The sequence below is a fragment of the Mustela nigripes genome, chromosome 5 (assembly GCF_022355385.1).
Source record: "Mustela nigripes isolate SB6536 chromosome 5, MUSNIG.SB6536, whole genome shotgun sequence".
NCBI lineage: Eukaryota > Metazoa > Chordata > Mammalia > Carnivora > Mustelidae > Mustela > Mustela nigripes.
The window spans coordinates 8,100,791-8,244,969 of NC_081561.1; the positions used below are offsets into that span (position 1 = coordinate 8,100,791).

The 144,179-nt window shown below is 39.2% G+C and overlaps 2 protein-coding genes across 4 annotated transcripts; both read right to left on the reverse strand.

Annotated features, from left to right (window-relative positions):
* Positions 1-10,941: 10,941 nt before the first annotated feature.
* BLOC1S5 (biogenesis of lysosomal organelles complex 1 subunit 5) lies at positions 10,942-77,252 on the reverse strand. 3 transcript variants are annotated; one of them, XM_059399408.1, is made up of 5 exons: positions 77,090-77,250; positions 70,582-70,664; positions 57,239-57,368; positions 50,943-51,001; positions 34,441-36,041 (listed from the first exon to the last, which is right to left on the reverse strand). In XM_059399408.1, the coding sequence occupies exons 1-5, from the start codon at positions 77,202-77,204 to the stop codon at positions 35,862-35,864; spliced, it is 567 nt and encodes a 188-aa protein (XP_059255391.1). In that variant the 5' UTR covers positions 77,205-77,250; the 3' UTR covers positions 34,441-35,861. The 3 variants fall into 3 exon arrangements, with proteins under 3 accessions (XP_059255393.1, XP_059255391.1, XP_059255392.1); XM_059399410.1 differs by lacking the exons at positions 34,441-36,041; positions 57,239-57,368 and adding an exon at positions 10,942-10,963 and having other exon boundaries at positions 77,090-77,252; XM_059399409.1 differs by lacking the exon at positions 57,239-57,368 and having other exon boundaries at positions 35,931-36,041.
* Positions 77,253-89,880: 12,628 nt separating this feature from the next.
* On the reverse strand, positions 89,881-110,254 carry EEF1E1 (eukaryotic translation elongation factor 1 epsilon 1). The gene is made up of 4 exons (XM_059401621.1): positions 110,128-110,254; positions 104,620-104,820; positions 98,788-98,883; positions 89,881-90,162 (listed from the first exon to the last, which is right to left on the reverse strand). The coding sequence occupies exons 1-4, from the start codon at positions 110,212-110,214 to the stop codon at positions 90,022-90,024; spliced, it is 525 nt and encodes a 174-aa protein (XP_059257604.1). The 5' UTR covers positions 110,215-110,254; the 3' UTR covers positions 89,881-90,021.
* Positions 110,255-144,179: the final 33,925 nt, after the last annotated feature.

Here is a 144,179-nt window from a genome sequence, read left to right on the forward strand (position 1 = left end):
AAATTAATGAACCATCCAGTGCAAGAAACTAGCTACTACTGAGATCAGATGGCTAATCACAATCTTAATTAGACCAAGAGACTAAGGATAAAGACGCTGCCAACAGTGTGTGGTCCTTACCCTCCCCTAAGCTATCTATAGCTAAATCTATCCTTCACCTGCCAAAATCTTACTGAAAATATGTTGTATGATAGCCAACAAAAAACATGGCTTTGATTGAGGTAAGACTCACACTCTGACGGGCTTCCTCTCTTCAGGGTGATTTAAATAACCAACATATGAAAACAAACCTACCCATCTATTAAAAGAAAGGAGCGCTTTAAAATCTGGAGGGATTTTTTTTTTTTAGGTGTTCTAGCATGATACCGTGTTAGATGCCTGTTAAATACTCCTCAAGATGGTGCTGATTAGTTTATAATAACTATAAGAATAGGAGTCATGCTAGGCAGCACTAGGCAAAGGGAAAGAATATACTATATTTACACACAATGTAATTAAGTTACTTAGCATTGACATGGGAGCTCTCCTGCCGAAATCTTAAATCACTATGTAAATATCAATTATATATCAAAATTCCAATAACTCAGCAGGCTCTGATATTTGCTTGGACTCACTGTTGAAAAACAAGTTCTGTGGCTTTGAATACTGATGAAATGAACTCAGAGTCCTTGCCCTCCTCTGCCCTGAAATTAGTCAGGGTTATTAACATGGACACGCTGCCCAGGACTTGGGTAGCCCTTTGTAACTCAATGCGTAGTAGAGCACTGAACTTATCACTAACACAATCATTCCTTTATTGCTGTTTTAGTTATTACCCTAACAGGTTCTGTGAGACAATGAAGGAAATGTTCATCACAAATCTACAGCAGAAACTGTGCATGGTGATGCACCTAAGGACTTGAGCTGAAGAAGCTTGCAGAGCAATGAGCTTCATCCCTATATCTAGAGGTGCATTTGGTAAGTAGAACAGTTAATACTAATTCCAGATGCCCTTTGGACAGCTCAGAATAAGCAGGTCCAAGCTCTGAGCTATCTTCAACTGCCTCTCTAGGTTATCAGAACCATGCTGTAAAAATGAAGGATGTGTCTGTTGGTGGGAATGCAAGTTGGTGCAGCCACTCTGGGAAACAGTAAATAATTGTAAATATCAAATATATATCTTAAGGAGGTTCCTTAAGAAATTAAAAATAGAGCTACCCTAAGACCCAGCAATTGCACTACTAGGTATATACCCCAAAGATACAGATGTAGTGAAAAGAAGAGGCATGTGCACCCCAATGTTTATAGCAGCAATGTCCATAGAAGCCAAACTGTGGAAAGAGCTGTGATGTCCATTGACAGATAAATGTGTAAAGAAGATCCGGTCTATATGTACAATGGAATATTACTCAGCCCTCAGAAAGGATGACTAGTTACCATTTACACTGACCTGAATGGAACAGGAGAGTACTATGCTGGGCAAAATAAGTCAATCAGAGAAAGACAATTATCATCAAGTTTCAAACATGTATGGAGTGTAGGAAACAGCACAGAGGATCACAGGGGAAAGGAGGGAAAACTGAATGGGAAGAAATCAGAGAGGGAGAAAAACCATGAGAGACTCTTAACTATGGCAAACAAATGGAGAGTTGCTGGAGGGGAGGTGGGGGGGGGAGGGCTGAGGTAACTGTGACGAGCACTGGGTGTTCCCTGCAACTGATGAAATGTTGACCACCACATCTGAAACTAATGATGTACTTACTATGTGTTGGCTAATTGAATTAATTTTTTTGTTGTTGTTATTAACAAAGACTTTACTTATTTATTTAACAGAGAGACAGCGAGAGAGGGAACACAAGCAGGGGGAGTAAGAGAGGGAGAAGGGAGCTGAGCAGGGAGCCCAACTCGGGTCTTGAGATCAGGACCCAAGGACCATGACCTGAGTCTAAGGCAGTTGCTTAACTGACTGAGCCACCCAGGCACCCTGCATAATTGGATTTAAATTAAAAAAAAAAAATGAAGGATGTGTTACCGATTGAGCAATTTATAAGACAACCAAACCCTAGCCTTATCACACAATCACGTATTGTTTTTTAAAGATTTTATTTATTTATTTGACAGAGAGAGAGATCACAAATAGGCAGAGAGACAGACAGAGAGAGAGATGAGGAGAAGCAGACTCCCTGCTGAGCAGAGAGCCCTATGCGGGACTCGATCCCAGGCCCCCGGGATCATGACCTGAGCCGAAGGTAGAGGCTTAACCCACTGAGCCACCCAGGCGCCCCCAATCACGTATTTTTTAACCAGAACTACCGCAAATGAACAGATTCTCTCTCCAAGATGAGTTGCTTGCATTAATTTATTTTTTTTTAAATCACATCTCTGGAAATTCCTCTTTGCAACACAACGCATTACAGTTTGTTTTGTTTTTGTTTTTGTTTTTAACCCAGCTCAGTGATAAGAAGTCAGTCCTTTGGGCTAACTTGAGACCGTTGGCTCGTGTTGACAGCAAGGACTGGGCAACCAGGAAACCATGTGCTCACCGGCTGCTTCATCCCCTTTTCCTTTCCAGCGGCTGCCAGGTGTAGCCTGACTTCCCCGGGGCCTCTGGCTCTCAGTCGCATCCTGTCCATTATCTCTGTCTGGCAAACAACCACTCCGGGCTTCCAGAACTTCAGAGCTTTCGGGGCACTGACGATAAGTTAACCTCAGCACACTCCTCCCCCCCCCCCCCAAACACACCCAGTGCCAAAAGTGCTTTTGGCCGGCAGACTGAGGAAGACTTGTTGTCGCCGCCCGTTATCTCTTGCCCCGAGTCCCCTTGGCAGATGTGCAAGCCCATCTCTCGGGCAGGGAAGCCGGGCGCTGGCCTCGAGGTGAGTCAGCGCGTTCATAAACAAGCGTCGCGGAGGAAATGGCAACCCGTCTTGAAAACAAAAAAAGAAACATGTTGAGGTTTGCTGGATGCTGAGCTGTTTGTCCTCCGCCGTGCGCCCCTGCTTTATCTCCCTTCGCAGCCTTCCTATCAGAGAAACTGGGAAGTTAATAGTTTATCAAATGTTCATCGGCTGCAATGTTTACGTACTCCTTACATAGCCTGGAAAGTATTTTTTGGTGCGGCGGGGTGTGTGTGTGTGTTGGGGGGAAGGGTGTAATGTTTTCCTTGATTGCAAACTTCTATCTTTGTTATTCAGCCCCTCTTTCCTCCGTATTCTAGGAAGAAGTCCCCAGGCTCCCGAGGCTGGTGTTGTCTCCTGAACTTAGCCGGTGGCCCGCACGAATACTGTCCTGACCGTGGCCTTGAAGGTGTCTGCAGGCAGAGAAGAATGGCGAGCTTTCTCAGGGAGACAGGAAAGCAGTAGTGCCAGCCGGCCCCGGGAAGGGCTCTGTCTCCGCGGCAGAAGCACAGGGCGGAGGAGGAGTGGGGGGCACCGCTCACCCCAGGCCTGCCCAGCAAACACGGCGTGATGCTGGCAACTCAGTGCTGGCCACGGAGCCCAACTACCCCCCTCTCAGTGTCTGCCGGTGCCACATGTGGGCCAAACACTGGGCTTTGGTGATTCAGCAGGAACCCAGAGGGCCCACAGGAGATGGGAACTTGACCTTAAAAGGGTCATGTGTCCTCCCTGGGCTTGTTGCGGGAACTCGGGAGGAGGAGGTCTGCGGCAGTCCCCAGGACCACCTTCCTCTCAGAGATCTAGAATGCACACGAGTGGTGCTTCGCATACCAGACTCTCCACGGTCACCTGGGGTTGGGACCACAGATGTGACAGGAGTCTCTGGGGTGACACAGGCATATCTTGCAATAATTCTGTGGTAAGAGAGTCATCACAGGGGTGACCGTATCTCTCGGTTTTCTCCAGAAGATCCTTAGTTTAACCTGGCGTATGTATTTTTTTTTTTAAATTAAGATTATTTATTTATTCATTTGAGAGAGAGAGAGAGAGCACAAGCAGGGGAGGTGGGGGAAGGGGCAGCGGCAGAGGGAAGCAGGCTCCCTGCTCAGCCAGAAGCCCAACACGGGGCTCGATCCCAGGACCCTGAGATCATGACCTCAGCTGGAGGCAGACACTTAACTGACTGAGCCACCCAGGTGCGCCCCCTGCCCGCATATGTATTGATAAGCTTTTAAATTAAGTTAATTTAATTAATTCAGCTTTTTTCAAGGCGAAGTAGGAAGCTACCAGTTTTCTACAAGAAGTAGAAAATGACCAGCACCTCACTGTTTTCACACTCAAAAGCGTCCTCACTGGCACGATCAATTGTCCCCCTCATCAGTCCACACCCTCACGGGGTGACAGATAAGCCTTCCCCATGCCACAGCTGCATGGTTAGGGCCACTCACCACCTGGGCTTTTATTTAACATGCTTTCGGCAAACATTTGCTCAGCACCCGTGAGGTGCCAGCCACTGTGGTGGGCAAAGGGGACAAGGACATGGATATGAGAGACAGACTCACGGGCAGATGACTGCAGGGCCCGGCATTAAGTGCAGAGCAGATGCACGCACAAAACAGGACCGCAGCGTGCCTTCCAAATGTCCCTTTAGTGAGGAGCTGCCCGCCCACTTAGAAGGTTCCCCTAGGTAACCTATAAATTTACCGAGGGTCCGCGCTGGCTTGCAGGAGAGGATGGCAGGGGCAGCATGAGCAGGGCGAGCAGACAGGAAGCCCTAAGCCCGTGGAGCAGACGTGTTCTCCCTGTGCTTCTGGAAGCATTATCGGCAGCTGGGGAGTGGCGTGTGAACAGGCGCACAGAAGCACTCACATTTTCCCTAAAGATGTGCATAATTTTTAACTTCAATATCTACTCCTATCAGTGCTTGGCTACCAGCAAACGTATAAAATTAATCCACTCTACAGACACTGAGATCCACGCATGGAGTTTTAGATGAACAAAGAAGACTTGTCCTTCGATTCTATTTTTACGCATGTCTCCTGGCAGGGGACCATTCTCTCTTTTATGATCAGCCTTCAGCACTAACGCAAAACTTAAGTACTGATTTTTCTAATCATTTCTTTTTTCAGTGGCGGAGTGAACATGCCTCCTCTTTTAAACTTGGCTTGTGTTCCTGAATGTTCTACCTGGACATCCCCAGACACTTCATTTTGTTCTGAGGCCGATGATACTCTAAGATCCCATTCACATGTTGACTTCTTGGGAAACCAATCAGCCCATGAGGCAAGCCTGGCCCTCTTCTGTGTGTTGATTGTCGACGGCACTTAGCACATTGGTCTCTAAGTCATTGTCCACAGGAATATTCAATTCCTGGAAGCCAGACATTGCCTCTGATTCACCTTTCCAATTCTGGCACTGAGCCCTGAGTTCAGCTAAATGATACATCCTATTTTGAATAAACCTCATCATAGGTTTGTATCTTTACAAAAGAGCATACAACTCAACAAATCATCCAGAGAATATTTCCGGGGACTGTCACCCACGTCAAGAAGTAGACAGCTACCGGTACCTCAGAAGTTCCTCCCATAGCCCCCTCCCAATCACTACAATCTCCCACCTCCCCAGGGATAACCAGGTACTAACTGTACTATTTTGAACATTATATAAGTGGAATCATATAGTATATATAATTTTGCATCTAGCTGATTTTACTCTACATTCGTGAGACTCATCATATTATGGTCTGTGGCTGGGTCAGTTCATTTTGGGCATCTGTAGAGCATTGCACTGTATGAACAAACCACAATTTATTTATCCATTCTGCTGCCGATAGAATTTGGGACTCTTCCAAGTCATGCTCTTATAACAAGTGTCGCATCATTTCTTTAGTCCTGTCAAATACAGAATGTTTAGCTCTGTAGGTCCTCTCTGTTGCTATTTTCTGTTTTGTTCATTCCTCTCATCTATTTATTCTCTATTTCGGGTGGTTTTGTTTTTTTTTTTTTAAGATTTATTTATTTATTTATTTGTTTGTTTATTTATTTTTAGAGAGCGAGAGTGAGAAAGAGCCGGGGCGGGGGTGGAGGGACAGGGAGACAACCAGACTCCCGCTGAGCAGGGAGCCCAATGCAGGACTCATTCCAGGAACCTTAGATCATGACCTGGACCAAAATCTAGAGTCGGCTACCTAACCGACTAAGCCACCCAGCCATGCCCTTTATTTCTACTTTCTTTAGGTTTAATTTGCTGTTTTTCTCACACTTCTAGAGATGAATTATTAGAAAACTGATTTTTAGTATTTCCTTCCCATGTACTATTTTTCTGTAAATTTAAGTTCATTTGTGTATCTAATATTTTTCAATATTTTTGTAAATTTAAATTCAGTTTAAAAATTTTAAACTATAGGGGCGCCTGATTAGCATGGTATAAAGAGATGTTTCAAATATCAGGGGCGCCTGGGTGGCTCCGTGGGTTAAGTCGCTGCCTTCAGCTCAGGTCATGATCCCAGCCAGGGTCCTGGGATCGAGCCCCGAATTGGGCTCTCTGCTCAGCAGGGAGCCTGCTTCCTCCTCTCTCTCTGCCTGCCTCTCTGTCTACTTCTGATCTCTCTTTCCAATAAATAAATAAAATCTTAAAAAAAATTTTTTTTAAACTATAAATTTTCCTTTAAGCGTGGCTTTAGTGGCATCCCCATAGCTCCAATGTCACACATTCTCTTTCAGTTTACAATATTTGCTGACCTCTACTGTGATTTCTCTTTGAACCTAGGGCTTATTTAGACCTAATATCTATTTCTAGTAATATTTTCATTTTTAATTTATAGCTTTATTCTAAGTTGTCAGAACACAGTATGTGTGATCTTCGTATTTTTTTTTAAGATTTTATTTATTTATTTGACAGAGATCACAAGTAGGCAGAGAGGCAGGCAGAGGAGGGGGGTGGGGAAGCAGGCTCCCTGCTGAGCAGAGAGCCCTATGTGGGGCTCAATCCCATGACCCTGAGATCATGACCCAGCTCATGACCCAGGCGCCCTGATCTTCATATTTTGAAATATTGGTTTATGGCCCAGCATGGGGTCACTTTTCATAAATATCCCCTGTGTACTTAAGAATAATATATTCTGGGGGCACCTGGGTGGCTCAGTGGGTTAAGCCTCTGCCTTCGGCTCAGGTCATGATCTCAGGGTCCTGGGATCGAGCCCCGCATCGGGCTCTCTGCTCAGCGGGGAGCCTGCTTCCTCCTCTTTCTGCCTGCCTCTCTGCCTGCTTATGATCTCTGTCTGTCAAATAAATAAATAAAATCTTAAAAAAAAAAGAATAATATATTCTGCCTATTGTGTAGCCATAGGTACTCTGTTCTATGGATACTAATTTGATCAAGCTTGTTAATTGTCTTTTTTCAAATCTGCTATTTTTTTACTGGTTTCTCAGTGTCTTTTTTGTCAATTATTAAGGCACTTACATTATTTGCTGCAAATTTAGAATTTTTATATTTTGTTGGTAAATTACATATTTTATCATCCTGAAGGATTTCTCTTTATCTCTTGGAATATATTTTACTCAGTACCCTCTCTCTGATACTCATTTGGTTACTGGTTTTCTTTTGGTTAGTGTTTCCACAATATACATTTTCTTATCTTCTATCTTATCTCTATATGTTTGCTTTCAATCTTTTCTGTGTTCTCATAATTTAATGTGTCTCTTGTAAAAGCACAGTTTTATAAAAACAACTTAGCTATCAATGTTTATATTTTGAGAAAAGCATTTTGTCACTATACACATTTATTTCCTAAGATTTATTTGATTCAAAGTCTACGGTCTTCCATCAGCTTTATGCTCATCTTGCCTGTTCTAGGTTGTCTTTCTCCCCTTCTTCCTTTTTGCCTTTTTTAGAACTGACTCAACACTTTGAGATAATTTTCTTTCATTAACTTGGCAATTCTCAATCTTTTACTATTTTGGGAGGAAAGACTACCAAACATGTACTATTGGGTGTCAAATGCTAACAGTATGGTGCCTGGCTGGCTCAGCTGGTAAAGCCTGAGACTCTTAACCTCGGGTTTGTGAGTTTGAGCCCCACACTGGGAGTGGAGATCACAGAAATAAATAAATAAATAGATAGATAGATAAATAAATAACTAAATAAAATCTTAAAAAGAAAAGCTAATATCATTAACAGTTTTACTTCTACATGCAAGCAAGGGACCTTGGAAGAATTTCGTTTATATCCCTCCCAATTATTGCTGAAAGTCTAAAATATCTTTTCCATTTTTTAAAAAAAATTTTTTTCAAAGATTTTATCTGTTCATTTGAGAGACAGAGAGCGAGAGTGAGAGAGAGAGAGAGAACATGAGCAGGAGCAGAGGTAGAGGCAGAGGGTCAGGCAGACTCCCCGCTGAGCAGGGAGCCCACCCCGAGGCTCCATCCAGGACCCTGAGACCATGACCTGAGCCAAAGTCATATGTTTAAGTGGCTGAGCCAGCCAGGGGCCCCTCTATATTTTTTTAAACATCATTTGGTATTTTATTTTATTTGTACATTTTAAAAAATTGAAGTATAGTTGATCATCCAACCAGCTAGTGACTCAAGTAAATTCTTAAATCAGTTGTTCACACTTCTTAGAGCTCTGAGTTCTTTCTTCTGTAACACACAGGTTTTGCTGTTTGAGAAACTTCTATATATGAATTGGGGCTTCATTTTTTTCTTTAAAGATTTTATTTATTTATTTGAGAGATCGAGAGAGAAAGAGAGAGAGAGGACACAAGCAGGGATTGGGGGCACAGAGGCAGAAGGAAAGCAGGCTCCCCACTGAGCAGAGAGCCTGACACGGGGTCTGATCCCAGGACCCTGAGATGTGACCTGAGCCATAGGTAGAGGCTTCATGAGCTGAGCCACCCAGGAGCCCCACGAGTTGGGGTTTCAAGGATGCTTTGATACAAAGAAGGAAATGAAGTTACAGCAGTTGAGATGGTGGGACATATAAGTCATCAGATACAATTAAAAAAATAAAAGCCTTGGGGTACCTGGGTGGCTCAGTGGGTTAAAGCCCCTGCCTTCGGCTCAGGTCATGATCCCAGGGTCCTGGGATCGAGCCCTGTGTTGGGCTCTCTGCTCAGCAGGGAGCTTGCTTCCTCCTCTCTCTCTCTGCCTGCCTCTCTGCCTACTTGTGATTTCTGTCTGTCAAAAAAAAAAAAAAAAGCCTTTAGGGCAGGAATGAATTATCAAAGAAAGAAACTGATGGACTGTCTACATGAGAACCAAAAAGAGAGCAGAAAAGGGACTAGGAAAGGCTGTGGTTATCCTGTGAAAACATCTTAAAATAGAAAAGTGAGGCGCTCGTTCTGTTAAGGGCTTCAGTTTACAAAGTATTTTCACACACGGACCATGATGATGGTAAAACGGGGCAGGAGTCAGGGCGGGGAGGCGGCTGACTACGCCGTGTCTCTCAGGGCAGGGGTGCAAAGGAAGTCAAGATGGAAAGGAATGTCCAGGAGGAGAGAAAGGCCGTTGTAGAAACTCAATCCAAAAGAAGGTTGTGGAAAATGAAAATTTTTTCTGGTTTCACCTATCTGTACAGAATAAATGAGTATAGCACTAGTCATAGTTGGGTTTGCAGTGTCTTTCTATTAGTTGTCCCGTAAGTTCAGATTATTGTACGTTGTCTTGTTTCTGTGACCTACCTGCTAATAAAGACACCGTCTTCAGTGCTCTGTCACCGGCGTCGCTTCTGAGCCGCATCAGTTTATTCCACATATTATTTCACTCATTTGAGAAACATTAACATTTATGCTAGGAACTAAGGAAACAGATAAAGGACACGGGCCCTGTTGCTAAGAAGTTACTTGGCTTACTGATGGAATTTCCTAGTACCCCATGTCGCTCTCGGTTATGCAAACATGAGATTCCTAGATTTTTCACTCCCAGTTGCTCCATTTAGAAAAAAGAGGCCTCGCTGAGGTTGTGGCCTGAGATCGCCGTTCAGGGGTTAGGCGTAAGGGCAGCCCCCAGCCTTTCCACAGTGGTGAGACTGTGTCGCTTTTACTAAAACTGTGTGAAAACAGCCAAGTGACACCTGAGTGTCGCTTTTAAAACCTAATGACAAAAAGGGAGCCAACGCACTGCCCGGGAAGGAAGGCAATGGCGATGTCACCTGCTGGGACGCTAATGTCAAAATGAGATGGGGACGGAAGGAGCGCTAATTCCAGATGGCGCGTTATTGTTCATAAGTTAATTCAAGTCGAATCGCACTCAACATTCAGTGCCTCGGTCCCACTGGCCACATCGTAAGTGCTCAAGAGTCCGATGTAGCTAACGGCCACCCCACTGGGCAGAAGAGATACAGCGCATTTCCATCGCCACAGAAAGTAAACGCGATGGGTCTCCTGAGAAGGTTGCCAGTGCCAATGGGTCTGGATAGCACAAAAAGGAATTCTAATTATATGTAACAAGAGGGCTTCTTTTTTTAAGGTTCGGTTAGAACTTTCTAGTGTGTAATTAAGTCACACGATAATGATGGAGACACATTTTCTCCTGGCTTTGGATGTTTGGATGACCCACTGTTTGAAGCAGATCTGGGATATGTAAGAGGCTGTCCCCTGTGTCCAGCTACCAGATGGGTCGGGGGTCACTAACTCTGTTGTCCCCAGCTCGTCCAGCCGAGGGTTGATGGAAAAGGCCCATCAAAGCAAAGCCCGGGAATAAGGATACGCTTTCATCCTGCACATTTAACAAACACTCTGTCTGCCTCCTTCCGGATTCCATAATATGAGAGAAATCCCATTTAACAAGAGGGTCCTCTTATTCCCATGATTGGACACTTAATGGTTTACCCTGGAGCTGATCACACGAGAGGGACAGAATGGAGTCATTCTGCAGTGCGTCTTGTCAAGTGGAACTCCAAATCGAAGTCCGTTGGGTCCATTCTACTGTTCATCTTTAAACAGAAGACAGAGGTACATGGAAGGGTGCCGTGTTTCTTGAGTCACGTGGATAAACATGAGCGGTAACCCTGTAAGACCTGAAGCCGGGCGAAATGAGACTGGTAGTTTATGTCTTCTGTCTACCCCTGGTGGAGGGATTCATTACAAGCTGTAGCCAAAGAAGGAAAGAGAAAAAGCACGAGTTATTTCCTGAGTATCTATTCAGTCCCTCCCGCGATAATCTAGCCTTTGTTGTTGATAGGAGATCACCAGCTCCACAGGAGGAGAATTGAAACCTGTTCTTTCCCTTTGAGTATGTTCTTTCCCCAGGAATGGCAGGAGCAGCCCAGCAGCAAGGGGTATCCCCTGCCGACATGTTCACCTCTGAACCCCAGGGGCCACCACTCTGGGTGCAAAAAATAAAAGAGTCGCGAGCTTTGCTGCCCTGTCAGGTCTGGAATCCTTCCCCTGGCCATGGATGATACCTAATGATTCAGAGGAAGTACTGTCAATTCTTCAAAGTGAACCTAGCTAATTGTGTAATGTTATTCTGAGGCACTGGGAGAAGCCAAAAAAGAAGGCAGGCTGGGGAGAAATTCCTTCCTTTCCAACGATCGGCTTACATCCTGCACCATCAGATTTGATTATCCTTATCTTTTCTTGCATAACTACAAATGTTATGACTGGACAGAAGTGACCAGACTTCAAAAAAAAAAAAAAGCTCCAGCCACAATATCTGACTCCATGACTGTCTGTGGTGGTAAATTCCTTAGCCTGGCCCCATGCTGTGTGAACAGCTATTTCCTTTGATTTATTCATGTACCAGTTCTTAAAGCTATCAGGTGCCCCCTCATCCCCACATTAGAGAATGAGGCCAAAAGAAAACCGTTAATTTTGCATTATCCCTCCCTTTTTTTTAAGACTGACATATGTATTTGAGAGGGAGAGTGCCTGAGAAGGGGAGGTTCAGAAGGAGAGACCCTCCAGCAGACTCCCCGCTGAGCGTGGACCCCCCAATGCAGTGTGGGGCTCAGTCTTACCACCCTGAGAGCCTGACTTGAACCAAAACTGAGAGTCGGACCCTTAACCCACTGAGCTACCCAGCCTCCCCTCATCCCTTTTCACTTAGGCAATTTAACCTAAATATATTCTAACCTCTTTTTCTCATACTGCATAGTGATTTTAAAAGTTAATTCAATTTTTTAAAGCTAACTTTAAAAAAGGAATTCATTTTTAAGTTACCTTATTGAATAAGTAAAACAAGGATATAATTTAAATCACTTGGGGAAAAAATAAAATAAAAAATAAAATAACTTAGTCACTACAATAAATGAAAAAAGCAAGTGTGTCTCCTGTTGTAGATTTGGCTTCCCAGACCCCACCTCCAAGGCAATATTACCACCAGCTGCTAGAATATATGCTGGAGATACCCAAATTCATGGATGTGTGCTTTTCTTTATTTAAAAAATGCATTTTCAAGTATCTTGGGGGTCATTTCATTTTGTTATAGTGCTACCTCATCCTTTTTCATGGCTACAGAGTATACTAATATGAATATACCATAATTTATTCAACTAGTTCCAAACTAATGGACATTTGTGTGTTTCCAATCATTTGCTCCACCATGAAAAGCCCCAACAAAGATCTCCGTGTACATGCCTTAACATACAAATGCAAGTGTCCGTATTTTAAATGTCGGTAGATATTTCCAGATTGCCCTCCAAAGGTGTTACTTCAATTTCTATTCTTACCGACTCTACAGAAGACTCCTGGCTTCCCACAATCTTCCATCAACGGCTAGTTCCACCCGAAAACCCACAAGTGCTGTAGGAACCTCGAAATAAACATTGAGTCCTAAAACTGCACCTTCCACCCTTGTAAAACCGATCTTGTGAGCCCTAACACCTGACAGGAGTAAGAGGAAACAAACGAACAAAATGGGTCACGCGAACAGACAACTAGAGCCACCTAGAGGTTCCTGGGTTTGAGCACCACCAAGTTTATGAACTGCTCAATTTGTGCCAATAATTGTGTATGTATTTTTTAGGGGTGGAGGGGAGAGAGGCATCATAATTTTCATTTTGGTTTCCTAAAATGACTGATTTCTGCCAAAAAGGCTAAGAAGCAGTAACTTAGATACTTCAAAAAGAGAAGCGCAGAGAAGGGAAACCACACACAAATCCAAGGGCCGGACTTTAAGGCCTGATGTGGATAGACTAAGTAACACCAGGAACTTAAAACCAGTAAGACCTATAATAATGAAATCACACGAGGGCTAGAAGCACTTCTCAAACTTTAGATCAGGTTTTTTTTTAAATATAAATTGTATTTAGTCAGCAAACAGTGTATTATATTATTAGTTTCAGGGGTGGAGTTGAGCGATCCGTCAGCTGCATGGAACAGCCAGTGCGCGTCACGTCCCGTGGCCTCCTTCATGGCCGTCCCGCAGGTACCCATTCCCCCACCCACCTCTGCTCCAGCGACCCTGTTTGTTTCCCTGAGTCAGCGTCTCTTCCGCTTTGTCTCCCTCCCTGTTTTTTTTTTTTAATCTTATTTTTCTTTCCCTTCCCCTATGTTCATCTGTATTTTTCTCAAATTCCACATATTAGAAAACATTTCAAAAACAAAATTTGTGGCCCAAGGTGGTTTTGTCTAAGTTCTGTGACATCGGACAGACAGGTTAACGAAAAAATAGCTCACATTCAGCCACCATTTTGTAAGAATATTTTAACATTGAAAAGTAGGAAAGATGTAGCCTTAGAGGAAAAGGTAGAGTCCTTGAAGGTGAATACAATGAACTCTGCTTAAAACTCCCTACACTGTCCCTCATTTTCTCATTTCAATCATCTGGCCCAAGAATCCGAATGGCGAGGACAGGAAGCTCTTGTCACGTGTTCTCACTGCCCCTGGACTGGTTGGAAACTGCTGCTATCAGGGACTGGCTCTTTAATCCAAGAAAACCAGGTCTCCTTGGATCGCTGAAAAACCCAGAGGAGAGAGCACCAGAGTTTGAATCCTGGGTTTGCAATTAACGAGCTTTAGTTAAGTTACTTTGCCTCTCCTTGAACTTCCGTTCTTGGCATCACAGGAGAACAGCAACACCTTTCCTGCAACTACACAGGACTGACAGGTTCAAATAAAACAAACAGCAGAGCAAGGCTTTTTCTGTAAAGAATAATGTGGGATCCACAAGTACTAACATTTACTGAGCAAAGACAAAACAAACAAACGAACACAAGAAACATCTACCGAGCATTGTTAAAGTGTTTTTTTTTTAAAGATTTATTTTATTATTTATAGGGGGAGGGGGAGGCAGAGGGAGAGAGGATCGTAAGCAGACTCCAGGCTAGTGTAGAGCCCGACGTGGGGCTTGATCCCACGACCCTGAGATCCTGACCTGAGCCAAAACCAGGAATCAGACACTTAACCGATGGGGCCACCCAAGGGCCACTTACGTGCCAAATATTGTTTTAAGCAAATATTACCCCATCTAGCCCTTGTAGGACTCAGATGAGGGAAGCTGAGGCTGACCGCATAAAGTAATGGACGAGGTTGATTCCGCTGGTGAGGAGTAAGGTCAGGACTTGACCCTGGGGCTGTCTGGTTCTAATTCCATATTCTTAATCATTTCTACAAACTCTTTTCTAATTAATCATATTCTTATTATTATTACAATTCTTGTAGGTGTTAATTCCAGCTTCTGGCTGAATATACAATAATTATTCATCATTTGCCAGACTCAGGCTCCTCTGATAGATCAGCAGTGCCTACAGATGATAGCTTTTAGGTTTAACGAAGGATTTGTTCAGGGACCATTCAGCTAATACATGCCCCCCCCCTTCTTAAATCTTCTGATATTAACAGAGCTGGTATAAGCATTAGCCTATATTGGTAAGAAAGAAGATTGGGCATTATTATACTAGACATAAGTGGCTGGGTAGAAATGTAAGAAACAGGAAATATGGGATATGAGATTCAACATGTGAAGTCAGCTTGAGAAGTGTTGATTTGACTTACTAAATCTTTAGTAAATGATAGGAAGGCATTAAAACAGTATGTGAGGCTTGCTGAAGCCAAAGAACTATTAAGAGACACTGTAGTAAACTGTTTATCTCATTCATTTTTAAAAAAGATTTTATCTATCTATTTATTTATTTAGAGAGTGTGAACATGAGCTAGGGGAGGGGCAAAGGGAAAGAGAGAATCCTAAGCAGACTCCCCGCTAAGCTCGGAGCCTGACACGGGGCTCGATCTCAGGACCCTGAGGTCATGACCTGAACTGAATCGGGAGTCAGGCGCTTAACCGACTGAGCCACCCAGGGGCAACTCTCATTCATTTTATTTAGTGATTTATCTAGAATAAAACTTTATTGACTTTTCTCTTTTGCTCTAGACAAAAGAGTTAAGAAGAGTTAAAAGAGTTAAAAGAGTTAAAGTTGATTGCAGCTTTGGGTAGTTTAAGGTCTAGGGCCGAGAAGCCCTGGCGAGGTGGCATGAGGCACGGGCGGCGCCCACAAGCAGCACGGACAGCACTGAGAACCCCGCAGTCCTGCTGACACCCGACTGAGGTGGTGCCACCACGACCAGCAGCTCCTATATGTGCCCTTTCTTTTGGCTTTCTGTTACTCTCCCCCATGCAGGACCGCATGCTCTCTCACTTTACTTGCCGGCTTCCCAAGCAGACTTCCATCCAGCAGCCCCCACCCCTACCTCACACACAGTTCAGAGCAACACACTCCCCACGCCCTTCTCCCGTCCCAAACGAGCTGGCTTTCCTGGGCCCTATGGCCTCGAGCTCCTAAGGGCCTATATTCCATATGATTTATCCAATCCCTTCTTCATCACCCCAACCCTACTTCAGGCAGGAAGGGGACTTCACTTTTCTTTAGCAGATAAAATGTTTGCTCTTATCCTGTGCAGAATTTTCTACCTGCTCCCTCCGCAAGGTGATAGAGTATCAAGAACGTAGACTTTGGAGTCAGACAAGATGGAGGTGAGAATCTCAAACTCTCTCTCTCTCTATCTCTCTCTCTACACACACACACACACACACACACACACACACACACACACACACACATTTAAACATTTAGTTATACACACACACATCTAAACATTTATTGATTGGTTACAGTAAGTACCTCAGAAATGGCTAAATTCTTCATCTAATTAAATAGTTTGTTCATCCCATTAAACCTAAGAGGCAGCTCTTCTTACTTCCCCTTAGTTTGTAGGTGAAAAAACTGAAGCACGAAGAAATTCAGCACAGCCAGTTAGCAGAGGAGCTGAGATTCAAATCCCAAACTGCCTGAACTCAGAGCCCCTGGGCTTAACCATCATTGATCAGCAGCTCGCTAGCTATATAAGCCCGAGTCAGTTACTCACCCCGCCCAGTCCTTCATACTTTCCCGTATAAACAGGGATACAGATGTCCACCCTGCTGGGTCAATGAGATTATGTATATGAAGTTACTATCAAAGAGTCAAGAGCCTCCAAAAAACGCTCTGTTCTTTTCTGTCCAGTTATAGTCCATTCATCCTTCACATTCTGCCTCTGCCACGAAGCTTCCTTGGAAGAATGAACTCTTTCAGGCTACAGCGATTTCTTCCTCCTGTACCATCCAAGAGTTCCACAATTGAGCTTTACATTGTGTTCCAACTATTTCATTTAGGTGAGCCTTGGCTTCTCTGCCTAAAATATTATATAGGCAGTAGCTACATTTTAAACTTCATTTATATCCCCCGGACTTTGCAAAATACATCATAAGAATCAGGGAGATGTTGGTTGGACCAGCAATGCAGCCCCTGGATACAGTCTAGGATAGATCTCGCTTTAGAACATTCTATCTTAGCAAATGCTGATGACAAGGTCTTATGGTAAATGCAGATTTGTAATTTACCATTTATTTAGCCTGAGTAACAATGAGTTGAAAATGAGGAACAAACTCGAATTTCACTTTCCTTCTTTGCTTACAGCCTGTTCTGTACCTGGTTGTTGAAGGCTAAGAAACTCTTGCTATCTGAAAAGCTATACTGCACCTCACAGAATTGCTGAATTACTGAGGAAAAAATGTCGGCACTAGAAAACATTCACGGCAGCCATCCTTAAATATGACAGCAATTAGGATTTAAGTGCTTCATAGATGCGTTAAATATTCATAGCTGGTGATTTCCCTCTGAGGTAATTATAAAGACTATTAAAGTAACTGGAATCTGTAGAATTGGCTAACTATTGTGTTAAGTCCATTCTGGGAGTGAGCCAAGATAAGAAGCCAAAAATGATTCCACTGATACAGACCACAGCCAAAACAACAAAGACAACGGATTTAAGGCTCCAGACACAGTTCATTCCCTCTCAGTTCTTAAATTAGACTGAGGACCACCAAAACCTGGCCCTGGCACACTCCACAGAAGGAACAAAGTGCCAAGACCTCATGCCTGGCCCTCTTCCTCCCCAAAAGACTACTTTAGCCACCATCCCAGAACCGCACATGGGCTGCTTTCCATCCTGTAATGTGTGATGGCTCAGGCCCTACTTTTCCTTTTGGCTGCTGTCATGGACTCTTCTTTAGATGGTCTTAATTTTATCTATCCCTATTTAATTAAAAAAAATTGACCATTTCCATCTACAGTTTCTCAATTGGAGTCTCTTGGCTTGGAAAGGGTCAGTGGGAGTCAAACGACAATGTCAAGTGGTAAGGAATTCTCGAATGCGGACATATGGCCATCAGGAGGAGCTGGATGAAGGCTGCCAACTATATTGGTTGGCCAAGTCAGGGCCAGGCTAATGGAATATCCTGAAGGAAGAAAACCTCAATAGAGCTATATCTACTATTTTCCGAAGAACTGGTCAATTTCTAATACAATCATAAATAAATAATTTTAAATGCAAAACTTCACACTACTAAAAGTTATATATTTCACCACAGAACGTGACCAACAATTTCATTCTGATGTATCCAAATGAGAAGACACTAAATCAATACCCACACTTCCAGACAGGGAGAAGATTTATGAATACCTAAACAAACCAGACTGAAAGCAGTCGACCCTACTGTGAAAAACTTCCGGAGACGGCTTATGCAACCCCCCTAAGTAATGTGACAGTGTCTCAAGTTTCTCTTCATCCTACTAAATGTCACTGCCTGCGACACTTACACACGATATGTTATACCTCTGACTTCGTAAGGAGGTATGTCAAAACCAAGTCCAACAGTCAGATGAAATTTTGAACAGGCAATCTTCTGGAAGTTTCCAAAGATACAGAGTTGGCATAGTCCAAATTATATAGGCTCAAAGTCTCCGACTGTCCCCAATTTCTTCTCAGGACACAAAGAAGAAAATCCATGATGAAATCATTTATTGCACCAGTTTTCCTTCAGATGAGATTCCAGAAAGTAATATCTAAATATTAGAAGCTTTAGAAGTTTGTTTCTCTTGTTTGCTATGAACATGATTAGGCGACCTCGGTGATGCCCAGATTGTTAAAGATCACAGAGAAGACAGCTCTTATTATGAATATCTACCAAGCCGCACTGAAGATAGAGGATACACAGGGTTCAAAGAAAGCTCTCATGCTACTCGAAAACATGTTTTGATGAAATGGATATTCATGCTCTCCAGAAAGTATACATTTCTTATCAGAAAGCCTGAAACAGAAGCCACAAATTCTCCTCAGGAGTAAAAGAAAAATAATGCCATAAATAAGTAGAGTTCCAGAAGCTGCAGGTAATCTCTGGGATGGTTCCCAGAAGTGGACAAAAAAGGACCCAAGGCCACCCTCTCACAAGAGGCTGTAAGGCAGTGAGCAGTGTTCCCAAAGCAAAGACAAACAACTTACCCGGCCAGAGTCCCTCTTAGTAACGCCAAGTGGGTAGTAATTCATTACTGCTGGTCACTAGATTCCAGTGAAGGAAACTGAAATGTCATACCTTCATTCACAACACCGGCTCATGGAATTATTTTTTCCGGATTCCTTGGGAAGTTAAAGTATTTGAGAAGAATATCAGGAACTGTTGTTTCAGCCTGTTTTGTGAGTAGATAATGGCCTTCCAACTCTATTATTTCAGGAAATGATGTGTGCCGCATTGTTCTTGGATGGGGGTAGCACCGTGTTTTAGCAAGATCCATACATGCTTATTAAACAAAACAGAACAAAAGCACCCAGTCTAAGTCACTTCGCTGAACTCAGACTTTTTGAATCTGGGCTCTAGATAAGAGGCTGGCCCCAGACAACCTACCCACATACCAGTAACATTCTTTTGAGAGGGTGTAAGCAAAACTTGTTTTGAGAAACGAGAAATCTCACCCAAATTACTAAATGTGGTAATAAATAACCTTGGTCAATTAAGTGCTGTCAAAATTGGTTCAGCAAAGACCTGTTTGAAAGGCTAGGTTTTTCTCTAATTTGGGTCTGAATCAAAGACCAGCCTGGGAACTAGAAGTAAAACATTTCATCCTAAGCAGTACCTTTGATCCCATGGAATATATTAGCCGATCTTCCTGAAATGTGACATCATTTGTGGTACCAGCTGTATGGGTGTGCCATCTAAGGATTTACAAAACTAGTATTTCTTTGGCTTTAATATGTATTTTAAGATCAGAGAGAGCAGTCTAATCCAGCTAAGTACTCCAAGGGGAACGGCTATGGACTTTACTTTAAGAAACCTAAAGTATTTACAATCATGATCTATCAACATTTTTATGGCTAGATTGCAAAGAATAAATTCCCAAATGGACCTTTAGAACCAATGATGATGATGATGATGATGATGATGATAAAACTGTTAAAAAATACATTAAATATGGTATTATACGTCACGCTATGTTGTAAATAAATTATGTAAGTTAGCTCATTTAATCCTCAGAACAAATTTCTGAGGTAAGTTTTGGAACTTTCACCACCCTTATTTTACAGATGAGGAAACTGAGGCACAGATCAGCTGAGTAACTTGCCCATGGTCACCTAATTAATAAGCAGCAGAGGTGGAACAGAACTCACAGCGAATACTCTGACTGCCTCAGCTATCCTGTATCTTGTGGTTCTCAGACACCTCTGTCTGATTCAGTCATGTATGTTACAATGGTCACATCTCCTCTTAATAAAGGTTATTGTTGGATGCTTTGTCAATGAAATGAGAAGTACTGAAAATTTTCTAGTTGGCAGTCTCTATTAGGATTCAACATTCATTTCCAATAGTTGCTGTAGAGAACTCATTTTCCCCCTGAACAGTATGTTACTATAGATAGGATATGTCGGCAAAGAGAAAGCCATTTCCATGAAATATCTATGCCTGGCATTGTCATTCAAAAGTTTAAGGATTATCTTTAAAGGTTTTTTTTAAAAATCCATTACCAAATGTAGAATTAAGCTATGAAGAAATCCCTCAGCTCTTTCATATTACACTTTTAAAAAATCAGGAATGAAGAAATCTAGGTGCAGTGCTAGACTACAACATATCTTCCCATTCATCCATCTACCCACTCATCTACCCATCCATCCATCCATCCATCCACCCACCCACCCACCCACCCATCTCTCCATCCATCCACCCACCCATCCATCCATCCATCCACCTACCCACCCACCCACCCATCTCTCCATCCATCCACCTATCCATCCATCCATCCATCCATCCATCCATCCATCCATCCAATAAATCCCATATGCCAGGCACTGAGAATATAGAATGGGTAAGACACACAAGGGTCCTGCCCTCATGAAACTTATATTTTAGTCGGGGACATTAAATACAAATGTGAGGTGCTATTTTAGGTTGAGTGGTCAGGGAAGGCCTCTCTGAGGGGTGATGTTTGAACAGAGAACCAAAGGAAGTGAGGGAGGGAGTCTTGATTGGATATGGGGAAAAAGCATGTCAGGCAGAGGCTCCTAGATGGAAATCAGTTTGGGTATGTTTGAAGATCATCAAGAAAGTCAGCATAACTAGATGAAACTAAGCAATGGGCACAATGGCAAGAGATAAACGTGACACAGACAGGACCTCATAGGTCAGGCAAAGGAGTATGGATTTCCTTGAGTGGGAGAGGCTGTCATTAGTTGTAAGCAGGTGAATGACAATGAACTAGTCCATGCTTTCTAAAAGACACACGGCTGCAGTGAGGGAAATGAGTGGGTGGGGAGGAAGAGGAAACACAAGGAGACCCATTGAGAAGCAGGAGTCTAGGTGGAAAACCCGACAGTGGCTTAGACTAGAACTGCAGCACTGAGTTGGTCAAAACTGGTGTTTAGATTAGGGATAAGAAGGCAGAGCCAACTTGGCTAGCTGATGTACCAGATGTAGCATGTGATGCAAGACTCAGGCACAATGCCTCGATTTTGACGGAAGCAGCTGGATAAAGAGTGGGACCTCACACTGGGATTTGGAAGAGTAGGGGAGGAACCGTGTGGGAGGAAGGGGCATCCAGAGTCCTCTTCAGGCATTGAAGCTTGATACCTGTTAGCTACATAAGCAGAGATGCTAATTGGGTATTTCGGATGTGTGAGGGGAAGAGTCAAGGCCAGAGATAGAAACTGGACTGGTAAAAGTCATGGCTGTTGGGAAGAGAACAGGTTGGAGGTTGGACCCTGAGACATGTAACATTAGAGGCTGAGAAGAAAAGGAGTACCCAGAGAGGTGGAAGGCACGCTGGGAATATACGGTTGTGGGAGAGCCAAGTGAAGAAAATGTTTCTAGAAGGAGGGAGTAATCGGCTGTGTCAACTGCTGAGCTACAATAAGATGAACTCAGGGCCAGTCATTGGACTTGGCTTGACAGAGGTTGCTGGTGACCTTGACAAAGATCTCAGGGAGAATACAAGGTAAGGTAAGGCAAGACAGCAGCAAATTTTCAGGCATTTTACTATAAATGTGAGCAGAAAACATGGAGCAGTAGTTAAGGGTAAATGTGGAGCCTCGAGGGGGGGTATCTTGGGTCTAGATGCTTGTTATAACACATCTGTAATATATTAAATGAATGATTTTCCTGATCCCTACACTTTTATCTCTACATCTGAAAAAATGGTAATAAAAGAAAGAAAATTAGTTTAATTGATTATAACTAATGTTTGAAACATGCATTCTTTTTCCTGCACACATTTAGTCAAGGTTCTGTTGCTTGTTTTAGACACAAGGTGGCATACAAATGGGCATCTAGACGTGCCTCTGCTGGTCAGTTGGCCACAGCAAGTATGAGTATTGCCTCCTACTTTCCAGTTACTGTCATTGTTTTCCTTTCCCTAACACTTAAAAAGGGAACTTTCCTGTTTCTTTACTAAAATCAAATCTCGATGCTCCTAGGTGAGCAATGGAGATGAAATCTGCACTGGGGAGTCGTGACCAGGCCTCATGGCGACAATGCCCCCACCTGCTCCTTGGCGATCTCTCCCTATTATCACCACCGCGTACTTTACACCAAACGACACCTCCTTCCCGAATTCCCCACACACCTGAGATCATATTAGAACATTTAAAAAAAGGTTTTCACTGAGGATTTGAGGGTTACAAAATGGAAAGAGTCATAAAATGGAACTAGATAATCTGGTTTATAAACCTAACTCACTCATCTTTGGCTCAAACGCTCCTATCGAGGAGACTCCCTGACTGGCTCCATGCGACAGGGGTTATCTCTAACCCCAGCCCACCAGAATGCTTCCAAGTGTGCCTAGATTTCTCCAAGTCCAGATGAGAAGTGGAGAGGAAAGGAGAGGTTCTCAACCCACCTGGTCCTAAGAATCACCACTTTCCCAGGTGATTGACAGTAATGTCCACCCATCCCGGGACTCAGGGACAGTCTCACTCTGTGTCCCTAAGAAGATACCTACATGAGATTAGAAGACAATAAACCCAAGATCAACACAGGACACACACACATGTCAGATACAAGCAGGTCTTCTGTTATCATCTTATAATCGTAGGCACCACTGGGACCTGGGATCTCCACCACCACCCTAACTCACTTCATGGTAACCCAGGTCTGTGTTGGCAGGGCCAGTCTGGGTGAGAAAGGAGGGAAAAGAAGTGAAAATAAACCCTTGGGGAGCAACCAACCTCATGGCCAACTCAGTCCTCTCACAGTCACAGGCCATCCCACACTTAAGAGAACCTCAGAAAATGCGTATGAAGCTCACTGAATCTGCAGATGAAATACCTTTGTCCAGTGGTGGGTTTAAAAAACTATCATTGTCATCTGAGTACACTTACAGATGTGTGTGGAGTGTGCATGGTGATGGTAGGGAAGGGTTTCTCTGCTGTCGTTTGGTTCTTATTTTCAATAAATCCTATTAAAAATTCCAAAATCTCTTCCACACCAGATGAGAAATGGTGACTTCATTTGGAAAGGAGTAGATAACATTCTGTTTTGAAATAGTGAGTATAACAATGGAAAGGCAAGCAGACTGGTGGGAACCAGGAGTGGGGATATAGAAGGATTTGACCTAAACTGTATGAGTCTCTCTCAGGAACTAAGGGATTCCTGCTTCCTCTGGTCTTACCGAGCAACATTACTTTCAGAGCAATAGCAAGAAGGGTTCATTCCAGGTCTCTCAAGTTGAAACTCGGGATACATTTCTCAAAAACAAAAAAATTAAATATAGTGGCTTATAGCATTACATACTATTGGTACTACTATTGGTACCATGATATTTTGAGACATAATAATAGCTTTTGTGGGCTAGCTAAGAGCTTAATCACTATGTACATCATTGTTTCCATCTAGAGATTCATTCCAAGTTCCAAACAGATGACCTAAATTTTAGAAAAATATTGGTTAATTGGGAGTGATCGTGTGTGTGTGTGTGTGTGTGTGTGTGTGTGTGTTTCAAAAAGGTAAGATTTCAAGTTTCTACTTTTGGAGTATATAGTTCACCTTAAAAGCTTTCCTAATGGAAATAGCAAATATTGTAAGTTAGGTGACAAGAGACCAGAAACCCGATGGTGTAGACTAAAAATAATGGAACACATTAATCTAGCCTATGTATTTCTTCATATTCAATCACTGGCAAAACACAAGTGCAAATGACAAGGGTAATTCCAATCTCCTTTAACCAAACCCTTAACTAGCTTTGTAATACAAAGTTTCCCTTGTCTAATACATAGTCAGCATGTGTTCTCTGCATGGATATAAAACAGCATAAAACACATTCTTTGTCCTTGAACAATTTAGTCTTCTGAGAAAGGAAACAGGAAATCCTTAAAGACGGGTAGCTGCTTAATAAAACACCATCGTATTTTCTCACTAATTACATAAAAGCAAAAGATCTAAAAGGTGAAGAGAAGACCGTTTAATACCTTTTTTACTTTCCTAACTGTGGTGATGATATTCTCCAAAGCAAAAATTCGATTATTTGGGATAACAATTAAGAATGTATATGAAAAGGAAATATCTAAATCCAAATTTAGCAATTGGCATACTATAAATAACACATAAACATATCTATATATAAATGTTAAAAATTCCCACTACCTTAAATTCCAAACCAAGATCTTCATCTCTAGCCCTACTCTGCCTAGACTAGGCATTGCTGTTTTCAACGACGTTCTCAAAAATCCAAGAGTAGGTTAGTAATTTTCTCTATCAATCATTCATCTGAATCTACTGAGTAACCTTCCAGTAACTTCTATAGTGCTACTTACTCTAATACTCTCATTAATTATAGGATAAACACAAAATAATCAAAATACTCAATTGGAAATGATGTGATAATTTTCTAAGTGATGTCTTTAAGTCCCTGTATAAATTTAGTGATGGAAGCATGACTAAAACCTGTCTTTTGGCTCTCAAACCAGTGTGCTTTCCAATTCCCAGACTCCCCTATCCCTACCTTCAACATTGAAGAGTCTATAAATTATCATTTCAGTTTGCCAGGAATATTTCCATCTATGTTTTTGGTAAACAAGGGTAGAAACCAAGCTTCATTCACTTCTTAATCCTTGATAACCTACAGAGGAATAGAGTGTCTTGAGTATAGGTGCTCCATAAATGTTTACTGAACTAAACTGAACCAGAAATATTTTGCCATTCTTTTCATTTTCTATGTCCTAATTAATTCAAGTTTCATCTGTATTAATAATAGAATGGCTGGGGCGCCTGGGTGGCTCAGTGGGTTAAGCCTCTGCCTTTGGCTCAGGTCATGATCTCAGGGTCCTGGGATCAGGCTCTTTGCTATGTGGGGAGCCTGCTTCCCCTCACCCCTGCCTGCCTGTCTGCCTACTTGTGATCTCTCTGTGTCAAATCAATAAGAAAAGTCTTTAAAGAAAAATAATAGAATGACTCTGTGATTACAATTCACAAAGATAACTCCTATCTGGAAGTCACTTATTTTAATCATAAACTACTTGCTTGTATATAATGGTATGTGTGTGTACGGATACATATATACACACAAAAAATGGTCATTGATATATTAATATTATGGTCCTTGGTATATTATTGTCTTTGTTTTTCTATTTTATCATTATATATGCACAACTTGATTATAAATGTCTTTAAGACTGAGTACTATGTTGACCGTATTGCTCTTGGAATAAAATCCAGGCACTGTACAATGCTCCAGTGAATAAATGTGCACTAAATCTACTTTGGCTTCCATACCAGGTGGGGGGAGGGGAATGTGCTGACAACCAGCTCTTCAATTTCTATTATTTTCTACCAACTATATATTTTGGTCTCTAAACATTCATTTAGAAATTATAACTCTACCTTACTTTGGAGGAAAGGACCAAGGGCTTTTCGAAATTCATTTGAAAACATTCCTGGGAATGCTGTTTCTTGATGTGGTTTTGGTTACACAGCTGCAATCTAATCATCTATGTACTACTCTATACTTCAGTAGAAAGTCCAAAATATCACCTGTTTTTTTTTTTTTTACTATATGCTTTTACTGCTAATAAAACTCTCACATCAATAATATAATGAAAAAATCTGTATGACAGACGTGAAGAAAGGAAAAAATATATATAATTCTCACAAATACTCCTAACCCTCCTGAAATCCTGTATGTACCTTCCTACATCCTGGTATTTTTGATCAGTGATGTAACTTAAATTATCTCTTACACATCTTTGTTCATAGATGGTATACACAGAGCTCTTAGATAGAGGGGGGAAAATCTGTTACACAGTGACACCTGCTGGTTTTAGTTATAAATTTGAAATTCCAAGTGAAGGACAGAGTTCTTAGCATCAAAAGTTTGCTTATTAGAATTAAACATTAATGTTTTCCATTTTAATAAATTATTTTTAAGAGAAATTTAACATGCAGTTGAGGACATCTTTTAAATTTTGTGACAATGATTCCACTGAAGCTTTCTAAACTATTTTCTTAAAAAAAATGTACATTTCCAAGAAAGCTGCTTAAGCCTTCATACTACATGACATTTTTTAAAAAGTGATTTGATTTGTGGCTTTCTTTTCAAATTCACTACAAATATATTTTAAGGGAATGCATTATTTAAACTTTAGAAACATTTACAAGATATTTTCTTTGTAGAACTGTAATTTTAGCAATATAAGCCGTTTTATAAAAGTCAAGAATTACATCTATGTAATAGAGAAACTTTGAAACACAATCTCGCTAACCTCATATATTGACTCTTTCCTCTCAGCTTTATTGAAAGAACTGACATATAACATTACATTACTTTCAGGTGTACAACGTGATTTGATATATGTATATATTGCAAAATGGTCATAGTAAGTTAACATCCACCACTTCACAGTTACAGAATTCTTTTCTTGTGACGAGAACTTTTAAGATCTATTCTCTTAGCAACGTTCAAGTATAGTACAGTTTATTACAATCATGGTGCTGTACATCTCATGACCTAATCTATTTTCTAACTGAAGGTTTGTGCCTTTTGACCCTCTTTGCCCATTTCACTCACCCCCACACCTCTGGCAACCCCTGATCTGTTCAGTTGCTGGGAGTTTGATTTTTTTTTTTTTTTAATTCTACATATAGGTGAGATCATACAGTACTTGTCTTTCTCTAACTTATTTTACTTAAAATGCTCTTAGGCCCACCCATGTTTTCACAAATGACAAGATTGCCTTCTTCTCTATGGCTGCTTAATATTTCATTGTGTATATATAATCACATTTTTTCCATTCAACCATGGATGGATTTAGGTCAATTCCACATCTTGGTTGTTGCAAATACTGCAGTGAACATAGGGGTGCAGATATCTCTTCCAGATACTGGTAAGGTTTCTTTTATATACATACCCAGATGTGGAACTGCTGGATCCTCTGCTAGTTCAAGTTTCAATTTTTGGAGGAAACTCCATACTGATTTCCACAGTGGCTGCACCAGTTTACATTCCCACCATGAGTGCACAAGGGTTCCATTTTCTCATATCTTTGCCATCACTTGTTATTTATTGTCTTATTGATAGTAGCCACTCTAACAGGTATGACATAATGTCTCCCTGTGGTTTTGATCTGCATTTCTCTGATTAGAGATGTTCAACACCTCTTTATGCACCTGTTGGCCATTTGTATGACTTGTTTTGAAAGTTGTCTAATCAGTTCCTTTGACCATTTTTTAATTAAATTTTTGCTTTTATGCTATTGAGTTTTAGTTCTTTATATATTTTGAATATCAACCTCTTATCAGATATGATTTGCAAATATTTTCTCCCATTCCATAGTTTTCTTTCTTTTTTTTTATGTACAGAAGCTTTTTAAAGTTTCACTTTTTGCCTTTGGTAGCAAATACAAAAAAAGAAAAAAAAATCAGAAATCAAAGATCTTACCCCTGTGCCATCTTCCAGAGCTTTACGGTTACAGGTCATACACTCAAGTCTTTAATTCATTTTAATTTTTGTGTATGGTATAGTGATCTAGTTTCATTCTTTTTTCTTCCTAGTTTCATTCTTTTTTTGCATGTGGCTGTCCAATTTTCCCAACACCATTTACTTAAGACACTATTCTTCCCCTATTGTATATTCCTGATTCTTTTGTCATAAATTAAATGAGCACATACATATGGATTTATGTTTGGGCGCTCTATTCTGTTCCACTGGTGTGTCCATTTTTAAACCAATACCATACTGTTTTGATTACTATAGCTTTGTAACATACTTTGAAATAACGAAATGTGATGCTTCTAGCCTTTTCTTTCTCAATATTGCTTTAGCTACTCAGGGTCTTTTGTGGTTCCATACAAATTTTAGGATTATTCTAGTTCTATGAAGAAATGCCATTGGAATTTTGGTAGGGACTAACACAACCTAGCTAACATATGTAATCTGTAGTAATCATATTGAATTTGGGTAGTACCGACATTTTAAAAAATTGTGTAAATCTTCCAATCCTTCAGCGTGGATTATCTTTCCATTTATTTATGTCTTCTTCAATTTCTTTCATCAGTATCTGGTAGTTTTCTGTGTACAAATATTTTACATCTGGTTAAATTTATTCCTAGGTATTTTATTCTTCTCGATGGCAATTGTCAATGGGATTGTTTTCTTAATTTCACTTTCTGATTTCTCTTACTTTTTTGTTAGTGTATAGAAACACAACTGATTTTTGTGTTGATTTTGCATCCTGTAACTTTATTGAACTTGTTGATGAGTGCTAACAGGTTTTGGTGAAATCTTCAGAAGTTTTCTATTTATCATGATATAAGTAGAACTGTGTATTTGCAGATAATGGTAACTTCTTCTATAGTTAAAATTTTCGCCCATACATGGTGATTATTTGCTATGAGGGTTAAGCTTCTCCAGGCCTGGCCAGTCTCAATCAAACTTGATTTTCTTTTCTTACACTTAAGGGAGGAAAACAATTAGTCCAAAGGAATAATGGGAACCTCATATTCTGTATTCGCTTTCATTTTTAAAAAGTATAGTACTGCCCATGTTGACAATGAACTCGATTTGCTGGCCAGGAGGGTTAAATACATTGTCAAGGGCTTGTATTCCTTTTCCTTTAAGTAAAGGCTGGGCCATTTGTGCTTGGTGTGTGTGTTGACTGTTCTCAGCGACCTCAAATCAGAGCGGTCTGTTCCCTAATGGCATTTATCTGCCTTTTAACCTTGGCCACACTCATATTATTTTCTATCCTGTGGCCCAGTCTGAAACAGTAGTAAATACCTTTAGTAATTCAGAATATTTTAGAAGACTGAAATACTGACTTACTAATCTTTGTAGTACATAAAGCAGTCTTAAAAAAAAAACAAACAACTATATAATGGTAAATAAAAATTGGAGACAAATATACTGTGGATTTTCATGACATTATTTATGAAATTTTTTTCAAAAAAGATAAAAGAATTATCTAGCAAATGTTGCTGGTTCAATGTTAGATAAACAAAACACGATATTCTTTGTATTTCTATCACTTTACTTTTTTCCCAAAGAACAAAGTGCATAAGGCTTTGTTACAAGGATGAAGTAAGATAAAATTACATATAAGGCACTTGAAAGTACAATGTAAACTGTAAGCTATAAGTTGTGTTATACAAATGTGAGTATTGATTACTTACCTTAAATACATTTTGCTTATTTCTGCAGAGATCATTAGAATCTTGAATTTTTGTGAGGATCGGATGTTAGTGTGCTTATTAATTTATTGTTCTGTGCGGTACACCACCTGTGAAAATGTCAGTTTCTTTTTTTTTACAGAACATAAATATGAAAATATCAAAGGAAATACTGCTGTTTGTTAATTTTGCCAGATCAATCACAAGAGAGCACTGTTTTTAGCAGTTAAATTTTTAAAATGAGAGAAAGGAAGAGAAGGCTGTGATACCACTGATTTTGACCTTCTAATCATTCTGTGACCTTGAGTTGCACGTAAGTCAATAAAATATTAAGATCCATATTTATTTGAGTTGAAAATTAATGAAATGATTATAAGACTTTTCTGAAGGGCTAAGAAAATACTAGAAAATATGTTTTCTATAATGGTAGATTCAAATATTTTAACTAAAAGAATGTTTAAAATATTTTTCTAGTATTGTTCATCCTGAGATACAGACTTACAGCACCAAATGGCAAAGAAAAGAGCCTCTAGGGTAGTTTCAGGAAAAGCAGTCATTATGCTAAATTCCAAAGCAATAAAACCCTCCACTTTTAATTTGTAATGGCAACCAGAACCTAATATATCAAAATACATGCACGGCAAGAATCAGTTCATAAAGTGAATGGAAGTGTTCAGACGGAAAGCCTATGTGTTCCAGGAGCAAAGAAGAGGATCTACAATGTATCTGGGAGGCATTTGTGACTCCTCCAGGCTTTTATGGCATTTCTGGTTTAATACCACAGATCTAGTACCTCTATCTATATATCCATAATATTTACATATTCACAAACCACAGTATGTCCTAAAAAGAAAAGAATCCAAAATGAAGTATTCAGATAAAAGTAATATAGGTTCAGAACAAGACTACTATATTATTTGTCTTCAGTAGCTCACAACCAGTAAGAATTAAGAATCTATCAGAAGTAATAATCAAATTAGTTCACAGATAATAAATAATCAAATGGACAATATTTGCCACAATAATTAAAACAAAGGTATCACTTTTTATACCAGAATACGGACATTTCTTTTGGAGGTGAATTTTATTATAGTAAAATCAACGCATATTTGTCTAACATGCTATTTCTGGGGGTGCCTGGGTGGCTCGGTCATTAAGCCTTTGCCTTCGGCTCAGGTCATGATCCCAGCGTCCTGGGATCGAGCCCCACATCAGGCTCTCTGCTTGGCAGGAAGCCTGCTTCTCCCTCTCCCACTCTCCCTGCTTGTGCTCCCTCTCTCTGTGTCGCTCTCTGTCAAATAAATACATAAAATCTTTAAAAAAAAAGTTAACATGATATTTCTGTACAGAGAAATCTCACTAGCTACTGAATATGAAAAACACTGGGAAAAAAATTTAACTTTTTTTTTTTCATTGCAATGTAAATAAATGGCAACAACTGAAGGCAGATATGAAAGAGTGAAATTCCATATCAAAATTTAGACTGGGAACTGGTTAACTGCCCTAAAGACATTTCTCCATCCCTGTAGCCTAGAAGGGTCCCAGCTTTAAGGAGCCACATCTACACAGGGGGCAGGAGTTACACAGTTTGAGACTTGTGCATTAGTCTCCCCTGACTGCCATAACAAAATACTACACATGGGGCAGCTTAAAGGAGATCTGGTAGCTCATAGTTCTGGAGGCAGTGAGTCCACAATCACAATTCCAGAAAATTCAATTTCTGGTGAGGCTTGCCGAAGGCCAATTCTTGCTGTGTCCTCATATGAACTTTTCTGTGTGTGCAAGTGGAGACAGAGTGCTCTGTTGCCTCTTCCTCTTTATATAAGGATACTGTGTTATGGGATTAGGGCCCCACTTCATTTAACCTTAATTACCTTCTCAAAGGCGGTATCTCCAAATACAATCACATTGGGGGTTTGGGCTTCAACATATTAATTTGGTGGGACACAATTCAGTTCATAACAGGGACTCAGCTGGATGAACAGCAGGACTGATGAAGCCCCCAAGGTAGCACTCTCAATGAGTAAACTAGAATGGACCTCAATGTGCCTCCTTTACTACAAGTAGATCTGTGAAGGGAAAAAAAGCCTCTTCTAGGAATGCCGAAGCTCACATATGTTTGAGGATAAAGGTCCCACTACTTGTGAGTAACTGTATGTGCATGTGTGTGTTCACGCACTGAAGGGCAGGTGAGACAGAGGAAGGAAACCCAAGATGAAAACGGAAGTGATCCAAGTTTGGTGTCGCCCCAAGGAACAAACTGATAATTCAAGAAAAAAAAACAACCCAAAAAACAGTATCTTCTCTATGGGAACATATTTTAAATAAATTCCCCAAAATAAAGTTTAGAAGAATACCAAGTCAACCAAAATCACTGATCTTACTAGAAAATCACTGTAATTGTTTCAGACAACACTACAACAAATTATAGATTTAGAGCCACAAAAAAGGAGAAAAATACAAAATTATATATATATAGTATTAAATACATTTATATAGTATAGTATGAAAATATATATATATTTACATATGTATATAGTACGTAAATACATTTAATGTTTTAAGATAAGAAAAAGAGGAAACAATGTAGCTATGACAAATGACCAGGAATGTTTGAGAAAGAAACATACAATACTTTGGAAATGGAAATGGATTAAAAAAAAATAGTAATTAAAAACTCAACAGGTTATTTAAAAAAAGAACTGATTAGGTTATAAATAGATTAGAGATGGTGAGAACACAAGAATTAGGGAACAGAAAAACAGATTTAAAGAAACCATCTAGAATTCAACACACTGAAGAAGAGACAGAAAATATGAACCAAAGTGATACAAAGAACAAAGTGCGATGATTTCCCAAAGGAAAGAACAGAGAGAATGAGCAATATGCAATATTTAAAAGACATAATGATGTAAAATTTTCCAGAATTTACAAAAAGCACTAATTTTCAGGTTTAGGAAGCTCAATGAATGTGTACAGGATAATAAAAAGAAATTTACCAAAATAAAAAATACTGGAATTAAAACAAAACAAAAAGAAATCCACAGCTAGACACATTGTATTACAATGACTTTAATTGGGTTGGGTGAGCCTGGTGGTGGGTATTATGGAGGGCACATATTGCATGGAACACTGGGTGTGGTGCACAATGAATTTTGGAACACTGAAAATAAAAATAAAATTAAATTAAAAAAAGAAAACACCAAAGATAAAAACTGTAAGCAATGTGAGAGAAGAGACAAATTAGCTTCAAAGGAATACTGATCAGACTATGACATGATTTCAGAAGCAATAATGGAAGCAAGAAGACAAGGAAAGAATATCACTAAATACCGAGAGAAAATAACCATCGACCCATCAATCTAGAATTATAGAGTCAGCTATCTTTCAAGGATAGTAAAATGAAAAACTGTGGGTAAGTCTAAACAAACACTGACTGTATACAGTAAAATAGCTATTTTTGGAGTTAAACTGAGATAAAGTAAAATTCTAATTTTACTTGATTTAAAATTCTAATTTTAGTTGAGTTAAATTTAGTTGATTGAGGAATCAAACTTTGTTCAACAGTTTCTGGTGTTTAGGAAGACAGTAAGGATACTGACTTTAGAATTTGTTAACTATGCAGATTAAATTTTTTGGTAAGCACTAAATTTTTACCTTCTAAACTAGTAGAGGGAGAATAAACAGGAAAACAAAAAAATTAATCTATAAGAAAGCAAAAAAAAAAAAAAAGGGCAGTGAGGAAACAGAAAAGGTAGGACAAAAAGCACTAAAGATGATATAAATGAATCCAAATACATTAATAGTTTCACCAAATTTAAATGGATTAGATAGAAAAAAAACCCAGTTATAATTTTTAAATTACAAATACTAACCAGCTGATGTGTGCAGCCTATATAAATTTTTTTAAAACCCCACATAATTAAAAGTAATAAAAAATGAAATAAAAACATTTCTAGAAATAGAGGCTATGACTACAAGAATCAATTCCAAGCTTGGAAGACAAAAAATTCCAAAGTTGTATGTACCTAACAACAAAGCTTCAAAATATAGAAAACAAAAACTGACAGAATTATAGGAAGAATCAGAAAACTCACCAGAGTATGAAATTTCAAAGTATCTCAGAATCTGAGGGATTACACAGAAGAAAAACAACAGTAAAACAGAGATCATCTGAACAACACAGTAAGTTTGGTCTAGTGGATACCCAAGAACTAGAAAACAGCATGTTCAACTGCTAATGAAACACAGAAACTAAAAATATTTTAGGTCATAAGGCAAATCACAAATTTCAATATATCAATATAACAAAGTCTCTAACCACAAGCCAATTAAAGCATCAATCAACAAGGACAATTTAAAAATCTACAGGTTAAGAAATGAAAAAACATCCACAAATACGTAAGTCAAAATAGAAATCATAAATGAAAAATAGAAAATACTTAGACCTTAAAAACAAATACTTTTATAATACTTTAAAAGGGCAGAACGTTACTTCACTTGGTCATTATAAAATAATCCTGTGAGCTACACAGGACTCATTTCATTTCTGCTCAACAGCATAAATAGAAATGTTGTAAATTGTGTAATTACTAATTTTTAAATGTAAATAAAATATCTGTCAAAAGTGATTTGGAAACTGTGAAATAGAAGTGAAAGTATTAAGAGGGAAGGCAAACCAACTGTCTTTTTCACACACCATGTTGACTAGCTAACAAAGTTACAAAGAAAGAATTTACTACCTTCATGTTTACAGTTCAAAGAGCTTACCAACTCATTTGGGTTTAAGAAGTCCTTTAGATCCTTGTATGAAATATACAAACTTAGACAGTATTTATTATCATATGAGAGGAGCAGACACTATCAGAAACCTTTGCTGTGCAACTGGAACAGCCACATTAAGAGCACGTTTGCTCTCACACACACACAGTCCTGATTTCTTGGTTACGGCATCTGTTCAGATGGTGCGCTGGCAATTAATAGCATTCCAAAAACTGCCTACAGTACAAAGGGAATTTTCATTTAAGGTTCCCCTCCCTTTTCATGTGTGGGCTATTTTTGGAAGTATGGTTTTATTTTTTTCCATCCACTGAAAGAGAATTAAGAAAATTCCAACATGCCTTAGTGTCAGCAAGTGCTCTTTTTAGTCCAGGTACCAGAGAATGATTGATGAACCTGTCAAGCCTACAGTAGCGGACAGAGAAAGTTGGCCGAAGTTCAGTGTTATTGAAAGAAATCTCAAATACTTATTTCATCTCCTCTATTAACTTTAATCACATTTTCAACATGCAGCCAAGAATGAAGCTTTGACAGTAAGCCATAAATTTACACAAGCAAGCATTGTCACTTCTCTGCAGTAGCAACACTGAGATAACACGAGAAAGTTGGGTATTTTCTTTCTTGTGCCTTTCTTTACAGGAGAGCAATAAAAAATATTTGAAAGATTTATCCATACCTCGAATTCATTTGCTATAAATCTCAGAAATTATTGCATTTAATTTTGCTAGGTTTATGGCAAATAAAAAATCAACTTCGTTTCTCAATTAGGCTGTTAAATGCAGATTTTTTTAAAGATCACAGTGATGACAGACTTGGTACATGTTTCATCATAATACACCTGCTTATGAGAACAGACGTTAAACACTAAAAAAGGATTTACATTTAACATGGATCATTTGCCATGTGGGCAAACACTTCTGGTTTATTCAGAGCCAGAATCTTTATATGGTTCCAGAGGGACTCCTTGGCAGATTTTGCTGATTACTCATTACACAGTTGAAACATGGATAGACATTATTTATCTTACAAAGCTTACCCACAGCAAAACAGACACAAATATGAGGTAAATACTATGGATAAGATTATGGTTTTTGGAAAGGCTAAACGTCAAATATATTTTTGGTAAGCTTTTCCTTCTAAGTCTGTTTTAAAAGCTGAAAATATTAAGTGCTGGAAGGCCACTTCACAAGTGTGTTTTGTCATTCAGTGAAACACGTGGCATCATGCTGTCCTGTAAAACCTGCAACCCTTCCCAACGGGCGGCTCAAAGACCAATGTGGCCATCTTTGCCTCAGTAGAGAAAAGATTTTGACTCTCACCTCTCTTAAATGGGATCGCTGCTCCAAAGACAGTTGTCTTTGTCCACATTACCCATGGAATAATACTGTATACATTCTTCCAATAGCCAAGGACGTTATGACAGGCAGCTATTCTATCTGCCGTCTAAGCCACAATAACTAACCCAAAATGGGAATGAATTAAATTATTTTTCTAAGTCTATACCTACAGTTCTCTGAGATAATCAACTGAAAAGACACCCAATGCTGATTAACAAAAAGCAAATTTATCCCATTTTTTCCCTCCTATCCTCCCCATTCAAATAGTCATATGTAGGCACTTAAAACTGGAAAGTTGTGGCACTCTTCTTCTATTAGACACTTCATTAAGACTCCAGTGGAACTTTCTTCTGATGTAAGAGTGCCACTGAATATATTGCTAAGCTTGAAGCAGAGGCTAAATGGTTTGGTGGGCACAGTTTTTTGGGGGAAGTCAATGTTCTCTTACTAAATTGTCACTGTTGTGGTTAAAGTTCTTAAAAGGTTGAAAATTTCGCTAGGTCCTTCTCCATCTCGGCATACTGTTCTTTAAGCCTCTCCATGGCTTTTCTGTGTTCTTCATCCACTTCAGCCTGTCTGCTGTGTTGTTCTTTCATGAAATCTTCCCACTGGGTTATATGCTGTTTTTCACTAGCTATTAAATGGTCATTAAGAATCTGAGAAAAAAAAATTGAAAGTCACATGACATTTTCCAGACAATTATCCTTCTATGCACAAGAGACAAACATAACTTTAACTCTGGTATTTGCCTACTACAGCAATCAGTTTGAAAGTCACAATGCTAAAATGGCACGGCAGTTTTAATGTCTAACAAGAACATGACAAATCAGAAACATCTAAGGCTTCTCTTACTATGAGTGAACTCAGATGGTAACCGTATTTCTGAAATTTCTAAAATGTCTAGTATCTTTAAATGACAAAATCAAATACAATCCAAGTAAATTTTCATGTCTATTTCTTTTCAAATTCCATTTAAGTGTATATAATTTTTAAATCAAATGTAAAGAATATATGCCAAAAGAAATCATTATTATGAGAAACCAAGGTGCATGACTTACATAAAATATTTTTTTGGTGCATTAAAAAAGATTTTAAATTTAAAAAAGCTTTGGGGGCACCTAGCTGGCTCAGTCAGTTAAGCATCCACCTTTGGCTCAGGTCATGATTCCAGGATCCTGGGACTGAGTTGGGCTCCCTGCGCAGCGGGGAGCCTGCTTCTCCCTCTGCCTCTGCCACTGCCCCTGTTTGTGCTCTCTCTTTGTCAAATAAATTAACAAAAAAATCTTTTAAAGAAAATTTTAAAAAGATTTTAAATCTAAAAAAGACCTAAGATGCAAAGATTATTATTAATCACTGGAAAAGAACTTATGACATTTCTTCTGGTTTTGTTCCATTCCTTAAAGTAAATAAACACCAAAAGCATCTGTGCAAATAAGTTCTTGAGATGTTCCTTAATATTTCTACATGAAGATGAAAAAATTTTCTTTTGACTATCACAACAATAAAGATAAAACAATGTATAAGTGCAAAGGTGTAAGTTTAGTACAATTTTAATCATCTCTGAATACGTGCAACAAAGAGAAACTAAATACAAAAGAGAGTCAGAAAAATAATTTTATCTCCCCGCCTTAAATGTTCTACATACATGTCTTTAGAAGTCTGGATACAGACTAAGTCCTATTGAGAAAAAAAAAAAAAAAAAGGGACAGATACAAACCATAAAAAGTTATAAAGTTATAAAGCACCTAAAGTCATTATAAATTCCAGCACTCTAATGAAAACAGGACACCTGGCACACTCAAATACTGGTGCCCAGATGCCTGGTCACGCCAAAAGGGTAGCCGGTAGGGAAAAAAATGGGAACTGTGTTTTCATGCTGTCATCACATCCTAGCTGCTCCATTTTCTCTCTCATCTGAGATGATGATAAGCAAGATAAAAAGGTGGATAATTTGTTGTTCTCTAAGTATCTATGAAATGCATGTTTTTGCTACCTGTCCTGCTTATCTTATCTATTCCTAAAAACTACTGTTATAAAATGACATTATTTTCACTTTACACATGAAGATTAAGGACACTAAAGGTATTTCTCCACGGTCACTCAGCTATTAAGTTGTAGATTCAAACTTAGGTCTTCATGATACCCAACCTATGCCTTTTTTATCCAAAGTGTGAATTGGATCTTTCCAGAGGAAGGGTTACACAGATAGAAAGTCTCTTTTACAGGACAAAAACAACTACTATAAGAGCTTTTTCTTGCCAATCTGATCCGGTTTCTCTGCACAGAGGCTTTTCAAGTGAAACCAGGTTGGAGTGAGTCTGAAGTTTGCCTTAAAGTCAAACATTCCCGTAAAACATGTGCTTCAGACCAGGCACTACAGTGGTGGGGAGAGGGTTAGGGAGGGGTTTGCTGGTGGCAATCAGGTTAGGAAACAGGCTAAACAAAATTCAGAACTTTATTTTTTAACTTTTCAGCCTCACGGATTGTAATTCTCCAAAAGATGAATAAAACATGAAGAGTTCATTAAACTCTTTTCATGGAACTTTGGCAAAAATTATTATATTCTAGGAGAAAAGCCACAGTCAGGCTAAAGATAGAAGAAAATGCACATAGACTTTCTCAAGATGGGATCCCGCTTTTAGCTGTAAACTATTTTTTAATAAATCAGAAAATACTAAACATGCACACTCAGATATTGCTTAATAGATTTTTCTTTTCTTTTTATTCTTTTAAGGTATGTCATAATTGGCTCAGCCAACCCTGTGATTTAGACCACAAGGCAACAGCCCTAATTCTACTTCCCACCAGAGAGCACTTTTTCCAGTCCAATTCAATGGAAAAATGATTTGGGAAGCATATAAACCTAACTTCAAATTCTGGTTCACTTGCTACCAGCTGCTTGACCCTAAGCGAGCTGAAGTTTAACTTTAAAATGAGGAAAATACTTTACATTCATAAATAAATATGAAGTCCAGAGGTAATATATGTCCAGTTCCTAGCTCAATGCCTATGGAACTTAATAAAAATTAATATCACTATTATACAAATTATAAGCAAAACATCTAGAAGGAAAATCAAACCACTTTTTATCCTCCTCATTTTCTGTCCTTTCATTTTAATAATTTATTTTTTATTTTATTAATTTTAATAAATTCAAAAAAATATTCAATATTTATTTTTAAAGATTTTATTTATTTGAGAGAGAGAAAGGGAGAAATCCTGCGTGCATGCATAGGTCCATGCAGGGCAGGGGGTAGAGGGAGAGGGAGAAGCAGGTCCGGGCTGAGCAGAGGGAGCCCAATGCTGGGCTCCATCCCAGGACCCTGGGGTCATGACCTGAGCTGAAGGCAGATGCTTAACCAACTGAACCTCCCAGGCATTCTAGTTTTAGTAATCCAATTTCAGCAATGGATTCTTGTAATAAATTGAACAATACAGGCAACTCAAATAAAACTGAGTTTCCCCTTCCCATTCCTATACTCAATTTCAATCCTCCTTATCATTTGGTTCTAAGAAAGGACTTTACGATGTCATTAAATACCAGTATGTCTATTTCGTAGTTTCAGAATATCATGACTAAAATATATATATTCCAACTAGCTTCTTCGCAAAAGATAGATCACTCCTTGGCCTCACAGTTCAGGTAAAAAGAAGTTGAATGTGGCCTATGCTCTAATCTAGCTGAAAATTTAGTCTTGCTTTCTCATCAAGAACTTCTTTTTTTTTTTTTTTTTTTTCATCAAGAACTGCTTGAAGTCACTTTTAGTTTTCTCTCAGACTCTCACTTTTAATAAAAGAAAATACTATGAGGGATGCCTGGGTGGCTCAGTGGGTTAAGCATCTGCCTTCAGCTCAGGTCCTGATCCCAGGGTCCTCTCCAGCTCCACCCAGCTCAGCGGGGAGTCTGCTTCTCCCTCTCCCTTCAACTCTCCCCCTGCTTGTGCTCTCTCTCTCTGAAATGAATGAATGAATCAATAAATGAGTAAGAAAAGTAAGTGCTACACAATCTTGCATTCTTCTTACCAATCAGTAAAGAAGATTAAAGGACAGCTTCTACATTCCCGTACTGCCAATACCATACTCTTTACATAAATAAATAACATCTGCCTAGCTGGAATAACATCTACTGAAACTTAGGGGAGAACTATATGACTATATGGTAAGTCTATTTTTGTTGTTGTTTTTTTTAAAGATTTTATTTATTTATTTGACAGAGATCACAGGCAGGCAGAGAGAGAGAGGGAGAAGCAGGCTCCCTGCTGAGCAGAGAGCCCCATGTGGGGCTCAGTCCCAGGACCCTGATATCATGACCTGAGCCGAAGGCAGAGACTTAACCCACTGAGCCACCCAGGAGCCCCTAGAGTAAGTCTTTTAATCCAACAAAAGAAAAAAAAAAGTCAAGTCCAATTACAAATACTGCAGTATTCGTGAAAAGCTTGTTTGATTCTGAATTAACTTACCTTACTTTACACACAATTCTAACCATGTTAACTGGTTTTTAAAAGTACACCATATTAAAAGTCACAAATTAGAAAAAAAATGCTGATAAATGAGATAGGAAGAAATGACAGGCATTGGCCTTATGGGGAGGGAGAACACAGATACAAAAACTTAGAACACATATAGTATTTGAGGGTATTTCCCAAAGAGAAAAACTCTCTAATTCTCTGAGGACACCCCCATATTCACCATCATGTAAAACTATTTTCAATAACTCCTAATTTCCTAAAGAAATTTAGCCTATAATAATAATTTTTATGAAAATCAGAAAAGTATGAAATATATTTTTTAAAGATTTCCTCCCAAAATAAAGTGATAAAAGTGGTGTGCCTGAAGAAGATAAAAACCTCAGCTGTGAGGTCAACTTGGCTGGATGGAATGTTCCATTTTCTAAGATTCCCATAAGGTTTTATTTTATGCAATAGCAGAAAAATTCCCAATTAGCTGTATCTTACATATCACCTAGGCAAAGAGTTGAAAAGTATTCTACGACAGGAGGAAAGGCTATCCTAGGGTCTAGCTATTCAAAATGTACGGAAATGCAGTCTGGCCAGTTGTAACTTCCCTGGAATAGGACAAGGAGCTGAGCAGCTGCTTAATTGAAAGCAACACATGAGCCCCCTAACAGACTGTCACAATACTTCAACTCCGTTGAAGCCATTCTAACGCCAACGTGCGCCCCAGCTCATACATGAGGAGGTTACAGAAGCCAAGGACTTAGCCCGAAATGCCAATGCATCTGGTCACAACTACAAAAAGCTCTCAGAAATCAGGAAAAATCTTTTATAAATAACCACGCTAACTGCAGACCATCATCTCCTGGGCACATCACTTTCAGAAACAGCAATTCTGCTTTTATGTTCAAGAAACGGGGTTCTCATGAAAGACTATGGACTCTGAAAAACAATCTGAGGGGTTTGAAGGGGCGGGGGTGGGAGGTTGGGGGAACCAGGTGGTGGGTATTGGAGAGGGCACGGATTGCATGGAGCACTGGGTGTGGTGTAAAACAATGAATACTGTTATGCCGAAAAGAAATAAAAAATTAAAAAAAAATAAATAGCCAAAAAAAAAAAAAAGAAAAGAAAAGAAAAAGAAATGGGGTTCTATGTGAGATTTAGTCTGAAATAAGTGTTCCTTTAATTAAAACACATTTGAAAAACAATGATCCCATTTAACTCTAGTTATGGTCAAACAGCTTCATACAAGTCTGATAGGAAGTGATAGTTCCCTACATACACACCAAGTCCTTTCTCTAGCAACCTTTTCCCCGGTATTATAAATAGTTCAATGAGTACTAAAGATTATTTCCTGATGTTTGTACAAACGTATTTCTTTAATAACAACAAAATGAAGTCACATCACATAGGATAGTTTGCAGCTTTTCTTTTCAGCAATGATATAATATGCAGCGGGCACAGCAACAGCAGGAGGGTGAGAGAGCTCTGCCCTGGGTGCAAATAATAAGACGGTGTATTGTCTGTAGAGAATTTACATCAAGGACACAAACAAATGAAAGACTGTTTTTTATCATCACCAGGCACTGACCATACTGAAAAATGTCGGTGATAAAATACTCCTAAACCAACAATCCTTCTTTCGTCTAAAGCTCTACTCAATTACTGAGATTATTGATGAATTTTAATAATGTGTTTCAAATTAACACATTTTTTTATTTATCCTTTAATAAATTGTGTCTTTTACACTGAAGTGAATTTAGAGGACTTCCAGTTACATGACCAGTCACGGACAAAGATGAAGTCGGCTATACATGTTTATTTCCAAAGTAAATACCAAGTAGTCCAGAATCATTTCAGCTTTCTTTAGACACTAAGACCCTCCAACCTCTGGGGAATTAAATATAACTGCACTTAAACAATGACAGTAGGGCAAATGCAGGTAAGATCTGAATCAGTTCAAATCCATTATTCTATACTACCATTTTTTTGTACTTAAGTTTGAGTATGTTTTTATTTAGACCTAAAATTTTTATACTATGGGGACACTGAGAGCCATCAGAACAACTGCCAAAGAATAAAGACAGTATTGCAATTTCTGGAATTCATTGTGATGTGATTTTTATGAAGCTCTTCCGGACTTATTCTTATGCTTAACACTTTTCTGAACTATTTATCTTATATTTATATTATATTATATTAATTTATTATTATTTATTATTAATTTGTATTAAATTATATTAATATAAATATAAACATATTTATATTAATGTCAAAGAAATTTCAAAATTATAATTAAAAAGCATTTTAAATCAACTGTGAATCAAAGAGATTAATATATCCATCTATACTATTTAATTTGAATAGTCAAATATCAAATTCAATGAGGTTATTAACTAATCTGCCTAAGAATCAAAAGCAAGCGGTAATATTATTAATTACCATAACAGACAATATACAGGTGACTTTTTTCTTTTTTCCAAAATATAATCAATGCACTTAAATTTATTACTTATTTTTTTCCTTTGGTGTTATAGTTCTTTCAAGTTTTTAATTTTTTTATTGGTGTGACTACATACATGAAGTTAAAAACAATACCATCTGCATTTTTGTTCTTGTCATTCATTATTCTTTAACATCTGGCTTATTATTAAACATAATTTTTTGGGAGAAGCGTTAAAAGAAGGTCTATTTTTGGTGTCAAATATGGTATATAATGCTGCTCCTATACAGACATATTTCCATGGACACACACTTAGAATAAGGTAGAACCAATAGTAAAAATCCAGTTTTCTACTCTTTTTGCTATATAACATTGTTTAAACCAAGTAATATATTAAATTATTAGTCTCAGAATTGGCAATGTTTTAAAAAATGACAGAAACTAACAAGTATTTCACATTCCAATTTCAAAAGTAATTAAGAGCTTCAAAAAACCGAATACACCTGAATAGGTAGAGAAAAAGTACAGGCATACACTGTTAACCACTCGGGGATTTATATGTGGGGCTCCTGCTAATTTTTAAAAAACAAAAGTGAAACTAACTTTAAAATAGTTTTTCCTCTTCTAGCAAGAGTTTAGGAGAGCATGTGGTATTAAAAATCAAGTCATTTCAGAACCAGATGAGTTTACTGGTGAATTCTACAGAATACTTAAAGAAGAATTAATACTAATCCTTCTCAAACTCTTAAAAAATTTGAAGAGGAGGGAGACTTCCCAACTCATTCTGTGAGGTCACCAATGTCCTGAGACGAAATGCAGATAAAGACACTAAAAGAAAAATGGGGTGCCTGGGTGTTTCAGTCATTGGTCATCTGCTCTCAGCTCAGGTCATGATCCTAGGGTCCTAGGATTGAGCCCATCAGGCTCTCTGCTCGGCAGGAAGCCTGCTTCTCCCTCTCCCACTCCCCCCTGCTTATGCTCTCTTTCAGTGTGTTTCTCTCTGTCAAATAAATAAATCAATCTTTAAAAAAAAAAAAAAAGACACTATAAGAAAAAAACAAGTGCAGATCAATATTCCTGATGAATACTGATATAAAATTCTCAATAAATTAGTGGCAAACTGAGTTCAAAAGCATATTAAAATAGTCACACACTATTTTGCTCTTGGAATGTAAGGATGGTTTAAAACACACAAAAATCAGGGGCGCCTGGGTGGCTCAGTGGGTTAAGCTGCTGCCTTCGGCTCAGGTCATGATCTCAGGGTCCTGGGATCGAGCCCCGCATCGGGCTCTCTGCTCAGCAGGGAGCCTGCTTCCTCCTCTCTCTCTGCCTGCCTCTCTGCCTACTTGTGATCTCTCTCTGTCAAAAAAAAAAACAACAAAAAAAAACAAAACCACCACACAAAAATCAATGAAAAAATATACTACATCAACAGAATGAAGAGAAAAAACCACGTTAACCATTTCAATCTAACGCAGAAAACGTATTAGTCAAAGTTCAAGACCCTCACATGGTAAAAACACTCCATCAACTAGTCATAAAAGGAAACTATCTCAACATAATAAAGGCCAATATGTGAAAAACTCACAGGTAGCATCATATCCAATGGCAAAAAACTGAAAGCGTTCCCTCTAATATCAGGAAGGAGACAACAAAATTTTGCTTTTGCCACTTCTCCTGAACTTAGTATTAGAAGTCCTAGCCAGGGCAATTAGGAGAGAAAAAAAAGAAGACATCTATATTGGAAAAGAGGTAAAATTATCTGTGCTTACAGAGAGCATAGTCATATGCAGAAAACCCTAAGGTTCCACAAAAAAAAGAAAAAAAAAAAAAAAACCTCACTAGAATCAACAAATTCAGCAAATTTGCCAGCTACAAAATAAAAACTCAAAAATCAATTGCATTTCTATATACTAACAATGAACAATTCAAAAAGGGTATTAAGAAAATTCTATTTACAGTAGCATTGAAAAGACTATTTGGGAATGAATTTAACCAAGGAGACTTGTACAAAAGACTTGTACACTGATAACTAGAAATCATTCCTAAAGAAGAAATTAAAGACATATCAATGGAAAGTCACCTCATATTCATGGATTGGGAGACTTAATATTGTTAAGATGTCAGTACTATCCAAAGTAATCTGCAGGGTGAGTGGAATCCCCTATTAAATTCCCAATTACTTTTTTACAGAAATAGAATACATCCTAAAAGTCATATGAAATCTCAAGTGACACCAAGTAGCCAAAACAATCCTGAAAAAAGAATGAAGTTGGAGGCCTCACACTGTCTTGACCATGTGGTTCTACAGTTTTGATAACTGGGGTCTTGCTAACTCTGGAAAGAGACTCTCCTTCCCAGGGCTAGCTCATTCCTAGAGATAGGACTCATGACTCCCCTATGAGTATACCTTTTATATGCAAGCCAACCAACTGAGAGTCCATACCCCAACCACCTTTACTGGGATCTCAGCCCCTGGGCCACTATCTACCTGCTCTAATCACACAAGGCCAGACAGCCCCTATCCCCTAGAGCCTTCTGAAATTGTTCAAATTATCCAATCCTAAGTCTGCTAACACTGTCTCACATATTCCTTCCTGCTGAAACCACAATAATATGAATGATAATAACCTGTCTCCCCGCCCCCCACCCTACCTCCTGACTAACCTTGGTGTATCCTCATATGGTCCTGTGTGGTACAGCATGCAACCTCCACTTGGGAACTATGAATAATAAACAGTCTTTCCCTGGCAGTCATCCCTTTATCAGTTGGTCTTACCATATCTGAATAATAATAAAACCTTCATTTTACAATATACATTTGTTGATTTCAGAACTTACCACAAAGCTCCTGTGGTCAAAACAGTGTCGTACTAGTATAATGAAAAACACACAGACGACTAGAATAGAAGTGTTCAGAAATAAACCCTTAGATAGATGGTCAAGTGATTTTTGATAAGAGTGTCAAAAATCATTCAATAGGGAAAAGGTAATCCTTTCAACAAGTGGTGCTGGAAAACTGGGTATCTACATGCAACTAAAAATGAAAATGGACCTTTACCTTGCATCATATACAAAAATTAACTCAAAATAGGTCAAAGATCTAACTGTCAAGATCTAAAACTATAAAATTCTTAGAAGACAACAGGGAGAAAGCTTCATGACATTAGATTTAGCAATGATTTCTTGGCTATCACACCAAAAGCAGAGGCAATGAAAGTAAAAAAAAAAAATGAACTTCATCAAAATTAAAAGCTTCTGTGTATCAAAGGGCACTATCAACAGAGTGAAAGCCAACCCACAGAATAGGAGAAAGTATTTACACATCATATGTATGATAAGGGGTTAATATCCAACATATATTAACCAACTCCTACAACTCAATAACAACAAAAACAAAACCAAATAACCTGATTAAAAGATGGGTGAAGGGCTTCAAGAAACATTTCTACAAAAAAGACATAAAAATAGCCAATAAACAAAGGAAAAGATACTCATTAAAGTAATGATAATGATAATCATTAAAGAAATGCAAATCAAAACCACGGTAAGATACCATCTCACACCCATTAGGACTGCTGCTACCAAAGAAACAGAAAATAACAAGTGTTGACGAGGACGCAGAGAAAATGGAACACTTGTGCACTGTGGATGGGAATATAGAGAAGTATGACTACAGGAAACAGGATGGTCGTTCCTCAGAAAATTAAAAATTGAATTACCATTTCACCCAGTAGTTCCACTCTTGAGTGTATACTTAAAAGAACTGAAGGCAGGGGTTTGAACAAATAGGTGTACACTCAAGTTAATAGCAGTGTTATTCACAATAGTGGTAATGTGGGAGCAACACAAGTATCCAAAGGCAAATGAAAGGATACACAAAATATGGAATATACATATAATGGAGTCCTAGTCATTCTTAAAAAGGAATGAAATTCTGATACTGGCTATGACATAGGTGAACAAAGAAATAAGCCAGTGACAAAAAGATAAATGCTGTACTATTCCATTTAGCACAGGTACCTAGACTAGTCCAATTATAGGGACAGACAGTGGAGTGCTAGTTGCCAGGAATAAAGGAGTAGGAAAGGGGAGTTAGTGTTTAACAGGTAGAGTCTCAGTTGGGGTAGATGAAAGTTCTGGAAATGGATGGTAGTGATGGTTGTAGAGCAATGTGAATGTACTTAATGTCACAGAACTACACACTTAAAATCAGTTAAAATGGTAAATTTTATGTTATACTTATTTTACCACAACAAAAAAATTCTCACATCAGGTGTCAGAGGGTTCTTTCTAAATGGAATCAGTTACATTCTTAAATGAGTGGATAAATGTGTTTTTAAAATAAAATTAGAAAATGCCAACTTTAAAAGAGAAAAGAAGTTTATAAATGAGCTACAACTGTGTACAGAGTATTTTGCTGTAATGATTTATATTTTTCTCTACAAGGAAAAACAGTAATAGAACATTGACTTACATATATCTCATTAGAGATAAATTTAAAAAGAAGCCAACCTATGTCTAAGAACAGGTCTATAAGTGAACCGTAAAAACAAAATTTTGAAAAAACAAAATAAAAACAAAATTTTGTACATATTATAGTCTAAGTCAGTGATTCTTATCTGGGGAGGGGTGGATTTTAACCATCATTTAATTTTCTCTTGTCCCTCAAATTTTTGGTTATCACAGCACAGGTTAGGGGGAAGGAAGTGCTACTGGCATGTGGTGGGTAAAAGCCAAAGATGCTTGTAAACATCCTACCAAGCTGCCACAACAAAGAATTATCTATTCTATTATCTATTCTAAAGGTCACAGTGCAGAGGTTGAGACACCCTGGCCTACAGGGAAACTCTGAATAAGTCAACTAAGGCCTAAAAGGCCCTTTCAAACATCTGTCAGTAATACACTGTCACTAATTTAAGCTAGGCCTTATACCAAAAAATGAAAAAGAATTTACTGCAGTTAGAAGTGTCGGAATGTGATAGCCATCAGAAAGGATTTTAAACAGACTACTGCATACTGATCTATTCCTTTGTACTGTCAAACTCCGTGACGAACAACGTATGTGTTATTTCCTTGCTCTCATGAAAAAAATCGTGCAGGGGTGTAACTAAAATCAAGTGAGTATATGTAGGCAAGATAAATCAGAGGATTCGTATTTATTATTATCTCTAGTCTGGTTGAATATGGCTTCAAAAGTTGTCACGTGTGCATGAACCTAAGTTTAAACTGCTGAAGGGTATTCACAGTGTGTTTTCCTTGATGGTGTATTTTTAAGTCCGTGAATTTTCTAAACTAGCTGTATTTTCATTTCACTACTTTTAATGCTAGCTTCCAAAATGCAACTTTGTACTAGAGGGTAGTTTTCAAGACATATGTTAAACAACTGGGGAATGTGCATTTATTGTTCTTCTGAATGTACTTTTAGGTATCAATTGCGGGAAGTGTAATTTGGATGAATGACGTTTATCATAATTTACTTCCCACAGAATTCCACATATTGTCTTGACATAAAAGAATTAAAGATTAATGGCAATAGTCTATTTTATTCCATTACTACTCCCATCTTTCTTTGTTCTGAGAGCCATTCAAATATACAAAATGGAGCCAACAGTATAACCAAGGACAACAATTAACATGAGACTGCAAGACCCAGCCAGAGGTCAGTTTTGCTTTGTACACATTTGCTAGATGAAAATTTAAACTCGTCTGTATCTTTTATATATATGTAATCCGAAACCTCGGCCATGTCAAAGTTTCTGCAGAAATCAGATACAGCAGTATAGAAAAAGGGTCCTTAAAGATACATATTTCAAATGTTCTGCTAACTAGACAAGCACTAAAAAAGAAACAGAGACTAAAGGTTTATTGATCTGCAGAATATGAAGAATTATTACTTTTCTTGAGCGTTGTCTGAGAAATGCATCTTTGTGTAACATTCAGCTGGTCAATTTTATTAAATTATCTTGAGAAAAGAAAATAATTGGAGTGGATTCTTACACAGGTAGCTTCGTAAATGCCATTAGCATGGCACAGTTAGTGAAACACATTTCAGTACATTCTAAAATACTAACTTTTAATGTGCATTCCACATTAAAAAACAGTTCAGTAACATTCTCCGACATATTACCTGTAAGAAATAAATGTAAGACTAACATAATCTAAGGCCTTTATTATTTCTTAAAGCCATTTTTATTCAAACCAAGGTACAGTATCTTAGTATCTTTTAATCTAAGAAATCGTGAATGCGTGGCATTCTCAAATGCTTCACCAACTTAAGAGACCACAGCGGGGCTCCTACCCAGAGTGACTGTCTGCACCTTAAACAATAATCGAGCTGGCAGGGGGAAAATGGTGCCTTCCACTTGATGCAGTACAATTGGCAAAGCTGTTTCATGCAGATTATATAATACAACTTACCTGGTATAAGGAGAAAAATCAATCTGTCAGGTAAGTGTAACTGGTATTTATTTTGCAACTGAGGAGCTTGAAGCTCAAGGATTTGTGTAAGGGGATGAGGCGAGCCAACAAAGGGAACACCGGAAGTAGAAGACTCCAGGTATTTTCTCACCTAAGCTGGTCATTTTCCTACTTATACACTGTTAATACACCAAATGTGAAAAAATTCCATGTGACAAGAGAAATTATTCCAATTAAATTTAATTTTAGGTTAGTTCTGCTCAAGAGTGGCAAGAATTGACATTTTATCACAATCGTAACTGTTCTGACAATGTCTTAGGAAGAAAGATCAATAATGTCTGAGTGCATATTCACGTGAATCTGCTTAAATCATATAATAACATGCTACACAGAACACTCTTTTTAAAAATTTTTATTTTGAATAAATAAATAAATAAAAAGAATTGCTTCTTTACGCAACAGCCAGTATAGCCAGTGTTCTATCAAATAGCTTTTCTGCTTCTCAAAACCAGAAATGGTGCTGGTGCCCTCCACCACAAATTGTTTAATATAGCATTCAAGATACTCCACAATCATCTCCGGAAATAACCATTTAGATACTCTACATAGTGGCTGTGTGAGTCCAAGGACTTCTCACGTCTTTTGTCTTTGCTTACACTGTATCCCCTCATCCTACAATAGCTTTCTCCCCATCCTCCATCAACTGAATTCCTACTCACTGATTAAGATTGGGCTCGAATGCCACCATGTTCCTACTACATTACTCCTTCTGCCAAGATCCTACAAAGTTCTTTGTAACTTGAACACAGCTCCTACTTTATCCTACATCATATTAGTGTTAGTGGTTTGAGACTCTTCTTCTGGATTGTTAGTTCCTGAGTGTATGAACTGCCTTAAACTTAACAAACTAAAATCTTTCATCCCCAGTGGCACCCCACAGAGTAGAGAAACAAAAAATATCTGCTGTCCAGCCTGGGATGGTCCACATGAGCTCCTTGCCTGCCTTTACAGTGCTCTCTGGACACTGTACACACTACAACCTGACAGGTTTCCCAGTCCGGGCTTTGCCTTGCCATTCTGTCAGCATGCTCAGGGGCCCTGCTTCCTGACCCAGCCTGCCAGGCCCCTACTCCTCCTGGGCAGTCTTCACCTGCCTGAATGTCAAGTCCTTTCATTTCAGTAAGGTCTAACTCACCAAATTTTTGAATTTTTAAACTCTGTATTGATATTTAGAGTTAAACAGAGGCTGTGGAAACTGAAACTCTGGCAAGGTTTTTTCACTCAATTTTTATACAGTGCAGATCTGAACACAACCCATTCCATAGAAATGGAGATAGTTATACTTGTTGATACATAAAAGGCATTATATTCAAAGTGATTTAGTATTTTCAACATTTCTTAAAAAGTCTATCTTTGTTAGTTAACAACAATTAAGTTATAAAAATATAAAAATTATAAGTGAAAACAGCAAAAAAAAAAACATAGGAACTTAAATTCTTGTGCTGTTTTTCCACACCTGAATGTACTTAAGATAGACTTTCAATAAGCAAAGCACTACTCAGCTAGTAATTCACATACTCATAGGACTATTCATTAAATAACTCACCCACAGGCATGAATCCTTCCTTTTCTAGAAGAAATATACATAACCTACTCATCAATGTTTCATGCTTAAAAAAAAGATTTATATTTTCGATCTGGTGGGTATTTTTTGTCCTGTGTCAAAGTCTTATTCTCTGTTCTCAATCAGACAAATACTACTTTCAGGGAAAAGATGGTAATGTTGAAAAAGAATAAAAAGAGGTCTACAATTTGAACTAGAAGAATATGGATGGTGCAATCATGTGTTCACACCTCCTCAATGTATTTTCAATGAATTAGTCATTTTTAAATCTTTTTAAATCACTGCATAAAGAAAACAAATTTGAAGGTTTTTTTTTTTTTAAATCAAAAGCAACTGCTGGGGCACCTGGGTGGCTCAGTGGGTTAAAGCCCCTGCCTTCTGCTCAGGTCATGATCTCAGGGTCCTGGAATCGAGCCCCGCATCAGGCTCTCTGCTCCGCAGGGGTGCCTGCTTCCCCCGGCCCCCACCGGCCCCCGCCTCTCTGCCTGACTCTCTGTCTACTTGGGATCTCTGTGCATCAAATAAATAAATAAAATATTAAAAAAAAAAAGCAACTGATAACAGTATGATGACAGTAACAGTTATAGACCCCATTAGCCAAATGATCTACTTTTACCTTCTTTCGTTCCTGCTCCCTCTGTTGGAGTCTACAGACTGAGTCAGAAGCTGCTTGCACTGAAATAAAACATAGAATAGGTTTCAGTCAGCAGTCCTTATTCAAGACTTACCTGAAAAAAACAAAACAACACACACCAAAACACTTGGATTGTTTCAGATCTCATGAAGCTATACAAAAGAACTGATACTATTTTGATGGTGGTGAGGTGGCTAGAAGGGAAAAAGGAAGTTTTGCTAGTATATTAGGGACGCCGTCATTAGAACCACAATCATTCTTGAACCTTGAGGTACAAGCCAAGAGCATTTTAAGTACTAATTCCAATGACAAGTTGTCAACAGTAGCTACAGAATTCTCTAAAAAGATATAAAATGCCTGATAAATTTATCATTATAGTCTGTCTCTACAGTGTCTCTTTGATTTGTTCACCCTCTCTCCCCCCTTTACTCATACATAGGAACTTCTCTCTTGCAGGCAGTACCTGATACTTACAATGCTTCCACAACTTTCTGTTCTTGCTCCTCCTCTCTTATCTGTTAATTCATCCTCACTGCCACCACCACATTCAAATTTGTTTTCACTGAGTGATTTCCCTTTCTAAGGGACCACAATGATTAGTAGTAATTATTAGACTTATTTATTAAGTACTACTATGTGCCCAGACCTATGCTAAGTACTTCTCATGTACTATTCCTCTTAAACCCATTTTCCTATTAGGAGAGGATCACTGTCCCATTTTACAGATTTCTGGCATCTGTAAAAATACTGAGGTACAAAGAGGGGTAATACAACTAGTAAGTACAGAAAGCATGATTTAAAATCAGACCCCTGGGACGCCTGGGTGGCTCAGTTAGTTAAGTGGCTGCCTTCAGCTCAGGTCATGATCCCAGCGTCCTGGGATCGAGTCCCACGTAGGGCTCCTTGCTCAGCAGGGAGCCTGCTTTTCCCTCTGCCTCTGCCTGCCTCTCTGTCTGCCTGTGCTCACTCTCTCTGACAAATAAATAAATAACACATCTTTAATAAATAAATAAATAAAATAAAATCAGACCCCTGCCTCTAAGGACTTGGTTCATACCCTCAACACTCTGCTCCTCTCATGATCTCATCAAGGAAACTGTCTTCATCCAACAGTTTTTCAGACCTTTTCGTTTACTCGATCCACTGTGTTTCTGTCCACAAACATTTTCACTTATTTCACTGTTTCGCATTTAGGTTAATTAACAGCAAGCCATAGTCAAAACTGGAGTTGAGCACTTAGTCGCATAACTTGGCATGCCTGCTTGCTCATTGATTTGCCTGTCTAACACTGAATGAGCATTTACTACGTGCCAGGTGCTGTGACCGCTGCTGTTCCTAATGCCTTAGCACCTTAGTTCCTCATCTGTAAATTAAACCTAACAACTAATAAGAGGACTTTGGAATTGACATTAAATGAGATAATGTAGTAGCTACTAGACTCACAAATAATAACTGTCATATTAATGCCACTGAGAACAATTCTTCGCACAGTGTTAAGTAGTTAAGGGAGTGTTGTTACCACTATTTTTCTTCTTACTGTACTATCCCTACTGAAAATACTTTCCTTACTCTTTTCTTCTAGTGAAAATATTTTACTTGTCTTTAAAGAACAGTTCAAGGTTGACAGCTTTCATAATAAGGACCTTTCAGATTAATCCTTTCCCTATATGGATTTTCTCTTATTTGAAATCCCTTTACCAGGTAGGTATGTATCTCACCACTTTATTTTGCAATTGCTTAAACAATTGCCTAGTATTTTACAATTCTGCCTTCCTATCCTACTCAAACCTAGCCCCAAATAGCTCACAAGTTCCATAACAGGGAGGGACTGTGATTTCCCTTTCAGAAAAATGTTAGGTCCCTCCCTGTGAGAATATGGTAAAAGAGGAGGACTCTGCTTTTCAAAAGTAATGTTTTTATCAGTAACCATTTATTTTAGTTATATCAAAGACAGTATTTTAGGACTGAAAATTATGTTCCCAATCATTGTTTGTTCTAAAAGAAAAGATGAAAACAAAACAAAATGGGAGCTGATTAGATCTGCCTTCTTTCTATGGCATATTAATATTACATCATTTTTCCCAAGCAGTGGTTCTATCATTTCCTGATTGGAGTTTTTTCCCCCGACTCCAAACACAACTTTTTAAAAAAATCCATTTTGTGGTCTTTGGGTGCTTCTTCATTTTCCAATCATTCTGGGTTTAATGTAAAAGAAGAGTTACAACACCGTAACACTATTCTGTCATTTGTTATGTTCTTTAAAATTTTAACTAGAACACATCAGACAGAGGCAAACGTTTGTTCTTTATAGGGACTGTCTTTGGTCTCAGACAGAATGATCATTTTTAGAAATTTCAGTCCCTTTGAAGTAACTGATTTTTTAATTCTTTAGCCACACAATAATAAAGGCTTACTTTCTAATTTCATGAAATATGCTTTTCTAAAATACAAGAAAAACCACGTGACTATACCAAACATTCCTTCTTCATGATTAGAGGTCCCAAGGGGAAAAGGCCCATTATGCAAACCTTCCCATCACCTCCATATCACTTACTGGTTATACCTAATTCAGTAGGAAGCTGTTTCCCCTGTTGTCTCAGTGTTTTTAAAGCATCGAGAATTTGTAAGATAATTTTCTTTCAACCAAAAGATTTTTTGAAATTAGCACCACATACAGTAATTGTGCCACAGACAACAGTTAACAACATCCCGACTATCCTCACACAAGAGGAGCAAATACCTTCTATCACAGTGTGTGTATGTAAACTTCAAATACATACATAAGCAAATAATTTTGGTTTGGTAGCAGAAGATGTTGGCTGAATTCTTATTCATTCATTTCAATGAACAAAATTACTTCATGACTACAATGTGTCACTGTTTTAGGTGTCGGGGTACTGCAGAGAACAGTCTCTGAGCTCACGGAACTTATGTGTTAGTTGGGGAGACAGACAACATATAGATAAATACTGAGCACGTTAGGTCGTGGTGGATATTCCGGAGAAAAACAAAGCCCGGTAAAGAGGACAGAGAATGCCAGAGTGACGGACGACGTTATTACAGAGGAGCTAGGAGAGTCTCACTGTGGACACTTGAGCAGAGATCTATAGGAAACGAAAATGTACAAAAACCTGACAAGAGTATTCCAGAGGGAACACTGAAGTGGGAGCACATTTGCTCATACTAGGAGAAGAATAAGGAGGCCAGAGTAGCTACAATGAAGTGTGGGAAAAGAAAATGGAAGAAAATAAAAGTCAGGGTGGGTCCAATCATGTAGAAATGTCCAGGCCACTCTAAGGATTTTGGCTTTTCTCTAAGCAAGGTGAGGAGATCCTGATACAGTAATGACAGGAGCCAAGTCACATTTTAAAAAGATCACTCGCGCTTTATGTGGAGAACAGATAACAGGGAAGAAAGACACGAGTTATGTGACTCCTCGAACAATGTAGGTGAGAGGTCGTCATTGTGGCTTAGACCAGGGTGGTGGCAGTTAGGGACATGATGAGGGCGCTCAGGTTCTGGTCACGGTCTCAAAGTGAAGCCAAGAAAACATGTTAGTAAGATACATGTGAGGGATGAATGGGAGGGAGCATGGAGAAGGGAGAAGAGGAAGGAGATGGGGAGCAGAGGCAGTCAGTTAAGAAGAAAAGACCGGTGAAAATTCTAAGTGGCAAAGTGCTATAAATAATTGGTTAGTATTTTAAACTGCTGAATTCCTAAAGATTTCTAGATAGAGACAGACTGAAGCAAAATGAGGCAAACTTAGTCCCCCACCTAACTCACAAGATAAATAAAAAGTTAAGAAAAACGAAAGGTAAAAAATTCCATCATTTACTGAACAAGGGCGAATTGTAGTTGTATTTTGTAAACTCTGAAATATGGCAGCCAAGAACGGAGACTTCCTAATCCCACTTTAATTACTTCATCCCCCAAAAGTTAGAAAAAGAAAATGAGTTGACAAAATTCTTAGAACTCTAGTATGCTTACATTTGTACAGAAACAGATTGGGGCGGGGGGAGAAACCACATAACCTGTGAGAGACAGATAAGACAGACGAAGCACCTATTCGGAAAAGAAAACCTAACACAACTTTCCACAGGTACTTTGTTATACAAAATAACAATATGAACTCATTAAAAGAGAGCAAACACACTGCATGAAATGAAAAATGAAATCACAGTGCTAAGGAAACAAAGTGAGAACTATCACAATATAATTACAGATCTAATCAATAAATTAGAAGGAACTGAACAGTCTACGACTAAATAAACAATTGGTAGCGCTGCAAGTGTAGGACAGAAATCAAATACTGCAAACCTTGATAAAGTTAAAATTTTCAAGTGATGGCTTGGGGAAGAGAGGCAGGAGGGGAAAGTGGCCTCCAACTCTCAAGGCATTAATTAATGCAGAAATAATAACAACGTGACTTTAATTTCTGAGTGTTTTTTAAATAATTTTTTTGTTTTTCTAATTTTTTTCTTTGCTCTTTAGTAACTACTCTCTTTTATAGTAAAGAGACACTTAAAATAACATAAAGGCTGCATCTTGATGACTTGAGGGTCTGCTTTTTCCCTACCTCCTAGAGCTCTCAATTACTTTTTGTGATTTTTAAGGAGCCATGGGTCAGTTTTTGTTCTAAAGCTTCTGGTCACCAAATCTGGAGACACTCTGCAAGGTGGGTGGCTACGCGGCCCAAAGCAGAAATACTTCCAAGCTGACGATTCCGTCATAGTTCTACATTCCAGTAATTCAAGACGTCCACACCTTGCTGCTCCACAGTTCCTTAGTTCTGTGCAACACGTGGGACCACCAGCTTAAGGCCACACTTGCAGAATTCTGAGCGCACAGCTCTCCACCGTGCACAGGAAGAGATAAATGTGGCAGTTGTGTTAAGAGGCACAAAACAAAACCTAACTCATCCCTTGGCTTGTAAAGTGCTACTTAGGTTGGAATATATTCCAGTATATTCCATATAAACTTGTTCGCATGGTTTTATAAAACTCATAGATTTTTACCAAGTATAACCCAATTTATTTTTATATACTAAAAGTGTAGAAAAGGCAAGTTACAAGCACATCTCAAAGGCATTTATAAGTATTCTCATTAATAATAATTCAAGTTTTACTGTTAGTAGAACATCTAGAATGACTGTCAGGGTTAAGGAAATGACAGTACAAACAAACACGGGACATCTGTAGTAAAATGCAAAAGCCTACAGTCAATTTTAGATGTTCTACTACTCCACTCAAAGAAACCAAACATAATCTCGGGGTATTCACTGTCTCCAAGCTCCTAAAGGCATCAGACTACATAAGACTAACCTGGATTTGAATACAAAGACTTGCTTTCAGTTATCAACCAAATCTCCCTGCAGCTTTCCTTCATAGATCATTATATTACTGGCTAGTTTTTTTTTTTTTCTTTCTTATTCCCCAGAAAGGTATTTTTTCAGTTACCACTATTATCTATCCCTGGACAAGCTGAATACTGTCAATATAGATCTAAGGAGAAGCCTTGAGTAAAAGTAGTTATTAATAAAACTTTTATTTTATGTCATTACTTGGTATATTTAATAAGGATTCTTTTTTTCTTTTTTAAAGATTTTATTTATTTGACAGACAGAGATCACAAGCAGGCAGAGAGAGGAAGGGAAGGAGGCTCCCTGCTGAGCAGAGACCCAGGACCCTGGGATCATGACCTGAGTGGAAGGCAGAGGCTTTAACCCACTGAGCCACCCAGGCGCCCCAATAAGGATTCTTTTTGATTATCTCTCCAAACTATAACATTTTGCTCAATGAAAAATGTTATAAGATACAAACATTTATGACAGGATTTTTTTTTAAAGTTAAAAAAAGATTTTTTTTAAGTCTTTTTTTTAAAGTTAAAAACTCTAGCATCCTGTTTGAAAAAGAAGCTTCATTTCACAGCCCAGCTCCTAATTATCAAACTTCTTCTTAAGGATAATTAAAAAAAAAACAAAAAAGGTAAAATGTGTTCCAATAGTCTCCCATCCTAAAAGGACTGATTGTCTTGTGCACCCCAGATGCACACATCTCACTTTGGAGATTGAGGTTCTCAATGTCAACAGCAACATACATGAATCACGAGATAGTCAATGTTCTCTGTGGCAGGGCTTCCAATCTGTACGTTTTGGTTAAGAATTCTCTCTCCACCTACTATCAAAATATTGAAGGAAATACATTTTGGCACAGCATTCATTTGAAATAAAACAATATATATATTAAAAACAAAACAGAACAACAACAACGCTGGCTTACATCTCTGGAGAACGTGGTTTAAGTTGTCCTGCATGATTTCTCTACATTTGGGAAGAGTATGTTCATTTGTTTCATGGATCATATTCTTCAAATTTTCAAGAACTCGCATTTCTCGAAGACCACGTTTTTCCTATTAAAAGAAAGTAAATTACTAATACATACTGTGTCTTAAATCTCAGTAATTACTTTCTGGGATTTCCAGCCAGGTTTTGGTTATTATGCCATTACTTATTAATGAAATCTACACAACTTTCTTCCAATTATTTGGCAATAAATGAGGTCACAACCTGGAGGCATTTTTTTTTTTATTTGAAATGCTCAAAAGTTGCAATATGAGTAATATTTTTATAGCAACAATTAAAACTGGGCAGGAGAAACACTAAATGAACAGAAAGAGGCCTAGACTGCCACATACTTCATTCCGTACAGAAAAGAAATTAGACACCCTTGATCTAATTTTAATTTTGCTGTTCTTACATCAAACACATAATAATAGCTCCCATTACTATGCTGTTTTTAAATCTCATTCCATTTTTCTCAAAAATGTGCAGTAAAGGTAACAACATGTAGATACTTCTCTATACAGAAAAGAGTTAACATTGACCATTCTCTTTAGAAAGGCCTGCTTACAAGGTTGGCCTTTGGCCAGGGTCTGGGAACTGGCCCAGTAAATAGTTCCCTGCACTAGTATAAAACTTTCAATAAATGATAAGACACATCTTTTCTTCTGGGACTCTGGAATTCTGACACATGCCAGGCACAGACTGCCCACCTGACCAATTGCCAATAAAACCCCTGGACTCCTAGACTCTGGTGAGTTTCTCCAGTAGGCATTTCACCTGTGTTGTCACAGCTCGTTGCTGCGGAAATGCCACACATCCAGTATGACTCCACTGAAGACTCTTGGAAGCTTCTGCCTGGTTTCCTCCAAAATCTATGTCATGCACCTGTTCCCTTTGCTGATTCTGCTCTGTATCCTTCTGCCATATTAAAGCCTACCCACCAGTATGACCATATGCTAAGGCTTATTGTCAATTACTGAACCTGGATGTGGCCTTGAGGACCCCAGACACACCCCCTCTTCAGAAAGCGACTTTAACACCACCCCCCATCACCATCACTTGAGGGTAGGCCAGACTTAATGACTTGCTTCCAAAGAACACAGTAGGGAAAGCAAAAAATACTGACTTCACAGTAAAGACAATGAAGGCTGACATCATCAGTGATGTCATGGTGATAACATGTACCCTCTGACGTAATGTGACAAGGGCACTTCCCCAAAACCCATAACCCAGCCTAATCTTAAGAAAAACACCAGACAAACCCAGATTGGAAGACATTCTACAGGCTACTGGCCAGTATTCAAGACTGTAAAAGTCATGAAAAACAAAGAAAGATAACCGTCACAGGCCGAAGAAGATGAAAAAGACAGTCGAGTAAATGCAATGTGGTACCCTGGATTAGGTTCCAGAAGAAAAAGAGGACCGTAATGGAAAAACTGATGAAACCCAAATAAAGCCTAGTGTTTCATCAATAGTAATGTATCAATTTTAGTTTCTTAGTTTTTTACCCATTATATAAGATATTAGTAGGGAGAGAAATTGAGTGAGGGATATATGAGAACTATTTATACTACCTTCGTAACTTCACTGTCAGTTTAAAATTAATACAAAATAAAAAGTTCATTTAAAAAAAGAAGGGTAGTAAACTTGATTGTAGGGAAATAATAAGTTAATTGTATTGCTGAGGTTTTTATTTTGTTCTGAGCCACTCTTAGCTCTTCTTCTTCATTTTGTTTTGAGCCGCTACGGAGCAGCTATGGCCAGATTTTTACTAATTTTTCCACAGTAAAAATGAAAAAGTTATACAAAGGTTGAGAAAGAATCAAAAGTGAATCCTGTACTTATCACCAATCAACAGTTCTCAACTCCTGGCTTTTTTTTTGGTTCCCTCTGTAACAATGCATACCTTCTCCTGCCCACAATTCTAGATTCTTTTGAAACAAATCCCAAACAGCACATCATTTCAACATCTTTAAAAGACAAAGACTCCTTTGTAAAAAAAAAAAAAAAGAAAAGAAAAAAAGAAAAGAAAAAAGGAAAAAGAAAAAAGAAAAAAAAAGTACACGGGCGCCTGGGTGGCTCAGTTGATTAAGGGACTGCCTTTGGCTCAGGTCATGATCCTGGAGTTCTGGGATCGAGTTCTGCACTGGGCTCCCTGCTTGTCAGGGATTCTGCTTCTCCCTCTGACCCTCCCTCTTCTCATGCTCTCTCTTTCTCATTTTCTCTCTCTTAAATCAATATATAAAATCTTTTTAAAAAAATGTTAAGAAAATAGAGTAAAGACCACCTCTCTGTCCCTTTCTCTCCTCACACTCACACACACACACACACACACACACACACACGTGCTCAATAATAATTCCTTAATACTATTAAATATCAAAGTGGTATTCCCATTTCCTCAAGTGTCTCACTAATGTTCTTTTTTATCCCCATTTAAACCAAAATCAAAGTAAAACTTATATATTGCAACTGATTAATATGTTTCTTAAATCTTCTTTTAATCTACAGATTTCCCCTCCATCACTTTTTTCTTTGCAATTTGTTGGAAAAAAAAAAAAAAAAAAGTGAGTCATCTGTTCTGCAGTTTCCCACAGTCTGTTATTTGGCTGAATGAACCCCTGTGGTGTAATTTAACATATCCCTTTGTCTGTTCTCTTTCCTGTAAATTAGTAGTTAGAACTAGAGGCTTGATCAGATTCAGGGTTTTGTTTTTTTGTTTGCAAGAGTATTTCAGAGGTGAGCTGTGTACTTTCAGCAGGATGTTGGTAGCATTCCGTCTTCGTTTATCAGCAGGAATACTTCTGGGAAAAAAAAATTTCCTCTCAACTATTTAGTTACTCTTAGGAATGCTTACATGTGAACGGCAAAATAAAGCACTTGATTATTTCCTCTTATTTAACAGTTAAAAATAATGATTTGGTTCCCTAGTATTCTCTAAAGGTTTCTGTTTGTTTCTACACATTCCTATGACTCACAGAATTAACATATTTGAAGTTTTCAAGCCATTACAGTATTTTTTCTTACTGGTGTTCAAACTGTCCTATCTTTGTCCCGTGGGGTCTGCAATGCTTTAGACAAAATTGTATGTTTTGGGGGCGCCTGGCTGGCTCAGTGGGTTAAGGTCTCTAACTTCGGCACGGGTCGTGGTCCCAGAGTCCTGGGATGGAGCCCCGCATTGGGCTCTCCGCTGGGCGGGAGCCTGCTTCCCCCTCTCTCTCTGCCTGCCTCTCTGCCTACTTGTGATCTCTGCCTAATAAATAAATAAGATCTTAAAAAAAATTGTATGTTCTTCAGTAGCTGCTTTGCTTTCTGATACAACTGGGTGCTCCAGGCTCACCTTGTAGATTTCTGGACTCAGACTTGGAATCAGCAGGTCTCCAAACACCACTAATATTTAGGAATAGTATTTGAGAAGGAACACTAGGGGCGGTCACTGCTACTGGGTCTGCCATTATTTCTAGGGCTTTCAGTGGACAAGGCTACAAAATAGGTTATGTGCTTTTAAAAGATACATTTTAAGTTTATACTCACGAATTAAGAATAAGGTTTTTAATTACTGTTGTTACCCGTTTCTTTGCAGTTCTTAAAAATACAAACAGAACGAAGCACTGGCTTTATCACCACTTCACTCAAATGACAATGACGACACTAGCTTCAACAAAATGATTACTGCAAGCAGCTTAAGGGTTGGTATGCTGTTGCTGCTGGGGTTCTGAAGGGATCTTGCATTAAGAATGTACCATCAAACTGCCGTGTTTCAAAGTTACTTGCAACAGAATTGCTCTCTGCATGCCAAGGCAACCATCCAGAAACACTGGTTTGTTTTTTGACGCTTTGCTTGATTTTTAGGATCTGTTCCTTAAAACTTAATTTTTTATGTAAAATACTTACATGTCTCCAAAATTACATCTATAAAAATATATATATATACATTCAAAAAAGTCTAGCTTCTATCCATGCCCTTTGCACTATATTCCTTCCTAATTCTCTCCATAGGTAACTATTTTAAAAACTTTATCCTCACCACTGTCTTAAGTATGTGGATATACATCCACATACATATGTGTATATACCCATATACATACACAGGCGTGTATGTGGATGTGGATGTATTTGATGTGAAAATGCTGGAGTTTGGAGTGAATGGTCAAGAAAGAATTCTTGAGGTGTCTTCAGGGCAAAAAGGTGGTTTTCTTAAAGCCTGGGGACAGGACCCGTGGGCAGAAACGGCTGCACTTGGGGTTGTGAGGATGATTGATTAGGGACAGTATAAGCCTCTAAGGAATTTGAGATCAGGCATGTTCAGGGGGGTATGGCCACAGGCATCTTCCTTTAAGGAATTTGGAAGCAAGGTTTCCAGGACCTTGAGGGACTTGCTGTTATGAGGTAAAGGTCATTTGCTACTGTTCCGTAAACCCTTAGTCATGAGACTCTTCAGACGTTTACCAGGGGGCCACATGCTTGGAGGACTATTGCTAAAATATAAAGAGATATGGGGGAAGAGAAAAGGAAGTTTCAAAAGCAATTTTTGTATGTTTAAGAAGACTGAAAGGATCCTGGAGGTCGGGCTGGTATTAAGCTAAGGCTGCATTTTGCCCTTAGCAAAGCATAAACACAGAGGCAGTTGAACTCTGAGAAGGTCACTCTGTCTATCTCAAAGATTTGTCAGTGGGCTGTAAGTTGTAAGTAAATTTAATTTTCTTTCTTTTGCCTTTATTCTCCCCATCATATTTATTCATATGTATGTGCAAGTATATAGATATTTCCAATTCCTTCCTTCTTAAATGGAATGGACTATTCTTATGTCACTCTGAGGGAAACTCATAAACGCACATACACAACATACATAATCTTTTTCTGTGTGGTCATGTGATCTATTTGTTCTCTCTCTCTCTTTTGGCATCTCTTTCACTATTGAGAAGAACTCGGCGTTTTTGTTCTCATGGTTGTATTTATATTAATACTTTATATAATACCCTACTGTCTACTAGTTCCCCACTATAAGCAGTATTAATATTAGGATCACCTCCTTCTCTAGCTTTCACAGTCCTTCAGGATCCAACGTGAAACAATGTCCTTTTACTCCCAGTTAATATTTATAAGGCAACAAGAGACGATATCCTACTTTTCATATACACTCCCTCGGCCTCTACTTTCTGCCAGACCGCATCTGCACCATCAGAAAGCAGCCACTGCGTGTTATGCTCTCTCCCTTACAACTACCATTCAGTCTCAGTTTTGTAAGTAAATATGTATTTAATGCTTACCAGCTATTGTTAGGTAGAAGTCTTACCAACTACTTAGGTCATCTGAAACTCACTGTGTAAATTAGATAATAGGTTCCTCAAGAATGGCTCATTTGAACAATATTTGCAGAGTCCAGCATGACCCAGCAACAGTGGATCTGTGGTCCCTATAGCTCAGGGTCAGTTAGGCTAGACATAAAATCCCTGGCTGTTCAAATCCATTGTATTCTAGCGTAAGGCAGATAAGTCTGTTAACAATCAGGTCTTTTTCCCCATTTTGTCTATACGTCCAAAGAAAAAATTTTTTCTATGAAATCCAACAGATTAATAAAATTTCTCACTATAGGCCCTTCTGGGTTAATTTTCCCTGACAGCAGTGTGCCCTTCCGTAAAATTTCACTAGTATTTTATTTCAAGAAAGCGTTCTTGAATTTTAGTTTTCACATTTGTTCTATTATATCACTTTGGCTTGGCTTTCTTCTGTAGGGGCTGATTATCAGACATACACTGTATTGCATCTGCTGTATTTACTATCAGAAACTACTCCTTTCTCTTGAATTCTTCTTATCTCTTTCACTATGTCTTAAATTTCAAACAAGGACTATCCATTGTGTTTATTCACTCCTAAGTTCCTTCTAGTTTAGTTTTCATTCCTGAAATAATTTTTAAAATTTCTTTTTCCTGAATTTTTCACCTTAGCTTTTTTTTCCATTATTGTTTTAGCCAATCAATTTTTAGTTTTTCTGATTCTGATTTATACCATCATTTCCTCACTTCTAATAATTTTCTTATGCTTCCCAAGCTCATTTTAAGTATTAGGGCATCTTTTTTTGTGGTCATACTTCATTGCCTTAAAGGACATTACCGTTATGGGATTTGACTCCTGCTTACTTTTAAGTGAAATTAGTTATCCTCTGTTTTTAGAAGGGAAGGGTGGTCAGGACAGCCTTTCAAATTTGGAAGTTCTAGAATCCCTTTTCCTGCTGTTTCACAAAATATTCAATCTCCTTTAGTTTCTCTGGGTGCAAGGCCTTGTTCTAGAAGGGTGTTTTGGTTTGTGAGTTTCAAACTCATAGGTAGCTTCAGCCTAAAGACTTTCCTGCGGTCTGTTACCACTCACTCAGAAATTAGAGCCTGTGAAGTTCCCTCCGAAGGTTCTACTTTTTCCTCAGAATGGCCCTTCAAGCATTCCTCTTAGTAATTTTGAGGTTTTCTAGCATTCAACGCTTCACAAGACCCTCAGGAGTTCTTCCATGTCTTCCTTCTGTTTCTGATTCCACAGAAACCTTTTAGCTGTTGGTGATTTGTCTTCTGGTATTTGGGGAATATCTCGTCCCCTGGTTTTATTACAGATGTTGCTTGGTTTTGCTATCCTAGCTGCTCTATCTCTATAAACAGACTGAAGCGAAAAATCAGACCAATTATGTCAAAGCTGCTGCCACCTTGCTCCCGATGGCACTGGAATCTGAATGAATCAAGACTATAGAGATTTTTGCACTCCTTACGGTACATTTTTTCTTTACCAAGATACAAAAAAGTGGTTCTCAATTCAAATACAAAGACAATGAAAAACAGAAACGGGAGTTCTGTAGTTCTATTCAAATTATAGGTCTTACTCTAGGGTCAATGGATGGGCTCTGGGATTCCAGAATGTCCTTGAAATTGTACTCAAATTGAATAAATATGTCCTCTACATATTCTTCTGGAAGAAAAAAATTCTCCAAGAAAACCATGATGTACTAAAGTTAAGAAACACTATCAAAGTTAAAATAAAATATAAAATTAAGAATCCCTATCAAAACACCAGTAGCGTTATTTCAGAAATAGAACAAATAATACTGAAATTTTCAAGGACCCACAAAAGAACCCAAATAGCCAACACAGTCTTGAGAAAGAAAAACAAAGCTAGAGGTATCATAATCCCAGGTTTCAAGATATATTACAAAGTTGTAGTAATCAAAACAGTACACAGAACTGGTACAAAAATCACACACAGGTCAATGGAACAGAACAGAGAGCCCAGAAATAAACCCATGTCTATATGCTCAATTAAGCTATGACAAACGAGGCAAGAAAATACAATGACAGAAAGATGGTCTCTTCAATGAGTGGTGCTGGGAAAACTACAGCCACATGCAAAAGAATAAAACTGGACCACTTTCTGACACTGTACACAAAAATAAACTCAAAATGGATTGAAGACCTAAATGTGAGGTCTGAAACCATAAAAATCCTATCAGAAAACACAGGCAATGATCTCTTTAATATTGGCCTTAGGCAAAAGCAACAAAAGCAAATAGAAGCTATAGGATTACACCAAAGTAAAAAGCTTCTGCACAGCAAAGGAAACTTACCAATAAACTGAAAAGACAAGCTACTGAATGGGAGAAGACATTTGCAAATGATATATCTGATAAGGGATTACTATCCAAAATACATAAAGAACTTATATAATTCAACACCAAAACCAAATAATCCAAATAAAACATGGGCAGAGGACCCGAATAGCCTTTTTTTTCTTTTTTTTTTTTAAAGAAGACATACAGACAGTCAATAGACACATGAAAAGATGCTCAACATCACTCACCATCAGGGAGATGCAAATTAAAACAATAATGAGATATCACTTCACACCTGTCAGAATAGCTAGAATCAAGAAGACAAGAAACACCAAGTGTTGTCAAGGATATGGAAAAAGGAGTCCTTGTGTAGTGTTGGTGGGAATGCAAACTGGTACTTTGGAAAACAGTATGGAGGTTCATCAAAAATTAAAAATAGAGGGGTGCCTGGGTGGCTCAGTCGTTGGGCGTCTGCCTTAGGCTCAGGTCACGATCTCAGAGTTCTGGGACCGAGCCCCGCATCGGGCTCCCTGCTTGGCGGGCAGCCTGCTTCTCCCTCTCCCGCTCCCCCTGCTTCTGTTCCCTCTCTTGCTGTGTCTCTCTCTGCCAAATAAATAAATAAAATCTTTAAAAAAAAATTAAAATAGAATCTACTACTGGGCATTTACCAAAAGAAAATGAAAACACCATTTTTGAAGACACAGGTACCTCTATGTTTACTGTAGCATCATTTACAATAGCCAAGATATGGAAGCAACAGAAGTGTCCATTAATAGATGAATAGATACAGAAGATGTGAAATGTGCACGTGTGTGCGTATACACACACACACTCTGGACTATTACTCAGCCATAAAAAAAGATGAGATCTTGCCATCTGCAACAACATGGATGAACTTAGCAGATACTATGCTCAGTGAAATAAAGAAAGGACAGGGGCACCTGGGTGGCTCGGTTGGTTAAGCATCTGACTTTTGATTTCAGCTCAGGTCATGATTTCAGGGTGGTGAGACTGAGCACTGCATGGGGTTCTGTGCTCACTGGGGAGACTGCTTGAAGATTCTCTCCTTCTTCCACTACACCTTCCCCCCCAAATTAATCAATCAAAAAAAAAAAAGGATAAAAAACATATGATTTCACTTATATGTAGAATCTAAAAAAATAATACAAAGAGCAGAAATAAATCTATAAATACAGAAAACAGGAGATGGTTGCCCGAGGGGAGGATGAGGGGGGGATGGGCAAAATGAGTGAAGGGGGTAACAAGTACAGGCTTCTCCTTAGCATTATTTCTGGATTCATTCTCCTCTCTTCCTATCAGTCCCCAAATACTATTGGGAGTGGTAAATGTGCCTGTAAAGACTGCTTGCTATTTCCCATCTGCTTTCTTTTTTGTTACATAAAATGCAGATGTCATGGTTAGAGCTCCCAAAGCCACCTTGAAAGCGTAAGGATAGGAGCAATACTCCAGGACGTAGAAGGCAAAGTTAGAAGAAAAAGTTGACTCCAGCCCTGGGTATTGAGAGAAAAATAAATACTTATTAAAAAGCCACCATTTTTCAGGTTACTAACTTAGTTACTAGTAACTAAACACATTCCTTACTGATATACCTAGGTAATCAGTAACTATTCAATAAAGCATTCAAAGAATAAAATTTTCTAAAAATGAAATAAGCAACCAGAGGGGAAGAGGTGGGGGGATGGGCAAAATGGGTGAAGGGGAGTGGGAGACACATGCTTCAGTTAACAAACTGAATAAACAGGTCATGGGGATAAAAGGTACAGCCCAGGGAATATAATTAATGGTACTGTGAAAGCATTGTATGATGACAGAGGGAAGCTACACTTGTGGGGAGTACAGCATAATGTATAGACTTGTTGAATCACTATGCTGTACACCTGAAATTGTGTGTCAACTATGATTCAATAACAAAAGCTTTTCCATTAAAAAAGAGACTTATGAAGCTAAAAAAAAAAAAAAAAAAAAAAGAAGAAGAAAGAAAAGAAAGAAAGAAAGAAATTTGTATAGGACCATATACCCCAAAAGCACTCCAGCAAAGCTCACTAGCAGTTCCACATGGAGAGGCCATGACCTCTCCCCTGCAGCTAGAAAGATTATGGTCCAGCAGACAATGCTGCACCCGCAGACCCTACTGAACTAATGCTCACTGAAAGGGCTCTACTGAGATCTCTGTGCACCAGAATCAACGACATGGAATCATGCAGAAAAGATCTGCATAAAGTCAGGAAAAGATAGTCAACTGTCCAGAAATACTAACAAGCACAAAAAGAGAGCTTAAATATGATAGAACTTCAATAATTTACGTAATGCTGCCACCATGTGGCACTTGTTCCCCTCTTCTAGAAATAAAATTTTGTAAAGAAAAAGATGATTGTTCCCCTGCGCATTAACTTTCTGAAACACAAAAACTAGAAACAACTTTAGTTTGAAATACTAGCCGGGTTTTCTTAAGATGAACTACATTTAAATGCGAGAGAGAGATGAAAGTTCTAGAAGTCCTGATAATTCTACTTCACCATTCCTCTCTGCCCAACCATGCCATCTAGGGACAAATAAGAGGATGTTATTGTCTGCAGCAAGATACAAAAGAGTTGTAAATTATGCAGGTATAAATTCAAATCAAAAGCCTCTAAAATGCTTTCAACTTTTTCCTTCTAACTTGAAGGGAAAAGTCAGAACACGATACACAAAAGTTAGTTGAACCTGATTCACAGGAAAGTTTCCACACTACTCTAAACCCTCAGGAAGACCAACTAGGAAGGTTATCATGTAAAAAGCCTGGATCAGGTATGCATCAAGAAAAGGATTTGGGGCAGCTGGATGGCTTAGACGGTTGTGCATCCCACTCTTGGTTTCAGCTCAGGTCATGATCTCAGGGTCCTGAGATCAGCCTCCCCCCACCCTATCAGGCTCCACATAGAGCACTAGGTTCACTGAAGGGTCTGCTTGTGCCCCTCCCTCTGCTGCTCCCTCTCTCAAATTTTAAAAAAATTAAAGAAAACCATTTAAAGGAGTTATGTTACACTTGGTTGAAGATAACCACTTAAACTTAGCTGACAAGATATTTTTGAGTCCTTCAGAGGTCAGTCTTTAATAACAATATGAGAATGCTTCATAACGGGTGGGTCTGTCTTCTTTACCAGGACAGCACTGGTTCCTGACATTCTGTCTCACACAAAACAAGTGCTCGAGACACTTAAAGAATAAGCTTGTTTCTATCACACCCGGTGTGATCATTTCCTTCTCTAGTAAACATTTTTCTAATATAAGCTCATGTCATTTGCTTAGCAAATCTCTATATTCCCTAAAATGGAACTTATTCTTGTTCAAATTATTGCAAATTCTGAATTAGAACATTTTTATTTGACTGTATTTGCTACCATCTTTCTCTTAATACTAACAGTTAACAACATTCACCAAACATCTCTATGTCACGGATTTTTTAAAGATAACATACCATTTAATCCTTGCAAGAACTGTACAGTATATATTATTGCTCCCATTATTAAGTAGCCACCTTAAGCCTCAGTAAAGCAGGTGATCTTAGCTGGTAAGGAGGAAGGGCAGGATTTGAGCCCAAAGATGTCAGGCTTCAAGGCCCATGTTCTTTTTCCCCTCCTCAATATAGCCTCCTTCCTGACACAGGGCCTGGTCTCACAACCCTGAGATCATGACCTGGGCCAAAATCAAGAGTCAGACATTTAACTGACTGAGCCACCCAGGACCCTGGTTTAGGCATTTTTTAATACAACAAAGAATAAGGCATTTCTATACAATGAAGAGTCCTGACTCTTATGGTACCTCTATTCTAATGAAGGAAGACAGGTAATTAATAAGTAACAAGAAAAATATCAGGTAGTTACAAGAGCTTATGGTAGGCAAAATTCTAAGATGGCCCTTAAGACCCTCACCGCACAGTGGACACACCCCTACTCCCAGTTATTCAATCAAGCCCTAATCGAGGTGAAACTGTATATATATATTCTATAGATTTATTAAGGTCCCAAATCAGTTGACTTTAAAAAGGGGAGATTCTCTTCAGTGGCCCTGACTTCATCAGTGAGTCCTTTACAGAGTCGAGGCTCTTCCTGGCAAGCACGAGAGGGAGGGACTCCATGTGAGCAAGACTAATTTATGGTTTTGTTTTTGTTTTTCTGGCTTAAGTAATATGTACACCCAATGTGGGGAGTCACACGCTCTACCAACTGAGCCCAGAATCAGGTGTCCCCAATTTATGGCTTTGAACATGGAAGGGGCCACCTGTCAAAGAATGTGAGTGGCCCCTAGCTGAGACCAAATAAGGAAATGGGAACTTCACTGTTCCAGGGAAAAGAGCTGGACTCTGAGCTTCAAATAACAACAATGCTGACCAATACCTTGATTTTGGCCTTGGAAGACTCTTAAACATAAAATCCAGCCATACCATGCCCAAACTTCTTTCTCACCATGGAACTGGTAATAATCTTCATATAGCATGATATGGGAATCATTTCTGGATAATATTGTGTGTGTCTCAGATTATCCAAATCCCACCACACAGTAATGATGATAAAGAGAGCTAGCAGTTATTTATTGCTAGATACTAAGTAATATTCTCAAACACACACACACACAGACACATGCATTGGGTGCATGTGCATACCTTTGATCTTTATGCCCACCCTGTGAATCAAGTATTATGCAGATTTCAAGTAAGCTTGTTGAACCCAGAAATGGTATCTGAGCTGCAGCTGTGTCCCTCATGTGGCGTGCTCTGTGCCACAGGCTTTCTGTAGTTTTAAAGGATTTATGAAAAGGTTCTTTCCTTTTGGCAGGTTTAGACTTCCTGTCTGGTTGGGGTCTTATTTAAAAACAGCACCCCAACTCACACAGCATCATGAAATCTGTGTGCAACACCATTTACCATCTATCTGACAGCAGCTCGGGGCATTACTGTCTAATGCACAATGAACCAATTATACATGTGCCAAACACCAGGAATATGAACAGGATGGCAGGCTGGTGCTTCAGTATTGCTGGAGCACAGCATGAAATGTTGGGTGGCAGACGGTAAAGCCAACAAGGTAGGGGCCAAGAGAAGGATGCCTGGACATCCTGTAGACAGCAAATATTATTAAAGGGTTTTAAAAATCGAAGTAACATCAGAGCACTCTGGCAGCATGGTAAAGACTGGATTTGACTGGGATGATGAAGCAGGAACACAAATCAGAAGGAATGGAGATACTGTGAGTAATATCCAAAAGAAATGGTCACTGAAAGTGGGCCTTAACTGGTTAAGAACAGCCAAGGATGAGGCTCATGTTTTATTCTGAGTACTCTGGGTGGGTGTTGATTCTAAAACTGAGAAAAAAAATATAGAATGAATCTAGACTGACACCCATCAGTCTTTAAAATATTTTTTTCACTATATCTCATTTAAAGATGAAGAAAACTGAGATCAATAGATATTCAATAGATCCAGAGTAGGCACCAGCACTTGAACCCAAGTCTCCTGCTGCTTAGTCTTACGTTCCTTCCATGAATGGTAATGCCTCTGAATGAGTTTTCCTTTGCTTGTTTTAAGACCACGCGAATGGAAATCAGAGATTTTAAAATCAGAGAAATCCCCTTCTGTATATGAACACACTAATAACTAGGGCAGTATTTTTACAAAATAAGTTTTAAATACTCACTTCAAATTCTTTCACAAAATAACGGGTTTCGCCTTGAATAACTGGTCTGTGATCTAAAAGCCTTGAATGAATTTCTCCAAGGTCTGTAAAGACAAAATGAAATTCAGAGTTAATCCACGCTGGGTGGTGCAATCTCTAGGACCTCTAGTTTGTTTTGCTCTTCCCAATTCCCATGAATAAATAGGTTAAAATCTAGTTTAGACTTGGAGTGAGAGGAAATCTCATCCACTGCCAGTAAATTGGCATAAGTACTTCTGAGAGCAATTTGGCAATACCTGATAAAGCTCAGGACATGTATACCCAGCAATTTCATGCCTGTGTGCACATCCCAGAGAAACTCCTACACAGATGAAAGACATTTACAAATGTTTATTACAGCATGAGTGTAAGGTCAAAAGAAGAAAAAAAGTTAATAATGGAAACATACTTAGACAATGGAATACTAAAAATCAGCTGGTAAAAATGAATACACTACAGTTACATTTATTAACACGGATAAATCCCACAACTATAACGCTCAACAAAAAAGCAAGTTCAAAAAGATAAAGCCATTGTATATATGCAGACGACACTTCCTGTTGGGACATATACAGAAGCAATAATACTAGAAACAAATGCATGAAAATGATAAAGAGCAGGGCTCCTCAGTGGCTCAGTGGGTTAAAGCCTCTGCCTTCGGCTCAGGTTATGATCTCAGGGTCCTGGGATTGAGCCCGGCATCAGGCTCTCTGCTTAGCAGGGAGCTTGCTTCCCTTCCTCTCTCTCTGCCTGACTCTCTGCCTACTTGTGATCTCTGTCAAATAAATAAATAAAATCTAAAAAAAAAAAAAAAGAGAGAGAAAGATAGAGCAAAACCAAGACAGTGGTTCCCTGTAGAGAGGAGGGAGAACGATGCAACTAGAGCAAGGTTCCCAGTGAGTTTTGAACGTTTATTTATTAAGATGGGTGGTGAGTATGCATTATAGGTTTTTGTACTTTTTTGGTAAGTCTGAAAAAGTTGTGAATTTTAAACTGTTTTTGGTTAAGTCATTCTACTCATCCTACTTTGTAACAACTATAAAATTTAAGAGGTAAACCTCAAACTTCCTGGAGGAAATTAGATCTCCAAATAAAAACATGTAACTTTCATTTTCATTTACTGGCATAGAATACATATGGGGAAGTATGCTAAGTACAAAAATATAAAGAGAACTATTATTTCTGCTTAAGTCCTTCAATGGCTCATTCCCCAGAACACTTCTGTAAGAAAATATAGGAGTTCATTTAAAAAAAAAAAAAAAGTTCTATGCTGAGTTAAGTTTGGGAAACATTTGATAAAATCAAGTTAGACACGTTCCTTCACCTCAGATCTTCTGGGAGCCTATAGTTTACTTATACAAACTGTTAAAGCCCAAGTGAGGGCTACAGTATGCAGAAATGTGTGGACCTTATTTGGTAAGAGAACCTATGTGGCAAAGAGGATCTGTTCACATTTCAATCAATACCAGCATCTCTGAAATGCAACTGGCTAACAGGCTGAAGTTCAATCCTCCTAAGAGCCACACACGGTCCTCCATGTCTGGCGCCAGCCTCTTCTCCCCACACATTGGCAATTCTGAACTAGTTGCAGTTTTCCAAACATATCAAGCTCCTCCTATGTCCTTGCCATCGTCCATGCTCTGAAACCCTTCCCCAATCCCTGCTCTTCCTTCAAAACTGCTCAGATACCACACTTCCTTGAAATTTTCATTTGTTCTATTCAGCTCCCTCCTAGGTTTCAAGGAGTGTCCCCACTTAATGCTCCCAAAGCACCTGGGGCAATTACTTCTGTCATACTACTTACTGTATTGTCCTGAAACTGTACCTCTCCTCCAGTGAGTATCTCAGAGACCGAATTATTTATATCATCCACAGAAGATGTATGGGCTAACATGTATCTTTCTATAGGACAGAAAAGGCACTAAGCTTTGCTGATTTGAATTGGGGAGCCTGATAGAATGAGAACTTACTTGGCCTTTGGAGAGAGAATTCAGTTTTCTTTAGAAGTAGATAATGATCACCTCTTAAACCAGACAATCTCCCAAAATATAAGAGAGTAAAGATCTGGGGAGAAAATACACATGACCACAGAAATGAAGCCACTAACTAGTTTTGTTATAACATCGTAACAACAAAGCAAGCACATTACAATACAGGAGTCCCAAGGATTAGAAATTCTCCAAGTCTGATAGTGTAAATATAAGCTACAGATTTTCACATAAATTCACATAAATTCAACCCTAACCTAACCACATGCAAAGCATTCTTTTGTTGTCTGATACATTCTTTTGTCTTCCAAGAGTTCACACTCTGGAAAGATACCGTTTTCACACAAAAGACAGAGATAAGCACTTTAACAGAAGATCAGTACACTCTGTGGCTATGGAACGAGAAGAAACAGTGTACTGTATAGATCTCTCATTAGCTAATAAAAGAAGTTTCTCCTCTGGCCCTGAATTTCCAGGCCTTTAGTGTAATATCATATGAAACAATTTACTGCAATTTTTTTCTGATAACATCCCCAGCATTACCAAACAGATGTTACTCTTCCTCATTACTTCTCAGATCCATTCCCTTGTTTTCATCCCTGCTTGTCTTGCTGGGACTATTTGAACAGTCACACCTCTCTGTAACCCATTCCACAGAGTTCTTGTCATTTGCAGTAGTGATGTTTACAAAGCTGCCCAAACACTGAACTAGCACGTACAGAACTACGGCTCTTAGAGGAAATACAGGCTTAGGTTCCTGCAGGTTTCTGGTCACATTTCTGTCAAACCAAAATGTCATTTGTATCACATGGGTTTGTTTACCAACATCCTTGTAAAACATGCCAGTCTTGGCATTCCAAAAATGGCCCTTCCAATAGAATAATTTTTCCTGTATAACACTTACCAGTTATTTTTAATCCGTATAACTTCCTTTACCTGCAAGTCGAACGTTTTTCACACTGTACCATGTCTGAAAGTGCGGCCATTTAACAATTTCCTTACTTTACCCAACTGACCGTGAATTTCTTTGGCTTTCAACTTCACAACAATGCTGTCCACTACGCTCTCTCAATCACCTCAGGAATCCACAGATACAGCTGCTATCCTATATAGTGCATCACACACTATAAATGATACTTTGTCACTCTCCAGAGTGGCCTAACACACAAATTGGTGGATGTCCTTCCTTTTTCCAGATTGTTGACTGATTAACATTTACTAGCACCAAACAGCACTCTAACGGATACCTGAAAGAAACTTCTCTAATACAGTTCTCTTTCTCTGTAAGGCACACAGCTTTCTTGTACTGTAGGAAAAGTCAGCACTATACGCCTTGGAGATCATTCTAAAAAGCAAAATCACCATCAAAAAGCACAAAAATGTGAAAAATATGGCACTAAATAAAAAGTAAAAAGGACACTTGTGTGTAGTATAAAAACTAACACAAAAAGCAGGGCATTGCCTTGCTTGGTCTCAACTATAAATGTGCATGTAAGGAGATTCAAATTTGCCTCTATTCTATGCACCTGGGAATAACCATGAACGCACCATCAGTATTGAATCTGGAGTTACAAATTCATTTTAGCAATTAGGCAAATTCACAAACACCTAATCCACAAGATAAGGATCCATGGTCATCTGCCTACCTGCTTTATTTGAAATACAAATCAGGGCACCTGGGTGGCTCAGTGGGTTAAGCCTCTGCCTTCAGCTCCAGGTCATGATCTCAGGGTCCTGGAATTGAGTCCTGCATCAAGCTCTCTGCTCAGCAGGGAGCCTGCTCCCTTCCTCTAGCTCTCTGCCTGCCTCTCTGCCTACTTGTGACCTCTCTCTCTGTCAAATAAATAAATAAATAAAATCTTAAAAAAAAATAAGTAAATAAAGTAAAATAAAAATCAAACCACACAATTCCCACACTTACTGTTGGATGGCTTCCTACCATTCCAAAAAAAAAAAAGTCCAACCCCCTTAAAAAAAAGGCAAGAAGTCTTCTATGATCTGATTTCCACCAAACTCCACCTCTCAGTCACACTGTAGCAATGTAGTTTCCCAAACATGCCATGCTGTTTGAAGCCTCCACACCTTTAAACATGCTATTCTAAACTCAATCCAAAGGAGCCTTGCCCTATTTTCTTAACTGTTAACACTTGACTCTTTAAGACTCATCTCAGACACTCCAGTGTACAGGAAGCCCTTCCTGTTTCCCAATCCTTACCTCTTAACACCCAAACCATGGGTCAGAAACCCTTAAAGACCTAGGGTACAAGGTCAGAAATCATTTATTTATGTTTCCCTTTCACTAGACTCTGGCAATAAAATTCAACAATGATATGTTTTCAACCAACGGTCTTCACACGAGGATGAACTAAAAACAGATTTTCAGAATGCAAAGAGAAAATGGTCCCATAAAAAAGGCCAAGGAAATTCTACATGTATTTGTAATTAAAACTCAATTTTCAATTAACTTGAAAAATTTTCTTTGAATTACCTTTAAAAAAATCTATGAAAATTTTTGAAAAACTATGCATCAAGGGATACAATCAAAAGAGTGAAAAGGCAACCCATGGGATGGGGGAAAACAGAAGCAAATCATCCACGATCAAGGGGGTTAATATCCAGACTATACAGAAAACACCCAACAACAACAAAGAATTACCTGATTGAAAAATCGCCAAAGGACTTGAATAGACATTTTTCCAAAGATATACAAATGGCCAATGAGCACATAAAAAGATGCTCAACATCACTAATCATTAGGAAAATGCAAACTAAAACGATAAGACAGGACTTCATACCCATTAGAAGGGCCACTGCCAAAGACACAGAATAGCATGTTGGTGAGGAGGTGGAGAACCTTTTGAGTGAGACTGTAAAATAGCGCAGCCACTATGCAAGACAGTATGGTGATTGCTCAAAAAATGAAAAACAGAATTATCACTTGATCCAGTGATTCCAGTTCTGGGTCTACACTCAAAAGAACGGAAAGCAAGGGCTCACACAGGTATCTGCATATCGATGGTCAAAGCAGCATTATTCACAGCAACAAAAGGCGGAAGCAACCCAAAGGTCCACCCAGAGATGAATGGATACATAAAATATGGTCTATACATATGGTGAAATAATATTTAGCTTTTTAAAGAAGGAAATTCTGACACACGCTACGGCATGGATACACAGTGGGGACATTATACACAGTGAAATAAGCCAGTCACAAAAGGGCAAATATTGCATGATTTCATTTACATGAATTATCTAGAGTAGACACATACAGAGTCAGAAAGTAGAACAGTGGTTGCCAGGGACTCGAGGAAAGGAGGGGATGCGGAGTTAATGAATCACTGGTACCATGAGTTTCAGTTTGAGATGGTTGATGGTGAGGGCTGCCCAACAATGTGGATGTCCTAATACCACTGAACTGTACACTTCAGAAAGGGTTAAGATAAATTTTATGCTACATGTATTTCACTGCAATTAAGAACACTTTTAAGTAGCAGGTCACTTAAGATAACATAGGGAAACATTTATAATTTAGCCCTAATACTCACGCACTACTCCCACATTCCTCATCAGATTTAAGAGACAACCTGAAGTCTAGAAAAATAGGCACAGCCAGCTGTGCTGGAGCGGTCTACCATCCTGACAGATGAAGTTAAAATGAAATGGTCAGCAACTGAAGGATGTCATTCCCCTGATAGTGAAGGACTCTAGCATACTATGAGGGCTTCAACTGCTGCAAGATGTTGGGACAGGCGGGATCAGCATAAGGTTAAGAAAGGATAAGGATAAAAAACTTAAAAAAAAAAAAAAAAAAAAAGAAGAAGAAGAAGAAAAGGATGAGTATGAGAAAGTACAGAATCTGCCAAAGATCCTGCTACCAGAACACAGGGTTGTTCTGAGCTTTGAGAATCAAATACTCAGGTTCGTGAGAATCCAGGATGTAACCTTCTCCCAGAGCAAAGCAGACAAGACAAACGGACATCTGTATACGTAGGGCGCTTTAATGTTTTAAGATGTTTTCATGTAAGTTATCTCATGGATGTTTACTCCTCTCAAGATCCAGGAGCAGAAAGGGGCGGAGTAAGTAAAGTGGACCACCCGAAGTCACCCAACTCCTCAGCGACCTGCAGCGGGGCGCAGGCCCTTCCCGACTCCCCAGCTCCACGCCTCCCTAAGCTTTACAGGACCGTCGTGAGGCAGCGTCCAAAGAAGCTCGGTGCTCAAAAGTCCCCGGCAAAGGAAAGGGGCGAAGGGGCGGGGCCCAAGCCTCAGGTCCGCGGCTTTTTCGAAAAAGTAGGAGGGATTGGGTTGGTTGGTTGTTACTGGGATGCACCTGGCGTAGGAATCCAGGCAGGCTCTGGCCACCACTCCCCCAACCTCCCACGAGCCCAAGGCCGCCCGGAAACTGGGGGTCGTCCTGGGGAGCGGCCCCGGGTCAGAGGGTGCAGCTTGGGAGGTGGAGTGGCGCCGGGCTCCACCACAGCGATAGCCCTACCACTCCGTACCCTTGATAATGAGATGCGCTGGCGAGCCCGCGGTTCCCAGCGAATCCTTCTTCTTGTCGTCGCCGCCCGGGGTGGCCTCACTACCCACAGGAGTCTCCGTCCCTCCGCCACTCATCGCGATCTGCTCCGCCCACCCGCCTCCGCGTTGCGCCTGCGTAGATCTGCGCTGCCCGCCTTCCGGGCGCGGGTTTTGGGCGTCATCAAAGGGCGTAGGGAAGGCTGAGTCTCCTTATCGCGCAGGTGCGTGCGTGTAGCTAGAGATGGGGGCTTTAAGAAGCAGGTGCCGCCATGCTGGGTTAGGGCAGATGCTGCCGGTATTGGGACGTTAACGTGAACTTCTGTTAATTTCTCCTTGAACTCGCTGGAATTTGTTCTAGTTTAGAGAGGTTGGGAGAGAGGGGTTACAGTCGCAGGTTATTAAGAGCGGTAGAAGTATATTATCTCTATTAGTACCTGCCACCAGTATTTTATAAAGCATTTCGACGTGCATTGCCACGTTTGGTCATCATAGCAGCTCGGGAAACCAGTTTTATCATTTCTAACAAATGAAGAAACAGGGTTAAAGGCTAAGTAACTTGCCCGAATCACTTAGGCTCATTCGTGCCCATGTGGAAAAAAAAGAATGTGTTCTTGGTATTTGTATGTACAAAGTTTCAACCGGTTGTTATATGGTCTAAGATAAAATACATGTAATTATGGAAGGGACCGGTTTGCTAGGCAGCTTTGAATTGTGGCCATGAAGTGTCAGCTTTGGAGCTGTAGGTATCTAATGGCTGCGGTTTGTTAAACTTCATAAAGTTCATCTTGTAATCTCAACAAATCTTCATGTTTGTTCTAAGGACAATGTGCAGCTTTGCAGTGGCTCCTTCAATTCTTGTGTTCATCCTGTGGTTCTTTCTAAGAATCATCCAGTCTCCCCTTGTCCCTCTCTTTCTGTACACCTCTTACCCTCCAGGGTCTTGCAGCCTAGTGCTGAAAAAGGAACATAACCCAACGTTTAGAATATGAAGTCTGTAAATGATAGCATGCAGGAAGGTACAGTACACATGTGGGACACCTGGAAGTGGGAGGTGGCCAGGAAAGACTTCCAGAAGAGGCACATATTTGTCCTCAGAACCGGAATGAAGAAGTATTAGTCAGGTTGAGTGAGGAGAAGAAATTAGGGTTTTCTAGCAGAGGAAATAAGCCCAAAGGCAAAGATGCAGAAAACAGACGAATTAAGGCACAAAATGTACACTTGGTTAATTGCAAGTTGTTGAGTCTGGTTTGTAACCTTTCTAGTCCCAATTTCATTTCCTTAGTTTTAGCATCCACCTCTAGAAAATGTAATTATTTTTAAAGCCCTTCATTTTTCTCCCCACTTCTAAGTACTTTTCTTACTCAAGCTTTCTTCTGCACCTGCAAGCCTAAATTTCCTTTTAGCTTGTCTTCTTAGTGTCTTCGAAATACTGAAAAACCTGAAAAGTCTCACTATAGTACAGAGAGGTTAATGCTTCTTCCACATTAGTGTGGCTGTTAAATATGCAGATTATAGGTTCCACATTCAAAAATTCTGTTTCGGTAGTCCTGGGGTAGCAGCTACCTCCCCTTACCCAACTGCTGATTGCTTATAAGTGATAGAAGAATTCTAGGTGCAGTAGTAGTTAAGACTTTAAAACTAGACAGAACTGGATTGAAGTTCTGGCTCTGCCACTTGCCTGCAGTTCCTTCACTGTAAAATAGCAATAAAATATCCATTTGTAAGGTTGTGATGATTAAAGAAGGTAATACCCATAAAGCCCTTAGTACAATGCTTGGTACATAGCAAATGCTCAATACATGTTATTATGACTGCTATAATTTCCACTATTTCCTTTTAAAGCCCTGTATAAACTGTTCTCATTCTTCCAATCCACATTTACCACCCACCACTAAAAAATCTTGTAGTATTTTTTAAAAGATTTTTATTTATTTATTTGACAGACAAAGCTCACAAGTAGGCAGAGAGGCAGGCAGAGAGAGAGGAAACAGGCTCCCTGCTGAGCAGAGAGCCCGATGTGGGGCTCGATCCCAGGACCCTGAGATCATGACCTGAGGGGAAGGCAGAGGCTTTTAAACCCACTGAGCCACCCAGGTGCCCCAAATCTTGTACTTTTTTTTTTTTTCTTTAGCACTCTACTATCTATAAAATGCTAGCATATATCATATGCCATGTCTCTAATCTTCTCAGGAAGATTCTCGTGAATCTTCTCACGAACCTCAACCTCTAGTTGAGGTAGCTATTAAAATACCCACCTTGATTAGTAAACTGAGGGTCAGAGGACATGGTAGAGGATCCAGAGATGACCACGGTGATTCCTTCCCTATGTACACATGCAACATGCTGCTTTTTCCATCAAGAGATGGAGTTTGTCCCCTCCCCACCCCACCTTGAAACTGGACTGGCTTTGCTATAGCTTGGACAGATAGAACATGGTGGCAAAAATGTGGTAGTGCTGGGCCTTGAAACACCTGGTAATTGTTACTTTTGCTCTCTTGTCGGGAAGTCCAGGCTGTCCTGTAGGAAGGCCATCACGTGGAGAAGCACTGGAAGATAAGACATCACGTGTAGAGACAGGCTCTGTGGGGGAGAGCTGAGACAGCAAGCAGTCAGCACAAGGCCCCAGATGTGTGAGGGGGCCCTTCTTGGCTCTTTTTGTCCCAGCCATCAGCCTTTTTGAATGCAGTCCCACGACCTGCAGTAGGCCTGATCAACACCACACGAAGTCAGAAAACTACCTCATCTGACCACGGTATTGTGAGAAAGAATGAATTTTGTGGGGGAAATAATACATAGGTAAGAAATAGTAAAATTTTTGAGAAATGATAAATAAATAAATTCACTAAATGGTGTGTGTTTCAATTATGTCCACCTCTCCTAGATAGAATTTACGATGGGTTCCAATAATCCACATGCTCCCATAAGACGGCATCATAGCTATCAAATAGCAGAACAGTAGCTCTGGTCTTTAGCGATGTAGCAAAGCCCAGTCAGCTAGGGGGTCTTTCCATTGTGCCATGACGATGCCAGGCATATTGCTGCTGCTTCTCTTTAGACACTCCCTTCCTGGAATGCTTTCTTTGCCCCTTCTGCCTATTCAATTCAGTAAGGTTTATTATGTTGTATGATAAAGACTTGGGCCGATCTTTGTTCCTGGTTGCTTGGAGATAACCTCTAAATCTTTGGAATATCTCAAGTGACAGCAGTGTCTTTGTTATTCATGGTGGTCTGAGTTTATGCTAACCAGGTCTCTCTCAAGGGCCCTTAGATGGCTTGGGGATGGGTGTTGGCCATGCTTGAAGACCAATGGGTGATTAGAGGGTTGGGGCTTTGAGCCATATAGTAACAGTCTGACCTCTGGGGAGTGGAGGGGGACTGGGGACCAAGTTCAATTACACGGTCAATAATTCAAGTATCCACGCATAAGTAATGAAACCCCCGAAAACAACTCCTGGACACAGAAGCTCCAGTGAGTTTGATAATCTCCCTCTGATGTATCTAGAAGGTGGGGTATATTGAGGATACAGAAACTTTGTGTTTGGGACCTTCTCACATCTCACCCCATGCATGTACTCATTTGGTTGGTCCTGATTTGTATCCCTTGGAATAAAACTATAATCATAAGTACAGTACTTTCCAGAGTTCTATGAACCATTCTAATGAATTACTGAACCCAAGAGGGTAGAGTGGGAACCTCCAAAATCTGTAGACCACTGATCAGAAACATGGGTGGCTTGGGAACCTGGAGTTTGTGCCTGGTGTCTAAAGGGAGGCCAGTCTTATAGGAAATGGTGTCCATTCCCTGTGGGGTCTAAGCTAATTCCTGTAATCAATGTCAGAATTGGGTTTCAATTGAACAAACACCTACACGGCACCCATGATAGGCCAGATAATGTTGTAAAAGCTCTATACATACTAATTCATTTAACCCTCATGTCAGTCCTTTGAAGTAGGTATTATTATTATTATCCTCATCTTACAGATGAGGAGGCTGAGGCACAGAGAAGTTAAATGACTGCCCAACTTTCATGTGGCAGAAACAGTCTTGGTCCCTGTGCGTGTGTTTTTGTGTAGATGGCGGGTGAGGAGAGAGTGGGGAAGGGAGATGGGGAAGGAGAGATGAGAGAAGCCATTCTATTTATCACTATATGATTACTCTTCTACAATTCTGTTGCTTACAGTCTGCAGATTCATGTTCTAGCTGTTTTATCTGTTCTGCACATCACTGAGTTATGTTGTTCTCTGGGACGGTTAGGTCCATAGCAAGGAGTCAGAGAATAGCCCCATTGCACTGTCCACTTCAGCAAGGATGAGGGCTGTTGAGAGCATGTCCTTGGACTCTATGTCATCCTGCCAAAAGTCTTGCGTTCTCTCTTGTTGTCTGTCGATGAGATTTTCTGTATTCTTAAATGAAACTTTGAAATAATGATAGATTATCACACGGTTGCAAGAAAAAATAGATTCCTCACACACCTCACCTTGCTTGCCTCCAAGGGTAACATTTTGCAAATGGTAACCTCACAACCAGGATACTGACATTGATTCAATCCAGGAATCTTATCCACCTTTCCCATTTTATTTGTATTCATGGTGTGTGTGTGTGTGCATGTGTGTATTTGACTCTATACTATTTTTTTAAAGATTGATTGATTGTGGGGGCAGAGGGAGAGCAAGAGAATTCCAAGCAGACTCTCTGCTGAGCACAGAGCCCCATGTGGGACTCAATCTCTACCCTGAGACCATGACCTAAGCTGAAACCAAGAGTTAGATGCTCAATGGCCTTGATGCCCCTGGCTCTGTGCAATTTTATCACATGTATAGGTTTGTCTATCATCTCAGTAAACATGTTGAACAGTTTCAAAGCCATAAAGATCCCCATGGGGCCTTTTTGTAATCATACATATTTTCTTCTCTATCCCCATCCCAACCCTATAATATGTCCTCCATTTCTAAAATTCTGTCTTTTCAAAAAATATTACATTCATGGAATCATACACTAACTACTTCTGTGTTTTTAAGAATAGCTGTTCTCACCATCATATTACATCATATAAAATCATTTTCTAGAGACTCAATATCAGACACTTTTCAACCATGGAATTGTAAGGGATTTTTCTAGTTCTTGTGCTTTTTGAGAGTTAAGACATCTAAGTCATGGAAGTAATGTCAATTTAACAGAAGTAAAGTTCTGACTTCAAGGTAATAGTTGCTACATCCATATAGAAGCTTATGAAAATTAAAAAATAGAAATAAAATGAGTACTTAATTATAAACATACTGAGAACAAAACTGAAATTCATTCCTTGGTATAAGCCCATCAAGGATAAACATAACTGAAGGAGGGGACTTCCTAAATTTATTTTGCTTTTTATCATATCCGCTTCCTGAGATTTCCTCTAGCACATTTTCTGTTGACATTACTGTTTATTCCCTTTTGTTTCACCTATTTTTGAAGCAGATGAAAAAAATTAAAAATGGAAGAAACTAATGAAAGCAAAGGAGAGGAAAAAATTGGAGGGTCTTTTTGGGGTAAGATGGTAAGTATCACTGCATATTAATCTCAAGAAATTGCGGGAATGCATCGGGCACACCAGACTTGAGACTTAGGTAGAAGTAGCATGCTGTGCTTTGAGATCAGCAGTCTTCCAGGTGGTAGCTACTAGACAGTACTGTTCTCAATCCTGCTTGTTGCCCCTACAAATGCTTCTGTTGTAGGTACACCACTTAGAGAACATGAGGCATCTAACTGGAGAGTCTCCACGAACAGCATCTGTGCTCCTGTGATGGGGTTGACTAGTCAAAACATAGAGAGCTCCAACCCCCCCAATGGTCACACCTTCAGAAGATGTGACAAAAGTACCAGCTGTTGAGTGATACAGCTAGTCTATGACGGACTGTCATCACAGCTTGGGACATGGGTAGTACAATGGTCCTCATGGAGCAGTCACCACATTGGACCTCTTGAATCATACAAACTCAGATTGGGGCCAAGCAACATGTGATTTGAGAAGTGCTAGGTGATCTACCACACATGCTAAAGTTCGAACCCCTGCTTTAGTGTGATGTCTGTTATGCATTCCCCAAACTTCTGACAAAGATAGTCAACTCCAGAGTTCTTTTATCCAAGTGAACAGGGCTCAAGTTAAATTTTATAAGCAGTCAGAAACTACGAAGCTGATGAGGCCAACCAGAGGGTTAAAAATCTCTAAGTGATTTGAAGATAAGGGTGTGTGTGTGCTGCAGAAGGTCAGGGTCTGTGAGACAGTAGAGGAAGGATAGCCTACATTCCATGAACAGACTGGTTCATGGACTGCACCAAAGAAACTTTGGAATTGGTAATCCAATGGCTGGAAGTTTGTGGTCTTGGTCAAAGCAAGCCTCTGGCCTTCTTGTTCAGAGCTATGCCTTGTCAAATTAGTTGTGTGGCTACTGTATTTCAAGTTTAACTTGGACAGACAGGCCTGCCAGGCACAAATTTCTCAAGCAGATGATGTTAGGGGGAACAAAAATTATCCACCGTGAGACTGTTAGGACAGATGACACTCAGCAGGAATGGCAAGCCAAATCTGCAGGATCCATAATACAATTGGCCAGCCCTAGGGGCCCAGTCTCTTTGAAGTGGAAGAGACAGCACGCACGAGCCATCACATTAAGTCACCAGGCTGGAACAGATGCAAAGCTTTCATCCTCCCCACAAAGAAATGAAAGTTTAAAAGATTAAAATATAAAGGAATCACGATAATGGAAGCAGAAATCCTTGAGACATAATAGCAAAAATAGCCAAGATCTCAAATTCTCCTGACTTCCTGTCTACCTTCTTTGGGCCTCTCTCATAAGTGAAAGATGAGTTTTGCTAGTTTAGGTAGCAGTTGGAATTAGTTTTATTCACCAGCAGTATTGGGAATAAAGGCAGAGCCTGCAGGAATGTGGGCTCCAGCAACAAGTAATCATTATTGCAAAATCAAATTCCCCATCTCATCTCTGATATGCCTGTATGTAACCCTAGAGCTGGGCTTCAAAGTGTTATAAATTCAGCATACAAGACATGGAGCAGTGGGATATAGAGCCCCTTGTGTATCTAAAAGCTCTGCCCAGCAAGAGAGATATATGATGGCAACTTTCTTCCCATTGCTTTTGCAATAAAATTCACCCAGAGCTCCAGGAAGTTAGGAATGTAATTCAGCTTCAATAAATCAAGACTAAAATTAAGATGGCCAGATATGTAGCAGCCTGTTCAGGTGTACAGAGAATTTCAAATTTAGTGCCCTGGTAATGGGTAGGAGAAGATTATCTAATTATGGAGAGAAAGAAGAAATATTGCTCTCTGGGGTAAAAAGCTAAATGCTCTAATCCATTAAACCACACATCTCTGCCAAAGCTGGATTAATATTAAAGTTCATGTAATGTCTGACTTTTTTTTTTTTAAAGGAATGAAGTCAAATGAAAAAAATACATAAATGAAAAAGCTATACTTCACAATATTCTAATTTGACTCCTTGTCAACAAGTTGCGTATTTGATCTTTCAGTGTGATGTACCTGTACCTGATTATAAGAGAGTCCTATTTTTTCCCAACAATCGATCTGCTTAAATTTTTATCAACACATCCTGAGGCTTTTCTGGAAGGACTTTTAGCAGGGCTCTCTTGTGCTGCCCTGGCAGTAGGTGGTCTTGCCATTCATTCTGCTCCTACCTTCCTGCTTTCATCCCGCAGGAGACCTTATGTGCCGATCACTGTGCTTCACTATGGCTTCAGATTTCACTGGGCAGAGCCAATGAAGGACCCATGTTTAACAGGGATTAAAGTTGAGAATGTCCACGTATCTGTTAAAAACCTCAGTCCAATAATCTTATTGCCGAATCTGGATGGAGAGGGAGTGGAGTTTTGACCAGAAAACCAGGTCACAGATGGGTGATTGTGTCCTCCCTGAAGCTATGTTACTTCTCCTACCATACTGCAACAGCAGCTACTTGAGATTTACACACAACTTCATAAAATACTTCATGACATCTTGGATGCTTTGGATAGAATTGTGCCTAAAGGCAAATGACCCTTTCATATTACCTCCAGCCCTATTATTTCTGTTTTAAAACCAGTGTTCAGGGGCACTTGGGTGGCTCAGTGGGTTGAGCCTCTGCCTTCGGCTCAGGTCATGATCTCAGGGTTCTGGGATCGAGCCCCACATCAGGCTCTCTACTCAGCAGGGAGCCTGCTTCTCTCTCTCTCTCTACCTCCCTCTCTGCCTACTTGTGATCTCTGTCCGTCAAATGAATAAACAAAATCTTTAAAAAAAAAAAAAAAGCCAGTGTTCATGGCAATGAATGAAAAATTCCTGGATTCTTGACTGAAAAATGTTCCTTCCCTCTCTATTTGAAATGTTTTACCTGTTCTTGAAACTTGCACGTGGAATGAGGAGACAGGGCCATGTATCTGCTCAGGGCAGTCAAATCAACCCTGGTGTGTAATACGGTGACAGATTATGTCCTCAGCCTCTGAAACTGTACACTTCCCATTCACTTCAGCCATGGTTTAACTGAGGTGTTGGTTCGCATGTGGGTTGTCTATGCCCCCAACCTAATTCCTCAATTAACATGAGATAACCTGAATGTGTAGTGCCTTGTACAGAGCCTGCAACATTGTAGGCATTCAGTAAATAGTATCTGATTGCTTTTATTTACTTTCAAGCAACACTGAGTGGCAGCAGCCTCCCACGCAAACTTTATGTGCCGGTTCAGAAATTGGTCACAGACCAATGGATTGTAAATGTGAGCTATAATGTCATTGTCATCCTCAGGACAGTTTCTGACACATAGTAGGTTCTAAATAAATATTTGAGGGATTATTGAATGATCAGTGATGCAGACTTCTGAGCATCAGAAAGAAAATGGTTATAAAGGGGCATTCACAAATGCACAAAGATTGCCCCACTTTCTTTTAGAGTCATCTTACCGTTCTTTTATAAAACAAAACAAAACAAAACAAAAAAACAATGAATAGAATGCTGCCTGTTTTGAACAGCTTGAAAGATGTGAGGACCAGAGATTTTTAATTTGGTAAGTCATAAGACAAATTCATGTTTAACCAAGATCACGAGATGCTCTGCTCAACCGTTGTATCGCAGATGGGCTCACGGTGCCTCAGGGACAGCAGAAGGGGACTTAAGAATGTTGAAGGATTTGAGTTTATAGAATTGTGTGTTTTAATTTTACGATCTTCCATTGCAGTTCTCTGATCACTTTCTGTGTGCTAGGCATCATACTAAGTAATTTTTATACTTATATAATTTATTGCAAATTAAATCGTAAGACCATAAATTTTTATCTCTATTTCGTAAGAGGGATTTCATGTGCACTTACTTCCTCAAGGTCTCCTGATACATAGCGAGGCTAATGTAAGATTCCATTCCTTAATTTAGTGTATTCAGAGGGTGTAAGTATCTCATTTATTCCTGAAGTTATGTACTCATTTGTTTTATCCAATGCTTAGGGCAGCTTTTCTCCTAAGGTTTGGTAACTAATTTCTCTAAATGATTTAAGGAGAACCTTACTGGCACATGGGTAGTTTACAGGTTAAGTCTGAGCCAAACTCATGTCTGAATCCCAGCTCCTTGATACTGATTGTGTGATCCTGCCCAGTTCCTTAACCAATCTGTGCCTCGGTTTCATTAATTGCAAAAAAAGGGTAACAATTAAAGGAGTGAATTTACTCACAGTACTTAGAATGCTACCTGATACATACTAAATGCTCAATAAATGTTAGCTATTATTGTTATTAAAAGCACAATAGATTTTCCTGATAATTCATGAGTACTGCAGAATTCTAAAATAGCTTCTGAATCATGGAAATTGTGGCCAGTGAAAAGTATTTATTTTAATTCTTTGCAAACTGATGATCCATGGAGTGTCAACAGTTTACTAATAAAAATTCTTTTACAGATTATTTGGTATTCAGAAGGTATTTTCCCATCTAAATACTACTTTTTGTGACAAAGATTTCGAATGCCTATCTAGTATCCCATTTTTCCTTCATCATTGACAGAGCACTAATTTTATTCTGGATGACAATGTGTGGGCCAAAGAACTGTTTCTGTGTTTCTGGCCTTCATCCCAGCTGGGATGGCCAGAGATATAAACAGATGGTGCTGACTGAATAGGACTTCCAGGAAAGGCCCTTCAGTTGACTCAGCTGGGGAAAGTCATTTTGCCTTTCCTCTCTTTCTCCTTCTCTGGGTTTTGATCACAGACCTAATGTCTGGGGCCCTGGTTGCCATCTTGGGACTTTAAATTGAACTTGAGAAAAGAAACGACTTGTTCAGTACGGAGAAGCAGAAGGATGGGTGCTGGATGCCTAATACCAGTTGTGCACTGTCTTCTTTCACATAAGAGAAAAACAAACCACTTTAATGTTACTTGGTTTTTCTGCCACTTACAGCTGTACTAATCGCAATTCACCCTTGTACTTTCTTCGGTCGCTGCAAAATGGACTTAGAATACTACAGTCCTTCAACAAACATATGCTGAGCGTTTGTTGTGGCATGCCAGGCATTGTTTGGGGGCCGAATATAATAAGGGAAGAGTCTCTGCGCTCAAGGAATTAACGGCCTCCTAGAAGAGATAAATAATTATAATAGTACAATGATCTCAAGTGCCAGAATCAGGGGTAGGAGATGGGTTGGTCAGGATAGACCTGACTTTCAGGAGGCCATGACATAGTTGAATAGTGAAGAATATCAAGTGAGAAGGGAAGGGCATTTCTGGCACAAAAGTATCTGACGGAAATGGCCCAAGATACACTGCAACACTTCTACAAGGAAATGAACTGTTTCTGTTTTAGGTGCCGAGAACATGATCTAAATTTTGCTTATGGGAGCCAAGTCTTTACATTTCTGTCATACTGTCATCCTCTAAGAATACAAGTTGGGGACAGGCAGTCCTTCCATATAATAGCAGTGGGTAATATCTGTGGAAGCACTGCTGGGCCCTTGCATAAAGAACTGACTAGCAGATGGAAAGATACCTATACTCACAAGATAGACATGGGAAGAGAGCGCATTTGGCAGAGGTAGACAGGTTTTATCTTATCCTTTCCTTAGAGCTGACTGGAGGAAATGGCTGGAAAGGAAAAGCTGGGTAGCTCATCTCTCGTCTATCCTGTCCTGCTTCCCCCACCCCAACCGTGCAGTCCTGGGGGCAGAGAGAGAAGTGTTAGAGAGAGGAGGAATTTGCAGCAGTGAAACATGACATGGAATGCTTGTAGCAGACCCTGCTGAGGCAGTGGTTTGCATGAAAAGTCAGAGACTGGGTCTGCCTCTATGGCATACATACTAGCTTCCAAGACTAGACTCCCCAAGTCTCAGTGTGCAAATAAAAGTTTACCGTTTCTAATTTAAAGGCTGTATTATAAAATTAAAAATGCTCCCAAGGGCAATGAAATGTGAGATCTAATCTGATAAAAACTGTCCCATCTATTACAGAAGAATCACTCACAGTTGGCCTCTTAAATCTGACTTAGTAACATGAAGGACAAAAATGGGGGGCGGTCTTAGGAAACTGTACTGATAGACGTGGGCTTTGTTAGGCTTTTTCTGATGTATTACCTCATTTAATCCTCGTAACTTAGAGTTAGCTTTATTTTTATAGATTAACGAAATATGGCTAACTGATTTGCTCAAGGTCATATAGCTAGTAAGTGATAAAAGCAGAACTCAACCACAAAGCTGTCTATTTCCCAAATCTGTTTTCACTTGACCTTTGAATTGTATACTACTCAGATTCAGCATCAGCACCAAAATAGTATGAAACAGTAAAGCGCTAAAGGCTCTATTTTTTAAGAAGATTTTATTTATTTGAGAGAGACTGTGTGCAAGTAGCAGAGAGAGTGAGAGAATACCGAAAGAGCATGAACTGGGATGAAGGGTGGAGGGAGAGGGAGAAAAGGACTCTGTGGAGCAGGGAGCCTGAAGTGGGGCTCCAGCCCAGGATGCAGGGATCATGACCTGAGCCAAAAGCAGATGCTTAACTGACTGAGCCACCCAGGGGCCGCTCAAAGGCTTTATTTTCCTTATTATTTGGAAACATCCAATATTTAGCTTTCAATATCTGATTACTTAATCAGCCAGCAAGTGTTAAAATGTATAGATTTGTTAATAACACGTCATCGTTTTTTACAGTGCTTCAGCAGCAGCTTTGAGTTGGCTTTTAGTTTAGAAAAATCTAGACCGTTGTCAAGTCTGAAGTTAGAAAGCAGTAATTTCCCCTCCTGTTTTTATTCCCTGCATATTCCACTGAGCCCAACAACTACAAAAGAACCATTAACTCCACTGAACGAGTCTTACTCCAGCTCCCTCCAGGGCACTTCAGTAGTTAGTTTCACCTCAATGAATACTGACTACAGGAAAGAAAGAAAGAAACAAAGAAGATTTTTTCAACCACATTTACTGGCTCACATAAATATTTGAAAACGAATCCATCTGTTTTCCCTTTCTGTGTCCTTGGCACAATTTATTACAGTTCTTATTACACAAATTACTGTAAATATCCATAAGGGGAAAATGAATTGTAAAATACGAGAGGGAGGCTGATAAATAGCCAAGTTTGTCAGCCACTTGAAAGGACTATTTTTTCCCTTAAGAGAAAAGCCACTGATTTGCACGTTTTACTAAAATAAGTTTCATCTATTAAAAAAAAGGTTAATTTATAACTTGATCTCAACTCAAGTTTTGACAGTTGAATTTTTACATAAAAGCTGCAAAATTTCAACTAAAAAACAAATAAAACATTCAGAGGTAAGTTTATTCCAACTTCAGCAAATAAAGAATCACTGCGTATCCATTTACGTTATTTCTCTGGTCCAGAATGATACACTTTCCATTTAAAATATTTGTGATCACGCTTCTGTGTGTCATGGACAGCTTCTAGTGGGCATTGGTATATAGTCTGTTCTTGATGAAGACAACAATGGACAGATGTTGCCTGATCCCTGGATAATGCTGAATGTGACAAAACCAGCGAGACACATTAAGATATTTCTCCTTTTCTTGAACTGTCAGGTCAACCTAAACAGAGATTAAAAACACACACAACACAGACATTGCATAAGAACAATTTTCAAAATCATTTGCGTAGAAGATAGAAAACTCAGGGAGAAAAACTCCAGTTCTCAAAAGCCAATATATTTAGAAAGGAGTAAGAGTTTCAGCCACTTAGAAGGGTCATTGTTTGGTGCTTTTACGTTCAGTTCAACACTGGGCATGCCTTTTAAGGAAATGTCAAATTTTCAACCAACGCCAAGAATTACATTAACCCAGCATCTGGAGGTCCAAGTGTTAGAGAACTTGGGTTCCCTCCGTGCCCAAGGCTGCGTGGCTTCGAAGAATGAAGAGGTCCAGATGAAGACTGGTGGACAGCAAAGCAAATATTGAGGAAGAGTATGAAGTTCCTGGAGAGGGAGGGGGGCCTGAGTGAGCTGCCCTCAGAGTTTCTAAGTTTAGGGGGTTTTATGAACTCTTTTGCAGAACTTTCTTAAGCAATCAGGGTGTGTTGAGTCGTGCCAATCAGGGCTTTGGTCAAGTACATATGTCTATTAGGTTAATGTCCATGTGCTGATGGTCTTTTTTTTTTTGCTGACATCTGGGGGCCTAGGTCTTAACTACCTCTTGCCTGTGATATTGACAAATACTTCTGTGATTAACTGTCTTATTTTAGAACGTTTTGCAGAAGTCATTTCTGCAAAGGCTGCAAAGCAGAATGTTGGTATGATCCTGTCTAAGCTGCAAAATAGGATGTTAGTGCTGTTTTATCTTAGCTGTTCTGACTCCATATTTTCTTGTTGGGGACGCTGGCTCTGATCATCAAACTAACAGAATGAGTTTTGTTTTTTACTTTTCGGAAAGGAAGATGGAGAAAAGACAATAGCTTTCAAAAGGCTAAGACATTGGTTCTTTCTACAATATTTTTTAGCAAATCCAAAAGGAAGTTTTATTAGGATTTAACATGCTTAACAAGGGAATACCATGTAAACTTGAAAAAAATATACACTTCCTTTCTATTAAACTCAGGGGAAAAACTGTACTCAAGAAGACAATGACCCACTTAATTTCAAGTGATTATTGCCAAACACAAGAAGGAAGGGCTATTTCCAGTGGCATATGCCTCAGATGAACAACAGACCTTCTCAATTTGGTCTGCTACAAAACTGAACTCTATCTCCAGTGAATGTAGTAGGTCACACAATTTCCTGTCAAGCTAGAGAATGCTAGAGATTTGGTTAGAGAAAGATGAAAAAAAGAACAGTTGGTGCCGGTCATTTCACTGGGCTCCAATTCCAGAGTAGGTGACTCTGAAACTTTTCTCTGAGACAAATCTTGGACTAGAATCATAGAGTTGTCAGATAAAGAGAGAGCCAATATGGCAGTAACTACAGCTATAACCCATGTTTAAGAATAGGGCAGCTGGCTCCTTTTCATGTTGTTAAATTAACATTTACTCAACTACTATTACAAGTGTCTGTAAAACAGACTGGCATATTCACACAAGAGAAAAAAAAAAAAAACAAAAAAAAAACCCTCCTGTGGTTCAAACAGGAGTTAGCAGGCTGCTTGTTGGAAGGTACGCCTAGTGAGACAGATGTCTTGTGGCTGTTCAGAATTTAGCATATATTCATGTCTATAGGCAAATACTCTGCTATGTTACTGAGTCAACAATATTGAAGGGCAAATCACTCTAGTAGGCAAAGTGTATTGCAGAATACAAAACAGTATTAATAAAATTAAAAGCAGACACACAGTATTCTCTCAATAAATGTTTACTTGAACTCATACTCCCATTCCGTATTTACTATGAGGCAATTTAAAAAGAAAATTGATACAAATCATCCTGCTTTCCTTTTTACCTTAGATATGAGGATATTATTGTATCAATATCTGATATCTGAACATTGTCTTTGGTGGCCTCTGATGTCCAACTCTGTTGGCTCAGTTTACCTAAATTATTAGTAGTGAGTCTCCTGCTTTTGCTACATAAAAAAAAGTTAAGTTTCAGATGTAGGTCCTTACTTATAAGCTGCTAAACAAATTATAAAAATATACTCATCTTGTTTAAGGCGGTATACGGTTACATCTAGTTATCAGAAATATGTTACTATAACTGTTTCGCCTATAATATAGTTCATCTATGGCCTGGAGGTACAAAATTAACACATTACTCAAAAAAACTGGCCAAGAATGTCTTTTCTTAATATAAAACATACTTTTTATTAAAAGAGAATTCATTGCTTCATATATGAAGAATTATCTTATCCCTAAGAATTATCTTACTCCTAAGATTTATCTTACTCCTAAGAATTATCTTATTCCTGGTCTGTACACAGGAGGCAAATAAGCAACCACTACAGAATAAACTAATTATCAGTTTATATTTCGAAAGGTAAAACACCTTTTGTAAAAGAGCTGACACTTCATTCTTTTTCCAAAATCTTTCCCATATGAGAACCTCATCACTGACTTCAAAAGACACAGGATTTTTAAAAAATCTCAACCACTAGTAAACACAGTGACAAATCTAACAGGAAACGGGGGGAGAGTTTTCTTCATTCAAACATACACACATATGTACATACATATATTTGAAATCAACTTCAGCAAACCTCTTTCGCGAAAACAAGATACTATACACAACAAAATCAATATTCTCCAACTTAAAAATTTCACACTAAGTCTCTAGTGTAAGAATTACGAGTAGACTCATGGCACAAAGGAACTTGTCACTTTTTGGTTTTGGGGGGTACAAAATAAATGTTGAGATTTTTTTATTTTAGAGAGAGAGAGCAAGTGAGTGGGGGGAGAGGAAGAGACTCTCCAGCAGGCTCCCCACTGAGCATGGAGTCAAATGCAGAGCGCCCTTCCACAATCCCTTCATGATCCCTTCAGATCATGGCCTGAGCTGAAAGCAAGAGTTGGACTCTTAACTGACTGAGCCACCCAGGAGCCACGGTACAAAGTAAGTTTTATTCCAAGAGGTTCTAAAGCTTCTGCTAACATTTCCAATTTATTCCAATAATTTTTAACTAGATGATCTACTTCAGAGAATGTAAATCTGTTCATTTTCCCTCAGAAAAGTTAGCCAAAAATACACAAGAACTTTCCCAAAAGGTTCAGGTTACCACTTACCCTCTTCTTAGTTTAAACTCTGGAGCCTGTCCCATGAATCTGGGAAGCTTCTAACTGATCTCAATTTGTTATCTCTGCCACATTTCTGGTAGACATTTTATTTCTGAATTTACTGTAAACAAACACAAAACAGATCCCTCCCCTGCAAAGAAAAACCTTACAATTTTTTAGAACTTTTTAGATGGAATCCCCCCCTGGGCCCTCTCACGTACAACACTGGTCTTCCAGCATCTCTCTCTAGTTGGCTAGTTTCTTTTCCTTTCTTACAGCAGGAAACACAATGTGACTTTTCAGTCACCACTTCCTGTTTCTTACTGGCCCCCATGCCAGTGTGTCTATAGCGATGATGCTTGGCTCCTTCTACCTAATCATCCCTTTTTACTTATATTGTCTCCCTATATCTAGTCTGAACCTTCAAAGCCAAAGAGATGATATTCTTAGTCACCAATTTCCCACGGAGACATGTGAGCACCATGTTAAGTGACCCATTCCAGATCGGGGCAAGAGGCCGGTTTGCTATCTTCAGGACATTCTTTATAGTTGGTGCTCCTGGCCTGCACTGCAGCTGTTTCTTGTACTTTTCCTTTCTTTCTAAAAGAACAACGTACCTCCACTGGTGTTCCTAACTTCAAAACAAATGTATTTTCGTTGATAACAATCTCATAGTCAAGCAGCACATAACGCTACAAAGGATTTCAATAATCTTGAGTAACAGTCTGTTCACAGGGACGGCTATCTATGAGTGAAATCACTTTAAGAAAGCAATGAGTCACTGGTAGGATAATAAACAGCCACGCTAACTGGCAGTTTCACAAAGGAAGAACAACGTAATATTCCTCAAAGGGAATTAAGAGAGACCAGATCTTATAATTAGAGTAACTTAGCCACAACTAAAATTGGGCTCACAATGAAACAAAATACTGTGGGATTATCTGATGACTTGAAGGTTCCCTGACTGCTGTTTTGTACACTGTGCTGATTACACATTAAGTATTTAATAATGGGAACAAATAAATGAAGGAATGCATGAGGGCAAAAATAAATATGCTGCCAAAGCAAACAAAATACAAGAAACTGTCTCATGAATGTGAACAGGTAGCCAACCTGAGCTACACATGACTCTGCCTGAACTTAATACTGAACAATCACCTTTTTCTCATCTGGATATATTTACACCTAAGTCTAGAGGGATGTCATTTAACACCACTGTGCAAGTCTATCACAGCAGAGCTTTGAGTCTGTGAGGAGTTCCTTGAGAAGGTGTTTATTTCTCAGATGTACTTTACCTGCACACAGACCAGGCTGAGAGAGATGTTTTGGTTATGGACTCATTTCATGAATGCACAGGGACGGTGAGCTGAATGGTTTACATACCACTCTATTCACTGTTATTTTGAAAAAGAAAAGCGGAATACCCTTCACAATATCCTAGTCACTACATATAAAGGGGATATACATCCCAAAACAGGAAACATAACTGGGCACATTATCATTAAATATTGTTAATGTAACCCGAGTTTTAACATGCTGCATGGAAAAAAACACTTCTAACCTGCTTGAAAATCAAATGCTCTCCAGGGTACCTGAACTTCTAATTAAATAAATCTGTAGCCTGTGCTATTACTATTTTGCTTTATAGAATTATGACCTTGTTCATACTGCTGGCCAAGAAGTTCCAGAAAGCTCCCTCCTCCTGAATATTTCCTTTCCCTACTGCATGACCTGCATAAGCCAGAACAGAGAAAAGCGTAAATACACACTTGGTTTGCAAGAGTTACACTTTATTACATGGGAGAAATGCTGTCCTTAACAAGAGCTCTATGCTACAAGAAGCCGGGCCTTCACTAGCCTGCTGACAGCATCACACAACGGATTAGAGATGACATTTCTCCTAATATTAAGCTTTTAAAATTAAGCAGTGCCATGTTTAAATGTTTTAAAAATGCCTACAAGGGTGCTGTTGTTAGATAGAAGTTGTTCTTTTGCTCCTCTAGAAAGTAGCCATGGTCTTAACAGTGGGCTTGCCCTCAAGTCAAGCAATGGATACCTCCTAGTTAAAAGACCGTAGATTTGCCGCCGGGATAAAGATAGGTAGATACCATAACAGCAAATTCTCTTTAGCTAGAGGCTTTTGTATTTTGAAATGATGTAAACGGTGCCACGTCACCATTCTACATTAAAAGTTAATAAAATATTTCGAATCTAGAAAATAAGAGAAGGCTGCTGTGATCAAATTTACTTCAGCTCTACTTAAACCGTCTTCACATTCGAATAAGGTTTTAGAGTTAATCATACTGAAGCATAAACTAAAGACTGCACTATAAAGATATACAACCCAAAACAGGAAGTACAAAGAGGAAGAGACTGCTGAGTATTGCTGATCTCAATAAGCATCTAGTTGTGAGACGCATTGTGCGCAGAGCTGGAAGGGATACAAAGAGAAATAAGACATGATCCTCCTAGGTCCCCTTATTTTGCTTAAAATAGAGTCTTATCTCTTTGAAGTACAAGGAACATTTGTTCTACTTTTTTCCGGTTGTACCAATAATTATTAGTAACTCTCCTTTCACTGTCAAAACTACTGTTTTGAGAAATCAGATGGTCATTCTACTTATAGGCAAGATTTATATTCAAACTTATCATAAGCCTTCTAAAACAACACAAATTCCCTTAAATAGCCAAAGGCATCCAAATCCTGCAGATATTTTTCTGACAATTTCATGATTCTCCATTTTACTTTATTCTATTTGCCTCTTTAAGTTTTCCATAATATTCTGACCAGAAATTAGCACTTTGCTTTATTCAGCTCTTTTCATGTGAAACAGTCTTACCTCTGTGAAGAGATCAACAGTTGCTTAAAAATAGGGTTTTGTATTTATGTCTCTCAAGAACAGTATTATGGACACATATAGTGAACTCAGTAAATATAGTTGTAATAATAGAGACTAGCAGGGAGTGAAAGATCCTATTAGGTGGTTACTGAGAAAATGTTATAGAACTGAGCACGATCATTTAAGAACTGAGCACGATCATTTAGGGATTTTAGAGAAACGATGTTTAGTAAGTTGAGTAAATCCACTGAGGAATTAGAGCTTGAGGGGGGATGAGGAAATATTATCATACATTATGGTATTTGATGGTGTCTGACGGGCATCCCCGGACACTGTGACAACAGCAGCAGATGAAGCTCGTTTTGGCTCCTCCAAAACCCAGGCTGTGTCTTCGCACAAGGCACTTGATGTTCCGAGCCCGAGTTTCCTTCTCTAATATATTACTAGCCCCATCTCTTTTCGAGTTATGAGGTAAACTGAAAGATCTAGAGGAATGCGTTATGTTATTCAGTTTACGGAGAAGAGTGCAGACGCTATGCATGCGGGAGGAATTCTGTCAGACGGTAGCGTTACAGATATGAGGTGCTGTGGAGTGTGGCTCAAGTAGTTTACGATTTAAGAGACAGACATTTTCCAAGAATGACAGCAGAAACTGAAACAAACCAGAGCTGAGGGAGTCTGTGAGACACAGAGAGAGACAGAGGTTAGGGCACTTCAGTATGCTTCAGGAGCCCGAGAGAGCTTCGCCAGAAGTCAGTGCTGCAGCTGCGTGACACCTGCTGAAATGTGCACGAATTTGGGAGCCAAAGAGAAAAGCAGCGCGAGGACCCTGAGGAGAGGGAGCACAGGTGAGAGACCAGGGAGTATGTTACGGCCGAGAGAGGGGTGTGTGGGCAGAACAAGGGCAATGAGGCCGGCGGGGAGGCAGGGTCAACTCATCCCAGGCAGTGAGGAGCTACTTAAGTCTTTTGAGAAAGACACAATTGTGAGAAAAATCAGTCCAGTGGCAATGCAGATGGACTGTGGGATGAAAATGGTGGCAGGAGGCCATTTCAGTAGCTCTGACAGAAGATAATGAATTCTGGAACTAGGGCAATGTCACCCAGGATGACAGGAAGAAAAGTGAGAGAGGCATCCAGGAGGCGGAAATAAAAGAATCTGATTAATTAGATGCATGAGGTGCGGAATACAGAAAAATGTACGGGTTATTTTTTTCCCACGAGGAGAAGCTGGGTGTTGGGAAGATGTTTAGGTGCGGACAGACTTAAGGAAGCACATACTCTGGAGTCAAACTGCCTGGTTTCCAGACCAGGCTGTGCCACTAACTGGGTGATCTCACAAAAGATATCTGACCTCTCCGTGCCTCCCTCACATCATTTGTAAAATGGGGATGATAATAACAGCACCTACCTTGTGGGGCTGCTGTAGGGATTAAATGGGTTAACATCTATAAAGCATGGAGAACATAGGGAGTGCCATATAATGTTTGTAAATAAATTTAAGATGGGATACAATTTAAAAAAACTGACTGGGGGCATCTGGGTGGCTTGATTGGTTGGGCGTCTGACTCCTGATTTCACCTCAGGTCTTGACCTCAGTGTCCTGGGATCAAGCCCCAAGTTGGGCTCTACATTCAGTGGGGAGTCTGCCTGAGGATCTCTCTCTCCCTCTGCCTCTGCCCTTCCCTCACTCGCACTTCGCTCTCAAATATGTAAATAAACTAAAACAATAAAGAGACTGACCAGATAAGGGGGAAAATTGCACATACGGGAAAGAAAGGATATAAAATTTGGGACAAGATCCAGAAACGGGGCAGGAGGGTGAGTCCAGTAAGAGGGCAGTGAAAGGGGACAAGGCAGAAGAGGACGAGCCCGCAGTGGGCTGGATGTAGGCATTCGCATCAACAGTCTCCAGTTTCTAGGTGGAAGAGGGAGGCCGGCTCTGGGATAATGACTGACGATAAAGGGGGAGTGAAAGGATGGGGTTAAGGAAAGTACTAAAGGTCTGGGAATACGCCCGGGAGCAACGAAAGAGCTGATTTATAGGAGAGCCTGGCGGAAACTGGATAGTATAAATGTATAGCGGTACCAATCTCTACTTTGGGATGACTCTAACAGAGCTCAGCCTAGCCATGGGACTGAAGGCACTTATTAGAACTGAACAAGAGGTGGGGACTTACAGGCATAGGGCGGTGAATGCACCATGGAGCAAAGAAGCTGCAGATACTTACAGAAGTTACATAAAAGGGGATCTAAGTTGGATGGGGAAAAAGTATATGGGTCTGGAAAATGCAAAGGAATCCAATTGCCTCAGATAATGATGGGGTTAGTGCATAAGCGATTAAGAACTAAGGATTAGAGGTTACACAGAATATGGGGCACTGCAATTAAGATGTTAGAAGGAGAGTGGGATGGTGATGATGGGGGCCAGGCGATGATGATGGTCAGACTCAAAGGGTGGCAAGAAAAGTAGGTGTGAACAAGAGTGGAAACAACGATAGGAAGTAAACACTTTAAAGAACAGGAAGCTACTGTATTTGATGGAACTGTAGAAGGAATATGGCATAACATACCTTGTATAAAAATAATTCATTTTTATTTGAGAAGGTGAAAATGCAAATTTGATTTAAGACAAATAAAAAGCATTCTGAACATTACAGAGAAAAAAAGCTAACAATACTCACTATAAAGCGATGAAGTCCATAGTACAACAGGATATCTGCTAAGGTAAAGTTATATCCTGTAAGGTAGACTTTATCTTCAAGATATGAATTAAGATCCTAAAAGAAACAAATAAGAAACAAAATTTTAATTGAAAAATAAGTAATAATTGGGTGGCTCAGCCAGGTAAGCATCCAACTCTTGATTTCAGCTCAAGTCATGATCTCAGGGCTGTGAGACTGAGCCCCACAACAGGCTCCACACTCAGCACGGAGTCTGAGATTCTCCTTCTTCCTTTGTCCCTCCCCCTACTCATGCACATGTGTATACGCTCTATCAAATAAATAAAATCTTCCAAAAAAAAAAGAAGACAGTAATTATAAAGTTAACTACCATATCACTGGACTTCAAACATTTAGAAGACTATGAGAAAACAAAACACTCATTTTTAATTTGATAAATTTAATCCGACATTAATAGATTCAGATTCATTCAAAGGAATGGATCATATACCAGTCACCTCATTTTTAAAAATAGGGTAAATGTTATTAGTCTAATTTTATTTTAAAGAAATAAGAAAACATTAAGAAATACTATTCAAAATGCCATCTATGAGCATTTCAAAGATACCAATTTTGGGGGGGGGCAGAAATAATTTTGTAAATTATGTTGTTACATTTACTTTTTCCATTAAAACATAAAAGCTCTTCAACAATTTCTCTTAAGAGGATTATAATTTATTGGTTTGCTGTATTTTTACATATGTATATTAAAAAATTTTTAATTGTAATACAATCATGTTTCCATCTTAGCCACTTTTAAGTGTATAATTCAGTACAATATCAGGGGTCTTCACACTGTTGTATAACCAGTCTTCAGAATTTTTTCACCTTGCAAAACTAAAACTCTATTCTATTAAACAACTCCCCATTTCCCCCCTCACCCCAGACCCACTACCACTCTTTCCGTTTCTATGAATTGGCAACTTCAGATGCCGCAGGTAAACGGAACCATAGGGCATTTGTCTTTCTGTGACTAGCTTATACTTAGCATAACACCATCAAGGTTCAGTCATGTTGTTAACCTGAGTTAAAATTTTCTTCCCTTTTGGGGCTAAATAGAATTTCATTGTTTATATATATACCACATTTTGTTTATCTAGTCATCTGCCAATGGGCCCTTCTAGGCTATCATCAATAACATTGCTATGGATGTGGGTGTACATACATCTCTTTAAAGCCCACGTTGAATTATTTTGGGTATATATCCGTAAGTAATATTATTACACACACACACACACACACACACACTAATTCTTCTTTGATCTTTCGAGGAATCAGCATATTGTTTTTCATAGCAACTGCACCATTTTACATTTTTAACTAGGTTCTTTGTTTTTTTGTTGCTTGGCCATAGGAGTTTTTTATATATTTTAGATATTAATTCTTCACCAGTCACATGATTTGCAAATATTTTCTCCCATTCCATGGGCTGACTTTTCACCCTGTTGATTATGTCCAGTGATGCAGAGATGTTTAAAATTTTGATGTAGTCCAATTTATCCATTTTTACTTTAGTTGCCTATGCTTTAGGTGTCATATCCAAGACATCACTGCCAAATCAAATAACATGATTTTTTTTTCCCTAAGTTTTCTTCTAAGAGTTTTATAGTGTTACATTTTACATTCAGGACTTCAATCCATTTTGAGTTAATTTCTATATATCATGTAAGGTAACATTCCAACTTCAACTTCATTGTTTTATAACTGGAGATCTAGTTTTTCCAATACCTGTAAGACTCCACAGTTTTTTAAAAAAATATTTATTAATTTATTTGAGAGAGCGAGAAAGAATGCAGGCATGGGTGTGGGGGAGGGGCAGGGGGAGGGAATTTTCCAGCAGATGCCATGCAGATTGTGCAGCCCCATGCAGGGCTCCATCTCACAACATGTGAGATCATGACCTGCCAAACCAAGAGTCTGACACTTAACCAACTGAGCTACCCTAAATGATTCCAGGTGTTTTTGGTTTTTAGAGATTTTATTTATTTATTTGACAGAGAGACAGAGATCACAAGTCAGCAGAGAGGCAGGCAGGGGGGCAGAGGGAAGCATCCTCCCCGCTGAGCAGAGAGCCTGAATATGGGGCTTGATCACAGGATCCTGAGATCATGACCTGAGCCAAAGGTAGAGGCTTAACCCACTGAGCCAGCCAGGCACCTCAAAAGACTCCAGTTTTAAACACCACTTAAACCTACAGAAAGTCCTTTGCCATTTGTTCTCCAGACCACAATCACCAAAAGGCAATGTTAAGTTATATACACAAAAGAATTCATTTAAAATCTTTAACAACAACAACAACAACAAAATACCTCTAAGCACTGAGCTCCCTCAATGGTGAATAAACAGTTTTGAAGAAAAAAAAGAATTAAAGTACATGTTAAAAAATGAAATAAAAAGCTTAAGAAATCCTAATCCAAATCAGAAGTAAAGTCTGACAGAATAACATGAATTAATCAATTACCTCCCAGAGAAAATAAAAAATGTAGATTAAAAAAAAAAAAAATCACATGAATACTTTGGGTTCCTCTCAAAATTAACAAATAATTTAACAGCACAGGAATTCAGGATGCATTGATTAAGTTGCATTCAAATCAAATGAAACAAAAGATTCCTATAACCTTTAGACAAAGGTTTATAAATCAGTTACATGGTTTATTATCAGGTCTTCTCACAGGCTCCTCCTCTAAGGACTAGTTACAGAACACTGCTCAGTGGTCAATAGCATTTATTCCAGAAAAACGCCTTAAACTGTAGAGAACATTTTGTTTTCTCAAATCACATCCCAAATACCTGGCACATGGTAGTTCCATGTATTTGCTGAATTGAATTTAATCTCTTTGAGTATGCCCATGTCTTCATCTAAAGACAGTAATTTTCAAAACGCTATATAAACATGGAGTTGCTAGGGTTGGTACAGATGAGGGCATAAAGGAATTGGATAAAAATAGACAAATGCAGAAAAATCAAAATAAAATTTGGGTACGGAGGGTGAAATAGACTGGCATATAAGGAGCTACCACTTAAATTCTAGAGTGATCTGTGAATGGAGATGATTTCTCTCCAAGTGTTTTCAAATGAAACAACCTGGATAAAGTTAAGAATAAAATAAACATATCTTCAATTTAATTTTAAGAAGCATTTTTAAAAAACGTCTAAACTAGTAACTGAACACTGCTCTGTACAGTGCATATTTTCTTAAAACAAAATCCATGCGTAAGTTTTTGTTATAGAGACTCTCAAGGTTGTCGTCTTTAAAATGTCTTTAAAATTAAAATTTTCCTGGGGAACCTGGGTGGCTCAGTGGGCTAAGCCTCTGCCCTCAGCTCAGGTCATGATCCCAGGACTCTGGGATCGAGCCCTGCATCAGGCTCTCTGCTCAGCTGGAAGCCTGCTTCCCTTCCTCTCTCTGCCTGCCTCTCTGCCTACTTGTGACCTCTCTCTGTCAAATAAAATCTTTAAGAAAAAATAAATAAATAAAATTAAATAAAATTAAAATTTTTCTGATTAGTGATATAATTCAAATCTTCTCTGCCATATCACAGAATTTCATATATTCAGAATATTCACAGAACATTCAATATTCATTTGTTTTAAACAAATCTTTCACATGCCACTACCAAAGTTTAACAAACATTTGCCCCTACAGCATTCTACCTGAGGTTTTGTTTCCTAATTAGTATTAAACTTATTAATAACATTGAAAAAGCAAGTAATAAATAGCTATATATATATTCCCCATCTAGATGCAAAAACTGTTAGTGTTTTGTAATGCCTGTCATTTTGAAATTATATATTACCTTAATTATGAGCCATTTTAAAACTTAGAATAGCGGTTTTAGCCTGAAATGGAACTTTAGAGAGTAAGAAAATAAGTAATACAAAGATAAATAGCGTGATATTAAAAATGGGCAAAGAATGCATACAAGGAAATTTTTAAAAATTATTTAAATCCTGGTATACCTACATGAGGCAATACAAACAGGTTATCAAAAAGACAGCATCAATGAATATTTTGCGGACATGAAATGACGTTCGCAACTGTCAGTGAACAAAAAAAATGCAAGTTACAGCAGCCAATAGCGGCTCACTTTTAAAACACACACACACATATCTATATGGAAAAGAAAAGCATGGAAAGAACATGAAGGGATTTCAATAAATATCTGACGACCAAGTTTAAGTGTTATTAGCACTTCTCTCTTGGTGGGACTACTAATGCTTGAGAGTTTTTTTCCTTATATTTAAAAAAATTTCTATTAACAAGTATATACTGCCTTTAAGATAAAAACAGCAAAAAGCAAAAGAAAAACAGAAAACAACATTTTCTCATCTATGCTCATATGGCCAAAAATCACACTGCAGTCCATTATACATACATTTGTCTCCCCCACTGGTCTAAGCCCTGTAGAGGCAAAGACTGTGTCTACTGGGTCACTGTACCACTGCCTTTAGAACTGCAACAGGCCTAGCAGCACAGGTACAAGTAAGGAAACTGGCAGAGCAAAGATGACAACCAAATAACCTGTTCCTTACACACTTCAAAAGTGGCAATATCTCTAGTCAGATTCTCTTCACTGAAATTTCAAATAATATTTACATATCCCAGATACAACATTTTGGTGGAAGTACTTCCATGTTCTTAATACCCAATCTCTGAATACAACTTTGAACTTATAAACCTAATTTGGAGAAATCCTGTTCACATCTTTCAGAATGAAGTACTTCATTACTATCCTTGTTTCTGGAAAATTTTAAGAGATAGTTATATTTTATTTGCCTGAAATCCCACATTCACTTAAAGGGAAGACATGCTTGCTTTGCTCTGGAAAGGCTGCTGAGCATGGCAGAGGACAGTGGGAGGGATCAGTATGGATATTAATTAAGCACGAATAGTTGGTCAGGATAGACCTATAAAGGAACAAGGTTGGAAATTCATTTTTTATCAGTTCTCTTGATGATATCTTTCAAAAATATAGCTTAAACCATTTCCCCCAGAGCGATCAATGAAAAGCTTTCAGTTCTATGAGACCTTCTTTCACAACTTATATTACCAGTTTATATTATAATGGGAACAAAATTACAAAACAGAAGGGATTCCTGCAGTGATATGTGGTTACCTGGATATCTCTAAGGTTCCTTCAAATTCTAAGCTTCTATTAAAAAAATTTTCTTTTGATATGCTTTATTTTAATGTAAATAATTAATAAAAAATATCATTTAGATTGTTTCTCACTGCTGGTGACTCTGGAGCCATATTCAGCTTATACCTTATATCAATAGATTCTTTTGTTCTGATTTTGCTTCTTTGGAAAGAAAGTACAAATCTTAAAGCAGTAAGTCTGAAGGAAAAAAATGTGTTGTTTTTTTTTTTTTTTTCCCAGATCAATCTAACAGGTTTTTTCAGTAGCTCCAATGATTCTGATTTACTTCTTGCCTTCGAGAAAGTACTTTACTGCTGAGTGGAGAAACTAAGTATTAAGACATTAAAAAAAGAATCATACAAATAATGGTTGACTGTGATGAGTGTTAGAAAGAAAAAGCATATAGAACAAGGACCCACATATGTTAGAGAGAGGTGGTCAAAAACATTTCTGGGGAAGGAACATCTGAGCTGAGATCTGAAGGGGGAGGGCAGGCAGAGTCTGTTTCCAGCACAGGTAACAACAGGTACAAATTACCCTGAGGTAGAAGGAAACAAGAAGGCCAATGGCTTCGGCTAGTGAATCCCAGGGGAGAGAGCTTCCTGCTACAAACAGTTCATGCGTTTTAACCTCTAAAGAGAAGTCACAATACCTTCAAAAGAGTGCGAATATCGTCTTTATTGGAGTGTCCATCTACCCGAGTTACCCTGTATTCCAACCACTGCTGAACGATTGCTTTTTCTTCTGCAGTGCTCCCCAGCAAATATTCTTTGTTGGCCTGCTTGACAAGATGAGCTGCTATAGTAGTGAGTCCTGTTAGACTTGGACCATTGTTTGTCTGAAGAACTGGAATCTTAAAAAGAAAAAAAATTCTTTTGATAAATTTAAAATACAGATCTCAACAGGACCTCAAGTTCTAAGGACTTGCTAAATCCCTCACTGGTTTTTCAAATGCCCTAGGATTCTACTCTAAGATACTAAGATATTCAAATGAAAATCAGGAAAATTGTAGTTAAGATGTTATTTACAATTTGATAACAGATGCTTCAAGTGAAACCAGTAGTAACATTGCAAAAATCAATGTTTCTACATTAATTCATAATCATGCATACACAAGAGGAAAAAACAGAAATCCCAATAATATTGTATTAATTCTGATCAAGATTACCAATATCCTCTTTTAGCAAGATGAACATACTTAAATAAACCTGACTTCTATAATAACAAAGGGATATGATTACAGTAATGCTGACTTAATGTCAATATAGTTAGAACTACCAAATGAGATCTGGGCTGGTTTTAGTGATAAGCGATCTAATATAATTATATCTTGTTAACACAGGTATGGACTGTGACAATGACTTGGTTGCCATGAATCGCGTATCTACCAATTTTCGAATCATTTGGAGTGAAGTCACTGTTGGCCAGTATTTTATATCTAAAAAACATTGCAAAATATAATTGGGGCCATTGATAATAGTCTGGGCTTCAGGTAATCATCTAAAAAATAGTCCAGTTTTTGTTTCCCTTATTAGAACAGCAATACAAAGACTCAGATTATAAGAAATTGACAATTAATTTAAATGTTCTTGATGCACAACCAAGAAATTTAAAGCACAATGAGAAATTTTTAAAAAACGGAAGGTATCATCTGATGGGGAGACTGACCAAGTAACAATATACAATATACAACCTAAACGACCCAACAAACCAAAAAAGCCTATTTTCTTGGGAAGACTGGCTGATTTCTGCAGTCACTAAATAGTACCTTGTATTTGTAAAGTGATTTACACTTTGCAGGGCCCTTTCATGCTCACCTATAGGTCAACAGGACTCTGCAAAGTATACAAAGATATTAACCTTTTACAGATACAGATTCAAAGGTTACCTCCTACAAGTCCAAGGAAGTAATGAAAGCCACTCTCTGATTTTCCACTTCAAACCTACTTTCCATTTACTACTTAGCTCCTAGAATTTTCACTTTTGCCTTCACATTCAAATGAAGCCTCCACCTCTAAGATCACGAATAATATCCTTTTAAAAAATGCACTGAAAGAAAACAAGAAAACAAAAAAACCCTCTGGGGATGCTGGTTCTATTCTATTTCTTGTTGTTTGGTTCCTTGTGTGGTTACCTACCTGTGTTCACTTTGTGTTAACTCATTGAAATTTATTTGCTTTTCTGAAGGTATGCGATACTTTAAAAACAAAAAAGAAAAACAAACAGAAAGAATTTGCAATCAATGAGCGTGTAGGAGAAATGACATTTAATTCTAAAGAGCATTATTTGTAAAAATAAATGATCCACCATCCTACATTTCTGACTCAAAAACTTCCCTGGGTGGCTCAGTGGGTTAAAGCCTCTGCCATGATGTTCAGGTCATGTTCAGGTCATGGTCCCAGGGTCCTGGGATTGAGCCCTGCATCGGGCTCTCTGCCCAGCAGGGAGCCTGCTTCCCTTCCTCTCTCTCTCTCTGCTGGCCTCTCTGCTACTTGTGATCTCTGTCTGTCAAATAAATAAATAAAATCTTAAAAACAAACAAACAAACAAACAAAAAAACCCTTCCCAATTAACCTCCTCATGACATCTTCTAAGTTGGTGAGTAATTTCATTATCATCTTACAGACAAAGAACCAAGGTCACCTTCTTTGTCACAGCAAAATCAGGGTCTGGATAAGGTAAGATTGACTTGAAAGTCCCTTCTCTTTCCTTCCTATAGCCTAAAGTACACAAATCTTATGTAGTTGCAATTGTGGGATATGTACTTTTTCTACATTCATTTTAGGATGCCATGGTCTTCTAAGTAATCATCGTCGATGGCTAGTAAGTAATATTATAATGTGCTGATGTACCATACTAAACTCTACATATACTATATTTTTTCTATAAATAAATACCTATGATAAAGTTGAAGTAATAAATTAGGCACTGTAGTATGAGATTAACAGCAATAACTGATAATAAAGTAGAACAATTATATCAATATACTCTAATAAAAGTTATGTGAATGAGGTTGGTCTCTCTCCATATATTCTACTCTACTGTGCTCACTCTTCTTGTGATGATGCAAGATTTCAAAATGCCTATATAATCAGATGAAGCGAGGTGAATCACGTAGGCATTTTGACACAGTGCTAGGCTACTCCTGACCTTCTGATACTACGTTAGAAGGACAATCATCTTTTTCTAGACATGGCTACCACGGGTAACCAAAACCACAGATATCGAAACCATGGATGGGGAGGAGATACACAGATGGGTGACTACTGTATAACTGGTAATGTTGCAAAGAATGCTTTATTACTTGATGTGGAGAACAAAGGCTAAAGAAAAAAACTAAATTTCCTTAGAACTTACAGCCCAATGACAAGTCCTCGAGACAGGCAGAGTGACATTCCTCTAGGAACTCAACTGCCTCCATCGATGTTAATATTTTGCTAAAGGCAAAAGGCAACCTTAGCTTAAGAGAAGCCTGACCTCCAGAATCCTGTAAGTCTTCTTTAACAAATAAAAATTCCTTTCAAAACTTCTTTATCTCTACCCCCCAGGATATATGTTAGTACTCAACCTCCAAGCATATGGCCCACTGATATATGTCTGAAAGGTCTCATGACTAAGGTTTTACTAGACAGTAATAAAAGATCTTTTCCTAACAAGAGCTAGCACTGCAAGATCCTGGAAACCTTGCTTCCAGATTCGAGACTAATGCTATCCTTAGACCTCTCCCAACTTGAAAGTATATAATCAGTCACTCCTCACAACTCCTGTGCAGCTCTTTTTGCCCATGGGTGCTGTCCCTGTGCTTAAATAAAACCACCCCCTTTGCACGAAAGATGGTTCAAGAATTTTTTCTAGACAATTTGCTCCCAAACCCCAACATTTTCACACCATTGCTGGCTTACTGCTGTCAGTTGTCTCTTCCCCACCAAAAACAGACCGAATATTTTTATTTATTCCCATCCCTTTCACCAAACATATAAATAGAAATAGAAACTTTTAATAGCTGCCCTCTGCTAAGATCCCCCCTCACCAAAAAAGTTTCAATTAAAATAAGAAACCACACTCTGAACTCCACAAAGCCCTCACAACTACCCTCAAACTATAATTTTGGGCTTATTTCACATTGTAGTATTTTTCATATTGGTCTACTCCTTGTCCCAAACTTCCCAATGTTTCATAATTTTGGTCTCACACGCTTTAAACACCAGCTTTTCTGTGAAGTTTACTATGAATTCACTCTCACAGTCAAAATTAACTTTCTCCTCCACATTCCTCAGCAACGTCTCCTCTGTTTAGTATGTGGAGGCCAAGAAAAACAAGGCTGTACCCACCTCAAGTTTAGCCTTGACATAAGTACAGCCATCTTGGCCCTGGCAGCCATCTTAGGGCTCTGTGACTGGTAAATGACCCCTGGCTCCAGGAAGACTGACCAAAGGTTTTGAAAACAACACAGCATACCAAAAACCAATTAGGAATAGGATAGCTTAACGAGGTAATAAGTCAAGTCAGGAGTAGGATGGCTTGATGTTGTAATAAATCATGTCAGAAATAGGATAGCTTAACACTATAATAAATCACAAGAACACAGGGATGGCGATCGTGGCGCAATCACCTACTGCCAAGTCTACCCCTACTCTGTCTTTAAAAACTCTTGACCGTAATCTGGTTCGGGGTCCAAGTCCCTACTCCGCTGTGTTGGGTATACTTGGGCCCAAGCTTAAGCTTGTCAAATAAACCCTCGTGTGCTTGCATTGGTGTTGGCTCCTGGTGGTCTCTTGGACACGAAACTTGGGCATAACAAGTAGATGTTCTGTCCTGCCTTAAGTTAATTGCCAATGACTATTTCTCATACTAGGTAAGCTTCCTGAAGGCAAGACTCATGTCTTGGCAATGTTCTCTAAAAAACAGAAACCAAACTAGGGAGCAGTGGGTGAAAGAAAGGAATCAGCATGAGGCCAGGGGAAAAAGCAAAAGCAGGTGGCCTGGCCTCCAATCAGTGGGTTCATCTTAGGCGAGCCCCAAGACCTTCCTAGGCTTCAGTTGAACTTACGTGTAAAAACTACACTAGGACTGCTTTTAACATAAACCAAACGAGGGGCTCCTGGGTGGTTCAGTGGGTTAAAGCTTCTGCCTTCAGCTCAGGTCACAATCTCAGGGTCCTGGGATCCAGCCCCACAACGGGCTCTCTGCTCAGCAGGGAGCCTGCTACCCCCCCCCCCTCTGCCTGCCTCTCTGCCAAATTGTGACCTCTCTGTGTCAAATAAATACATAAAATCTTTGAAAAATAAATAAATAAATAAACCAAATGAAGAACAGAAAAACTAAAAACAAAAAATAAACATCACATGGAAAAAATCTCAAGGAGGAGGCAAAAATGTTACCTATCCAAAGTAGTCTCCTTACAATCATTCTCATTTTCTAATGCTTTCCAACCACGTTAAACAACGTTTATGAATGAAACACAAATGTTCTTCACTGTCCTGAGAAATCTGAGTCCTTATATCTTACCAGCTTCATACTCTATTAACCTTCCCCTTCATTCTCTGCACGTGTCACACAGAACCTGTACTCTGAAAAACCTTCCTTGAATCTCCCACACTGGACCCAGACCAAGTATGTGCTCTCTCGGCCATCTCGGCTTCAATGTAGCATTTTTCACTTACTGTAATTAAAACAGCAGCAATCTTTGTCTACCCAGGTGAAAGCCAAGGTTCCTGGGAGGAAGGAGTGCGTCCGTCTTCTCAATCACTGCTGCATTCCCCAGTCCCAGCACAGTGCTACCTGACACCGGTTAGCTCTCCGGAGTAGCCGCTGGACACTGAATGAAAACTAAGGTTACGGTACGTGCTGTCACTGAACCCAAATACGGGGTCCTCACATCGGCCTAAGGGCTCTCTGAGGGCCCTCCTCGCTTTCCTAAAACAGACGACAATTTCCCAGGAGGAAAAGTTCAGGCAACGCGGAACAAGGCAGATACCCCTGAAACCCTCAGGAGCCAGGGCCGCAGGAGACCGAGAGACGCCAGCCAGCCCGCCCTGCGGCGCAGACACGTGGGGAGCAGAGCCGCTTCCTCCGCCTCTGCCGGCCTGCCCATCTTACCTGGGTTCAAAGGGCCCGCTCTTATCCCACCTCTTCCCCTCCACGCCGCCCCGCTTCTCACCTGGCGCTCGCCCTGAGCGCTGTATTTGTTCCCTTTACTCAGCCCCAGGGATTTCTCCAGCAGCGTCAACTCCGCGGCCGCCGCCATCTTCCGGCAGGACCTCCTGGCAGGGGCGGGACCAGGACAGCAAGGACTTCCTGCATTGGCTGGGAGGGAAGGCCCGCTCCCACAAACGGCACCAGCTATTGGCTGAACGCAGGGGGGGGGGGCGTGGAAAACGTGCCCGAGCGAGGAGGCGGGGCCAAGGTAAGGGGCGGGGCGGAATGATGGGTGTATGACAGGTGGAGAGGTGGTGGCAAAGAGTTCTGTGAGTTCTTGGAGGTCTTGAGGAAGTTTTGGCATAACGGGCTTTGGTGTTGCAGTAGACGGAGTCTGCCCATTACTAGACAGAAGGCTGTTGTCCTGGTTGGCAGAGTTAACTGGTTAGCTAATTTGGCATGCTAAGAGACTTTTTATGCATAATTGGAATCGACATTTACCATAGCTTGGCTTGGGAATCTCTGAATTTGGACAATCAAATTAAATAGCCAAGAGTTCATGGTCTATTAGGAATTTCTAACAGGGTGTTATTCATGGGGATTTTAATTGTATTGGAAAAACAAATTTTTCTTCTTTCAATATACAGCTCAATAGTAGCAGAGCATTAAAATTTAAAGATTATTTACAGAGCACTGGGTATATTAGATATCACTAAGCAATTCCTGTGGCCCAGGAAAATCAGCCATCAATAGTTTTAATGATCTTATTTGTAGTACTACAAAGAAAAGGATTGATGTAATTTATGTAGCTTTTATCAAGTGCATGAGAAATGCACATAACATCTTCCCCTTGAGCTGTTATATGCTTATGTCTTTAAGTAGAAAATGGGTAGTGTATGTTGAAGCCTGGACTACTTCCAAAAGATTTCTGGAATTTTTTTCTCCACATTGAAAAGTGAATAAACAAAATGTGTATTAGTCTGAGAGAAATGAAGTACTACAAGGTAGCTCATCACTAATTCAGAAATATGGCCATTTCATAGGGAAATGCTGTCCATGTATGATACCTTCCCTACCCCCAAATACTTAATGAGTTAACACTGACAGCAGAAGTAAATAAATATAAGGAAAAGGAAAGTTGGTCAAATCAACATAAACAAAATACAAAGGAAATTCCAGTGGAAGTGGATTATTGCACATTGATTTTCTATTTTCCATATACAGAGAATTGAATGACTATTTCCTTACTTCTAAAAAGGCCAGTTCTCTGAGAAATTTCACCTGTTTTCAGTATTTAGGTTCGGGTTCTGCTTATAATAAAACATTTTTAAAAATTCCATAGTTATATAATTCCAGTAGACGGTATGTAAGTTTTGACCTAAATGACCCGAACTATGATTTGAGCTCCAGGATAAAAAAATAACTGAATGGATATTCCCCTAAATGATAGAAATGATAATTTGAGGGAGTAAGATTTGATAAATAAGTAGGATATCATCTTTAAATTTATCCAGTTCAAATGATTACAGATAGATTTTGTAATTAAAAAGAAAATTTGTTTTAATGTGGATAGAAACTTCTTCCGTTTAAGCTCTGAAGTTTTTTAATATTGAATTTCTTTTTGTTTTCTGGTATCCTTACTTTTTTTGTGGATGTTCATGTATGGGATGGGGGGAAACTGGTGAACCCATGCAGTGCTTCTGAGATGAACGGGAAGGGAGATGGTGCCAGATAAAAGAGGCAGATTTAAACTGGATTCCAGGAGCCAGAGGTTCCATACTCCATTCAGCACTAACTGGTTGGGTCTCTCTAGGCAGGCAGTTTCCCCAACTATAACCCCAGTGGGCTTGAATTCTATCTGGTTCCTTTTCGTGTTGACATTATGTCTTTCAATGTTTAAGGTAAGCACACATATTTCACTTTTTGCCTTAAAGTGAACATGCAATTTTGTATACTTTTCCCTTAAAGTGAATACGTGTTTTTGTACCACTAATGTAATTTTGTAATTATAATTTTGATATGTAACTGCACACTAAAGTAATTTTGTATGGTTGGCTGGAAAGTCTTTTGTTGTGGCCAACTGTGACATATAAATATCACAGCTTGCTTGTTTTAAACAGAGGTTAAGGGTGGCAATGGAGGGATATGGATGTCCCTGTCATATTCTCTATTCTTAATAATAACAGATGAGAAAGAGATCAGAAGTGCTTCACATGGACATGGCAAGCTTCATGGGCATGCAAGCTTAGAATTGCCCTGTGGTTGGTTTAATGCTCTGCTGTTGCCGTCTTGAATTAATTATATATATAGTATTTTTTTTTGAGAGAGACTGAGAGCATGTGTGCATGCATGTGTGCATGCCTGTGTAAGCTGGGGGGAGGGGAGTTGTGGGCAGAGGGAGTGAGGGAGTCCTGAACAGGCTCCTTGCCCACTATGGAGTCCCATGCAGGACTCAGTCTTACGATTCTAAGGTCATGACCTGAGCTGAAATCCAGAGTCAGTCACTTAACCGACTGAGCCACCCAGGAGCCCCCACCACTCCCCCATTATAGTTTTTTTTTTTTTTTAAGGACCCTGCATTTTCATATTGCCGTGGGCCCCATGACTTATATAGCCAGTCATGTATATAAACCTTATTACCTTTGCTCCTGAGTTTAATAGACCAGGGAGATTCCAGGAAACATTTGAAGTTTGGACATTCCATGTCCAGTGCTTGAATATGTCTTTTAAAAATGCAGATCTATTTCAGAAACTTCAACTGGCTGCCTGTGTACCTCCTTATTTACCTGCTCAGGAACCCAGAGGGAAACGAATCCTTGCTGAGCACTGTTGAGTGTCTGCTCAGTGTGCTAGCATAATGTATATCATTCAATCTCTACAAAAATAGTAGAAGATGTGTGACCCTCCAGGTATGATTCAAGTCAGGACGTTTGGATACAATCAACAGTATCTACTCGAGGCAGGAAGTACAGAAGAGGATTTTAGGAAGTTCACAATAATGTTAGGCTGGAGGCTAGAGAAATAATCTCAAACCTAGGATTCCAAAACCAAGTTGGAGAATTGGCCTGTTGAGGAACTTCTACCATATGGGTCATGGCTACAAAGTACAAACACCAAAAATTAGATGTTACTGCAGTTACCACTGCTAACAGCATCAATGCCGCTTCTGCCTCAGGAACATGACCTTCAAATCATTGGGAAACTTCTCTTTCATCATTACGTGTGGAAGCTGGATGCCCAGGCCACTAGCTTTTTCAGCAGAAATGGCAGGTCCATGCACAGTGGCTTCCTAACATTCCACACCTCTGGATCAAAGTTCTGATTGCAGAACTTAGTCACTTGTTTGTGTCCAAGGCTGTAATTTAATCTAGGAAATTGAGTTTTGACTTCTATATTCAAGGGGAATTGATTTTATCTTTTTTAAATAAAGATTTTATTTAATTATTTGATAGAGAAAAGAGAGAGAGAGAGATCACAAGTAGGCAGGGCTGGAGGGAGAGAGAGAGAGAGGGAGCAGACTCCCTGTTAAGAAGAGAACCAGGACCCTGAGATCATGACCTGAGCTGAAGGCAGAGGCTTAGCCCATTGAGCTACCCAGGTGTCCCTGATTATCTCTAGTACCATGACTAAATGATGGACATAATGGAGGTAGTCATTATACAATGCTTATCTTCTCTGCACGGTAGGAACAATATAACTATAAAAAACTATAGCTATTTGTATAATTATCAAAAGTGGGGAGATAAGATGAAGAACATATGGAACGGAGACTAGCTTGCTGATTGGTGTTGGTTAGAAGAAAAAAGCTATTATTTCACATTAGGTTCTGAAGGAGCAGGAGGGAAGGAGAAAGAAAAGATTTCTAGCAAATTCCAATATTGTTCATAATAGGTAAGTGATAGGCAGTATCCCCAAGAAGGGAGGGGATTCAGTTACTATATAAAGGTATTATTCTAAAAGTAACCATAGAGCAAATACATAAGCTGTCTTAAGCACCAAAAGAAAGAGAAAATGCAAGCAAATAAAGCAGACCATGTAAGTGGATGGCTGTATGTCTGCCTGTACCCATTTAACAGAACTGAGGCCAAGTATATGATTATATTAATAAATATGTAAGTTTAATTCACCTATAAAAGAAAAGGATTTTTTTTTTTTGTATTTACTAGAGAGAGAGAGAGAGAGGAGCATGAGCAAGGAGGAGTGGCAGGTGGGGAGGGAGAAGCAGATTCCCCGGTGAACAGAGAAACCTGACACAGGGCTCCATCCCAGAACCCTGAGATCATGACCAGAGCCGAAGGCAGATGCATAACTGACTGAGCAACCCAGGTGCCCCAAAAAGGATTTTAGAACTGTCTAACAAAGCAGAATTCACATGATGCTGTTGACAAAGCACATCCCACATCCAAAAGAACAAAGGGGACTTTATAATGCTAAAGGCTACAATACAGGATAAAGATAAAATAGTGATTAATGGGGGCGCCTGGGTGGCTCAGTGGGTTAAAGCCTCTGCCTTCAGCTCAGGTCATGATCGGGGTCCTGGGATGGAGCCCCACATCGGGCTCTCTGCTCAGCAGGGAGCCTGCTTTCCCCCCAAACCCCCCGCGCCTGGCTCTCTGCCTGTCAAATAAATAAATAAAATCTTTAAAAAAAATAGTGATTATTGTTCCATACCCAGAAATATGAGAAAATTTTTACCAGGAGATACAATAGGAGATGGCAGGGGAAGTAGAAACTCAGGAATAATAGGAGCCTTTACTATATCTCCCTCAATCTGAGACAGAGCAAGCAGAAAAAAAAAAAAAAATTAGGAACAATATAAAAAATCCAGAAAGATAAGGAGTAATTTAGAACATAAACATATGGACAAATCTCTGAAACCTGATAGAGGAAACACCTCTGTATTAGCTTATGGCTGCTGTGACAAATTCCTACCGTTCTGGTGGATTAAAACAACAGGAATTCATTTGTCGCATTCTGGAAATTAGAAGTCCAAAATCCGTTTCACTGTACCAAAATGAAGGTGTCGGCAGGCTGCATCCTTCCAATCAAGGCCAGCATCTTCAGATTTCTTTCTGTCCCATCTTCTCATACCCTTCTCCTTTGTGTGTGTCAAGTCTCCCTCAGTCCTGCTCTCATAAAGACGATTATAGTGGCATCGAAGTCCCAATTGGGTAATCCAGGATAATTTCCCCATCTACAGATCCTTAACTTAATTATATCTGCAAAGACCGTTTTTTATATTCCTTTATAGAGTAATATATTTCCAGGTTCTCGGGATAGGACCTGATATGTTTGAGGTCCCTGTTAGCCTCCATACCTTCCTTTCGAGTGCATAGGAGCATTCATGAAAACTGATTGCATCTTAGATCATGAAGAAAAAAATAAACTTGAAAAGTCATAAATCCTAAAGAATAAAAATAATTTTTGACCACAAGGCAGTAGAATAAGAGACTAATAAAAATAAAAATTTAAAAAGACTTCTTTTAGAAACATAAAAACATTGGAATAAGCAACTCTTGGATCAACGAGGAAACACAGGGTAAAAAAGCAGAATCTTGTGGATCTATGAACACAGTTATGATAGGAAAATTTATATTGTGAAATATTTATATGAATAAAAGTGAAAAATAAATCAAAATAAAATTGTAGTGTAAATAATTTAAAAAATAAGCCAGGGGAAAGCACAAGGGAAGAAGTGATAAATGTAGAAGAATTGTGTAAGAAAACAACAATAACAGGGGCGCCTGGGTGGCTCAGTGGGTTAAGCCTCTGCCTTCAGCTCAGGTCATGATCCCGGGGTCATGGGTTCGAGCCCCGCATCGGGCTCTCTGCTCAGCGGTGAGCCAGCTTCCTCCTCTCTCTCTGCCTGCCTCTCTGCCTACTTGTGATCTCTGTCTGTCAAATAAATAAATAAAATCTTAAAAAAAAAAGAAAACAATAACAAAAGAGTAGAATCTATGAATAAATTCAAATTGCAAAAGTTGAAAAAGTCACAAAATTAACAAACCACTAGCTAGTATGTAGTGGAAAACATAAAAAGAAGAAAGCATAAATACACAGAATTAAAGTGACAAGGGCAATAGCCATCCTAACAGAGAGAATTTTAAAAAACACGAGATTTACTTTGTAGAAGCCTCTGTAAATAAGTGTAAACTTAGATGAAGTTTCCTACAAAAATTGTTTGAACTTATTTCTAGAAAAATGCAATGTAATCAAATTGACACCAGTGAGAAAGATACCCTAAAGATTCCATAGTAATTACTATGGAAGAAGTAGAGGAACTAGTGAAAGAGCTGCCTGGCAAAAAAGCACTAGTTCCAGAAATGTAGATCATGGAATTCTACCAAAGTTAAAGATCACATTATCTTCATGCTGGTTAAACTACTCCAGAGCAAAAAAGAAAAACTTGGAAATTTGATTTACAAAGAGACTAAAACATTGATCTCTAAACCTGTCAATGGTATCTCTCTAAACCGGAAAACAACAGAACAATCTCGGTTATAAATATATGCGTTAAAAATAATAAACAAAATATTAGCAAATAGAACCCAATTACACATTAAAAATACATAATGAATACGCGGAATTCATTCCAAGAATTCTAGGGTGGTTCAACATTAGGAAATCTGTTAATATAATGCATCATGTTAAAATGGCTAAGGAGAAAGATCATATAATCATCATTGCAGGCTCAGAAAAGTCATTTGACATTATTTAATACTCATTCATATTAAGAACACTCAATAAAATAGGAATTTATGTGTGTGTGTGTGTGTGTGTGAATGAGTGTGTGTGTGAGTGCACTTGTGTGCCAAAATCCCAAAGGTAGAGTTTGCTTTTTATTTAATAGGAGAACATTAGAAGCTTTCTTGTTAAACTCAGGAAAAAAGCAGAAGAACTCACCATTTCCACTATTTCATAACACTGTGTGAGAGAGTTTTAGCCAATGCTTTTATTTTTTTTTTATTTTTATTTTTTTTTAAAGATTTTATTTATTTATTTGACAGAGAGAAATCACAAGTAGATGGAGAGGCAGGCAGAGAGAGAGAGGGAAGCAGGCTCCCTGCTGAGCAGAGAGCCCGATGCGGGCCTCGATCCCAGGACCCTGAGATCATGACCTGAGCCGAAGGCAGCGGCTTAACCCACTGAGCCACCGAGGCGCCCTAGCCAATGCTTTTAGATAAGAAAAAGTAACTGGAGGCATTCAAATGGAAATGAGAGGTCAAAATCTATTTGTAGAGAATTTGATTTTATATTTTGAAAACTCAAGATAACCAATGGAGAAACTACAAATAAGAGAATTTATCAAAGCAGCAGATTATAATAGCAACATAAAAAAACAATAGTTAGAAGTTGTAATTAAAGCAAAGATCCCATTTGTATTAAATTTAAAAAAATGGAGATACAGGGGTGCCTGGGTGGCTCAGTGGGTTAAAGCCTCTGCCTTCAGCTTGGGTCATGGTCTCAGGGTCCTGGGATCTAGCCCCACATCGGGCTCTCTGCTCAGTGAGAGGCCTGCTTTCCCCCTGCCCCGTGAGCCATTCTGCCTACTTGTGATCTCTGTCTGTCAAATAAATAAATAAATAAATCTTAAAAATAAATAAAAAATGGAGACATAAAAACATAAGTGTTAGTCACGTGAATAACAATATAAAAACACAAAGCTGAAAAAGTACAGTTGAACAAATGGACAGACATGCCATATTAATCGATAAATTGCCAATTTTTCTTTTATTAATGTGGTGAATCACAGTGATTGATTTGCAAATATTGAACCACCCCTGCAGCCTGGGAATAAATCCCACTTGACTGGGGTGAAGAATTTTTTTAAAGTACTGTTGGATTTGATTTTGGTGGTATCTTGTTGAGAATTTTTGCATCTATGTTCATCAGGGATATTGACTTGTAATTCTCCTTTCTAGTGGCGTCTTTGTTTTGGAATCAAGGTCATGCTGGCCTTGTAGAATGAGTTTGGAACTTTCCCTTCCATTTCCACTTTTTGGAACAGTTTGAGAAGAAAAGGTACTAAGTCTTTAAATGTCTGGGAGAATTCACCCGGGAAGACATCTGGTCCTTTTTTTTAAAAGAATGTATTTATTTATATGAGAGAGAGAGAGAGAGAGAGAACTATGCGGTGGAGAGGTCAAGGGAGAGGGAGAAGCGGACTCTGCATGAGCAGGAAAGACTGATGTGGGGCTCCATCCCAAGATCCCGGGATCATGACCCGAGCCAAGGACAGACATTCAACTGACTGAGCCACCCAAGTGCCTTCAAGTCACCTTTCTGTTCTCAAGCCCATAGAGTTCTAACTTCCTGCTATTTCCTTTTTCTGTGAGTATGGTGGACTGATGCATGCTCTTTTCTTTTTCTCAGTGGGTTAAGCCTCTGCCTTCGGCTTGGGTCATGATCTCGGAGTCCTGGGATTGAGCCCCGCGTTGGGCTCTCTGCTCAGAGAACCTGCTTCCCCCTCTCTCTCTGTCTGCCTCTGTGCCTGCTTGTGATCTCTCTCTCTCTGTGTCAAATAAATAAATAAACTCTTAAAAAAAAAAGCTTTTTATTTATTTATTTGACAGAGGGAGAACACAGCATGGGGAGCATCAGACAGAGGGAGAGGGAGAAGCGGGCTCCCTGAGCAGGAAGCTCAAAGAGGGACTCAATCCCAGGACCCTGAGATCATGACCTGAGCTGAAGGCAGACGCTTAATGACTGAGCCACCCAGGCACCCCTGATGCATACTCTTCACTCAAGAGGCATAAGAAAGAGGAGAAAGTGAATTTTATTTAAAATTAAAATCATGTGTTATAATGAACACTGGGTCTTATAATGAATGAATCATTGAACACTACAACAAAAACTAATGATGTATTGTATGGTGACTCACATAACAGTAAAAAAATGAAAAAAGTAATCAATGAATATATTTCTTAGATGGATTGGAGATATCCCTGTCAAGGTAGCCCGACTCATAATAAAAATAACTTGAGGATCTGATTTTGTCAGATGGAACACTTCTCTAATCTGTGGTTTTAAATCCACAGTACCTTAGGATACAAATTGAACGTCAAATGAAATTAATTTGGCAAGTGGAACATGAACTGGCTGACTTTCCTTTTCAGAGCAGGCCTGACAGCTTTCTGTATGTCATATTGGCATCTGTTAAAATGAGCTGCATATGCCAGAAATTGTTATTGTATCATATTGCTCTTAGCAGTGCCTATCAGAAAATTTTCAAATTTAGGAGAGAGCTTAGCTTTCTATTTCAAAACATGTTGGAGTTTTGAACCCATGTTCAAGTGATGTTAAGATGTTAAGTGACATCAACTGTGAGGTGAATAGTGCTGTATGTACCATGTGTGCTGGCTTCTCTTTGTCACAGAGACCTTCTGTTAAGCCATTATTATGTGCCAGGCACTGAACCAAGCACTAGGGACACATTGATGAGCACCCCTCCTCCCCATCAATCTTAGGGCATCTTGAGGGAAGAGACTAAAAGACAGATAATTGCAACCCTGTCGTAGATAATGATTGGGAAGCAGAGTTAAAGGCAAGAAGAAACAGAGGGACACTTAAGGTGGAACTTGGGGGAGGAGGAGGGTCAGGGACATTTCCAGGAGGTCCTGGTACCCAAGCCAAGACTTGAAGGATGAGAAGATTGGTTGGGACAGAGATAGGGTGGCGTGGTGTTGGGGGAGAATTCTGGGTGGTGGGAATTGCATGTGCAAAGACTGTATTTGCGAAGAGAACATGATTCTTTACAGGATCTGCCCAGGGTGAGTACTGAGAGGGGACGCTGGACAGGTAAGAGGTGCTGGTTGAGAAGTGCATTCAGAAGTCTTTAGTTCAAAGTCTCTTAGGTGCGTCAAATTCAGCATGTCTGAAGTGAGCTCACTGTGCTGTCTCATGCCCTCTCCCCAGGGCTACCCCTTATCTCCTCTCTGTTTCACTGAATGACATGCAAACATTTGCCCAAGTCAGAAGTCCAGGTGCCATCCCTGACTCTTACCTCTCCTTCATGTTCCAGTGTGGCCAACAGAGGGTGATTCAAGACCCAAGACAATTTTCCTTCTCCTGCCTCCCCAGCATGGGCAGACTGGCTAAGGGGGTCTATACTGGACCTGTGTTTGGGCCCAGATTTCCTTCTGGTCACTGTGACCCCATGCATGCTGCTCTGCTGTTCTCCATCCTCATTACTCATGCCCTAAACTGTCAGTCTATTTTGGCAGTGTCCTGCTAAGGACTGAGAATTTAGTCCAGACTCCTTGGCCCAGCAACTAAGGTCCTGACCACCACTGACTTCTTCAGACTCGTCTTTTGACATTTCTTCCCTTACGTTGTCTTCTCCAGCCCTGCCTGTCTCCTCACAGTTCTGAAAGCTCCCTGTGCCCTCTTGCCTTTGAGCCTTTGCATCTGTGGTTGTCCCCACCAGAAATGCCCGCACACTCCTACCCTTACCCTCACCTAGGGCTGGGGCTCTGAGCTCTCATAGTAGCCTTGGGAATGCTCTCTCCACAGGAAGTACCCCACTGCATTGAAACTGCTTTCTTGTCTCTCTGCCTGCCGCCAGCAAACCTTCCAAGGGCATAGACTCGGTCCTGTTTATTTCTGAATCATCAATACCTGACACAAGGCTCAGGACAGAAATGAGGATAAATTCATTTGTTGAATAAGAAAGGGAGGTGCAAAGACACAGAATGATGTAGAAAGCTAGTGCAATGGGTCAAAATGATTAACAGGCAAATTGTGAAGATATGGTAGAGTTCCGCCTTTAAGTAAGTGTTAAAAACCCAAAAGCAAGAAATCCATATGTGAGCTGTAGGCCAGTGCAAATGAAATGATTCAGAAAACACAAATTTTGAGTTGGCAAGCAGTTTCCTTAAGGAAAAATAATTTCCCTCAGTGGCCCCCAATCAGTCATTTAGTGATCACCTGAACCACCTTCCTTGAGCCCAGGAAGTGGCCATTTATCATCTCATCAACACCCTCTCACTGTCATACTTGTCATTGGACTATGACATTTGTCACTCACTGTTGTGCCCCAGACACCACGCTAAGCTCTTTACTTGTATTAACTTGCGGATCCTCACAACGAGGGTAAGAAAACGCATTTTCAGAGGATTCAGAGAGAGAGAAGTACCTTAGAAGAATGAAAGAATCCAACTTCCCCCAGGTTTTGACCCCCCCCCCCCCCTGCTGGACAGGTTCCTTGCAGCCTCATACCTCTCAGACTCAGTGGATCTCAAGGAAGCTCTAGACTCTTCTTGGGGACAGCACTCCATTAAAACTCAGCTAGAGCATGGCCTGAGAACCACCTGGGGGTCACTGCCTTGCTGTGGTGGCTTGCCCACCTACCAGCTGCTGCTCCTGGTGCCAACATTGTTGCTGAACTGAGAATGTGTTAGGGAAGAGCTGTTGGCCCAGCTTCAACCTCAGCCCCGGAGGTGATGATGGCAGATAATCACAGTATTTGTAGCAGCAGAGTATCTGCCCAGTGTGTCTGGAGGAAGGTCCAAAGGTGAAACGTGTCCTCTGTGCTACCCTTAAAGTGAAGGGTTAGCCTGTGACCAGCATACACCGACCCATCTCTTGGGGCAGGCTAATTCTTTCTCATAAGAGCAGTACAGGCTGTTGGATGCTTCTGTGTCTGTAGAGCTACTTCTTTGCAGCTGCTCCGAGTCACCTTTTCTCTGAAGACTTTCCTAATCCATCCATACCTGACCTGCTCCTGACCACGGCAGAGCAGAAGCTGGGCATTCCTCCTTTTGGGTCCCCCTGAACTCTACAGGTACTTCCAACAAAGCACTTGCTATACTTCATATCTAGGACTCTTCCAAGTAAGCAGTAAATCACTGGGAAGGTGGCTGGCACAGAGTTATCATTCAATAAATGTTTCTAGAATGAGTGAATGAAGATTAAATGAATAGTAATCATAGGGATGAAATCTTAGGAAGACAGAATAACATTGAAGAAAGAGGATGGGCTTTACAGTGGTCCAAACTATATACAAACTCAAGGACTAGCAGTCCCCATGCTGGTGTTGAAAGGCCCCACTTGTCCCCATTTATGGAAGATATGGTTGAATTCCTACCCAAAAGCTATTTTCCTTCCTTTTCTTCTATACAATAGAGCATGCCTTCAATAATACTGGCAGAAAGTACAGAGGCAAAACTAATGAACCAAAGGTTTGATCATTTTGGTCCAAAGTAGGTAACCTATTTTTTCATGGTCTTTTATTGCTAATAATTTTTAGGATGGATTTTTAGAAGTTATTTTTAGTCTCTTTTGCAAACTTCAGCTCAGTTTAGACTTTTTCTTTCCCAACGATATTCATGTATATATTGGTTACAGTTGTCTAAATAACAGTTCCACAGACTCAGAAGCTTAGCGCATACAAATTGATTTCTTGCTCATGTCACTGTTGAGTGTGGGTGTCTGATCAATAGTCATTTAAAAACTCAGGCTCAGCTAGTCTAGTAGTGACTCTGTGATCACTGAAGACCTTGAAGTGGTCTTTCGATCTGAACTATGGATGGAAACACTGGAAGAACATTGAGGGCCATGTCAAGTGCTATGGGCTGGGATTGAAATGGTCACACGTCACTTCTTTCCACATGCTATTGGGTAGAACTCTGTTGTGAAGTTTCACCAAACTGAGGAGAGGCTGAATAATGGTTTCCATGTATCTGCTGGTTCTTTGACTTTTACCCCCAGGTTCCATTTTCCATTCTCTTTAGCTCTGCTCTGGGCTCCAGAAATCTGACATCACCCTATGGATGACGTTACCCAAGATTTCTCAACCTCTGGCTTCTAGAAAGTGTCATTGTGGGAGGCACAGACAGGGGATTGCAGGGCTGGGGTTTAGAGTTTATATGCCTTACTCCCTTCTTCCATTTATTGGGCTGTCTGATAGAGTCTGACTCAATTTTTGATGTTTGATGGCTGACAGCTTTTAGACTTCTGGCTAACCCTTCCCCACCAGCACATACCTGGGACTTTATGTAAGGAAATTCCACACACCTCCTTGAGCTCTTGACATCAGTGGGAAGTTTGAACCTCATATTTCTAGTCTGGGCATGGGAACCCTTCTTCATTCTGATGCCTTAAGCATGATGAAGGTCAAAGCAACTCTTTGCTCTTTGCTTTTGCTATTCTAGACAGCCTTGCACCTAAAGTCCCCTGGGTGTGAGTAATTCGTTTCCTTCCAACTCTCTTGGTGGATGAAGAAGTGTCATTAGTCAAGATGGCCAGCCTTCAGGAAGAGTCCCTCCTGTATGTATGGGATGACCAGAACACAGGCTATGCTTTCTGAGAGCAGCTGGCAACTTAGCAGTGGTAATGGCTTTCTCTTCTTCTTCATCTCTGGGTGCCTCAGCATCCCTTATTGATTTTCTTAATCATTTCCACACCTCTGTAAATAGTTCCTTCATTAAAGTTTCTTGAGGCATCAGGGTTGGATTCTGTTTTCGGCAAGAATTCTGATTGATAGTGGAAGAGGAAACAGATTTGTGGAACATTTAGTCATTTGCTGTTACATGATGGTCAGTGCCAACCTTTAGATTTTATCTTTGACTTTCAGCATATATGGCCATGCCAACCTAAGTAAATGGGATTCAATTAGGAAGTTGAAAAGAGGAGCATCTTTTCCATGTACTTGACATTATAGTGTCATTTTGCTCTAAAACATTTTTGAGGAAAAGATGGGATTTACACTTGTATTAGAATGAACACCACTCACCTGAGCCTGGATTCCAGCTAACACAAGCATGTTTCATGTAATTTTTCAGTGTAAGGCCAACTGTGATTCTTAGTAAGGGAGCACTGCTGTGAAGATCAGTCTACAAACTAGATACACCTTTTCCTCCAACTTGTCCTGCTGAGGTGTATATAGATGTGCATATAGATGTCCTTGGTTTAGAATCAGCTGGTGCTGGAAACAGGTCCATGCAATTAAGGAAGGACCTGCCACAGAAAATCGAGAGGACAGATATGTGTTCCCATAGTGGTCTTGAAATTCCACAGATGACCTGGCTGCTTGTACCTTATTCTCATTTGCTGCATTTAGATTAAGCAACTGAAACTTGTGTTGCTGGACTTCCTTTGATTTCCTATCAAGCATTTTCCAAATTGAGATGCATTTTCAAATTCCCTTAAAGTTTGTGAACAGGAATTGCCAGGGAGGTTGGTGTCTTTGCTCCTGATTTGTGTGCCTTCACTAGCTTCCAGCTCCTTCCAGTTTCTCTGGTGTTAAATTAATAACAAATGATGTAGAGCTGACAGGTAGGTGAGGATGGAGAGTACCATGATATTAAAAAAAAAAAAAAATCTCCATCTGTTATGTAGCAAGACGTAAAACACTTTGTCAGGTTTTGCCTGTAGGTATCTTAATTTAACTTAAATATTTTGCTCATATCTCTTTAACCCAGAGGATGGAAAGATGGCCTTCAACCTTTCTCTTAGCAGACTTTGTACCATATATTAGTGTGATACAGAATAACAAACTTTGCCTATTATTTGGAATTATTTGAAAAATGCACTGAATGCTACAAAAAGGATAAATATGATTTCTTGATGGGGGAACTATCTGGTTCTCATTTGAAGTTATAAGAGCTCATACTTTGGATCAGTATCAGCATTTTCTGACAAAGCAGAACTATCCAACTCTAACTGCCTCAAAATCAGTGTGCTCTTTGTCATTCTGAGTATGTAAGCAATGGTAGACCACCTTGGAAATGATTCTTAGCAAGTATGCTGAATCTTGGAAGCATGATTTGACAGTATTTAAACTGTATGCATTTAGTTTGTTTTGTAGATTGGGTTTCAATGCAACATTTCTTTAAAATATTTTTTTGTAGAAAATTTCCAACATACACCAAGTAGAATAATATAAAGAATCCCTATACCAATTCCTCAGTTTTACAATGACAATATTTCTTTTGAAGAGAGGTGCTGCCACTGAACATGAATTTAGAAACTGCTGGATTGGGTGATGTCTCAAGTTCCCATCATTCAGTTTTATAGGCTACTTAAGCTTTCCTGTTTTGAAGGTTCTTGGTATAAATTGAATGAGAAGATGTTGATTTGTGTTCCTCCTGAGCTGTTCTTTTGGCCACCAGTCCTCTTCATCTCTGCTCTCATATTTCCCATGGACATCTCATCTACTCATTTCTCTGCTGGATACAATTTTTTTTTGTAAATTTTGCTTCCAATCTGCATGCCTGAGGAGGGGTGAAGTTAGGCACACTTTACAACTGTTTCTGGTCTTTTCCTTTGTTTTCTTTCATACCATCTAATTTTACTGAATGACCAACGCAGCTATAGGGAATTATAACAAAAGGAAGAAGGCTAAAACTGAATCCAAATCTGACTAGGCTGTTAGTTCAAGATCTGGTGCCTATCCCGGAAGTTATACCTTTCCTGAGAAACATACCCAGGACACCCTCATAGATCTTCCCAGATCCTAATTGCATTTCTCCCATCCATAGGACTGATATAATTTCACAAACGGTTGGGACTTGAATTCCATATATCAGCTCCAAGGGAGTCTGGGATTGAGACTTTCTGGCTTCTACCTTGAGAAGGTAGAAGGAAATTACGAGAATGTAGGCAGTTGTTCAGAGATGCTAGTTGGCTACATGTGATGAATATGTAAAATGAGTCTCATGTAGACAGCATATGGATAGATCTTGCTTTTTTATCCAATCTGATACCTTAGATCTTTTGATTGGAGCATTAGCCCATTTACAGAGTAACTATTGAAAGATATGAATATAGTGTCATTTTATTAACTGTAAAGTCACTGATCCTGTGTATTGTCTCTGTTCCTTTCTGGTCTATGTTACTTTTGAGCTCTCTCTTCGTTTACAGGATCCCCTTTAATATTTCTTGCAGGTGGTTTAGTGATCACAAATTCTTTTAGTTTCTGTTTGTCTTGGAAACTATCTCTCATTCCATTCTGAATGACTGCCTTTCTGGATAAAGTACTCTTGGTTGCATGTTTTTCTCATTTAGTACCCTGAATATATATATCTTGCCACCCCTTTCTGACCTGCAAGTTCTCTTTGAATAGGTCTTCTGCCAGTCTAATGTTTCTTGTAGTTTAAGGACCTCTTCTATTGAGCTGCTTTCAGGATTTTCTTTTTATCTCAGATTTGCAAGCTTCACTATTATGTCAGGTGTTGACCTACTTTTTATTGATTTTTGAGGGGGATTCTCTGTGGCTCCTGGACTTGAATGTCTGTTTCCTTCTCCAGATTGGGTGAGTTCTTAACTATGATCTGCTCAAATATATCTCTGCCCCTTCCTCTCTTCTTCCTCTGGACCACAATAATTTTAATATTGTTTTGCATTATGGCATCTCTGATTCCTCAAAGTCCCCCCTCATGATCCATCAGTTGTTTTTCTTTCTTTTCCTCAGCTTCCTTACTTTCCATAATTTTGTCTTCTATGTTACTGACTCTCTCTTCTGCTTCATTTTCCCTAGTCGTTAGAATGTCCATTTTAGATTGCATCTCAGTTCAAGTATTTTTAATTTCAGCCTGATTAGATTTTAGTTCTTTTATTTCTGCACTAAGAGATTCTCTAGTGTCTCTTATGCTTTTTATCAAATCCAGTTAGTATTTTTATAATCATTTTTTCTAAATTATGACATTTTACTTATATTCATATGGATTAAATCTATGGCAGGGAGTATTTCCTCTGGTTAGTTCTTTCTTTCTTTCTTTCTTCCTTCTAGTCATTTTGTCTAGAGAAGAATAGATGAACAAGAGAAAAATAAAATATATCAACCATGACCCCAGCAGAATATACACTAGACACATCTGCAGACATCTGAAACCAAAAAAAGAAAAGAAAAAAAAAAAGGGAGAAAAGAGAGCATATAATCTCACAGGTGGACAGAACAGGGTGATCCACTTGGTCCTGGGTGTATTTTGGTATATTCTGTCTGTTAGAAGACACTAAATTCCAGTATTGTAAGAAAGAAGAAAAAAATATATATATATATACAAAAATAAAATTAAACACAATGAAAGGAAGCCAAAAGTAAAAAATATACCTATAAAATGTAAAGGTAAAAAGGAGTATTTTAAAAAGACTTAAAAACAAAGAGTTGATAAAATAAGAAACTAGTTGAAAAGGAAAAAAAGAAGAAAGAAATACTAAAAAAATAAAGAAAAGAAAATACTCATGTGACAAAAACCCTTGAATTCTGTATACTATTTTCCCCTAGCACAGAGGTTTTTCAGTTCTGTGTGATCCATTAACTTGGCATTAGCCTGATGTTTCTGCTGGTCTTCTGGGTGTAGAGCCTATTGTACTGATTCTCAGGTGTCTTTGCCTGGCTGGAGTTGCACCACGCTTTGCCAGGGGGTGAAGCTCAGTGTAAGTGGCTTTGGGTTTCTCTATGTGGCTTTATTGCCTGAAAACTTTCCATGCTACTTGAAAGAAGTGGTTCTTTTCTATTTGTAGACTTGTACCAATTCTTTTCTTAGATCTCAGGTTGAATTCACAGGTGTTCAGAATGATTTGATAGGTAGCTAACTGAATTCAAGGGACCAGGTGAAATGAGAGTTCCCTTCTCTTCCATCACCTTCCCCCCAGCACTCTCACACTTTTTTTGATTTTCTAAAGGGACGTATTCACTTCTTTTATGAGGCTTCTTCTCTTCCTTTAGCTGTGGACTTTGTTCCATCAGTCTTCAGGTTGATTTCTCAGGTATTTGGGATGATTTGAGCTATCTTATGCTTCATGGATAAGGCCAGCCTAGAGTTCTCCTACTAGGTTGCCATCTTAGCTTCCTGAGCCTACCCAGTCTTATCACAGCACCAGATCAGTGGGGGATATCCAGTTCTAAATTACACTTTTAGTACTTTCTTTTGGTCTTTTTCACATTTCAAGTGATGGTCATGAGTCATTCTGGTTGTTTTAATTTTTTTCCTCTTTTCTGGTGAGGATCCATGGGGAATCTTAGAGCTTTACGCATGAGAAGAGGAGTTGCAGCTTTCATACAGATCAATGACATTTTGAAAAATTTACTTCTAAAATTACCAAGGCTTGGGAGTCTCAATATCAGTTTTATCCCAGTCTATTAATGAAGGGTGCTCTGACTCAGGGTACAGGGAAATAGACCTTACCTCTGGAAGAGCAGCTTCAAACTTCTGGAAGAGCATGTGGGACTAAAACTATTTTTGCAACCATTTTTTGGAAAATGCCATCTTCTAGAGTCTCCCTTCTCTCTTCTCCCACAATAATTCAAGTCTCCCCTGTATGGAAACTATACTTGCTCCAAATCCTCACCTGAAACACGGGCTCCAACTCAATGTCCAGTATCCCATCATTTAGGTCTTATCCAGGGGAGGATGAGGCTTTTCAGCATTACCTCTGAAACTACTCCTTGACAACTTTTTTTTTTTTTTAAACTAAAACACCTGTAAATACAATGATACATTACCTGGATCCCACTTAACACAACATGCAATGATGGAATAGAAATGGGATAATCATTGTAGACATCCATGTTCAGAAAAGATGAAGCAACATCCCTCCTTTACAGGTTTATAAGAATCCTGAAATCCAGCTGGGTGAGTGTTGCCAGTTCCATGATTAAGACCAGCTCCAAAATTAATGCTTGGGGATGGTTCACTGTGGTTCTTGGCTCCATCTTCTGAAATAGCTTTCCTCTTCCATTGGATGTGGATCTTGTTTGAAGCTGAATAATTCTTCAGTCCACTTCCTAACTGTGCAAGTTTTAGCATTCATTTTGTACTGTCTATCCTTTCAATTCAAGCTAATATTACTTCTTTAAAAAATTCATAGATTTTTTTGGGGGGGGAATTGGTTTATAATCTATCCCATTAGACAAAAACAATACCCCAAATCTCTTGAATGAGCCCCTCTGCAGCTTAGATTCCCTGAAAGGAAGCTGAGGGACAATGACTTTTAAGACCCCCCATAGAGATGTTTCCCTATTTGGAAGTCTTCTGAGGTCTTAAAAAAAGACTTTTCAGTCACAACCTTGGCTTCATCTTTAGGCTATGTTCTCTTGATCATGCCTTGGATTCAATTTTTTTCCAACATGTATTTCTTAGTTTTATCACCATTTGCCATCTGTAAAGGCTGGGAGTGAAAAAGAGTTTTATTTATATTTATTTATTATTTAAAGAGAAGAAGAAAGAGATGCAAGGTTGGAGACATCATGACCCTGAGATCATGACCTGAGCTGAAATCAAGAGTTGGAGGCTTAACCTACTGAGCCACCCAGATGCCCCAAGAGTGTTACTTTGAACCTAGCAAGTCATGGATCCTTTTTACTTATTAGTTCTTTAGCTTATTTAATTTACTTTATTTCTGTACTCACATTTCACGCTATACAGCAAATAGAGGCAGGTGGCATATCTCCTATCTCCTTAGCTAGATTATCCATTTCAGACACACATTTCTATCTTTGCATAACAACAGTATTGCTAAATTTTCTGATACTATATAATGATGATCCCTTTTCCCCTAGCGTCTCAGAATGTTTCTTGATTTTCCTTTGAGCTCTCTGCAACTGCCTCCTTGGGTCCATTGATAAGATTCTGCTCAAGGACCTCCCCTAGGCCTTCAGGATTACTACCAACAATTCTGTCCTGAAAACTTGCATGTATTCTAGGATTTTGTCAGGGCAGCACCCCACTTCCAGGTCCCCAAATCAGGTTGTAATTTGTCTGTGTCATCCACAGCACAGCACTGGGTGGGTAGTGGACATCTGATGCAGAATGGAATTGTGAGCTCTTTATTTTTGTCTTTCACATTTTTAGTGATAATCATAGTAGTTATGTTATTTTCATTTTTTTTATTAGAGGGAGCCTATCTTAAAGCTTTATGCATGAGAAGAGAGTAGTAGTTTTTACAACAGATCAATGGCATTTTGAAAAATTTTCTTCTAAAATTACTTATTACTAATTACTTATTATTAACTATTAAGTGAATTAAAATTACTTGAGCAATTTGAGACACTATGTTTTTACTCCATAGGAGCATTCACAGTAACCAGGTAATCATTTATAAAATAAAGACAAAGATCAAAGTCATTTGATATTCAGACTGATTTTCTATCTTTGTTTGCGGAGTTGGTGGTTGCTGAAAATGATAAACTTTCAATACATTTTTATTTAGGCTCATTCTTGTCAGGAAGTGAAATTTAATCCACTTCAACCTTCAAACCATTGACTCTACATTATATTTATTCATTAAAGTAATAAATCAGTGGGAGTGAGGTTTTCTTTTAAAGATATATTAAATGGTGAAAATGATGAGTTTATTAAAATGTCTGGGAACTTTCATTTTTCATCTTAGCTCCACCTTCTGCAATAGTATGATCCCATCTATGGGTATGTGGCATAACTCACTTGCTTTTTGAGTTGTTTCAGGTGCCTGTGCACCATTTGTGTATATATGGTGGTTTCCCCATGTCTGCATAAAATGAAAAGTGCAAGGGACAGTAATTAAAATTAGGGACACAAAAGAGAGCAGAAACATTAGCATTTACACATTTTGGGGGACAGATACTACCCCCAAAATCAACATGCTGATGCATTCCTCCACTGATCCCTTTGTCTACAGACTCCAAATCCCAGTCGTCTGTCTTCAGTCATGGAGGCTTGCAGGAAAAAAATCCACTCACCAACCTTGAATTGAATTTCAAAGGTAGGTGATAACTGAATGCAATTACCATAACTATTATTTTTCTGTGAAAAATAAATTATTGATGAGGGTGGATTTCTTTCATATTTTTTTTAAGATGGTTGCTATTGGGGGGCACCTAGGTGGCTCAGTTTGTTGAGTGTTTGACCCTTGATTTCAGATCAGGTCATGATATTAGGATCTTACGTTCAAGCCCCATGTCAGGGCTCCACACTCGGCCAGGAGTCTCCTCTCCCTCCCCCACCCCCATGCTCTCACTTGCTCTCTCTAAAATAAATCTTTTTAAAAATATGGTTGGTATTTGTTACTATTTGTTAAAAGGATAACAGCACAACTTGCCTACAGAAAAGTGTCCCAGTCATGAACATGTGGATCAATGAAATTTCACCAGTAGAACACATATGTGTAACTCAAATGTGTGTCCAGATCAGGAAGCAAAATCTCCCACACCCCTTCTAGTCATGACCTATCCCAAGGGGAACCACCATAGATTAGCTTTGCCTATTGTCAAATGTTACGTAAATATAATCATATGGCACGTTCTCTTTTAAAAGCTTTATCAAGGCAGAATTGGCATAAATAAATTGCATATATTTGGAGTGTGCAATTTGATGGGTTTTGACATGTGAATGCACTTATGAAACCATCTCCACAATTAGGATAATGAACATAACCATCAACACTAGAGTTTCCTTATCACTCTTTTCCAGCCCTATCTCTCCTCTCCCCAGGCCACCACATTCTGTCACCATAGATTAGTTTGCATTTTCTAGAACTTTATATAAATGTAGTCTTACCGAATGTGTTCTCCTTTTTTTTGTTTCTCACTCCCCTTAATTATTTTGAGACTCATCTGTGCTGTTGTGTGTATCTAAAGATCATTCCTTGTAACAGTTGAGTAGTATTCCTTCATGGATATACCAAAGTTTCTTTATCCATGCATCTGTTAGTAAGTACTCTTTGGCATCTGGCTTCTTTCACTCAACATTATGTTTGTGAGATTCATTCCTAGTAGGACATTTGTGGGAGAAGAGGGGAAATAATTTTGTAACACTCCGTGGGATACAACTCTGTACCAGAGAAGATAAATCTATCTACATTTAGTGTGAGGTCACTCACTGTCAATGTTGTCATTCACAGACTAATTCAAAGCATTTATTGAGCATCTAATTTGCACAAGACTCTGGGCATTTTAGAGAATGGTGGATTGCAGTATTGTTTCTAGTTGTTTTTTGCCTTCTCTATAAAAGCATTATATATCCTTGTTTGTAACCATGTGGCTTGGAATGTCTCCCTGGGGGAGGATTATACTTCCTCATCCCCCTGATGTTGGGGAGTGTTTGACTTATTTTGGAGCCATCCAGTGATTGTGTCCTAGACACCAGACACATCTTCAGCCTGGTATCTGAATGAAGAAGGCACACAGAACAGAAGAAGAGCAGATGTGTGGCTGAGATGGGTTGTGAGATGGGTTGTGAGCAAGGAATTTTTGTTATTGTAGCAGTAGTTATGGATAAGAACTTAGCTACCTTCTGCATAAGAAAATCACCTCAAATGATTGAGTTATTGGTTGTGTTTATATGGTAATGCTTTCCAATATCTAAATTTGAAGGCTTTCTACCAGTGTTAATCAGTCTCCTTATTCTTTTTTTAACAATATATTTCCTTTACTCTTAAAATGAGTTTTTGAATTAAGAAATAAATCATTTCCTGACTGCCTAACTTCTTTCACTTAATACCTTTCCTCCACACACTGCTAGGTTTCAGACAGTTGTTTTGTTTTCAAACTCTGTCAATTGCTCTGTCAATCTCAAGAATATTTCTTAATCTCGCCTCTGCTTCCCACTGTGAATTATAGGCATAGTGCTCTAGATTCTTCTTCCATCCTTGCCTTCTGGTTCTGCTTCAACCACAGCATCTCCTGTACTGTTAAAAAAAAAAAAAAAAAAAAAAAAAAAGGAATCCACAGGATGAAGAAATTTTCAGCACTGTGCCAAAATTCCTACCAAAGGCTTTTCTCTGGTAAACCAATCAAAGAGGTCTTAGATAGGCTGTGTTATATTTTCTTATGATCAAACCCCTAAATCATTCATTTTCTTGTATTTTAAGCTGGGCCTGGGCTAACTGAGCTGTGCAACACTCCAAAAGGGGTCATTTTATGTGTTAGCACTGTCAGAGACCCCAGCTCACTTGTGCTCAGCTTGTCACTCAATATCATAACATTAAAAATCATTCCTGATCCATAAAAGTCACATAGCTAATTTGGACTTCTTATTATGTTGTTATCACTGGAAGGTTCGAAAGTGCCATTTCTAGGAGTTGGCTTCTAAATTTCTATTTACCACCAGCTATTAACATTATAGGCACACCCAGGAGGTACTGCAGGTTTGGTTCCAGACCACCGCAATAGAGTGAGTGTCGCAATAAAGTGAGACAAGTTTCCCAATGCACGTAATTGCTCTGTGTACACTCCACTGTAGTCTGTTAAGTATGCAATGGCATTATGTCTGGAAGAACAATGTACATATCTAAATTTAAAAATACTTCATTACTGGAGTGCCTGGGTTGCTCAGTGGGTTAAAGCCTCTGCCTTCAGCACGGGTCATGATCCCAGAGTCCTGGGATCGAGCCCCACATCGGGCTCTTTGCTCGGCAGGGAGCCTGCTTCCTCCTCTCTCTCTGCCTGCTTGTCATCTCTCTCTGTTAAATAAATAAATAAAATCTTAAAAAAAAATACTTCACTTATAAAAATGCTATCATCTGAGCTTTCAGTGAGTCCTAAGTCACTACTTAGATCACAGATGATCATAACTGATACAATAATAATAATAATAATAATGAAAAACTTAAACTATTGTGAGAATTGCTAACATGTGACACAGAGACATGATATGGGCAAATACTATTCGAAAAATGATGCTGATAGACTTTCCTGGACCCAGGGTCGCCTGTTATATTTAATGTTATATGCCATTTAATGTTATAATGTTTGATTTGTAGAAAACACAGTATCTGCAAAGCACAGTAAAGCTAAGTGCAATAAAATGATGTCTGCCTGTATATATTTGGAATAAATATGAAAATCTAATTTATGTGCCGGTACTACTAGTTTACTCAGGGATTCCTGGCTGTAGTTGAGTTTTAAACATTTTCCTGAACCATTTCCTCTCTAGCTAGGCTGTTGTTTCGAATCTGACCAGCTGATGTCACTATGGGACCATGAATGCAGGCCTATTTCAAGGCCCGTGGTTCAGAGAAACTTTGGATTGGCGTTCCAGCAGCCCCAGGAAAGATAACCTCCCTCCCACCCGGCGTCAGCCTCCGCCCCGACCTCCTCTCTCCCCCTGCCTGCATAGTTTATAAAATTGAGAACTAGCTGACGGATTTAATTTTGATGGAGAATTACCTGTAGGCAAGAGGGCAATCAAACCCATACTGTTAAGGAGAGGGGGCCAAGATAATGAATCTATTATCTCTGTTTAGCAAATGGAGAGTGTCAGGCTAATAATCTGTCAGTTTCTTTTTCCTACGCTATAAGCTTTCATTTCCATCATTAGGTACGACTAACTTAGGACTATCTATAAAGGGGCTGATTAACTGGGTGGTGTATTTTCTACACTTATGTTCTGTGTCTGCCCTTGATCTATCTGGGCTATCACCGAGTCCCTGCTGGACCTGAGACTTCCAATCAATCTCTTGGTCACAAAGTTTTAGAAACCGAGGGGATCCTGCATGGGGGAAGGTTGAGAGGAAGAGCTAATAAGAGTTTTGGGATTACCTAGAGGCAGAAGACATTTATGCTAACACTTTCTATCAGCGTGACAAATCATGAACAGGTTCCCAGAGGTCACAAGAGTCTCTTTATTTACTTTTTTTTTAAAAATTTATTTTATTTTATTTAGGGAAGGAAAGAGAGGGGTGTGGTCAGAGGAAGAAGGAGAGAGAGAATCTCAAGCAGGCTCTACACACGGCATGGAGCTGGGCACGGGGCTTGACCATGCAACCCTGAGAACATGAACAGAGCCAAATGAAGAGTCAGACATTTAATCAACTGAGCCACGCAGGCGCCCCCGCAGGGGATCATTTTATTTATTTATTTATTTATGTTTAAAAGATTTTATTTATTTGACAGAGAGAGACCACAAGTAGGCAGAAAGAGAGGAGGAAGAAGGTTCCCTGCTGAGCAGAGTCCGATGCGGGGCTCGATTCCAGGACCCTGGGATCATGACCTGAGCCGAAGGCAGAGAGGCTTTAACCCACTGAGCCACCCAGGCGCCCCCACAGGGGATCACTTTAAATTTAAGATTAAAGTGGTATTAAAAGAAGAGTCCTACTAACTCAACAATCACCAAATGCCTATCTCCAGCATTCCTTTGCTAGAGTCTGTGCAACAAAGTATCACAGACTGGATGCCTTGAGCAACAGAAATTTTCTCACAGTTCTAGAAGTCCAAGATCAAGGTGTGGGCGGGATTGGTTCCTTCTGAGGCTCCTCTCCTCAGCTTGTGTCCTCCAGAGGCCACTCCTCTGCACAGGGGAGCACCCTTGGTGCCTCTCTTATATGTGCTAATTTCCAGATTGGATCAGGACCCACCCTAAGGGCCTCATTTTAATGTAATCACCTCTTCCAAAGTCCGTCTCCAAGTGCAGTCACATTCAGAGGTACTGGCTATTAGGGCTTCAGAATATGAATTTGAGGAAGGAAAACAGTTCAGCCCATAATACTCCTTCCAATCCCCTTTCCTGATTTAGGTGGATAGATGGATCAGCATCTGGGATACAGATTATTGGACAGAAACATGTTTCCCAATTTCCTTACCTTCTTTATGTCTTTTTTTTTTTTTTAAAGATTTTATTTATTTATTTGACAGAGAGAGATCACAAGTAGGCAGAGAGGCAGACAGAGAGAAGGAGGGAAAGCAGGCTCCCCGCTGAGCAGAGAGCCCGATACAGGGCTCGATCCCAGGACCCTGAGATCATGGACAGAGGCTTAACCCACTGAGCCACCCAGGCACCCCTTCTTTATGTCTTTTTGAGTGGCATAGAATAGACTTGCCAACATTCTCTTTAGAACAATGAGATCTCAGGGAACTTCTGCATGACCAGGGATCCCCTGAAGACCACGGAACCTGGGAGAACAGGAATCTGCTCACCAGCAGGAGCCAAGGCTCAAGCCTGGGATTCATAATGAGATTTTGATTGATCCCAAAGTACCTTAACTTGGACTCCTTCCATTGACCCTCAGGCTATAGATATGCATTTTTTAGGAACCCTATACCAAGATGCTCTAAAACTTAAATTATTGAAAACAGACTTAATGCAAAAATAATTGAATTGAGATTGTGCTTTTGCTTTGTAGTAGAGATGGCTTTAGCCTTTTACTAAATAAAAGTAAAGCAACACAAGTTAAAAATCATGTGCTGATGTTATGTTTATTATAAAATTAGTAGCATGATAATACTATGTTAAAAAATTTAGGAAATGTAGATAAATAGAAGGAAGAAAAATCAGTTAGCAACAACTCTTAACATAGGGATTATTTATCTTTTCTTTATTTCTCTCTGAAGAGATCATACTATAAATACTGCTTTCCAGCAAAGAACAAATCTTAACTGAAAAAAAAAAAGGAATCATCTCCTAAATTGGTAACTTAATAGAATGTATGAATAAATTAATTCAATCACATCTTCATTAACTGTTTATTGAGCACAGACCACACCAAGGCTGTGGGGGGGCTAGAGACATTGTTGTAAACAAATAGGCAAAATCTCTGATCTCACATTCCAGCAAGGAGACACAGAGCAAATATAAAATACATAAAAGTGCATTTTATTGATTCCAAATGCATACGATTATTAAAATATGTTTGATACCGGGTTGCATCTTACAGTCATCATTGGTCTGTATTGGTCAAGGCCTGAAACTTGTGACATCAAAGACTTCGCAATGAGTGTCAAGAGCTTGGAAGAAAATTCTAGAGACAGTGGGTATCCTCAGTCTTTTAACCTCTGAAATTGGGTGGTCTTGGGGTGAGAGTTGGAACAGAGATGAGTCTGAGTGATATAAAGCGGCCTCCAGGAAGATGGGATCCCAAAAGGCCCACACTGCATGATATGAGGCTGAGCGGGAGCCCAGGTCCAAAGAGTTTAAGGTCACCTGTGGATTTATTTTAAGAAAAGTTACAAAAAAAAAAAAAGTGTTGCATGGCCACAGATATTTAAGACACCAAAGATGACATTGAATGGTAGAACATAAACATAAGATGGGTCTGGGTTTTCAATGAAACCTTAAAAAATAAAAGGATGAATCTGGGTAAAAAAAGAAAGATTCAAAAAGTTGCACTCAATGAAAAAGTCTTAGTGATATCTTAAGCAATTTATTTCACTTTCTACACGTTAGGTACAAAAGAGATAGCTGAGAAAATCTATACTTAATCTGGTTTTAAAAAGCTCTCTTAATGAACATAGAATGATTTTCTGTGAGGAAAGGAAGCATTGTTTCCTAGGAGAAATGGAGATAGTTTTTCTCTTGGCAGTACACATAAGATCCTAGTGTATGTCTCAATAGTGTTCTATGTTCTATGAAATATGGTGTTGTATCAGGTAATAATAAGTCACTTGTATAAGTTCAAGATAAGTTTGGAGGCTGTATTAGTTAGCTAAGGCTATGATAACAAAATACCACAGACTATAACAATAGATATTTTTTCTCACAGTCCTGAAGGCTGGAAGTCTAGATCAAGAAACCTGAAGATTTGGACTTGGTTCATGATCAAGAGGGTCCTCTTTCTGGCTTGCAAAAGGTCCCTACTTGCTGTATCTGGAAAGAGTGAGAGAGAGAGAGAGAGAGAGAAAGTGTTCTGATCATGAATTCCAGCATGGAAACTTCACTCTTATGACCTCATCTAAACCTGATTATCTTCCAAAATCCCATCTGTAAATATCAACACAATGGGGCTTAGAGCTTCAACATACAAACTTTGGGAGGAAGAAAACATTCAGTTCAATAAGAGAGGCACCCAGTTAGATAGAACTGGCTTGCAGGAGGAAACAGGAGCACTAGTATTTTGGGAGTGACTCTGGGGAAATCTCTTACCTTCTTTCAGTCTCAGTATCCTCATTGACCAAATTGTACCTGCCCTCCATATTTTGTAGGGGTTTATTGATGGCCACCTGGTGTTTATTCATATAATCTTCACTGAGGACCATGCCCCAGGTCTGTGCTTGGTGTTAGGATGATGGGATTGAAGACAGCAAAGATGGTATCCTCCTTGAGAGGGCAACACTTGATGGAGTACTTGGTCAGCTTTCCCGCATCTATCCAGGGAGACTTTTTCCCAGTTCCTTTTCCTTTCCCAGTTCCTTCTCCTTCCTCTGGCCAACTGATGAAAAGTAATGTGCAATATGCCAAAAAGGGTGGGAACAGTTGTCGTCCTTTGAGCCATATTCAAAAAGGAAATAAATGAATTTGAGTTGCCTCTCACTGAAGTTACTTAGGGTTTATTTAGTTCTTTCAGTATTTGCATTGGGCCTTGGAAAAAATGTTAAATTAGGAGACGCTGGCTTTCAGGACCTGGGGCCCTCTAAGACCGCACTCTGTCTTTCTAAACGCCCTATTTCCCCTACACATTCTTGCTGTCAACACTTGAATTTGGGAGATAACTTATACTAAGGAGTAAATGATTGAGAAAAGCTTAAAGTGTACCCCACTCTAATCTAAATGCTTTTTATTTTAAGTGGAATCAGTGCTTTGAGGTAAAAAAGTAATTTTTTTTTAAAGATTTTATTTATTTATTTGACAGACAGAGATCACAAGTAGGCAGAGAGGCAGGCAGAGAGAGAGAGAGGGAAGCAGGCCCCCCGCTGAGCAGAGAGCCCGATGTGGGGCTCGATCCCAGGACCCTGGGATTACGACCCGAGCCGAAGGCAGAGGCTTTAACCCACTGAGCCACCCAGGCGCCCCAAAAAGTAATTTTTTTTTTAACAGTAGATTTTAGGTCATAATCATTAAATTAAAAACGTGGTCTCTGCCACGCCACCTAGAGGTCATGTAGGAAAATTTAAATCATCAGGGTTGCAACCACTTAATTTTCTTTCTGGAAACTTTGGTTCTACTTAGGAGGAAACTTTCTTGTCATTGTTGTTATTTTACTTATTTCCTATTACAAATAATGTATTATTTATCGGACTTCCTCAAACTCAAATGTACGTTTAGGGAAAACCTGTTCCTTAATTCTTAACAACAAAGCCCTGATTCTAACTCTAGAGAGTTATATTTTACACTTCATTTCCTTGAACAGCTTCTAATTTTTATTTTAAAACATGAATTAGGTAGTAAGGTGATATGTAGGGTTGGACAATGACTTTCATTTTTTAAAAACACTGAAAATAATAGATATAAAAATATATTTCATTTATACTCCTCCTTATACTTACATCTGATTATTCATTTTATTTTTTTAAAAAATTGTGATTTATTGATTTAAACATGAGTGGCTTTTCTTTTTAAGCTTAGAAGACTTTTTCTTTCTTTTCTATTAATACCAGTTAGTAGAATTATAGACAATAGACAGTGCCTGCTATCCTGAAGAATGTATACAATTGATCCTTGAAGAACACTGAGATTAGGGGAACCAACCCCTCCCCACCGTGCAGTCAAAACTCTGCTTATAACTTTTGACTTCCCCTAAAACTTTACGAATAGCCTGCTGTTGGCCAGAAAGCTTACCAATCACATTAACAGTCGGTTAACACATATTTTGTAAGTTTTATAACTATTAAATACTGTGCTCTTGCAATAAAGCAAGCTAGGGAAAAGTAAATGTTACTAAGAAAATCATAAGGAAGAGAAAATGCATTTATAGTACTATACTATATTTATTGTGGCAAAAAAAAAAAAAACCACCCAACATGACCACACAGTTCACACCCATGTTCTTCAAGGGTCATCTGTATTTGTTATAGCCCAAGCTTGGTTAATATCATCAGGGGAAACATGTTTTTATCACCAGGGAAGCCTAATATTATGTGAAATTTTGGGAAAGTATGTTCTCAACAGTGAACGACCACATAAAAATCACTATGTTGTTAGCAGGTTTCATCAATCAAGATAGCAGCATTAAATGTGCTGCACTCTTCTGTGTCCTAGTGAGGTTGTCCTCTCTCTCTCATCCTGCATTCTGTCACTCATGGAAAGGGAGTCTACTGTGAACAGTGCATCCTTGCTCTGGAAGACGTGGAGGCACGTGTGCAAGGTCTTCTTTTGTAGTTCGGATTCTAGGGACATGGAGCCAAGCTCTGCTCTTGCTCTATAAGCTTCAAGACCAAGAGTGGAGAGAACTAGTCCATCTTTGGTGCTCCTACTGCTAAAGAGAGACATGAGAGGGGAGAAGGGCACCAAGGACCACCCTTCCCATGGAAACACCAACCAGGTCAACAACCTGAGCAATGCTGGGCAGTCGGATGGAGCAAGCCACTGACAGATCATGATCCACCGCCATTCTCTTCAAAGAACGTTCATTTTCCTCTTGACTCCCCCAGGGAAAGGAGGAGTTCAAGCGCAGATTCATTTCATGTTTACTCTACCTCAAGCACTGCCTTTGATGTCACTATCATTCCTTTCATCTTACCACTGAGGAAGCAACATTGGGCTCAAAATGGTTAAATCACTTGTCCAAGGTGTCATGTAGATATCAATAGAAGAGTCAAGTTTTTGAGGACTAAAATAGAAACTTATATATATACATTTTTTAGAAAATCATGTTGTTTACTTACATAGATGCTACTCCATACTTAAAGAACTTTGTAGAAAAAATGTTTCCAACTACATGCCTTAAAGAAAGAAGCTCCTGTTACAAACTTTTGGAAAAAGTAGAACATGTGTGGAGAGGGGAAGTGAGTTGAGGAAAGTCGGAGGGGGAGATGAACCACGAGAGAGTATGGACTGTGAAAAACAAACTGAGGGTTTTGGAGGGGAGGGAGATGGGTGGTTGGGTGAGCCTGGTGATGGGTATTAAGGAGGGCAAGTATTGCATGGAGCATTAGGTGTGGTGCATAAACAATGAATCTTGGAACAATGAAAAATTAAAATAAAATAAAATAAAATTTTACAAAATAAAAAAAGAACATGTGTAGGCTTTGTTATTGAACTCAACAGGGCTTAAAGTCCACGTGCTACTGTGGGTTCTTGTGCTGGGGGTATGTTTACACTCCCCCCACCTCAGGTTCTTCATTTACAACCTGAAAATGCTTGCCCTTAGAAATAGTAAGTGCCAGGTAAATGTTTTCTTTTGTAGAATTCTAAATAAATCACATGAATTGATAACAATAAGGAAGTTTCTGTTAAGGATGAGGAGTATTTATTTCTCTTTTTCTTTTTTTTGAGGCTGATAGCTTTTATTTTTTTAATTTAAATTTTATTTATTTATTTATTTTTAAAGATTTTATTTATTTGTTGGAGAGAGAGAATGAACAAGTGCACAAGCAGAGGGAGTGGCAGGCAGAGGGAGAAGCTGACTTCCCACCAAGCAAGAAGCCCAATGTGGGGCTCAGTCCCAGGACCCTGGGATCATGACCTGAGCTGAAGGCAGAAGCTTAACTGACTGAGCCACCCAGGTGGCTAATTTAAATTTTAGATAGTTAACATAGAGTACAGTATTGGCTTCTGGAGTAGAATTCAGTGATTCATCACTAACATACAACACCCAGTGCTCCTCCTAACAAGTGTCCTCCTTAAGGATGATGAATGTTTCTTGAAAGGGTGAATTCGATTACTCTTCACATGACTGTACTGTTCAAATATAATAATTTGGTCAGAGGTGTTTAGTTGATAACTTACCTGTTGATAAAGCAGTTTCAAATTGAATACACTATACTGTAGATGTCTAAAAAAAATGTATTTGTCCTTATTGTTAACTTAAACATGTATTACTCCTGAGCCCTATTCTCATTAAAACTAGAAGATGCATTTTTTTTTAAAAGATTTTATTAATTTGAGGAGACTGTCTTTGTTCCATTGCATATTTTTTCCTGCTTTATCAAAGATTAGTAGACCATAGAGGTGAGGGTCCATTTCTGGGATCTCTATTCTGTTCCACTGGTCTAGGTGTCTGTTTTTGTGCCAGTACCATGCTGTCTTAGTGATCACAGCTGTGTAATTGAGCTTGAAATCAGGCAATGTGATGCACCCAGCTTCATTTTTTTCATTTTCAACATTTCTTTGGTGATTCATGGTCTTTTTTGGTTCCATTCAAATTCTAAGATTGTTTGTTCCAGCACTTTGAAAAATGCATTGGTATTTTGATTGGGATGGCGTTGAAAGTATAGATTGCCCTGGGAAGGATAGACATTTTAACAATGTTTATTCTTCTGATCCATGAGCATGGAATGTTTTTCCAACTTTTTGTGTTTTCTTCAATTTCCTTCCTAAGTGTTCTGTAGTTTCTAGAGTGTAGATCCTTTATCTCTTTGGTTAGGCTTATCTGAAGGTATCTTAAGGTTTTTGGTGCTATTGTAAATGGAATAGATTCCCTAATTTCTCTTTCTATAGTTACAGTGTCCACAATGGCCAAAGATGCCCTTCTTTGGCCGAGATGCCCTTCAATAGATGAAAAGATAAAGAAGGCGTAGTCCATATACAATGGAATATTACTCAGCCATCGGAAAGGATGAATACACCATATTTGCATCAACATGGATGGGACTGGAGGAGATTATGCTGAGTGAAATAAGTCAAAGAGAGAAACACAATTATCATATGGTTTCACTTATTTGTGGAACATAAGGAATAACATGGAGGACATTAGAAGAAGGAAGGGGAAAATGAAGGAGGGGAATCAGTGGGAAAGACGAACCATGAGAGACTATGGACTCCGGGAAACAAACTGAGAGTTTTGGCAGGGGGATGGGTGAGCCCGGTGATGGGTATTAAGGAGGGCACGGATTGCATGGAGCACTGGGTGTTATACACAAGCAGTGATTCATGGAACACTATCTCAAAAATTAATGATGTACTGTATGGTGACCTACATAACACAGTAAAAAAAAATACCATACTATAGGGGCAACAGTTAAAAATGATTTTATTAATTTATTTATTTTAGAGAGAGAGAGTTAGCAAGAGGTGGAGCAGAGGGAGAGGAAGAGAGGGAATCTCAAGCAGACTCCGTGCTGACTGCGGAGCCTGATGCAGGTCTCCATCTCATGACTCTGACATCACAAGGTGAGCCAAAATAAAAAAAGAAATGCTTAACCCACTGAGCCACAAATGTCCTGGAAGATACTTACATTTGACAACTAAACATAATGGTCTCTTTCTCTTTAAAATGTGTCCTTTTCAGATAAATTGATTCAATCCAAAAACTTCAAATTCCCTTACTCACTCTTCTCCAGATAACATCTGAATGAAGGAAGAAGCCCATGAATCCTCCTGGGGGCTGATGTCCCCTGCTTCCTGGCCACTTTGTGCCTTGGCAGGGATCTGGGGGAAGATGGCAGGTTCTGCATGGGCCTTGGGCATCCTCCTCGTGCCTGCTGGGGAATTCGGCAGCCCCTGAACTCTGAAATCCCTTCGAACTGACCCCAGACCTCCATGGGCTACTGGTTCTCTTAGTACTTTCACTTAAGTTTCTTTCTTTTTTTTCTTTTTAAATATTTTATTTATTTCTTTGACAGAGATCACAAGTAGGCCGAGAGGCAGGGAGAGAGAGAGGAGGAAGCAGGCTCCCCACGAAGCAGAGAGCCCAGTGTGGGGCTCCATCCCAGGACCCTGGGATCATGACCCGAGCCGAAGGCAGAGGCTTTAGCCCAATGAGCCACCCAGGCACCCCTCACTTAAGTTTCTATTGAAGGATGCAAACAGTTAAAGAAACAATTTGCATAAATCCTCATAAGTGCTGTGGTAGATGAAGTACTTCATATTGGGGTTATGTAAATCAGAGGAGGAGGGAAGAAAGGTAAAAGTAAGGTGTGTTTAGGTGGAGCTTGGAGCAGCAAAAGGTGAAGCTGGAGAAGGGAGCTAGGTCCACGTGAGATGGGCTACAGCAACCACAGGAACGTGGTCTAAGATCTTGCTCTGGGAAGCCACCAAAGGTCTGTAAGCAGACGAGTTACAGGTCACATGGTCTCTGCGGGCTGTATACTGCAAGGCCAGATCAAAGGGTCTATTGCATCGGTGGAGGTATTTGTTTGGAGAAATATATAACTAGTTCAGTAAAATACCCTTTTTAGGTCATGGTTTGGCATCCAACATCATTAAACACAATTTTTTTTTTCCCCTGGAGATAGAAATCACTAACATACACTACAATTTTATCAGAAAATTCTAACTTACTGGAAATTCTATATATTCCATGGTTTCTTTCCAACCCATGCTCCACTGAAAGATTAATTATGGGGGG

Coding starts and splice junctions, on each gene's coding strand:
- BLOC1S5 (XM_059399408.1), bottom strand. CDS start 77,204: ATGAGTGGCGGAGGGACGGAGACTCCTGTGGGTAGTGAGGCCACCCCG. Junction 70,665..77,089: donor AGCGCATCTCATTATCAAGG/GTACGGAGTGGT, acceptor TTGTCTTTACAG/ACCTTGGAGAAATTCATTCA. Junction 36,042..50,942: donor GGGAGCAGGAACGAAAGAAG/GTAAAAGTAGAT, acceptor TTTTTTTCTCAG/ATTCTTAATGACCATTTAAT.
- EEF1E1 (XM_059401621.1), bottom strand. CDS start 110,214: ATGGCGGCGGCCGCGGAGTTGACGCTGCTGGAGAAATCCCTGGGGCTG. Junction 98,884..104,619: donor ATATTCGCACTCTTTTGAAG/GTATTGTGACTT, acceptor TGTTTCTTTTAG/GATCTTAATTCATATCTTGA. Junction 90,163..98,787: donor ATGGACTTCATCGCTTTATA/GTGAGTATTGTT, acceptor ATCTCTGTTTAG/GTTGACCTGACAGTTCAAGA.